This window comes from Coregonus clupeaformis, chromosome 8 (assembly GCF_020615455.1).
Source record: "Coregonus clupeaformis isolate EN_2021a chromosome 8, ASM2061545v1, whole genome shotgun sequence".
Taxonomy (NCBI): Eukaryota; Metazoa; Chordata; class Actinopteri; order Salmoniformes; family Salmonidae; genus Coregonus; species Coregonus clupeaformis.
This window is the reverse complement of record NC_059199.1, coordinates 35,396,392-35,540,570: the sequence shown is the minus strand read 5'-3', so window position 1 is coordinate 35,540,570 and position 144,179 is coordinate 35,396,392. Positions and strand designations below refer to the sequence as shown.

Genomic DNA, 144,179 nt, shown 5'->3' with positions numbered 1-144,179 from the left:
TAACCAATTGATACTCTCCTACATATGTTGACAACTTATCGGTTTTCAGGTCCTGGAGGATGGAGGAGTCGAGGAGAGGACAGACTTTTGCGCAAGGGTTAAGTCAATTGTGCGGCTCGCATATTGAAATCCACAGGTTCTAAAGCCCTGTTCACATACGCAATTTGAAGTGACTCAAATCAAATTTGGGGGGAATCTGATATTTCAAGCCACATTTCAAACCACCTATGAAGGTCAGTACAAATCTGATTCCAGGCCATGTCTGAACAGTCAAATTTGATTTACTTTCCCTCAAGTGGTTTCTAGACTATTATTTGGCATATTTTGTTGCTTGCTAGCTGCTCTGTTGACAGTTTGACAAGAACATGTGGTAGGTAGCCATGTCAGCAAATGATGGCTGTCTGAACTCACACAAATCCAATTTGGTCACTTGTAACTTGCTGTTTGGACAGTCAGTATTCCAAAACGGATTGGAAAAACAAAACTGATTTGAGCATTAAGGCCTACAGTGTGAACAAGGCTTACGTGTTATGCTAGAGAAGGTGATAGCCTGAGAAATCAGCCAATGAAAATCAAGTGGGGGTTTTTGCCTGCCATACTGGGAATGTTAGCTTATGTCCTGGGAATGTTCTTGGTTTGTTGGGAAGACACTTGTCTTCAACAGTAGGCATGATGTGAATATCGACAGGATATTATGTTTTGGCTGCCTAAATCATTTTTTAGCAGAAACCTGAAGTTTCACATCATTAAAATCAGTGGTAACATTAAAGAAAAGTTACAATCAAAAAAAACGAATACGTCATTCTTATTGACAGAAAAAAACTTTACAGATGAAAGACTGCCATACAGAACTGTTAACTTTTAACAAACAAATATGCAATATGTAACAATCTTTATCAGATGTAACAATAGCGTTTCACCAAAAAACTGACAACCATCATCAATAATGCATTATTTATCAACAACTATTTTAAATGTGAGAACATATCTCAATAAAATGTTAAACATTAGCCATGCTAAAGCAAAACAATCATTTGAAGCTCAATCCCATTGGGCAGACACTGGTTGAATCAACATGGTTGAATCAACATTGTTTCCAACGTGGAATAGACGTTGAATTGATGTCTGTGCACAGTGGGAAGCATAGCCTTTACAACCAAAGCATAAGTTACATTATTCTGTGAGCAATAGCAGACTGACAACATAGGCATTTGTACAACATATTTGTATCTTGAATCTGTAACTTGGAGACACACCACTGGTTAATTCAGCTCAGCTGAAGTGGTTCATTGAGTACATTCTACAACTGTTTCTGAACAGTTTTGTCTCAAAATCATATCTCATTCATCTTTGAGTTTATTTGAAATCTTACAATTCATTGTGTGACTAAAAACAGTTTCTTCCCAAAAATGTTTGCCCCTGTTATTTAAAAAAAATACCTCTTGAGGAGACCACCAGATGCAGGATAATTTTTATACACTTGTCCGTGATGAGGACATACAAATTAGCATGGTTAGAAATAATGCTAGTGGGCAATGCCACGGTAACGGAATTACGCTTTGATTCCGATTTTTCACTTTAAAATATTTGCCAAACAAAAACCATTATCAAAGTTTAACAAACCCTACAACTCTACGCACAAATACTACTTTGAAAAATGTATACAGAAAATTTCACAAAAACACATTTACTAGAACTGTGCAGATGCAAAGTTTGATAACAGAATTACGCATGTATTTTGATTATTTAACTACAGTAAGTGAAGTGGATTTACATCTGTTAACAAAATTAAGGTAACGGAATTACATCATGGGTCCCTGATCTCTACTATATGGACATGCATAATTATGAATGTGAACATAATTTTCTTCATTATAATGTATCCTGAATAGGTACACAAAGGTAGAAAATGTATGTACTTATTTTGCATATTTGGGTATTATTCTACACACTGGCTATTATTGTAATGAGCTCCGCCCCCAAACAAGACCACATTTGGTTGGTCCGGACCAGACCAAATCAGAAACAATCATAGATGTCTACGTTTCACAAGTTTGGACATCACAGCACAGTATAGTAGAGTACAGAACAGTAGAGTGCATTCAAGTAGATATGTTCAGTACAGTACAGTACAGTCGTGGTCAAAGTTTTGAGAATGACACAAATATTAATTTTCACAAAGTCTGCTGCCTCAGTTTTTATGATGGCAATTTGAATATACTCCAGAATGTTATGAAGAGTGATCAGATTAATTGCAATTAATTGCAAAGTCCCTCTTTGCCATGAAAATGAACTTAATCCCCAAAAAACTTTTCCACTGCATTTCAGCCCTGCCACAAAAGGACCAGCTGGCATCATGTCAGTGATTCTCTCGTTAACACAGGTGAGAGTGTTGACGAGGACAAGACTGGAGATCACTCTGTCATGCTGATTGAGTTAGAATAACAGACTGGAAGCTTTAAAAGGAGGGTGGTGCTTGAAATCATTGTTCTTCCTCTGTTAACCATGGTTACCTGCAAGGAAACACGTGCCATCATCATTGCTTTGCACAAAAAGGGCTTCACAGGCAAGGATATTGCTGCTAGTAAGATTGCACCTAAATCAACCATTTATCAGATCATCAAGAAATTCAAGGAGAGAGGTTCAGTTGTTGTGAAGAAGGCTTCAGGGCGCCCAAGAAAGTCCAGCAAGCGCCAGGACCGTCTCCTAAAGTTGATTCAACTGCGGGATCGGTACACCACCAGTGCAGAGCTTGCTCAGGAATGGCAGCAAGCAGGTGTGAGTGCATCTGCACGCACAGTGAGGCGAAGACATTTGGAGGATGGCCTGGTGTCAAGAAGGGCAGCAAAGATGCCACTTCTCTCCAGGAAAAACATCAGGGACAGACTGATATTCTGCAAAAGGTACAGGGATTGGACTGCTGAGGACTGGGGTAAAGTCATTTTCCCTGATGAATCCCCTTTCCGATTGTTTGGGGCATCCGGAAAAAAGCTTGTCCGGAGAAGACAAGGTGAGTGCTACCATCAGTCCTGGGTCATGTCAACAGTAAAGCATCCTGAGATCATTCATGTGTGGGATTGCTTCTCAGCCAAGGGAGTGGGCTCACTCACAATTTTGCCTATGCACACAGCCATGAATAAAGAATGGTACCAACACATCCTCCGAGAGCAACTTCTCCCAACCCTCCAATAACAGTTTGGTGATGAACAATGCCTTTTCCAGCATGATGGAGCACCTTGCCATAAGGCAAAAGTGATAACTAAGTGGCTCGGGGAACAAAATGTCGACATTTTGGGTCCATGGCCAGGAAACTCCCCAGACCTTAATCCCATTGAGAACTTGTGGTCAATCCTCAAGAGGCGGGTGGACAAACCAAAACCCACACATTCTGACAAACTCCAAGCATTGATTATGAAAGAATGGGCTGCCATCAGTCAGGATGTGGCCCAGAAGTTAATTGACAGCATGCCAGGGCGGATTGCAGAGGTCTTGAAAAAGAAGGGTCAACACTGCAAATATTGACTCTTTGCCTAAACTTAATGTCATTGTCAATAAAAGCCTTTGACACTTATGGAATGCTTGTAATTATACTTCAGTATACCATAGTAACATCTGACAAAAATATCTAAAAACACTGAAGCAGCAAACTTTGTGAAGACCAATACTTGTGTTATTCTCAAAACTTTTGACCACGACTGTACAGTACATTATACTGTACTCTACTCTAGTGTGCTCTACTGTACTGTACTGAACCCAACTCTAATTTTCTTTACTGCATTGTTCTCTACTGTGCTCTACTGTCCTGTACTGTCCAAACTTGTGAAACATAGATGTCTATGATTGTTTCAGATTTGGTCCGGCCAGAGCAGACTGAAGAAATGTCAACTACTTTTCAACCTGGACGTCCGGTGTCAGTCGGTGCTCAGTGGATGAGGATGCTTCCATCAGACAACAGAAAGAGGAAAAAAAAGTTATGAGCTGGAAGGGAGGACAGCAGCAGGTGACCCAACTGTGACCCAACTGTGGTTTGTGACTACTATGATTTCCCATTGTAAGCTATTCAATTGCAGTAATTCCATTCTAGATCTTTCTGTAATTCCGTTACCGGTTTGGTAACAGAATTACAAGTTTTAATCTCTCAACAAACTTGATATCAGTAAAAATACTATAGCTAATTGGTAGGTCTACCTTTACTTGTTACTTCTGTGAACTTTAGTTATCCTCCCTCCTCATGAGGGAGAGAAATTAGAAAATATCTTAAAGATATGTTTCTTAAACTAACAGAAGGCAAATAATTTCTCCAAAACCAAATATAAGTGTTGATATTAGTTGGCAGGGGTCTTTACTTCAACATTATTGTGTTTCCTGTCCCACCTTTTCTGGTAAATGTTGTCCAAGACCCCTTTTTCATCTGTTTGACCAGAAATCAAAGCCTTTGCTTATTCCTAATTTTTAGGATGGATAATGATTGAAAAATGTATATATGCTTTAATTTCTCAAGAAAATAGACTCTTAGCTTTCATTTGACACCCAATTCAACATGCTCCTATGAACTTCACATGTTGGTGTTCATGGGTCTTTTTAGATGGAAATGCCCTAGTCTAAAGAATGATAAGTATATAAGACTTCACGTGCAACAAACATTCTGAGCTGGGCTCAAATAGTTTGATTGTTTGTACTTTTGAGACTATCCCATTGGTTCCATTGTGCCGGGCAAGCTCAATCCTATTTGTACGCAGGTCTGCAAACAATTATGATAACCATGGTAACATGAATGCTCAAACTGTATTCTATGACTTGTTAAGTTAGTTGGGGTTCTTGAAGATCATATACTCACTCACACACAGTTTTAAAGACTGTGGGTCCTATTTAATCAAAACTGGAGAGCTGATCCTAGATCAGCTCTCGTACTCTGAGACAGCCATCCCCAGGTTTTTAAGCATATCAATGTTTGCCCAAAGAGCAGTCAACTGTTGACTCAAAATGCCAGTCATATAGATATAGCAAAGAAGTCTAAAGAAGACTACAAAAAATGGTCCCCAACAACATCAATTTACAGCAATAAAGGAAGTGGCCCACTGCCAACCCCTCGAGTGCCTGACCATGCTCCCCTAACAAAACAAAGAGGTTGCATCTCTTGGGCTGAGAGCCATGGGTTCATTTGCAATAAACATCATTTTTGGGCTGAAGAATACCTAAAGATTTTTGGGCTTAAGAGTTTATTTTACACTCCATCTCAAAACAAGATGCAATAATGCAATAATAAATGTTGATAACTTGTGTCCTGATTAGATTTTTTTTTTTACCTTGCCATAATTAAGTAGAATTTAAGAAAACCACTATGGCATAATTTTAAAGCCAATAAGAAGGAATGTCCTGGTGATGTTTACAAAAATCCACATCCTTGTCTTGTACATGCATGCAAAAGGCAACAAGGCATTTGTTTCATCATAATATAGATACAACTTTGTGTCTTTGGTAAAGGAAAAAAAGGTTTGAATTGAAGCTTTAATTAATCTATGTCTGAGGGTCAGTGATATCCTCCTCAAGTGAGATCATTGAGAGGACAGAGGCTCTTGGGACTTGGAACCAGCGATAGAGTGGTGGAAGGCAGAATTGACCTCTTGGTGTAACACTGGGCCGTTTGGCTCTCCATGTTGTTGAGCGGGATGCCCAGCTGCCCGTCGCGGTTCTGGCCCTCATTGGAGTTGACTGCCGAGAGGCAAACCTTAGAAGCGATTGCCAGACTTGACTTCAAGACCAGGCTGCGCAGGGCCTTGCGGTACTCCCTGCGAACGAGGCAGTAGATGACAGGGTTGAGGCAGCTACTGGTGAAGGCCAGGCAGTTTGCCAGGGGGAAGAGGTAGGTCTGGACAAAGTAGTAGGAGGGACTGATTTCTGTGAGGTCCAGTTGGATCAGGGCGCTCCAGAGAGTTAGCACGTTATACGGGAACCAGCAGGTGCAGAAGGAGAGCACCACAACCGCCACGGATTTGGAAACATGAACCTGTCGCCGTGGGTTGACCCCGTTCAGCTTGTGCCGGCAGAGGAAGCGCAGCATGAGTAGGTAGGAGACGATCATGATGAAGTAGGGCAACAGGAAGCCAAACAGAAGCCTCAGGAGGTGGTTGACAGCCAGCCAATTCGTACCTTCAGGGAAGCGGAGCAGGCATGCAGTGTCATTGGCAATGCCTACTCTGTTGAGATCGGCGAACAGGGCACGCGGTGCAGCAACCACCAGTGCCCCGGCCCATATAAGTGCGGTGGTCACCCGGGAATCACAAAGCTTGCGGCCGAGTGGTGCAGCGGGCTTGAGCGCTGTAGCCACCGAACAGTAGCGGGTCAAGCTCATCGCAGTCAGGAAGAAGCAACTGGCGTAGACATTGAGTCCTGTCAGGAGGGACACGGCCTTGCACATGGTCAAACCAAAAGGCCAGCTGTAGTCCAGTGCGATGTCTACTGCCCAGAACGGCAGCGCCAGGGAGAGCAGCAAGTCAGCCAGGGCCAGGTTGAACACAAAGAAGTTGATTGCACTCTTGACGATGGTCCGGGTGGAGCAGAGAAGGTGCAGCACCAGGAGATTGCCCAGCAGTCCACCGGTGGCCACGGCGCAGTACACTACAGAGATGATGGAGCGTAGCCAGGGGGAGCCATCGCCAGGGAAGTCCAGATCGTATACCATGCTGGTGTTATGGAAGGTCAGGTGGGAATGGTTACAGGACGGGTCCTCGCGACATCTGCCCAGGATCTTGTTAAACAGCTCAAGTCTCTGGGAGTCAGCCTCAGCCATTTTGGATGTGGCCAGGAGAAAACCCAACCAAAAGAACAGTTGAGACAATTTTAATGGTGGTCGTGTAGGAGAAGGTGTCAGATGACAGGAGTTTTAGTCGTTCAAGTTGAGGGTCTTTCTGTTTGCATCTACTGACGTTCCAATTGTATATGAAACAATAGTAAAAGACAGGTCATTCCTGGTTGGTCCAATGAGAAATGCATCTATGTGCATTTATTGATTGTCCTCCATTCACTGAAAGAAAAGGAGATATGCATATTATTTTACTTTCCTAAAGGGATATTGCTAATATGATTTAAGGAGAGGGTGTCACACATCAAAGCCAGATTTGTTTGATCATTTCAAGGGATCTATTGTTAAAATTAAAATTACCTTCATAAGATTAATTTTAAACTCTATTTGAAAAAACCCAAAATGGCAGCCTCACCACTTGCTTTGCCATAAAGCTGAATCATAGATGGAGCTATTATGTGTGTGATGCAAGGGCAATATTTAAGCTATACATTGTTTACAAACTATGGAGTAAAACAACCTTATATTTTAGGTTATGATGGGTTATAGTTGAACTAAGCTCTTGAAGCATTTATAATGTATATTCTTCAAAAATCTATGGGTATATAGTAATTTAAATTATCAAAAAGAGCTGTAAATAGCAGTGGCTATACAATGAAAGATTACTTCACTATTGCATTTCTTATTATTATATTTTACAGGTCTATTAAATGTATAGATTAATAAATGTAGCTAATGCACTACGTGACTGTTTTGATACAGTTAGCTACCTTATTTATCGACTAAATGTCTAGTCACTGATTCCTTACTATTCTTTTTAGAGTGCTGTATAAAGTAATATATCATCCTATAATATCCTAATTTAATCACACATTTACCTTATGGATTTTAGAGGTTTACTATCATTATCACACAGTGTCGACATGTGGTCTCATAAAAAATACCTTCACTATGAAATTGATTCATGAAAACTTGATTCAAATGAAGAATAACCATTCTTAGCTAAACCTTGCAAAAATGGTCAACCTTTCATTGAAGGACAAATGTACACGTTTTTATTAGAATCATGTGTGGTGCAGGAACGAGTAGCAACGAAGTAATAGTATGTGCCATTTGGAAACATCATGCAGTAACGGGTTAACTAATAGCACAATGTACAATGTGGAAAAAAAATAAATAAATCAACACCATCCATTATAACACAATCACAAGGACAATCGGGTAACGTTATAATGTAATATTGAGAATGATGCGCAATGCGTTCACGATGGATTATGCATATCTATAATATCACGTTTTTATAGTTTGTATCAATTGAAAATAAGTAGACTGAGGCTGAAACATTGTAAACTCAGTGTAGCCTACTTGAATTATAAATACAATTAATTATATTTCAGCAAACAGAAAATATCTAAGAAAAATGTCCAGGCTGTGCATGTTTTAGATGGATAAAATACATCTTATTTATTCTGATTTTCTTTCAATCATATCATATTCTATTCCGAAGTGTGATCAACAAAATATAATTGGGAAAATAGCTCACCCAAAAAAATATAGATGTTTTATTGTCACATACACCGGATAGGTGCAGTGAAATGTGTTGTTTTACAGAGTCAGCCTTAGTAGTACAGCGCCCATGGAGCAAATGAGGGTTAAGTGCCTTGCTCACTGGCATATTTTTCATCTTGTCGGCTCGGCTATTCGAACCAGAGACCTTTCGGATACTACCTGCCGCCTACTTTAGTCCTTATTCAAACGAGACAGTCAATATCAGACCAGATAACTTGTGATCAAGCGTGCCGTTTAACAAAATCAAGTAGTCTAGGTGATTCTGGGGGACACTTATCCCTTTTCAGAATTGAAACACAGTCAAATGCGCTTGTCATAAAAATTTAGTAATTTGATCTCTGTGCAATGGAAAGTTGACAGTAATTACATATCGGACGTGAATGTAAAAGTCAGCCTAACATTACAGATGAGCTCTCACCTGACTTGAATGGAAGGTAATCAGTTCAGTGGACTTCGGCTGCTCCGATGATGGTAATGTTCCACGGATCCACTCATGGAGACCACGCACAACACAAACTGAAAAGACCACCTGCCTTATCAGTGTATGAATTTAGCAGTGTAACAGTTATGAACAGATGAACATCTCGCAGACTTTACTGCAACTTTGTATCTGTCCCTCCCCTTTGCGGTTGCTGAGTTCACACTCTATCCCTCTGCTACGAAACACTTTGGAAAAGTTCACTGGTTGGGACGCTCGTTTTGTAAACTACAAATAGCCTATGTGAATGACGTTTTTGAAGTGAATACATTAAGCATTGAACGGGTTATAAAACCCTATGCAATTTGTCTGGATTGCGCTAACGTTGCGCGTTTAATATGGCAACTAAATGTTTTATTGGACTGGAATGAAGGCGACAAAATGGTGGTTATTAAATTGACCCAAGAGCCAAATAAAATAAGAAACATACCACCTGTTGCCCTTATCAAAACTTGCGCAATATCAACAAGGTCATGTTTTTACACAGTTCAAACGAAGGGGATAGGCTTGGGAACAAAGATAAAAGGGAAAGGTGTGATGGCACAGTAGCCTAGGCCTAGTGAATCTTTAACGAAACAAAGGTTCCGCTAGAACATGTAGCCTATTTGATTGGCTGACTAGTGCGTGTGCACAGAATTGGTTCAAGCAATATCGGATTTACACTAAAGAAGTTGTGTACCTTTTAAGTAATATATGTTGCCCAGTTGCAGTGAAAAGCTATTTTTCGAAACGAGGCAAGGTCTATATCCAATGTCTGGAGGAAATCAGCAGATGATTTGCATTGAGGGAAAAAAGTATTTGATCCCCTGCTGATTTTGTAGGTTTGCCCACTGACAAATAAATGATCAGTCTATCATTTTAATGGTAGGTTTATTTGAACAGTGAGAGACAGAATAACAACAACAAAATCCAGAAAAACGCATGTCAAAAATGTTATAAATTGATTTGCATTTTAATGAGGGAAATAAGTATTTGACCCCCTCTCAATCAGAAAGATTTCTGGCTCCCAGGTGTCTGTTATACAGGTAATGAGCTGAGATTAGGAGCACACTCTTAAAGGGAGTGCTCCTAATCTCAGCTTGTTACCTGTATAAAAGACACCTGTCCACAGAAGCAATCAATCAATCAGATTCCAAACTCTCCACCATGGCCAAGACCAAAGAGCTCTCCAAGGATGTCAGGGACAAGATTGTAGAACTACACAAGGCTGGAATGGGCTACAAGACCATCACCAAGCAGCTTGGTGAGAAGGTGACAACAGTTGGTGTGATAATTGGCAAATGGAAGAAACACAAAATAACTGTCAATCTCCCTCGGCCTGGGGCTCCATGCAAGATCTCACCTCGTGGAGTTGCAATGATCATGAGAACGGTGAGGAATCAGCCCAGAACTACACGGGAGGATCTTGTCAATGATCTCAAGGCAGCTGGGACCATAGTCACCAAGACAACAATTGGTAACACACTACGCCGTGAAGGACTGAACTCCTGCAGCCCCCGCAAGGTCCCCCTGCTCAAGAAAGCACATATACAGGGCCATCTGAAGTTTGCCAATGAACATCTGAATGATTTAGAGGAGAACTGGGTGAAAGTGTTGTGGTCAGATGAGACCAAAATCGAGCTCTTTGGCATCAACTCAACTCGCCGTGTTTGGAGGAGGAGGAATGCTGCCTATGACCCCAAGAACACCATCCACACCGTCAAACATGGAGGTGGAAACATTATGCTTTGGGGGTGTTTTTCTGCTAAGGGGACCGGACAACTTCACCGCATCAAAGGGACAATGGACGGGGCCATGTACCATCAAATCTTGGGTGAGAACCTCCTTCCCTCAGCCAGGGCATTGAAAATGGGTCGTGGATGGGTGTTCCAGCATGACAATGACCCAAAACACACGGCCAAGGCAACAAAGGAGTGGCTCAAGAAGAAGCAGGAGTGGCCTAGCCAGTCTCCAGACCTTAATCCCATAGAAAATCTGTGGAGGGAGCTGAAGGTTCGAGTTGCCAAACGTCAGCCTCGAAACCTTAATGACTTGAAGAAGATCTGCAAAGAGGAGTGGGACAAAATCCCTCCTGAGATGTGTGCAAACCTGGTGGCCAACTACAAGAAACGTCTGACCTCTGTGATTGCCAACAAGGGTTTTGCCACCAAGTACTAAGTCATGTTTTGCAGAGGGGTCAAATACTTATTTCCCTCATTAAAATGCAAATAAATGTATAACATTTTTGACATGCGATTTTCTGGATTTTTTTGTTGTTATTCTGTCTCTCACAGTTCAAATAAACCTACCATTAAAATTATAGAGTGATCATGCCTTTGTCAGTGGGCAAACTTACAAAATCAGCAGGGGATCAAATACTTTTTTCCCTCACTGTAGCCTTGAAACTAGACTATGCCTGATTTTCTCAGTTTCATATAGGCCTGTATAAGAGGTCATACAATAAGTTTTGTAGTGATTCCTATGTTGTTGATGTAAAGAATATTTGTTGGTTTCTTGGTGTGTAATGAGAAGCAACCAGAAGCTACACTTGACACATTTATGAAGTTGCTTACCGCAGTTACTAATAAGCATGCACCCATTAAGAAAATGACTACTGATTGGCAAATGTACTGAAAATTGAGAAATTATGTGACTAAACTAAATAAAAAGAAGAAGAACTACACTATGAAACAAAGATAAATGACAAAGAATGATAGTAAAAAGCACCTTAAGAGAAATGTTGGGCAAAAAGGCAAACTTCGCTCCATCATTCATTGAATCAGATGGCTCATTCATCACAAAACCCACTGATATAACCAACTACTTTAATGATTTTTTTATTTGGCAAGATTAGCAAATGTAGGCATGACATGCCAGCATCAAACGCTGACACTACACATCCAATTATATCTGACCAAATTATGAAAGACAAGCATTGTAATTTTGAATTCCGTAAAGTGAGTGTGGAAGAGGGGAAAAAATTATTGTTGTCTACCAACAACGACAAGCCACCGGGGTCTGACAACTTGGATGGAAAATTACTGAGGATAATAGCGGACAATATTACCACTCCTATTTGCCATATCTTCAATTTAAGCCTACTAGAAAGTGTGTGCCCTCAGGCCTGGAGAGAAGCAAAAGTAATTCCCCTACCTAAGAATAGTAAAGCCCCCTTTACTGGCTCAAATAGCCAACCAATCAGCCTGTTACCAACGCTTAGTAAACTTTTGGAAAAAAAATGGTGTTTGACCAGATACAATGCTATTTTTCAGTAAACAAATTGACAACGGACTTTCAGCACACTTATAGGGAAGAACATTCCACAAGCACAGCACTTTCACAAATTACTGATGATTGGCTGAGAGAAATTTATGATTGAAAGATTGTGGGGGCTGTTTTGTTAGACTTCAGTGCGTCTTTTGACATTATCGGTCATAGTCTGCTCGTATGTGTTATGGCGTTACACCCCCTGCTATAATGTGGATAAAGAGTTACCTGTCTAACAGAAAACAGAGGGTGTTCTTTAATGGAAGCCTATCCAAGACGATTCCCCAGGGCAGCTGTCTAGGCCCCATACTTTTTTCAATCTTTACTAACGACATGCCGCTGGCTTTGAGTAAAGCCAGTGTGTCCATGTATACAGATTACTCAACACTATACACGTCAGCTACTACAGCGACTGAAATGACTGCAACAACAAAGAGCTTCAGTTAGTTTCAGAATGGGTGGCAAGGAATAAGTTAGTCCTAAATATTTCAAAAACTAAAAGCATCGTATTTGGGACAAATCATTCACTAAACCCTAAACCTCGACTAAATCTTGTAATGAATAATGTGGAAATTGAGCAAGTTGAGGTGACTACACTGCTTGGAGTAACCCTGGATTGTAAACTGTCATAGTCAAAACATATTGATACAACAGTAGCTAAGATGGGAAGAAGTCTGTCCATAATAAAGCGCTGTTCTGGCTTCTTAACAGCACTATCAACAAGGCAGGTCCTAGTTTTGTCGCACCTGGACTACTGGTAAATTGCAATTGGCTTAGAACAGGGCAGCAATGCTGGCCCCTAGATGTACACAGAGAGCTAACATTAATAATATGAATGTCAATCTCTCCTGGCTCAAAGTGGAGGAGAGATTGACTTCATCGCTACTTGTATTTGTGAGAGGTATTGACATGTTGAATGCACCGAGCTGTCTGCTGGAACTACTGGCACACAGCTCAGACACCCATGCATACCCCACAAGACATGCCACCAGAGGTCTCTTCACAGTCCCCAAGTCCAGAACAGACTATGGGAGGCGCACAGTACTACATAGTCATAACTACACCTTATGGAACAGCGGGGACTGTGAAGCAACACACACATAGACACAGACACATGCTTACAAACACACGAAAACATACGCACTATACACACACGTACACACAGATCTTGTGTTGTAGATATGTGGTTGTAGAGTAAGGGCCTGAGGGCACACACTTAATGTGTTGTGAAATCTGTTGTGAATGTATTGTAATGTTTTAAAAATGGTATAACTGCCTTAATTTTGCTGGACCCCAGGAAGAGTAGCTGCTGCCTTGGCAGCAGCTAATGGGGATCCATAATAAATACAAAAATACAAAATACAGCCCGCTGGGAACGGACGTCAATTCAAGGTCTATTCCATGTTGATTCAATGTCATTGAAATTACGTGGAAACAACGTTGATTCAACCAGTGTGTGCCCAATGGGAGGCTAAATTAGCCTATGTAGCCAATGTATATTTACCTATGTATATTTAGATTCGATATTGACCAAGGTATATGACACATTATAAATAGACACAAGGTTATCTGTTTTCATCTTCTTATTTTTTTCTAATTGGCGATGATGTTCTCTAAATTAGATTTCTCAAGAATGGGCTCTTTATTGCTGAGTGCACTGTTGATATTGGAAAGGTCATCAGTAATGAATGAAGTTGATTAGATTAGCTGTGGAAAAGGCGGAAGGATGAGACCAAGGGACTGACACTGATTATCTTCTCTCTGCATTAAAGGCCCAGTGCCGTCAAAAACTAGATTTTCCAGTGTTTTATATATATTTTCAATAATACTGTGAAATTGTGAAAATTATGATAATCGCCTTTTAGCGTAAGAGCTGTTTGAATAGACCACCTGAAATAATTTCAGCCTGTTTTTAGTGGGAAGCAGTTTTGGCCTTCCATGGTGAAGTCACCATGTGGTAAATTAATTGAGTTCCAAACCTCTCTGCCAATAAAAGCTAATTTTCAGTACCCCTCCACACTCAAACCACTCCCAGACAGACCTAGCAACATTCTTGCTTGAGAAATTACTTTTTACTAAGAAGCAATTTTTGTTTATTTTTTTTAAATTTTAATTGAAAATAATCATAGTAAGGTACTTAAATGTTACCCAGAAATGATTTGATATTGAAATAAAAACGGCTGCATTGGACCTTTTAAGCCATCTCTCCCTGTTGTTAGGTAACAGGACTAAACAAACATTTTCTCTGCATGTTTACCCGTCAATTAGGCCTACCAACGAACAAACACGTTATGTGTGTTGACCCTACAAATGCACACCTGTTTAGGCGAGGTGCTGGCTAGCGGAGTAGAACACTTGAAAAAGAAAAGGAGAGCCGCACACTCTAGGAGCTCAGATGCAATAATTTAATAACCAACGTTTCGACAGACAAGCTGTCTTCATCAGGGTATAATGACAAACACTGCGGGTCACTAGTTTATATAATGTCACACACAGGTGTCTGTAATCATGGCCGGGTGTGGCTAGATATCATTGGTTAATTTACAGATATAAATAGAACATATAAAAAGCATGAATGGATAGCATATGAAAATAGATACAATTTGGCTACATAGGCCTACAAACATTTATAGTGAATAGCAAAATCACAAGAATTACAAGAATGGGTTCCGATCAAAGTCTACGTTGAGACTGACGGGAGCAAGGGTCTTTAAATTAAAGATCCAGGCAGCCTCTCGTTTTCACAATAAAATGTCACCCTCCCTATGCCGAAATCGAGTGGTTCGCTTCTAAAAAGTGGGCCGCAACTGGGTACATTGAGTTTTTGCCCTTCGTTTTACCCACATATTTTTTTGCCACAAGGACAAGTTATAAGATAAATAACTGCCTCAGTGGAGCACGTAATAACACCTTTAATTGGGATCTGTTTCCCTGTTTGGGGGTGTTTGAAGGATCTACATTTGTAAGCACCATTGCATTGAGTTCAGCCGTTACACTTGTAGTTTCCATCCGGTAGAGGCGTAAATAGGCGTTGTACAGGGGTGTTTTGGGGTGGTAAATCAGAGTTTACCAATTGATCTCTGAGATTTCTGCCACGCGAAAATACGACCAAGGGAGGGTCCGAAAACACATTACCGATACTGTCATTGGATCTTAGAATGTGACGATGTTTGTGAACGATTCCCTTAATTTGTTGAGAACACTTTGGATAGCTGGTAGTAAGAACACAGGAATGCTTCTTTTTGCGAGACTGTCCTTGAAAGAGATCATGTCTCGATTTGGTTTGGATTTTCTCAATGGCAGTATTAAAATGACAATTTTTGTACCCCCTCTCCTTGAATTTTCTTTGCTTCTCAGGCATATTTCTGTCGGTTTCCAGTAAATGTATAGAACATTATCCTAACACAAAATCAGAAGATCAAGGAAACTAATTTGACGTGTGTCAAATTGCATAGTAAATCTCAGGTGCTCAGAACAAGAGTTAAGAAAAGCATGGAACGCCTGGAGCTGTTTTGCATCACCACTCCATAGAACAAAAATATAATCAATGTACCATTTCCAAATAATATTGTTAGGCAAGAAAATATTTTTGAGAGGGTTGAGAATTGACTGTTTTTCCATGTAACTCACATACAAACTAGCATAGTTAGGAGCCATAGGGGATCCCATAGCAGTACCTTTCGTCTGAATAAAGAAATCATTTAGAAACATGAAATAGTTGTGTGTAAGTACTATTTCAGCCAAGGTCACGTTGCATAAGAAAATGTTCCATGGCTTCAATACCGCCCTTGTGTGAAAATGAAAATAATGTTGGCTACCTACCTGGGGTTAGATGTTGTTACTGTCTTTTCACTTACCCACATAGTGTCTCAGAGGACTTATATCGGCTCACACGCCATTTTTTCCCTGATACTACATTTTCCCTGATACTACATTAAACATGCTCGCACACTGTATATTGTAGCAAATTCAGGGATAGACCAGGACTCGAACCGTTACGCCAAGAGGTCCGAGCCTCTTGACAAGAACGCTAGGTGTTGGGTTAAGATTGGTACATTACCCCCTTCCTTATCGTATCTGCCTCTATACCAGCGTTTCCCAAACTTGGTCCTGGGGACGAAGGTAATGTCTGTACAACTGAGTTTTGATGAAGAGTCTTTACCAGATAAAGTTAGGACGTGTCAGTTATCCCGTGGCAGCTTTCGTCCCGAAGCCATTACAGGGTTTTAGGTGTCAAGCTTATGGTCATGTGGCAGCAGTGTGTAGGAGGGAGATTCCTAGATGTGAGAAGTGTGCATGAGGACATGAAACAAAGGAATGCGTAGTATCGGTGGAAAAAGATGTGTGTGTAAACTGTAGGGGTACCCATAGTGCTGGAGATCAGAGGTGTCCTGTGAGAGAAAGGCAGGTTGAAGTTGCCAGGATCAGAGTAGTGCAGAAAGGAAAGGAAAGGGAAAGGGGGATACCTAGTCAGTTGTACAACTGAATGCATTCAACTGAAATGTGTCTTCCGCATTTAACCCAACTCCTCTGAATCAGATGCCTTATGCTGAGGCAGTGAAGAGAGTAGTAGAGGAAGATGGGCCCAGGGTGAGGGATCCTAAGAGGATCCCTGTGAGTAGGCCGAGGCCAATAGAGAGTGATAGGAATAACATGTGCTTCAGAAAGGTTGGCTTTTTGGCATTCATGGCCATGGTTGTCAATTGTACCGATCGAATTGAACGTAATAACAGAGGATAGATGTTGTGGTGGCAGCTGTAGAGAAGTACTTAGGTGTACAAGATTTTACTGCAGAAGAGTTACAAGATGTTTTGAATGATAGTGTCCCATCCTTACCAGGCTGCTGGCCTGGAGTAGGATCAGATAGGGCCAAAGTAGTGGAATGGTTTTAGTGGTGAGGTTTTAATGGGTGCAGGGTTAGTTGTAATGAATTCATACTACAAAATAGTACGCCGATACACAGCCAATACAGTAGGTGGCGGCATGCACCTATAACATTTGTGTGCGGACCGCCATAATACCAAAGAAGAAGAAAAAGAAGCCTCTTACATTTCAGAGTTTGGACTTCCCACATTCGTCGCTAACATATAAGCTGTGTTCGAATACCCATACTAACATACTATACAGTCGTGGTCAAAAGTTTTGAGAATGACACAAATACTAATTTTCACAAAGTCTGCTGCCTCAGTTTTTATGATGGCAATTAGCATATACTCCAGAATGTTATGAAGAGTGATCAGATGAATTGCAATTAATTGCAAAGTCCCTATTTGCCATGAAAATGAACTTAATCCCCAAAAAACATTTCCACTGCATTTCAGCCCTGCCACAAAAGGACCAGCTGATATCATGTCAGTGATTCTCTCGTTAACACAGGTGAGAGTGTAGACAAGGACAAGGCTGGAGATCACTCTGTCATGCTGATTGAGTTAGAATAACAGACTGGAAGCTTTAAAAGGAGGGTGGTGCTTGAAATCATTGTTCTTCCTCTGTTAACCATGGTTACCTGCAAGGAAACACGTGCCGTCATCCTTGCTTTGCACAAAAAGGGCTTCACAGGCAAGGATATTGCTGCTAGGAATATTGCACCTAAATCAACCATTTATCGTATCATCAAGAACTTCAAGGAGAGAGGTTCAATTGTTGTGAAGTAGGCGTCAGGGCGCCCAAGAAAGTCCAGCAAGCGCCAGGACCGTCTCCTAAAGTTGATTCTGCTGTGGGATCGGGGCACCACCAGTGCAGAGCTTGCTCAGGAATGGCAGCAGGCAGGTGTGAGTGCATCTGCACGCACAGTGAGGCAAATACTTTTGGAGGATGGCCTGGTGTCAAGAAGGGCAGCAAAGATGCCACTTCTCTCCAGGAAAAACATCAGGGACAGACTGATATTCTGCAAAAGGTACAGGGATTGGACTGCTGAGGACTGGGGTAAAGTCATTTTCTCTGATGAATCCCCTTTCCGATTGTTTGGGGCATCCGGAGAAGACAAGGTGAGCGCTACCATCAGTCCTGTGTCATGCCAACAGTAAAGCATCCTGAGAGCATTCATGTGTGGTGTTGCTTCTCAGCCAAGGGAGTGGGCTCACTCACAATTTTGCCTAAGAACACAGCCATGAATAAAGAATGGTACCAACACATCCTCCGAGAGCAACTTCTCCCAACCATCCAAGAACAGTTTGGTGACGACCAATGCCTTTTCCAGCATGATGGAGCACCTTGCCATAAGGCAAAAGTGATAACTAAGTGGCTTGGGGAACAAAACATCAACATTTTGGGTCCATGGCCAGTAAATTCCCCAGACCTTAATCCCATTGAGAACTTGTAGTCAAGCCTCAAGAGGCGGGTGGCCATACAAAAACCCACAAATTCTGACAAACTTCAAGCATTGATTATGCAGGAATGGGCTGCCATCAGTCAGGATGTGGCCCAGAAGTTAATTGACAGGGCGGATTGCAGAGGTGTTGAAAAAGAAGGGTCAACACTGCAAATATTGACTCTTTGCATAAACGTAATGTAATTGTCAATAAAAGCCCTTGACACTTATGGAATGCTTGTAGTTATACTTCAGTAACCATAGTAACATCTGACAAAAATATCTAAAAACACTGAAGCATAAAACTTTGTGAAGACCAATACTTGTGTCATTCTCAAAACTTTTGACCACGACTGTATACTACATACTATATACTATTAGTTCATTTTAGTATACTGTAAACGAACGGTATCCTTTCAGTTGAGTGTACTAGCGCTTCACCTGTCTACCGGAAGTTGATGCTGTTGCTATGCAACTTCTTGCTAGCTTGTTAGTAGAGCTAACAAATTACTAGCTAGACATCTTATGACTTCATTAACAATGTCCATTGAGAACGCACAACGACTATACCACTTAGCTAAGCTAAGAATAACGTGAATAATCAAGTCAATAAACGTTGGGTAGTTAGTTACAGTGGGGAAAAAAAGTATTTAGTCAGCCACCAATTGTGCAAGTTCTCCCACTTAAAAAGATGAGAGAGGCCTGTAATTTTCATCATAGGTACACGTCAACTATGACAGACAAAATGAGAAAAAAATTCCAGAAAATCACATTGTAGGATTTTTAATGAATTTATTTGCAAATTATGGTGGAAAATAAGTATTTGGTCAATAACAAAATTTTCTCAATACTTTGTTATATACCCTTTGTTGGCAATGACACAGGTCAAACGTTTTCTGTAAACTCAACTCGTCGTGTTTGGAGGACAAAGAATGCTGAGTTGCATCCAAAGAACACCATACCTACTGTGAAGTATGGGGGTGGAAACATCATGCTTTGGGGCTGTTTTTCTGCAAAGGGACCAGGACGACTGATCCGTGTAAAGGAAAGAATGAATGGGGCCATGTATCGTGAGATTTTGAGTGAAAACCTCCTTCCATCAGCAAGGGCATTGAAGATGAAACGTGGCTGGGTCTTTCAGCATGACAATGATCCCAAACACACCGCCCGGGCAACGAAGGAGTGGCTTCGTAAGAAGCATTTCAAGGTCCTGGAGTGGCCTAGCCAGTCTCCAGATCTCAACCCCATAGAAAATCTTTGGAGGGAGTTGAAAGTCCGTGTTGCCCAGCGACAGCCCCAAAACATCACTGCTCTAGAGGAGATCTGCATGGAGGAATGGGCCAAAATACCAGCAACAGTGTGTGAAAACCTTGTGAAGACTTACAGAAAACGTTTGACCTGTGTCATTGCCAACAAAGGGTATATAACAAAGTATTGAGAAACTTTTGTTATTGACCAAATACTTATTTTCCACCATAATTTGCAAATAAATTCATAAAAAATCCTACAATGTGATTTTCTGGATTTTTTTCTTCTCATTTTGTCTGTCATAGTTGACGTGTACCTATGATAAAAATTACAGGCCTCTCTCATCTTTTGAAGTGGGAGAACTTGCACAATTGGTGGCTGACTAAATACTTTTTTTCCCCACTGTAGATTGCATATAGTTAATATACTGGCAAGTTCGATGTATTAGTAGCCAACTAAAGTTAGGTAGCTAGCTAACATACCTGTACATACAAGCAACTGCTGTAATGATATGCTATGCGGTTCGTAAGGCTAGCGTAGCTAACAAATTGTCAGCCAATCTAACGTGTGATATAACGTATTTGAAAAGTCATGACTTCATTATATTGCTCAACATTTTCTTAAGATTTGTCATAATTAGTTAAAGCAATGAATTTGTATCCGCTCTCGTTGGACTTCGGCTGCAAATGTTCCGGCATTTTCTTCAAATCTGAAAATGTTGTGAAGCCACGGCCATTTTCTGAATAATTGCATTATGGGCCCTAAAAGCACGGAAATAGTGTCCACTGCTTGTATACTTCGTATTTTGCTGAATGTAGTACGACATCCAGGAACTTTTGGCATACTAACTATATCCATACTATGACCAACAAGCATACTACATACTCAATTTACGTCACAAATAGTATGGTTAGTGCTGTTAGTATGATAACTCGTAAACACAGCTATAGATTCCAGAACACTGAACAGTCCCTTTACAAGTCAGAATGTTCGATAAACTTTATTTGAACTCACTCTGCCAGTTGTCTGCTGAGATCATCGTTATGCTGTTGGAAATTTGAGACAAAATATCCACAGGACTGTATTATTAAACCGACTTCAAAATGTGGGTCTCTGTGCGTGGCTCTCATGGCTTGTTTGTTCATCACCTGAGGCACGCGCACACCACGTAAATACAGTAATGTCCAAAGGTATTTGGACAGTGACACATTTGTTGTTGTTTTGGCTCTGTACTCCAGCACTTTGGATTTGAAATGACTATGAGGTAAAGGTGCAGACTGTCAGCTTTAATTTTAGGGTACTTTCATCCATATCGGGTGAACCGTTTAGAAATTGCAACCATTTCTGTACATAGTCTCCCCATTTTGGGGAATCAAAAGTATTGACAAATTCACTTATGTGTATTAAAGTAGTCAAAAGTGTATTTGGTCCCATATTCCTAGCACACAATGACTACATCAAGCTTCAGAGAATTTTCTGCCCAAGTTTGTAGAGTCACAAGCTTGATCGAGTCATTGCGTGCTAGGAATATGGGACCAAATACAAAACTTTAGAACACATAAGTGAATTTGTCAAAATACTTTTGGTTCCCTAAAATGGGGGGACTATGTACAAAAAGTGCTGTAATTTCTAAACGGTTCACCCAACATCGATGAAAATATCCTTGAATTAAAGCGGACAGTCTGCACTTTAACCCCGTAGTTATTGTATAATCTCAAATCCAAAGTGTTGGAGTACACAGCCAAAACAATCACAAATGTGTCACTGTCCAAATGTGTCACTGTCACTAATCTGTGATAGTTTGCTAGCCCTGACACATCCGACGAGCATCAGAACCGGTGTAGTAGGATTCGATCTTAGTCCTGTATTGACACTTTGCTTGTTTGATGGTACATCTGACGACATAGCGGGATTTCTTGTAAAAGTCTGGATTAGTGTCCCGTTCCTTGAAAGCGGCAGTTCTAGCCCTTGACTCAGTGCAGATATTGCCTGTAATCCATTGCTTCTGGTTAGGATATGTACGTACGTATGGACACTGTGGGGATGATGTCGTCGATGCACTTGTTAACGAAGCCGGTGACTGATGTGGTATACTCCTTTACGCCATCGGATGAATCCCGGAACATATTCCAGTCTGTGGTAGCGAAACAGTCCATTAGCTTAGTGCTTCCGTATTGAGCGCGTCACTGGTACGTCCTGTTTGAGTTTTTGCTTCAGGAGGATAGAGTTATGGTCAGATTAGCCAAACTCTGTGTGTGGAGTAAAGGTGATCTAGACTTTTTTCCCCTCTAGTTGCACATGTGACATGCTGGTAGAAATGAGGTAAAACGGATTTCAGTTTTCCTGCATTAAAGTCCCTGGCCACTAGGAGCGCCACCTCTGGATGAGCATTTTCTGGTTTGCTTACGGCCTTATACAGCTTGTTTTGTGGTGGTAAATAGACAGCTATGAAGAATCTCTCTTGGTAAATAGTGTGGTCTACAGCTTATCATGAGGTACTCTAACTCAGGCGAGTAAAAACTTGAGACTTCCTTAATATTAGAAATCACGAACCAGCTGTTGTTGACAAAGAGACACACCCCACCCCCCGATCTTAACGGAGGCTGCGGTTCTGTCTTGCCGATGCATGGAAAACCCAGCTAACTGTATATTATCCATGTCCTTGTTCAGCCACGACTCGGAGAAACATAGGATATTATTGTTTTTAAATTCCCGTTGATAGGATAGTCTCGAATGGAGCTCATCTAATTTATTCTCCAGTGATTGCACGTTCGCCAGTAGAACAGAGGGCAAAGGCGGATTATCCACTCGCCAACGCAGTCTCGCCAGGCATCCGGCTCATCGACCTCTGTAGTGGCCTCTCCTCTTCATACGAATGACAGGGATTTGTGTGTGGTCCGGGAAGAATAGTTTAAAAAAAAGTTAAAAACAACGCAAAAAAACACATAAAATAGCACAATTGGTCAGGAGCCCGTAAAACGGCAGCCAGCCCCTCCGGCGCCATTCATTGATACAGTGCATTCGGAAAGTATTCAGACCCTTTGACTTTTTCTACATTTTGTTAAGTTACAGCCATTTTCTACAATGGATATATATATATATATATATTATCCTCATTAATCTACACACAATACCCCAGAATGAAAAAGCAAAAACAGGTTTTTAGAAATAAATACCTTATTTACATAAGTAGCTCAGGTGCATCCTGTTTCTATTGATCATCATTGAGATGTTTCTACAACTTAATTGGAGTCCACCTGTGGTAAATTCAATTGATTGGACATGATTTGGAAAGGCTCACACCTGCCTATATAAGGTTCCACAGTTGACAGTGCATGTCAGAGCAAAAACTAAGCCATGGTTCTGGTTTCTGCAGCACTGAAGGTCCCCAAGAACACAGTGGCCTCCATCATTCTTAAATGGAAGAAGTTTGGAACCACCAAAATGCTTCCTAAAGCTGGCCGCTCGGCCAAATTGAGCAATCGGGGAGAAGGGCTTTGGTCAGGGAGGTGACCAAGAACCCAATGGTCACTCTGACTGTAACGATCCCGGCAGTCTGAGTCGGGTCCTGTCTGTGGACTAGTTTTTCTGCTCGTGATCTCCAGTTTCCCGAGGGTTCTGGAACGCTCCGGGGAGCTCTCTTGATTTCCGCACCTGCATCCCATCAGCAATCTGCACACCTGGTCCTGATCATCACCCTTCTTAGGCTCTGGCCTAACATCCATTCCCTGCCGGATCGTTAGCCATGAACAGTAGGTTTACCAGAGTATCAGTCTTAGAGCTTCTAGCGTTAGTTTTGTTGTTTTGCACCTTGTTGGTTTGTTGTTTACTTACCTCCGTTTTGTTCCATCTGCAGTCACTCGTCCGGAACCTTCATCCAACCTCTGCCTGGTGGTCGGCGGCTGCCGAGCCATGATTGGATCAACCACTGCACCCCCAACAACTAATCAACGCCGCCCGCTCTGTTCCCTGGATTATTCAGCATCACTCTTGAACTTGTAAATAAACACTCACCTTCGTTTCAACTTACCGTGTCCTGGTCTGCTTCTGGGTTCTGGCTTTGTAACTCGTGACAGAACGATCCGGCCAGTAATGAACCCAGCGGACCTGGACTCTGTTCGCCATGCCATTTCCCATCAGGAGAAGATGTTGGGACAACATAGCACGGCACTACAGGAGATAGCGTTGTCAGTTCGGAACCTTTCTACCGGTCTGACGGAGGTCCAGAACCAGCGCAAGTTTCCGGTGGAGGATCCACTACCGGTTTCACCCATCTCGCCTGCCGCGTCTGGAGCTGTGTCCTTCCGTGAGCCCAAGGTTCCGACGCCGGATAAATATGAGGGGGAGCTGGGAAGATGCCGTTCTTTCCTTATGCAGTGTGGGTTAGTGTTCGATCTACAGCCCTACTCTTATGCCACAGACAAGGCTAGGATAGCCTTTGTGATTGAGTTGCTGCGTGGTGAGCGCTGGAGTGGGCTTCAGCCGTTTGGGAACGACAAGACCCCTGCATGGCTTCATACCAGGGGTTCACGGCCGAGATGAGGAAGCTCTTCGACCATTCCCGTCCGAGGGAGGGACGCAGCTAGGCGCCTGTTTTCGCTTCACCAAGGAACTCGCAGCGTGGCCGACTTCGTGATCGAGTTCAAGACGTTGGCTGTGGAGAGTGGGTGGAATGAGGAGTCTCTGCAAGCGGCCTTTTACCAGGGTCTGTCGGAGCAGCTCAAGGGATGAGTTGATCTCCTATCCGGAGCCTAGTGACCTGGACAGCTTGGTAGCCTTGTCTATTCGGGTGGATAATCGAGTCCGAGAGCGAAGGAGGGAGAAGCAATGGGGTCCGTCCAATCGATCAGCTTCTCAGTTCCCAGTCGGGTCGGGTGGTGGACCAGAACACGTCGATCATTCTCCACCACAAAGGATTAGTGGAGAGGTCCTCACTCCCGATTCTGAACCCATGCAAGTGGGGCGGCACGGGTTAACCAAGGAGGAGCGTCAACATAGACGTAAGACCAACTGCTGCCTCTACTGTGGTAGCTCGGGACATTACATCTCCACTTGTTCCCGGCGGTCGTCAAACTGCCCGGCTCGCTAAAGGTGGGAGGACTTGTAGCGAGCCAGTTTCAACCTCTCAGTACCTCTGTCAGACCCCGTTTCCCGGCTACCCTTGTGAACAGGAATCAGAGCTTAGCGATTAACGCTTTTATCGATTCAGGTGCCGATGGAAGCTTTCTTGATGCCGAGTTGGTGGAACAGCTGGGGCTTTCCAAGGAGCAATTGCCGGAAGCCATTGAAGCGACCACTCTGAACGGCAGTAGTCTGGCACGTATCACGATGAGGACTGAACCGGTTAAGATGCTGTTGTCGGGGAATCATTCGGAGATGATTTCATTCTTCATTCTGCCGTCTTCCCATGTTCCTCTGGTCCTTGGATACCCCTGGCTGAAGGAACACAATCCCACGTTCGATTGGGTGACGGGCAAGGTAACGAGTTGGAGCCTTGATTGTCATGCTAACTGTCTCAAGACTGCCTGTCCCCATTCGGTTCCCAGTCAGGTGATTGAGGCTAAACCCCCAGATTTGTCCCTGGTTCCCGAGACATATCACGATTTGGGGGAAGTGTTCAGTAAGCAGAAGGCTCTGTCACTCCCTCCCCACCGACCATATGATTGTGCCATCAACCTGTTCCCTGGAGCTGTCTACCCCAAGGGAAGGTTATACAGTATCTCCCGCCCTGAACGTGAGGCTTTGGAGACCTACATCAAGGAGTCCCTAGCTGCTGGTCTCGTTCGTCCCTCGTCATCACCCCTGGGGGGCAGGATTCTTCTTTGTGGGTAAGAAGGATGGCTCTCTTCGACCGTGTATTGATTATCGGGGGTTGAATGACATCACGGTCAAGAACAAGTATCCCCTGCCCTTGATGAGTTCTGCCTTCGACTCTTTACAGGGTGCTACGGTGTTCACCAAGCTAGACCTACGCAATGTCGTATCACATGGTCCGGATCAGAGAGGGAGACGAGTGGTTGACGGGTTTCAATACACCGATGGGTCACTTCGAGTATCAGGTGATGCCGTTTTGACTGACCAATGCTCCAGCGGTATTCCAGAGTATGGTGAACGACGTCCTGAGAGATATGATCGGTCTCTTTGTGTTTGTTTACCTGGATGACATTCTGATCTTCTCGAAGGAACCTTCCGACCACGTCCAGCATGTCCGGCAGGTTCTGCAGCGATTGTTGGAGAATCGCCTGTTCGTGAAGGCCGAGAAGTGCGAAGTTTCACGCCCACACGACATCCTTTCTCGGGTACATCATCTCCAGGGGAGAGATTAGGATGGACCAGGAGAAGGTTAGAGCGGTTCTGGAATGGGCCCAGCCCGGTACGAGATTGCAGCTCCAGAGATTTTTGGGGTTTGCGAATTTCTACCGCAGATTCATCCGGGATTACAGCCGTGTGGCCGCTCCGTTAACGGCCTTGACTTCCAGTATCAGGAGCTTCAAGTGGAATCCGGAGGCGGATCGAGCGTTTCTGGATTTGAAGAGGCGATTCACCAACGCACCGATTCTCTCTCAACCGGACACGGCCCGTCAGTTCGTCGTTGAAGTGGACGCGTCTGATGTGGGAGTTGGCGCCATCCTGTCGCAGCGATGCTCCACGGACAGTAAACTCCATCCCTGCGCCTACTACTCTCGTCGCCTTTCGCCTGCGGAGAGGAATTACGATGTGGGTAACCGGGAGCTTCTCGCGGTGAAACTTGCCTTGGAGGAGTGGCGCCACTGGTTGGAGGGGGCGGAGCAACCGTTTATTGTCTGGACTGACCACAAGAATCTTGCTTACGTGCAATCGGCTAGACGTCTCAACTCCCGGCCAGGCCAGGTGGTCGTTGTTTTTCGGACGATTCAATTTTTCCCTGACGTTCCGACCTGGATCTAAGAACGGCAAGGCGGACGCCTTGTCTCGGATGTTCTCCAAGACGGAGGAGAGTGGGTCCAAGACCGAGACAATTCTCCCCCGGAACTGCGTCGTGGGAGCTGTTAGGTGGAGGATTGAGGAGGAGGTGATGGCGGCTCTTCGGACGCAGCCCGGTCCCGGTAACGGTCCACCCGGTCGGTTGTTTGTGCCTGAGTCGGTTCGTCCTGCGGTCCTCAAATGGTCCCACGCCAGCAAGATGGCTTGTCACCCTGGCGTGGCTCGGACGATGGCGTTTCTTCGCAGACGTTTTGGTGGCTTGCCATGGCCGAGGATACTCGGGGTTATGTTGCTGCCTGTCCAGTGTGTGCGCAGAATAAGAGTACCAATCGGCCCAGCTCTGGACTACTTCACCCCCTTCCTATTCCCCCGCGACCATGGTCGCATCTGGCCCTGGACTTTGTCACTGGGTTGCCCGCTTCTGAGGGGAACACGGTCGTTCTGACTATCGTGGACAGATTCAGCAAGTTCGCCCACTTTGTGCCAATTGCCAAGCTTCCCTCTGCCTCGGAGACGTCCGAGATCCTGGTTAGGGAGGTTTTCAGGGTCCACGGGTTGCCCAGTGATATCGTTTCCGACCGTGGCCCTCAGTTTACCTCTGCTGTCTGGAAGTCCTTCTGTTTGGCCATTGGAGCTACAGTCAGTCTCACATCTGGTTTTCACCCCCAATCTAATGGTCAGGCGGAGAGAGCCAACCAGAAGATGGAATCCACGCTACGCTGCCTGGCCTCTTCCAACCCCACCTCCTGGGTCTCTCAGTTGCCTTGGGTTGAGTATGCCCACAATACTCTCCCTACATCTGCCACTGGGATGTCTCCCTTCCAGTGCCTGTATGGCTACCAACCTCCCTTGTTCCCTTCTCAGGAGAAGGAGCTCTCAGTGCCTTCTGTTCAGGCACATATTCGTCGTTGCCACCGGACCTGGCATCGGGCCAGAAAGGCACTCCTTAGAGTTTCGGACCGGTATCAGCTCCAGGCGAATCGTCGCCGGATCCCCGCCTCCCACCTACACCATCGGAGATAGGGTCTGGTTGGCCACACGGGATCTTCCTTTACGGACTGAGTCTAGGAAGTTGTTACCGAAGTTCATTGGTCCGTTTGTGGTGGAGAAGGTGATCAATCCGATGGCAGTTCGACTCAAACTCCCGAGGACGCTCAGAGTCCATCCCACCTTTCATGTCTCCTGCCTCAAGCCTGTTTTCCTCAGTCCTCTGTTGCCTCCTCCGCCTCCTCCTCCTCCTCCTCGGATGATCGGAGGTGGTCCTGCCTACACGGTGCGACGCATCATGGATTCCAGACGGGCGGGGCCGGGGTTTCCAGTATCTCGTGGACTGGGAGGGGTATGGTCCTGAAGAGAGGAGTTGGATTCCGGCGACAGATCCTAGATGCTGACCTCATCCGTGACTTCTACCGCCTCCATCCTGGCGCTCCGGGAGTCCGCCCGGTGGCGTTCGTCGGAGGGGGTACTGTAACGATCCCGGCAGTCTGAGTCGGGTCCTGTCTGTGGACTAGTTTTTCTGCTCGTGATCTCCAGTTTCCCGAGGGGTTCTGGAACGCTCCGGGGAGCTCTCTTGATTTCCGCACCTGCATCCCATCAGCAATCTGCACACCTGGTCCTGATCATCACCCTTCTTAGGCTCTGGCCTAACATCCATTCCCTGCCGGATCGTTAGCCATGAACAGTAGGTTTACCAGAGTATCAGTCTTAGAGCTTCTAGCGTTAGTTTTGTTGTTTTGCACCTTGTTGGTTTGTTGTTTACTTACCTCCGTTTTGTTCCATCTGCAGTCACTCGTCCGGAACCTTCATCCAACCTCTGCCTGGTGGTCGGCGGCTGCCGAGCCATGATTGGATCAACCACTGCACCCCCAACAACTAATCAACGCCGCCCGCTCTGTTCCCTGGATTATTCAGCATCACTCTTGAACTTGTAAATAAACACTCACCTTCGTTTCAACTTACCGTGTCCTGGTCTGCTTCTGGGTTCTGGCTTTGTAACTCGTGACACTGACAGAGCTCCAGAGTTCCTCTGTGGAGATGGGAGGGCCTTCCAGAAGGACAACCTTCTCTGCAGCACTCCACCAATCAGGCCTTTGTGGTAGAGTGGCCAGACAGAAGCCACTCCTCATTAAAAAGCACATGACAGCCCCTTGGAGTTTGCCAAAAGGCACCTAAAGGACTCTCAGACCATGAGAAATAAGATTCTCTGGTCTGATGAAACCAAGATTGAACTCTTTGGCCTGAATGCCAAGCGTCACGTCTGGAGGAAACCTGGCACCATCCATATGGGGAAGCATGGTAGTGGCAGCATCATGCTGTGGGGATGTTTGTCAACGGCAGGGACTGGGAGACTAGTCCAGATTGAGGGAAAGATGATCGGAGCAAAGTACAGAGAGATTCTTGATGAAAACCTGTCCCAGAGCGCTCAGGACCTCAGACTGGGGCGAAGGTTCACCTTCCAACAGGACAATGACCCTAAGCACACAGCCAAGACAACGCAGGAGTGGCTTCGGGACAATCTCTGAATGTCCTGGAGTGGCCCAGCCAGAGCCCGGACATGAACCTGATCAAACATCTTTGGAGAGACCTGAAAATAGCTGTGCAGCAACGCTCCCCATCCAACCTGACAAAGCTTGAGAGGATCTGCAGAGAAAAATGGGAGAAACTCCCCAAATACAGGTGTGCCAAGCTTGTAGCATCATACCCAAGAAGACTTGAGGCTGTAATCGCTGCCAAAGGTGCTTCAACAAAGTACTGAGTAAAGGGTCTGAATACCTATGCAAATGTCATATTTCCGTTTTTTTTTGCTTTGTCATTATGGGGTATTGTGTGTAGATTGATGAAGGAAAAAACGATTTAATCAATTTATAGAATAAGGCTGTAACGTAACAACATGTGGAAAGAGTCAAGGGGTTTGAATACTTTCCGAATGCACTGTATGTCTGGCCAATAGTTTTTCTTTTGGTTATTGCAATGCAGTTGATTTCCCACTGGGCACAGACGTCAGCTCAACGTCTAGTTTTGATTTACATTTGGCTGAGTTTTCAACTAACGTGAATTCAACGTGAAATCAACAAAAAGGTCACTATGTCTTTGGAATTAGATTAAATGTTGGGTGAAAAAAATATTTCATTCTCTTACGTTGATTACTTTTTGCAAATCCAATCAGTTTTCCATGTTGATTCAACGTCATCACATATATATTTTTGGGTTGATATAACGTGGAAGCAATGTTGATTCACCCAGTTTTGCCCAGTGGGTTGGGCCATAATATCAGGGAGTGTTCGAGCGGACCAGTTTTGCGAAGTTGCAACCATCGTTCGTCACAACCTTTCAAAGTGTGTTGTATTATTGACATAAAATTTGCCTGACTCCCAAGTGTGAACAAAAATATAAACGCAACGTGTTAATTTGGTTTCATGAGCTCAAATAAAAGATCCCAGAAATGTTCCATATGCACAAAAAGCGTATTTCTCTCAAATGTTGTGCACAATTTTTTTTTACATCCCTAACAGTGAGCATTTCTTCTTTGCCGAGATGATCCATCCACCTGACAGGTGTGGCATATCAAGAAGCTGATTAAACATCATGATTTTACACAGGTGCACCTTGTGCTGGGGACAATACTTTTTGGGGGAGCGTGCAATTGGCATGCTGACTGCAGGAATGTCCACTAGAACTATTGACAGGTAATTGAATGTTAATTTCTCTACCGTAAGCCACCTCCAACGTCGTTTTAGAGAATTTGGCAGTACGTCCAACCAGCCTCAGCAGTGGGTGGACCTGACTCCCAAGTGGGTGGGCCTATGCCCTCCCAGGTCCACCCATGGCTGTGCCCCTGCCCAGTCATGTGAAATCCATAGATTAGGGCCTAATTTGTTTATTTTAATTGACGGATTTCCTTATATGAACTATAACTCTGTAAAATTGTTGCATGTTGCGTTTATATATTTGTTCAGTATAAATGAAGCTTTGACTGTAGTCGACTGTACGTTTCTGCAGGTGCTCTTTACCAACTACATCCTGCAGACATCACCTGCATTGTGGGAGGCTCTATTGTCAATCAATCACTAGGGTGGTTTGTGTTTGACTCACGCGAATGTGACCAAAGACGTGACTGAAACAGGAACCAACTTTGCCGCAGTTCATGTATACAGTGTTCACAAGTGAATGTGATACTCAAGTCTCTCACCAATTGATTGTACAATGTACATACATATGTTTTCAGTTTGTGAGTGTGTGATATGGGGTTGGAGACATGTTCATTTCGACATTATAAAGAAAAACTTGCATAGACAATGCCAACTAATTTAACACTGCCATTTTGATCTGAGCCTTGCTGTTGGACTTTCGGTGTCCAACTTTCGGCTGTAGCAGATGCACCTCCCCTGACTTCACTGGTCAAGTTTAATCTACAGTCGGTTGCTTTAGCTTATCTCAATATCAAATAATTTCTGAGTAATGACTAAGTACCTTACTGTAATAGTTTTCTATTAAAACGGAAAGAAACAAAACAAAAAACTATTTCTATGGCAATAATTTTGCTAGGACTGTCTGGAAGTGGGGAAGGGAAGGGCACCAAAGCAGTGCATTAACCAGCTTGGATCAGTCTACCAGAGCGGAGGGACCTAATGACAGGGATATGTAACCTGAAAACTAGCTGTTATTGGCAGAGAGGTTTGGAACTCTGTTGTTGGTCTATCAACATATACCACCTTGTGATGCCACCAGGCAAGCCAAAACTCCACCCATACAAAACCTGCTGATTAGGTACTGTGTAAATTAAATTTTCAACCAGCAACTTTCAGAAAATAACACTGATCACATTGTTTCACACTTGTACAGTGTTAGTTTCATCAGCTGTTGTACAATATGATAAAAGAACACAGGAAAAACAGAATTTGGACTACACGCAATTTTGACTATACGCAATTTCTTTAAGAGAAAAAAGCTGTCAAAAGCATGCGAAAGATGCGGCTCTGATGTACACGGGGATATATTTTGTTAATTTCTATGACATTCAGTGTCTCGGGCCTCCCGAGTGGTACAGCGGTCTAATGTACTGCATCGTCACCACAGATCCGGGTTCGATCCCGGACTGTGTCGCAGCCGGCCGCGACCGGGAGACCCATGAGGCAGCGCACAATTGGCCCAGCGACGTCCGAGTTAGGGGAGGATCTGGCCGGCAGGGATGTCCTTGTCCCATCGCGCTCTAGCGACTCCTTGTGGCGGCCGGACGCATGCACGCTGACTTCGGTCGCCAGCTGTATGGTGTTTCCGGGTTTCCGGGTGTGGCTTCCGGGTTAAGCGAGCAGTGCGGCTTGGCGGGGTCTGTTTCGGAGGACGCATGGCTCTCGACCTTCGCCTCTCCCGAGTCCGTACGGAAGTTGCAGCTATGGGACAAGACTGTAACTACCAATTTGATATCACGAAAAGGGTACAAATCAAATAATAGACATTCAGTGGCTGAGTTTCGACCCTCTAAAGTCAAGGACTCAAATCTAACACAATGTGTGACTGTCGCCGTCAACTGAGCTACATTATTCAATTTCTGTAAATTGATACTTGATGGTTCTTATACTGTATTGTATTTACCCTATCCATATTATTATGAAATAGCCTACCCAAAAGATGACATGAGTCATGTTACACTATGCAGAATTACAGGAAATTAGACTTCAAAACAACAAAACGTTTTTGTGATGTATTTAACATATCTCAATAAACAATAATTAAAGTAGTCCCAAATGTAGGCTCCGGTCAGCATTTTTTGCCTCCAATATGGACCAACTCACATTTCCAATAGTTCACTCTGACATAGCCTACCAAGCTAGAACTGGCCCTGGAGACAATACATAGACACTTCATTTGGGTAGGATGTAGGGGCAGATTTAGGCTATGCCATTTTGTCTTCAGGAGATTTTATATGTTTAATGTATTTGGTATTTCACAATAGCTGATGTAAGTCAGTGGAACAATTATCATTGTTTACAATGCGCTAAAATAAAGGGTAGTTAGTGTGCTTGTGTTAGCAATAATTATTCCCCATACATGTATTATTTAACTTCTTTCCAATTTACATTTTTGTAGGCACAAAATGCACATTTTCAAACACCCAGCACTTGGGAAACATCGATCAGGCGATGAACCCTCCTTGAGAGCTACCCAGGATTATCTTCCAGACCTATTTTAAAGAGATAGTTCACGCTAATTATAAATGTACTTGTGTGTCCCATAGAGATAGATAGAGGACTCATCTTTGTATCTTCATTTTAAAGTAGTCAATTTTCTTATTTTGTTTGAAAAAAACATACAGCTAATATTGGTGAATTCATGGCCACCTTCAGTGCTGAAGTCCCGAAGCAAACGTTATCATTCATATATTGTGGCCACTAGATGGAGGTAATATAGCTTAAAGCCATTTAGAAACCATAGGCAACCCAATTTGAAGACAATGCACGTGATCATTGGCTGATCAATAGAAATTCCCACCCAGTTGAGTAATTTAAAATGGTGGAAGCCCTCAGTGGCAATGTCCATGCTAAAACAGGTTATATCCATCTAGAGTCCTCTATTTATCTCTATGGTGTTTCCTTACCTTGAAAGCAGTCTATGGACATGGGGAAACTGCAATCCATGCTTTGGTTATAGCCACTGTTCCAAATGTTAATAAACTCAGCAAAAAAAGAAACGCCCTCTCACTGTCAACTTTGTTTATTTTCAGCAAACCTAACGTGTAAAATTTGTATGAACATAACAAGATTCAACAACTGAGACATAAACTGAACAAGTTCCACAGACATGTGACTAACAGAAATTGAATAATGTGTCCCTGGTCAAAATCTAAAGTAACAGTCAGTCTCTGGTGTGGCCACCAGCTGCATTAAGTACTGCAGTGCATCTCCTCCTCATGGACTGCACCAGATTTGCCAATTTCTGCTGTGAGATGTTACCCCACTCTTCCACCAAGGCACCTGCAAGTTCCTGGACATTTCTGGGGGGAATGGCCCTAGCCCTCACCCTCCGATCCAACAGGTCCCAGACGTGCTCAATGGGATTGAGATCCGGGCTCTTCGCTGGCCATGGCAGAACACAGACATTCCTGTCTTGCAGGAAATCACGCACAGAATGAGCAGTATGGCTGGTGGCATTGTCATGCTGGAGGGTCATGTCAGGATGAGCCTGCAGGAAGGGTACGACATGAGGGAGGAGGATGTCTTCCCTGTAACGCACAGCGTTGAGATTGCCTGCAATGACAACAAGCTCAGTCCGATGATGCTGTGACACACCACCCCAGACCATGACGGATCCTCCATCTCCAAATCGATCCCGCTCCAGAGTACAGGCCTCGGTGTAACGCTCATTCCTTCAACGATAAACGCGAATCCGACAATCACCCCTGGTGAGACAAAACTGCGACTCGTCAGTGAAGAGCATTTTTTGCCAGTCCTGTCTGGTCCAGCGACAGTGGGTTTGTGCCCATAGGCGACGTTGTTGCCGGTGATGTCTGGGGAGGACCTGCCTTACAACAGGCCTACAAGCCCTCAGTCCAGCCTCTCTCAGCCTATTGCGGACAGTCTGAGCACTGATGGATGGAGGGATTGTGCGTTCCTGGTGTAACTCGGGCAGTTGTTGTTGCCATCCTGTACCTGTCCTGCAGGTGTGATGTTCGGATGTACCAATCCCTTGCAGCTGTTGTTACACGTGGTCTGCCACTTGGAGGGATTGTGCGTTCCTGGTGTACCTCGGGCAGTTGTTGTTGCCATCCTGTACCTGTCCTGCAGGTGTGATGTTCGGATGTACCAATCCCTTGCAGCTGTTGTTACACGTGGTCTGCCACTGCGAGGACGATCAGCTGTCCGTCCTGTCTCCCTGTAGTGCTGTCTTAGGCGTCTCACAGTACGGACATTGCAGTTTATTGCCCTGGCCACATCTGCAGTCCTCATGCCTCCTTGCAGCATGCCTAAGGCACGTTCACGCAGATGAGCAGGGACCCTGGGCATCTTTCATTTGGTGTTTTTCAGAGTCAGTAGAAAGGCCTCTTTAGTGTTCTAAGTTTTCATAACTGTGACCTTAATTGCCTACCATCTGTAAGCTGTAAGTGTCTTAACAACCGTTCCACAGGTGCATGTTCATTAATTGTTTATGGTTCATTGAACAAGCATGGGAAACAGTGTTTAACCCTTTACAATGAAGATCTGTGAAGTTATTTGGAATTTTACAAATTATCTTTGAAAGACAGTGTCCTGAAAAAGGGACGTTTCTTTTTTTTGCTGAGTTTATGAGCATGCCTGCGGACCCCCCTAGCGCCCCTTCACCAAACATAGCATACCCCTTGTTAACTTTTATCAATTCAATTCGTCTATAGTAGTCCCCTTGGGGAGGGCGGAGTTCCATTAAACAAAAGCACAACACTGTAGTCAGGTTAGATACCACACTGTAATTGACAGAACACACAAAGCATGTGGGAGGATAGGGATATATCTATTTATTAATTTGTTTGCTTATTTAAATCTCCAGAAATATAAACTTCACCCTTATTCACATAAAATAAACTGTTGTTGAATAATTAAGTAAATATCAATAAAATCATTGTAATAGTAATAATAATTACAAGAATCATCATAATAATTACAAGAATCATTACTATCATGGGACTATTAACATTCATACGAAATCTTCATATAATGTTGATAAATATGTTTTTCATTGATCTACAGCACGTGTCAAACTCATTCCACGGAGGGCCGAGTGTCTGCGGGTTTTCGCTCCTCCCTTGTACTTGATTGATGAATTAAGATAAATGATTAGTAAGGAACTCCCCTCACCTGGTTACCTAGGTCTTAAGTGAAAGGAAAAACCAAAAACCAGCAGACACCAGGCCCTCCGTGGAATGAGTTTGACACCCCTGGTCTACAGTATGCACACATATTAATGTCTGCATACAAATGCCTGTGACGTTCCCTAATGTCCATTAAAAGTTTGACAATAGGAGGGGGTGTCGAGGGGTTATGGCTTGTCAAGGGGCATGGCTAACTTTAAGGGAAGTAAAAAGGGAAAGTCCCCATCATAATGGTAGCATCAATTACAGGAATGGCTAAGAGAGAAGGTATTATATCATATGTCACTCATTGTAATGAATAAATAGGTAGTTTCAATATGATAGGTTAAGGGTTCAGTTGATTGGTATGACAATCTACTGATGTGTCTAGATCAGCGTTTCCAAACTCTGTCCTCGGGACCACAAGGGTTGCACTTTTTTTTCTTTTTTTCTAGCACTATACAGCTGATTCAAATAATCAACTAATCATCAAGCTATGATCATTTGAATCAGCTGTGTAGTGCTAGAAAAAAAGAAAAAAAAGTGCAACCCTTGAGGTCCCGAGGACAGAGTTTGGGAAACGCGGGTCTAGGAGTCGTACACATGAGATGTTGTAGCACAGCAGCTGAAATAATTTACATTTGAAACTTGAAAACATTTCTATATTGGCTAAATCAATATATGGCAATTCATTCCTCGTGGCTACAGCAAACATTTCCATGCTATTCACTTGTATGTTGGCCACTCGGTTATAGAAGTGAGAAGATGTTGATCTGAGGCTTTTGTAGGTGAAAAGAGAAATGAAAAATCTGATATCAGAACAGAGGCACAGTATCACATTTCAATATATTGCACCTGTATCTATGAAAAGCATAATCTTAAGTGCAGTCTACCTAAATCCTTAACTATCTCAAACATTTACTACAAAATCAATTTACCATAAGGTCTACTCATAAAACCAACAAATGTCTGAATGTAAATATATGTACCTTAAAAAAAATTAATGAAACAGTTTCAAGCAAGATTAAGTAATTTCCACTGCCCAATTTATATACAGAAATTACCAACACATAAATAATTTCAAAGTGCCATACAGTTTGACTAGAAGGGAAAGATAAAACATTTACAGAAATCTCTGTGGGATTCATTTAGTTAGAGTTGGCATGTGTGTCTGTGTGAAAGGGTGTTCTTTCATGTGTGTGTGAGGATTGAAATGGTTATTTTTGTGTGCAGAACAGGGTGGTGTATATATGCATGTGTGGAAAACAAAAAATGTATATTTGTTTTTCCTTGAGTGGGGGGGACCAAGAGAGGACAATACACAGCTCAATTGAGAAGACATGGACATGGGATCTGCTCCTGTGTGTACCCATGCTTGTGTACCCCCTCTCGTCATTTGCCGTTCTGAGGTGTATTTTTATCTATTTTTTGTCTTCAGGAACAATTCTTCACACACACACACACACACACACCTACAAACACACACACACACACACACACAAACAAAGACACACACACACACCTACTGCATATTCACACATACTGTACAAACCAATGGAACCCTTTTTTTGTATATACACATTCAACTCATATATATATATATATATATACATATATACATATATATATATATATATACATATATACATATATATATATATATATATATATATATATATATATACACATATATATACATACAGTGGGGAGAACAAGTATTTGATACACTGCCGATTTTGCAGGTTTTCCTACTTACAAAGCATGTAGAGGTCTGTAATTTTTATCATAGGTACACTTCAACTGTGAGAGACGGAATCTAAAACAAAAATCCAGAAAATCACATTGTATGATTTTTAAGTAATTTATTTGCATTTTATTGCATGACATAAGTATTTGATCATCTACCAACCAGTAAGAATTCCGGCTCTCACAGACCTGTTAGTTTTTCTTTAAGAAACCCTCCTGTTCTCCACTCATTACCTGTATTAACTGCACCTGTTTGAACTCGTTACCTGTATAAAAGACACCTGTCCACACACTCAATCAAACAGACTCCAACCTCTCCACAATGGCCAAGACCAGAGGGCTGTGTAAGGACATCAGGGTTAAAATTGTAGACCTGCACAAGGCTGGGATGGGCTACAGGACAATAGGCAAGCAGCTTGGTGAGAAGGCAACAACTGTTGGCGCAATTATTAGAAAATGGAAGAAGTTCAAGATGACGGTCAATCACCCTCGGTCTGGGGCTCCATGCAAGATCTCACCTCGTGGGGCATCAATGATCATGAGGAAGGTGAGGGATCAGCCCAGAACTACACGGCAGGACCTGGTCAATGACCTGAAGAGAGCTGGGACCACAGTCTCAAAGAAAACCATTAGTAACACACTACGCCGTCATGGATTTAAATCCTGCAGCACACGCAAGGTCCCCCTGCTCAAGCCAGCGCATGTCCAGGCCCGTCTGAAGTTTGCCAATGACTATCTGGATGATCCAGAGGAGGAATGGGAGGAGGTCATGTGGTCTGATGAGACAAAAATAGAGCTTTTTGGTCTAAACTCCACTCGCCGTGTTTGGAGGAAGAAGAAGGATGAGTACAACCCCAAGAACACCATCCCAACCGTGAAGCATGGAGGTGGAAACATCATTCTTTGGGGATGCTTTTCTGCAAAGGGGACAGGACGACTGCACCGTATTGAGGGGAGGATGGATGGGGCCATGTATCGCAAGATCTTGGCCAACAACCTCCTTCCCTCAGTAAGAGCATTGAAGATGGGTCGTGGCTGGGTCTTCCAGCATGACAACGACCCGAAACACACAGTCAGGGCAACTAAGGAGTGGCTCCGTAAGAAGCATCTCAAGGTCCTGGAGTGGCCTAGCCAGTCTCCAGACCTGAACCCAATAGAAAATCTTTGGAGGGAGCTGTAAGTCCGTATTGCCCAGCGACAGCCCCGAAACCTGAAGGATCTGGAGAAGGTCTGTATGGAGGAGTGGGCCAAAATCCCTGCTGCAGTGTGTGCAAACCTGGTCAAGACCTACAGGAAACGTATGATCTCTGTAATTGCAAACAAAGGTTTCTGTACCAAATATTAAGTTCTGCTTTTCTGATGTATCAAATACTTATGTCATGCAATTAAATGCAAATTAATTACTTAAAAATCATACAATGTGATTTTCTGGATTTTTGTTTTCCATCACAGGCACACCTCATTCTACTGAATTAGGTACTGATTAGGTGATCAAATGAACCAAATCTTATTTAACGAGGAAAAGTATAAAAACCACTGCTGTGGTCATCACTATCCTCTTGCAATAGGACCAGCTGGATGGCAAAAACAGTGCTAATAGTACCTCAAAAGTAATATTAATCAAAAAATAACTATTGACCATACCAAATGAGTTGAAAAGGAACGTTTTGAGTGAGGAAAAGAAGGGTTAAATTCTGGCTTTACTGGCAGAGGGATACAGTGAGCGTCAGGTTGCTTCCATCCTTAAAATTTCAAAGACGGCGGTTCATAAGAACAAGGTCAAGCAGCAGACATTGGGGACAACAAAGCTACAGACCGGCAGAGGGCGAAAACGACTCTCTACTGACCGTGATGACCGACAACTCATTAAAATGTCACTCAACAACCGTAGGATGACATCAAGTGACCTACCAAAAAGAATGGCAAACGGCAGCTGGGGTGAAGTGCACGGCGAGGACGGTTCGAAACTGGAGTAAGGTAATCTTCTCTGATGAGTCCAATTTTCAGCTTTGCCCAACACCTGGTCATCTAATGGTTAGACAGAGACCTGGAGAGGCCTACAAGCCACAGTGTCTCGCACCCACTGTGAAATTTGGTGGAGGATCGGTGATGATCTGGGGGTGCTTCAGCATGGCTGGAATCGGGCAGATTTGTCTTTGTGAAGGACACATGAATCAAGCCACGTACAAGGTTGTCCTGGAAGAAAACTTGCTTCCTTTTGCTCTGACATTGTTCCCCAACTCTGAGGATTGGTTTTTCCAGCAGGACAATGTGCCATGCCACACAGCCAGGTCAATCAAGGTGTGGATGGAGGACCACCAGATCAAGACCCTGTCATGGCCAGCCCAATCTCCAGACCTGAACCCCATTGAAAACTTCTGGAATGTGATCAAGAGGAAGATGGATGGTCACAAGCCATCAAACAAAGCCGAGCTGCTTGATTTTTTGCGCCAGGAGTGGCATAAAGTCATCCAACATCAATGTGAAGGACTGGTGGAGAGCATGCCAAGACGCATAAAAGCTGTGATTGAAAATCAGGGTTATTCCACCAAATATTAATTTCTGAACTCTTCCTAAGGTAAAACATTACTATTGTGTTGTTTAGAAATGAACATGAACTTATTTTCTTTGCATTATTCGAGGTCTGACAACACTGCATTTTTATTTTTATTTTGACCAGTTGTCATTTTCTGCAAATAAATGCTCTAAATGACAATATTTTTATTTGGAATTTGGGAGAAATGTTGTCAGTAGTTTTATAGAATAAAACAAAAATGTTATTTTTACCCAAACACATACCTATAAATAGTAAATGATAATTTTGCAGTGGTCTCTTAGTTTTTTCTGCAGCTGTATATATATATATATATATATATATATATATATATATATATATATATATATATATGCAAAGAACAGGTACACACATTCAATAATTGAGACATTAAGTAATTCCATCTGAAAATTCTTCTGCCACACCCCTCTGTGATGATAAGGGGAGGTGAGTACGACCTGAAGGTTAGAGTCCAGGCATCTGCACGAGTCCAAGGTGAGAGAGTGGAGTCAATTCAACTGGGACAGGTCGCTCATGACAATTGTATCATTCCTGATCCCCAGCCAAAAGTGAGCTCCGTAGCTGAGCACCACATCCTTCCTCCCCTACCTAGTGCAGACTGATACTAGGCCACAAGTGAGCAGTTTGTTGCAGACTTTGATGGAGGGAGAGCAGGTAAAAACCACCTCTTTCCATCTTGAAGAAGAGAACTCATACGTACAAAAGCAAAGTGGTCCAGAGGAATTGTCCACAATGTAAAGAAATCTAACTGGGATATAATTTTAAAGAAACAAATACCACACATGTCCAGGTGAGTAATTCATATAATTAAAACACATACATAGGACAAGTATAACAATGTCCATATGTCCCAGCTCCCTAGGTTGTAATTGTATCCAGATGACATAGAAATTGAGATCTGTTGTCCTTCTGTTGTGAAACATAGGGCTGTGCATATTTAGTATTTCCTCTCGTGTAGAGATAGAGAAGAGTAGAACAAGGAAAAAGGAGGAAACAATCAGGCCGTAGAGAAATATGTTCATGGCATTACAGATATATATATATATAGTCTGAGAACAGGGGCAGTATTATTTCATTCACCGTCTGGAATGAGAGGGTATCAGTTTAATATTAAGAACATAAAAAACATTGGAGCCATGGTTCTGTCGTAGCCGGCTGCGACCGGGAGACCCATGGGGCGGCGCACAATTGGCCCAGCGTCGTCCAGGGTAGGGGAGGGAATGGCCGGTAGGGATGTAGCTCAGTTGGTAGAGCATGGCGTTTGCAACGCCAGGGTTGTGGGTTTGTTTCCCACGGGGGGCCAGTATAAAAAATGATGTATGCACTCACTAACTGTAAGTCGCTCTGGATAAGAGCGTCTGCTAAATGACTAAAATCTCAAATGTAAATGTAATGGTGGTTGACAGGATAACAGGCCTGCTACACTGGACGCGTGCGTTACTTTTACCAGTTATGAGATGCTCCGATTGTCTTCAATAAAACCTGGGCATAAGCAGCGTGTTTCCACGACAGGCATGCAGGCGCTGGTTCTGTTGTCAAAAATCCTACCCGCTGAGTTTCGCGTTCAGTGTAGCAGCTAAAAAACCTACTGCTTTCGCGAAGCCCCAGTGTACCAGGTGTGTCACAGGGGAATTCATTAAGTGAAGTGAATGTTTGAGATGGGGGGCGACTTGGGATCCCCCAAAGTCTCTTTCTTTCTCTTTCTCAGTATTGTGCTTTGTCATACCTATTAAAACTGAAACAACAGGTTCAATATTGCAATGTTTCATCACTCCTGAATGGGTCACTGCAACACGCAGACAATGTAAACCGCACCTCTCATATTGAGCTGATTGTCACCAGGGTCAAGACTTAGAGTGGTATTGCAGAGAGAAAGAGAAAGAGCAAATGCATGAGGGAGAGTGTGTGTGTGTGTGTGTGTTAGCATGTAAAGAACCCTCCCCCCTTTGAATTTTCCAAAAGCTCAGCTTGTTGTGGGGGAATCAAGATCTAGAGTAGCCGTGTCCTGCAGACTTCTTCTATGTTTCGCCTTAGACAGCCAATAGGATTAAGTCTGGACCCATATCAGCTCCGCCCGTATTTGATGTGCCAGTCAGGTTCCAGGGTGTCCTCCGTAAAACGGTTGGATTGGCTGCAGGAAGGGAGGGAAAGAAGAAAATGGTGAAAGGGGAATGGATGAAGTAATAATACGAATCTTTGAGTTATTCTAGAATGCAATTTGTTGGTTAAAATACAGATCAAAATATAGAGTTGAACATTTAGCAACCACACACACACACACACACACACACACACACACACACACACACACACACACACACACACACACACACACACACACACACACACAGAGAGCATGGAACCCCTAGTTGGAAAACAAGAAAATTGTCAAATAAAGAGGTACAAAAAAGCTCATTAACTATGATTTACTAATTGTAAACCTTAAAAACTGATGGAAGCCCAATTATCATTATTTCAAAGCCCATCTAGTGACTGATGCTGGAAATTAACGCAAGCTAAAGCGAGATGGTGCAATGCATCTGCCATCTGGTAAATCGATGTGTCAATGTTGTCATTGAATCTGTCCCTATCAAGTAAATCAATGATTATTTTGAAAAAAGGACAAAAGGAGAAACATAGCCAAGAGGATGTTCTGGGAGTGAAAACTCTTCTCTCCACTTTACTCGTTTCAGTAATCACATTTCGTTATTAGACTGCTCTCCTCCCGGTTAAGCTCAGATCTGATGTTGCTGTTGCCGAGGTCCAAGATGCCGTGCTCTTGGCTGGTGTAACCATGGTAGTAGTCGAGGGGTAGGCTCGGTTGCCACGGAGCTCCCCATTGTGGCTGACGTGTAGGCGGGGAGGTGGGATGGGAGGGAGGGCTCCGTTCCAAGGGGTGCTGGCACAGGAGACGCCCGAAAAGGAGACCCCGGGCCTGGCAGTGGCCCCCCCTCCCCACCCTCCAGGGAGACCATGGGGGTCTGCTGAACCCAGAGAGGAAGTGTCCTCTTCCTATCGATAGCAAGATAGAGAGAGGGAGGGAGGAGAAAAGGCGGAATGGTGGGTGGGAGGGAGTCAGAAGAGAACGCGTGGGGAGAGAACGTCACACAGGAGGGGATATATGAGGGGGTTAGGGGGAGTTTTGCAGAGAGGGAGAGAAGAAAAATGGGTTATAAAGTAGAGGAATGAGAAGTTCCAACAGAGATGAAAGAAAAGAAAGACTCCACAAGATATCAGAGGACAGAGACACGGGTGGGGTGGGAGGGGTTTAGGGTTGAGAAACAGGGTCCTGTTCATTAGGTACCCAATGGAAGAAGACTATAGGGCGGCAGGTAGCTTAGTGGGTAAGAGCGTTGTGCCAGTAACCGAAAGGTCGCTGGTTCTAATCCCCGAGCCAACTAGGTGAAAAATCTGTCGATGTGCCCTTGAGCAAGGCACTTAACCCTAATTGCTTCTGTAAGTCGCTCTGGATAAGAGCGTCTGCTAAATGACTAAAATGTAAATGTAAATGTAAGACGGACTGATATACCTGGACTTATCCAATAGGAAAAGCTGTTTTTCATTTTTCGTTGCAAAACATTTTCTGATGTATTTCCTAATGAAAACAACCCAAGTGTAGTCCAACCATTTGTCTGAGGCAATACAGAGGCACTATAGCCTATGCTGGCAGTAGCGACCTTTCCCTTAATGTAATGGGATTGATAAGAGTCAGTGTTTGTCATTTCAATTTGAGAAAATGTAGTTGTCAATGGGCTTCATTTCAGTGACACCCTAACAGTGTTGGCTGCCTTAATTCACTGCAGACTGTGGCCTCATACACACACTGAACAAGTAAAGCTAGACAGGCCAAGTTACGAAAAGTGTCACGTGGTCCCGGACTCTGGTTGAGATGGTAACGCTCTCGCCTTTGGATCCATATACCTTCCCCCCACGGCGGGGATCCCGGTTTGATCATGAGCCCTACACATTTGTACTCGCTTTACTCGGTCTCCCTGCTTCTGCCCCTATACTTTCTCAAATAATTAAATAAAAGTGTAATGTTTGGGATCAGCAAAAACTCATGCTCCTGATCTATCAAAACCACTGTTTCAGGCATCTGGCAGATGCCCCAAACTCATCCTCAACACAGGGATGCATGGAAAACTACCATTAGTCATACACTTACAAAAATAAATAGCCCCTAATGTATGTTTAATTAATTATTTCCTGTAAAGATGTATCAATACACATAAAAAAATATGCTAGTTAGTACCAAATAGGGTTCTTCATGTGTTCACCCTACCACCCCAAAATAACTCATAAACATAAACACAGAGGCAATACGGTTAGAATAAAACAACAACCAAAATCACAGGTACACCGGTATGTGAAATAATGCTACATGAAAACAAAAATTATCATAACCCACAACCCTCTAGCAAGAAGAAAACCCTCTTTGCAACCATTCAGACAGCGAAGAACCCAACCCTACTTTTTCCCCCAACCCTGTTTACTGTCAGTGTTGGTCTGACACTATCAGTGCAAACCGCAGCTTCTTTCTGATTCACATGTTGAGCCTCTCGCTTTTGAAAGATGAAAACAATTTGAAAACATTTCAAATGATTAAATACAAGTTAATACAGTTGTACCATGGTAAGCTACTTAAGGCATTTCGTTTTTCAGAAATGTAAGGGGTATATTTCAGTAGTGTGTTACATACACACTATACATTGTGCAAAACATACCATGTAGCTGGATCAGCTAGCCTGGAATCCAAACTGAATATATCTCTGTTTCAATAATATTTCACTTCACTGGTTCAGTCTGGCCATGCTTTCATTGAAACTGGTTGTGTCTACAAATGAGGGGCATTTTGCAAAACAAATTGGTCAGGGATTGGATCACCTTCAACCAATCAAAAGTTGTCCAGTTGATAAAACTCCATGCTCTAAGACTCAGTCGAATATGCTGCAATGCATAGCAACACCCCTATACTTTACCACACCATTCAACCTTATACCGCCGGTCCACTCCATCATAGATGCCATTTACACCAACTTTGAGTTAGAAATGACTCCATATGCAGTGGTTGAAACTGTCTTTTGTCAGTGGTGGTAAAAATGATATAATGTAGAGAGACATTGTGCCCAGACAGACATTCAACAGCTTACATACGACGGAATAGACATGGTGCACACATAAATATAGTATGTTGTCAAGTAAACAAATTCATCAATGTAAAGTGAACACTGTTTTAGATGTTTCGGCATGGTTTTCTCAAAGGGGAAGCTGGTGTTGAGGAACTTGGTTGGGTCCGTGACTTACCATTTTTTTGCCACAGGTACATCATATATGGGTAAGCCCGTCATATCTGGGTAAGCACGTTGCAGAGTAGCAGGTTTCCAAATGCATTCCACTACCACTACTAATGTAAAAATGGCACATATGACAGACTAGTGAATCCATATTAAACCATGTCAACGTACACACCATAGACTCATAGAGACTAGAAGACACTCTCAGCCATACAGACAAATGGACAGACCTGACAGATCTGCTCTCTGAACATTCTGGGCTTGATTTCAGGAATGGCACTCACTCTCAACTCATCCTCCACAGCCATCAGCCTGGAAAAGAAGGGGAAAATGTTTATTTCAGAGAAAGATACAGAGCCACGATTCAGTTTCTTTCTGCCATTTGGCCTCCCAACATTAGCCTTTCTGTTTATTGAAACAGATATGATGTTCGGGGAATTGAAATTCCCACAAAAGTAAATGCATTCAAAGTAAATGATATCTAGGCAAGTGAGCAAGCAGACATGAACCTTCTTTCTTGTCTTGTTTTGGTCGAGCTCACCTGTTGATGATGCCTTTGATTTGGCTGTCCTTCTCCAGCTGCTGCTGCCTCAGCATGCGCTCGCTGTCGTCCAGCCGGTTCTGGTACTGCGATAGGATCTTGCTGGTCTGCTGCTCCTGTGAAAGCATCCTGCGCTCATACTCCTCCAGCTTCCGATGGGACATTATCAGGCGCTCCTTCAGAGAATGGATCTCCTCCTCGTATTCCTTTACCTGGCAGACAGATGGCAGGGGAGGGAGATCAATGCTCTGGAATTCTGGATGCATTAGCATGTATTAAGCAGACCCGGTGCCAGTATAAAAGTGATTAAGGGGGAAGTTGAAATCGACGAGGGGGCAAAACAAATGTGGGTTCTTGCATTGGAATTATATTGAATTCTGCTTATATCACGCTATACCACAATAAACATTAATTTCAAATGCAGAGATTCCGAGATCATTGAGTGCTTTTTAAGTGACAGGTCGGGGATATTTACAAATACACTGAGTGTACAAAACATTGAGTTAAAAATCCTTCTTTAACCTGTCTCCTACCCTTCATTTTCACTAATTAAAGTGGATTTAACAAGTGACATGAATAAAGGATCATAGCTTTCACCTGGTCAGTGTCACACCAGCCTTCACTTTGGCTCCCCCTCCTGTCCAGCTCAGGCGTTCGGCATCGCCGGCTTTCTAGCTGCTGCCGAACCTGCTGCTGGCAAACGCCCTTCACTCATCAACCCCGGACTTGTCTCATCATCATTACACACACCTGGTTCCAATCCCCACTCTACCCCTCCCAGAGTGGTTTGATGGCACCCCAGCTCACTGTAGGGGGTTTCTCCTGCAGTGTGACCTCCACCTTGCACGTCATGCCAGGATGGCCTCCGAGATTGACAAGGTGGCCTTGGTGATTTCAGTGCTGACAGGCCGGGCTCTGGAGTGGGCGCACGCCGTCTGGGAGAGGGACGGTCCAGAAGTACAGTCCTATGAGCGCTTCACCCAACTCTTCCGTGCCGTTTTCGACCACCCAACAGAGGGCTGAGAGGGAGGTGAGCATCTCCTCCGTCTGCACAAGGGGTCCAGGACAACGTCTGAGTACGCTCTGGACTTCTGGACGGTGGCTGCGTCCACTGGCTGGAACGACCAGGCTATGTTGACGGTTTTCCACAGCGGGCTACAGGCGGACATCCAGACCGAGCTGGCCTGTCGCGATGAGGACCTCACGCTGGACCAGCTCAACGCCATGGCCATCCGCCTGGATAATCTCCTGCGTTCCCGTTCTCACCCATCCCAGGGGTTCGGGTCTCTCCCAGGAACCTCCAGCGAGTTTTAGGTCTCCCCTGGTTAGAGACCAGTTGCATAACCCCAGTATATCGTGGACAGAGAGGAGGTTGTTGTGTTGGTCGCAGGAGTGTCAAGGGAAGTGTCTCTCGGTGTCTATCTGTGCCACCTCTGTGGAAAGCCATATCCCGGAGGAATACCGGGACCTACCGGTGGCTTTTTCGAAGACTCGTGCCACGTGCCTGCCCCCTCATCGCCCATGGGATTGCACTATCGACCTACTGCCTGGTTCTACCCTCCCGCGGGGGCACATCTACCCTCTCTCGCATGCAGAGACCGAAGCTATGGGGTCTACATCCAGGAGGCGCTGGCCCAAGGATTCCTCCATCCGTCCAACTCTCCGGCCTCTTCCAGCTTCTTTTTCGTGAAGAAAAAGGACGGAAGTCTCGGCCCCTGTATCGATTACCGGACACTGAATAAGGCTACGGTTAAATTCATTATCCCCTGCCTCTCATACCCACTGTGATCGAACAGATGCACGGTGCTAAGTACTTTACCAAATTGGATTTACGCAGTGCCTACAACCTGGTGCGCATCAGAGAGGGGGATGAATGGAAGACCGCCTTCAGCACCAGCACCGGGCACTATGAATAAAGGGTAATACCCTACGTCCTGACAAATGCACCCTCGGTGTTCCAATCCTTCATTAACGAGGTGTTTAGAGACATGTTGGGTCGCTCTGTAGTGGTGTACATAGACGACATCTTGGTGTACTCCACTACACGCGAGCAACATGCCTCTCATGTCAGGTCCATTTTGGAGAGGCTGGCGGTCTCCTTCCTGGGCTATTGGATATCCACCGCGGGAGTGGAGATGGAAGAACAGAGGGTCAGTGCAGTACGGTCGTGGCCTGTTCCCTCCAACATCAAGGCAGTGCAGCGCTTCCTAGGTTTTGCCAACTATTTCAGTTGCTTCATTAGGGGTTTCAGCACAGTGGTGGCCCCTCTCACCTCCCTCCTGAAGGGAGGTCCTCGACAGCTGTGCTGGACTGGGGAGGCCAACGAAGCCTTTTGTGCGCTCAAGGAACGGTTTACGAACGCACCGGTTCTGGCTCACCCTGACCCGTCTCTGCCGTTCATCGTGGAGGTGGATGCCTCTGAGGTTCGAGTAGTGTTCTCTCCCAATGTACTGGGTCGCCACCTTAACTCCATCCATGCGCCTTCTACTCATGGAAGCTGTCTCCCGCGGAGCGTAATTACAAAGTGGGGGATCATGAGTTGTTGGCCATCAAGAAGGCGCTAAAGGCATGGCGCACTGGCTGGAAGGTGCTCGACACCCATTCCTTGTCTGGACGGACCTTGGGCAGAATACGCACAAAACTCACTCCGTCACTCCTCCACTAACCTCACACTCTTTCAGTGTGTTCTAGGCTATTAGACGGCCCTGGCACCCTGGCACCGTAGCCAGATCGAGGCTCCTGCGGTGGACAATTGGTTCTGCCGCGCCAAGGAGGTATGGAACACAGTGCACACCCGTCTCCAGCTTTCACCCTGGTGACATGGTCGGGCTTTCTATGAAGGACCTGCCCCTCCGCCTGCCCTGCCGGAAGCTGAGCCCGCGGTTTGTGGGGCTGTTCAAAGTCCTGAGGAGAATCAATGAGGTAACGTACAGATTATAGCTCCCTGTCAATTACCGTATCTCACCCTCATTTCATGTATCTCTCCTCAGGCCGGTGGCAGCTGGTCCCTTGGCTAGCGCTGGACCCCACGACGCACCTCCCCCCTCCCTTGGACGTCGAGGGAGCCCCAGCATACTTTGTCCACAGCCTGTTGGACTCTAGGCGTCGTGGGGGGTCTGTCCAGTACCTGGTCGACTGGGAGGGGTACTGTCCCGAAGAGCGGTGCTGGGTTCCGGCGCAGGACATCCTGGAAAATTCTCTCATACGGGATTTCCACAGACGTCGTCCCGACCGACCCACACTGCGTCTCCAGGATCGTCCCCAAGGTTGGCAGCGTCCCGCTGCTGGAGGGGGAGGGGTGGTTACTGTCACACCAGCCTTCGCTTTGGCTCCCCCTCCTGTCCAGCTCAGGCGTTCGGCATCGCCGGCCTTCTAGCTGCTGCCGAACCTGCTGCTGGTAAACGCCCTTCACTCATCAACCCCGGACTTGTCTCGTCATCATTACACACACCTGGTTCCAATCCCCACTCTATCACTGTATATATACTCCCTCTGTCATTTGTCTTTGTCGGTCATTGTATATGTTGCTTGTTTGTATCAAATGATAGCCTACAATGGCATATACAGTGGGGGAAAAAAAGTATTTAGTCAGCCACCAATTGTGCAAGTTCTCCCACTTAAAAAGATGAGAGAGGCCTGTAATTTTCATCATAGGTACACGTCAACTATGACAGACAAATTGAGAGAGAAAAATCCAGAAAATCACATTGTAGGATTTTTTATGAATTTATTTGCAAATTATGGTGGAAAATAAGTATTTGGTCACCTACAAACAAGCAAGATTTCTGGCTCTCACAGACCTGTAACTTCTTCTTTAAGAGGCTCCTCTGTCCTCCACTCGTTACCTGTATTAATGGCACCTGTTTGAACTTGTTATCAGTATAAAAGACACCTGTCCACAACCTCAAACAATCACACTCCAAACTCCACTATGGCCAAGACCAAAGAGCTGTCAAAGGACACCAGAAACAAAATTGTAGACCTGCACCAGGCTGGGAAGACTGAATCTGCAATAGGTAAGCAGCTTGATTTGAAGAAATCAACTGTGGGAGCAATTATTAGGAAATGGAAGACATACAAGACCACTGATAATCTCCCTCGATCTGGGGCTCCACGCAAGATCTCACCCCGTGGGGGTCAAAATGATCACAAGAACGGTGAGCAAAAATCCCAGAACCACACGGGGGACCTAGTGAATGACCTGCAGAGAGCTGGGACCAAAGTAACAAAGCCTACCATCAGTAACACACTACGCCGCCAGGGACTCAAATCCTGCAGTGCCAGACGTGTCCCCTGCTTAAGCCAGTACATGTCCAGGCCCGTCTGAAGTTTGCTAGAGTGCATTTGGATGATCCAGAAGAGGATTGGGAGAATGTCATATGGTCAGATGAAACCAAAATAGAACTTTTTGGTAAAAACTCAACTCAGTCGTGTTTGGAGGACAAAGAATGCTGAGTTGCATCCAAAGAACACCATACCTACTGTGAAGCATGGGGGTGGAAACATCATGCTTTGGGGCTGTTTTTTCTGCAAAGGGACCAGGACGACTGATCCGTGTAAAGGAAAGAATGAATGGGGCCATGTATCGTGAGATTTTGAGTGAAAACCTCCTTCCATCAGCAAGGGCATTGAAGATGAAACGTGGCTGGGTCTTTCAGCATGACAATGATCCCAAACACACCGCCCGGGCAACGAAGGAGTGGCTTCGTAAGAAGCATTTCAAGGTCCTGAGTGGCCTAGCCAGTCTCCAGATCTCAACCCCATAGAAAATCTTTGGAGGGAGTTGAAAGTCCGTGTTGCCCAGCGACAGCCCCAAAACATCACTGCTCTAGAGGAGATCTGCATGGAGGAATGGGCCAAAATACCAGCAACAGTGTGTGAAAACCTTGTGAAGACTTACAGAAAACATTTGACCTGTGTCATTGCCAACAAAGGGTATATAACAAAGTATTGAGAAACTTTTGTTATTGACCAAATACTTATTTTCCACCATAATTTGCAAATAAATTCATGAAAAATCCTACAATGTGATTTTCTGGAGAAAAAAAATCTCATTTTGTCTGTCATAGTTGACGTGTACCTATGATGAAAATTAAGGCCTCTCTCATCTTTTTAAGTGGGAGAACTTTCACAATTGGTGGCTGACTAAATACTTTTTTTCCCCACTGTACATTAATAGGCTACTTGATGGCCAACAGAGGCAAACGTATAATTCTTCACATTTAGCCTAATGTCCGTTTCATTGAGGACTTTTCCCCATAAAAAGAACCACACGAGGGAATTCCATAACTTCCATTTCAAATGTCCACTCGGGCAGCCCCGGAGACCCAAGAATTGAGCATGCATCCATAAAGCACTTCGCTTGATACAGTTTTATTTAAGCAGTCAACATTAGAATGCAGTTTAAACCACGAATTTATGTAATGCGCTATAGTGCGCCCAAAGTCCTTTTCCAGTGCTTTGTCTCCATTATTTCTTGATGTGCATCAGTTCTAGCGTGTTAATGTTTTATGGAAAAGGGTTGGAAATAGGTGTCTCCATAATGACAATCTAAATCGCCTACTTACAACTGGTAAAAAGTTGTCACAATGTGCGCGCATGCTGCTCTCTTGACTCAGCCAATGGCTGTAGTGATCACTCACTCAGCAACAGCCTGCCTCACTGCCTGACAGTCAGCAGCAGGTCACAGTGAAATATATTTTTAAGAGAAATGTCATGGCGACCATGGTGCAACTTAGAAATAGCCCGTAACCGCAACCCGCGACAAATACATTTTCACCCGCGACATCGTTTTCAAAGTAGACCAATTTGACGGGAAAACCACGAACATGGCAACACTGACTAACTAGAACATCCCGAAATGGGCACATAAATACATTTGGCCACACCCATTCTTTGCACACAGGCTAGGTACTGTATATCTCTGCACGCTAAAGCGCGCGCATTCACACAACATTAAACTCGCCATATGCTCGCCAAACAAAGACAAAGAAAGAAATTGACAGTACACTGGTAAATGCAATTCAATAAACCAAAAGTTATTTATCACAAGTGTTGCGCAGTTTGTGAGCTCTCCAAACAACGTTTCCACTTGGAGAATGGTATGAATGTACATTATATTTAATGAATTATTAACATTTCCGTAACCAAACATTCTAAATTAATGGGGGAATATGTTGGGATTAACAGTAACTTGAATATTGACAGTAACTTGAACTTGAATCACTGATGAATATATATTTCACGGGGCATTGATAAACATTGACAAAGAATTGACACAATGAAAAAAATAGTGTGCACGAATTGACGGGAATCAGTGTGCAATAGTGGAGAGAGAAGTGCCTGTAGCACGTCTTCGCCACACACCACTTCCCTTATTCCGGTCTCGACATTTTAAATTATGCCCGAGACACGTTCCTCACACATAAGCAGTAACCCCATAAACATTGTCAGGACGTAGCAGTTGTCACTTTTCTTTCAAGAGAAATCATTACGTTTCAGTATTTCTAACCACCCCCCTTAAATGCGCACACTACCCAAACTAATGGCAGAATGGCACATTCCAAACGAGCACTGGGTACATGATACATATTGACCAACATGGTATGTCCATTTGGTGAATGTAGATTGGCAAATAAAGGAACATCATAGCAGTTGCTCGGAGGCAGATGGACACTTTGCCCAGGCCCTAAACACTGTCCACTAACCTTTTGGCGATGCGGGGGCCTTTGTTGAAGCAGGTAAGGGAGCATTCTCTCCCGAACGATGCACAGTGGAGACTGGGGTTGTCTCCAGACCCCCCAGCAGTGACACAACTTCCGTGCCACACCCAGGAACATTTTTGCGGTGCAGTCATTTTCTCTCCAAGCCCAGGGAAAGGGTCAGATCACACACTCTCCTCTCCAGGCTCCTGAGAGAGCTCGGTCATAATCAATTCAGTGTCAGCCATCATAGGGCAGACACTCCTGCAGAGCAGAGGAGCAGGAGGGAGGCAGTTTGGCCTCCAACACTGCGTGCTCACCAGGGCCCGACTGGTAAACTTGACCCTGCCCTTATAAATCAAAATCAAATATTACAGGCGGAGGCGTGTTACGTTATTCACTTAGCCTACCACAGAGATGAGAAGCGTTTTTTCCCGCTTTTTATGGAAACCCAAAGGAGTCTTACCTAACCGCCCCAGTGGCTTTCCATAGCCCCCCTACACAGCGCTCTGTCCATTGTGCTGACACAGCGCAGCAGAGATACACTTTTTTCCGCCAACCTGTCACTCAATCATTTGAACTTTTTTGCTATTTTTATATAGGGACATAAAATTAAAACTGAGGGGGCACAAGTTTGAACTGAGGGGGCTAAGCCCCCTTTAGCCCCCTCGTGGAGCCGGGTACAGTATTAAGGCTGACCCCAATGTTTCAGCGCTCCTACAATACACTTTATTCCCCACCTGTAACGTCGTATTCCCCACTTTTACACAGTGTGAAAACTATGAACCATCTGGTAGGTGAGGAATTACATTAATTCAAGGGGGATACCTAGTCAGTTGCACAACGGAATGCATTCAACTGAAATGTGTCTTCCGCATTTAACCCAACCCTTCTGAATCAGAGAGGTGCGGGGGCTGTCTTAATCAACGCAATTGGCACATTTGTTGGGGGTTAACTGCCTTGCTCAAGGGCAAAACAGCAGCTCTTTCCACCTTGCAGATTCGAACCAGCGACCTTTTGGTTACTGGTCCAACACTCTTAACCGCTAGGCTTCCTGCATTCCTTTCTTCAAGGAACATTTAATTCAAGGAACAGTCTATCAATATTTTCTGGTCCCAATCCTGGAACATCAAATTATGACATAGAGTGAAAGTTTTCCTTTGACCCTGTCATAATATTCTTGGAACATCATGCTGGGGGTCAAATGTTACCATACAACCAAATGAAAATCAGATAAAGACATTCCATTATAATCTAGGAACCTTCTTTTATTTACCAGAGAGGCTGTCATCCCCCCAAAAATGGACTCACCCTATCCATGCGTGACTCGTCCATGCTCTTGGAGTACTCCTTCATCTTGAGGTCCTCAAGGTTAGATGAGCTACGCAATATTTCAATGTCGGCAGAGAGGTGTGGCATGTTGGACACCCAGGCCACAGTGCGCTCGTTGGGGGTCAGGGTGGAGGGGGACTGAGAACCCTGAAAGCAAAGAGGCAAGATGATACAGGAAGAGGATCAGAAATCGCATGATCCTGCTATCAAGATTATTAAGACTAAAAGGTACTCCTATCTCGGAAAGTATTTAGGAAAGCTTGTGATGTGTTCTAATCTGTTAAGCGTTGACGGCATATTGCTTAAATTACTAGATCAAACAGCAACACTTTTCTGTGCTTTTTGGTTGGCTATCCATCTTCTACATGTATCTCTATGCACTTACCTTTGGACAAGTACTTAGATTTGGACAATATACAATAATGTTCAAACAATAGCCTTCAATACATAATCAGATTGTCTTTGATGTTACATTTACATTACATTACATACTTTTACATAATGTGAATAATAGACCTGTTTATTGACTGTGGGCTTGAGCAGATGCTGCTGTGGAGGCTGCTGCTGGGACTGCTGCTGAGGCTGCTTGGTGCTCTTAGTCGGGGTGTCTGTGGTCTGAGGCTGCTTGGTGCTCTTAGTTGGGGTGTCTGTGGTCTCTCCGTTGCCCCCTTGTGGTGCCCCCTGGCCGTCCCTGGCAGAGCTCGACTGGTGCGGGAGCCCAGGGGCTGGGCAGTCAGACGGTTTGACAGACAGCTGCTGCTGCTGTTGTTGCTGCGGAGAGGGCTGCCTGCCGCCAAAGCTGGACTCGGGCGACTGGAGAAGGAGGTTCCTGCTCTGGGGGCGGGCCTTGGGAGGGGTGGAGGTGGCCCCGGGGCTGATGGACAGCTGGGATTTGAGGCGCTGCGGGGGAGGCGGTGCTACGGAGCCATGACGGACAGGGTGCACGGTGGAAGGGGGAGTGGCCAAGGAGGTGGGAGTGCCTGTGCCTGTTGCCGTCTGAGGGGTCATGCCCATAAGAATCTGCTGCTGGAGATTCTCCTGAGAGAGAGAGGGTGGGCGGGAAAAGGAAGAGAGGGAGACAGAGGGAGGGGGGGCAGTAAATATAAGTGGAGAGACGAGGACGTGAGGAATGGTTGTGAAGTCAATTTAATTGGACAATCCTTTTGTTCATGCATGTCTAACTTGTTTTTCAAGCATCTGCTCATACAAACAATAGGCAGATACATTTCACTATCAATGTCTCTAAAAAGTGACTGCTGGGTCATTCCTGTACATTTATTTTGAAATTATATGAAATATCAATTTAAATCCATGATGGGGTTTATCAATGCAACAGACCACAACAACAGTTTGCAACAGTCAGATTGCTAAATGTAATGTCTGCATGAGGTGTTACATGCATTGTGTGGTGTATGTATGTTTAGTATGAAGAGATGTATTCTTGTTATCGTGCACTTAGGCTCTGACAGTGTCATCTGAAATGCTGCTACCGGAATGAATGAAATTCAATTGAAATTAAATGACTGATATTTTCCTGGAATACAGACCTGCACTTGCAGCGAAAGCTGGCGCTGGGCGTATTCAGCGTTCTGGTTCTGCCGCGTGTAGTCGTCACTGTAGCTGTGAGAATGGACAATACTGGGCTGCACCAGACTGCTCTGTGGCCGCAGGGCCGACAGGTCCTCGCTGCGCGAGAAGCCACCGTGGCCGAATGCCCTCATGTAGCCCTGTTGGTGGTGGGCATTGTCAAGCTCCGGGGCCAGCAGGAGCGGAGGGGGAGGTGGCTGGGCCTGAGGACGACTGTGGGGCTGACCCCGAGGGCCGTCGGCAGCCAGATGGAAGAGGGGGTTCTGGAAGGAGAGGGGGAAGTGCATGGCGGCTGCCGCATGCTGCTGCTGCTGGGAGAGAGAGTCGGTGGGACCCCCCATGTGGTGGAGGGGTCCCCCCATCTGGCTCAGCCTCAAGCCAGAGCCCCCCGAGCCGCCAGCGGACATGTGGCCTCCCATGCGAAGCGGGCCACCCAGGTTCCCGAAACTGTGGCCCAGGCCTGCTATGGAGGCCTGGGAGGAGTTGAGCATATCGCCCACCGAATGGAGGTTGGAAATGCTGTTCATCCGTGAGTCCTGCAGGTCCATCATGGACACACTTTTGTTCACACTGAGGACCTAGGAGAGAGAGATCATAACCTGTCAACTGGAATAACCTATTATTATGTCACTTATGACCCAAAAATGTTCACTATTTAGTGATTGGGATAATTCATACAGTGAGGGAAAAAAGTATTTGATCCCCTGCTGATTTTGTACGTTTGCCCACTGACAAAGACATGATCAGTCTATAATTTTAATGGTAGGTTTATTTGAACAGTGAGAGACAGAATAACAACAAAAAATCCAGAAAAACGCATGTCAAAAATTTTATAAATTGATTTGCATTTTAATGAGGGAAATAAGTATTTGACCCCTCTGCAAAACATGACTTAGTACTTGGTGGCAAAACCCTTGTTGGCAATCACAGAGGTCAGACATTTCTTGTAGTTGGCCACCAGGTTTGCACACATCTCAGGAGGGATTTTGTCCCACTCCTCTTTGCAGATCTTCTCCAAGACATTAAGGTTTTGAGGCTGACGTTTGGCAACTCGAACCTTCAGCTCCCTCCACAGATTTTCTATGGGATTAAGGTCTGGAGACTGGCTAGGCCACTCCAGGACCTTAATGTGCTTCTTCTTGAGCCACTTCTTTGTTGCCTTGGCCGTGTGTTTTGGGTCATTGTCATGCTGGAATACCCATCCACGACCCATTTTCAATGCCCTGACTGAGGGAAGGAGGTTCTCACCCTAAATTGGACGGTACATGGCCCCGTCCATCGTCCCTTTGAGTTGGTGAAGTTGTCCTGTCCCCTTAGCAGAAAAACACCCCCAAAGCATAATGTTTCCACCTCCATGTTTGACGGTGGGGATAGTGTTCTTGGCAGCATTCCTCCTCCTCCAAACACGGCGAGTTGAGTTGACGCCAAAGAGCTCGATTTTGGTCTCATCTGACCACAACACTTTCACCCAGTTCTCCTCTGAATCATTCAGATGTTCATTGGCAAACTTCAGATGGCCCTGTATATGTGCTTTCTTGAGCAGGGGGACCTTGCAGGATTTCAGTCTTTCACGGCGTAGTGTGTTAGCAATTTTTTTCTTGGTGACTATGGTCCCAGCTGCCTTGAGATCATTGACAAGATCCTCCCATGTAGTTCTGGGCTGATTCCTCACCGTTCTCATGATCATTGCAACTCCACGAGGTGAGATCTTGCATGGAGCCCCTGGCCGAGGGAGATTGACAGGTCTTTTGTGTTTCTTCCATTTGCGAATAATCGCACCAACTGTTGTCACCTTCTCACCAAGCTGCTCGACGATGGTCTTGTAGCCCATTCCAGCCTTGTGTAGGTCTATAATATTGTCCCTGACATCCTTGGAGAGCTCTTTGGTCTTGGCCATGGTGGAGAGTTTGGAATCTAATTGATTGATTGCTTCTATGGACAGGTGTCTTTTATACAGGTAACAAACTGAGATTAGGAGCACTCCCTTTAAGAGTGGGCTCCTAATCTCAGCTCGTTACCTGTATAAAAGACACCTGGGAGCCAGAAATCTTTCTGATTGAGAGGGGGTCAAATACTTATTTCCTTCATTAAAATGCAAATCAATCTATAACATTTTTTACATGCGTTTTTCTGGATTTTTGTTGTTGTTATTCTGTCTCTCACTGTTCAAATAAACCTACCATTCAAATTATAGACTGATCATTTCTTTGTCAGTGGGCAAACGTACAAAATCAGCAGGGGATCAAATACTTTTTTCCCTCACTGTATCTAAATTGTGAGGTATATTATGAGTTGTAATATACTGTATGTGTCCAACTCAAAGTTTTTGGTAGTTAATTCATTGATGGCTGCTAGTGGCAATAAATCAATGCATCAGTGTTTACCTTTGGGTCTGGCTCAGTGATGTCAGAACTGCTGGTGCAGTACGCAGGGCTGGACCGAGCCAAGGGGGGACGGGTCACGTAGAAAACGTCCTTTGAACCGCGGGGGTCTCGTTCCACAAAGCTTCCCATGCTGACGTGAGACGAGAGGACCCCACCCCCAGATAATGCCGAGGTTGGGGAGGGGAGACGGGAGATGTCTATTGAGCTGGGGGAGGATCATCACCATTATCTATCATTATTACCATTGTCAGGGGCTGTATTTGAAAGCTATTGTAAAGTATACATTTTAGGCTCACACCTCACCCCTCTTTGCGTCAACATTGTTTATTTACAAATACTCAAACAACAACAATGAAATTGTACAATCATAGCTGTTGGATTACGATAAGGGTGAACCAGTACTAAATTAATAAGGCATTTATAATTTACATTCTTCAAGAATCAATGCGTATCAATTGAAATTACCATTGAACCTCAAGAAATCTTACGCAGATTATGCCTTTAAACTCGGAGCAGTTACCTGTTGAGATCCCGCATCATGAGGCTCTGGAAATCAGATGATACCAGGCGATTGGAGGAAGGCCGTGTGATGAGCCTGTCCTGCTGTCTGTCTGTCTGGTGGCTGGCCTGCCGGTGGAGCTGGGGGTTCCTCAAGGCTACACTGATGTCATTCAGCAGACGTGGCAAGGGGCCAAGCTTCAGAATAGCGTCCTGGGAGACAAAGTATAATGAAAAGATTGGACAGTTTATCTCCAATTCTGTCCTTTCTCGCGAAATGTGCACTTCCATTCATGGATTTAAAAGGAAAATACTGTTATAAGAAATGTGGTAGAACCTCTATCTAGCGCAGGACGGTTCATTTCCGGTCCTGGAGTGCCAAAACACCTGCTTTTCATCCCGTCCTACTAACCAGGGACTGATTCAGACCTGGGACACCAGGTAAGTGCAATTAACTACCAGTTAAAAACAGAAACCAGAAGTGTATCAGCCATCCAGAACCGGAATTGAGCCCTGATCTAGCCCATGCCTCCACCAATCCAATGCTTATAAATGAGTGGGGAGGAGTGCATAAGTGTACATCTCTGGAGAAAGGACAGAGAATTGGGATACAGGGATCATGGAGAGACTCTGGCTACATCCCAAATAGTCTAGAGCGGCTTCTTTTCCTCTCATTCATCTACACTGAGGTGAAAGGACTGAGCAGGCGAAAGCAGATGTCAACCATATTGCTATCACCTGTTTTGTGTTCTCAGAACAGTGCACATGGAGGAAGGGAGACGAAGAGAGGAAGCCACTGTAGACTATTGAGATGCATCCATGGGCTCAATTAAAACAAACGTGTTCAGTCGCTCACGCCACTCATTGATTACATGGGGAATCCCAATAGTTGGAGGTGTCCAATATTTCAGTTGAGGTGTGGATTTTGCAGATGTTGTGTCCTTTAAGAAAAGGCTTGCCTAATCTGTTCTCAGACAATTAAAAGTGATTTCCCCTTCCCCTCGTTCACTCCCCTTTCAGTTTCACTTAAATTATATTTACCAGTTCTCCAAAACATTTACATGCTCCCTCTAAAATGGATTCTGCCATTTTAAAGTGAACAGAGACGAGGGAACCAAAATAGAAGTGGAATTCAGCCAAGTGAACAGCGGGAGTGGAGGGAGTGAAAATACAAATGGATTTTAGCCAAGAGATGGTAAGAGAAGAGGCATAAAGAGGTGGGGGAAGGAAACCAATAGCAGGAGGTATATCAGCAGAAGAAAAGCGTATTACATCTGTATTACAGCCACTTGATATTTATTTGTATACTTCAAAGACGCAAATGGAAATGCAGAAAATAGAAAAAACATTTGTTTTGACAATAAAAGGCATGCCTCATGCCTTACTGCTTCACTAACATGCTCCTCCTCATGTGGCCAGTGTAGCAGGCAGCATTGAAAACAGCAGGAGTGTAATCAGTCGTGGCTCAAGCCGTGCCATTTTTTGGGGGCAGGTGTAGCATTGCTGTTACCTTGATCAGCTGGAGATGGGAAAATATTCAGCAACTCTTGGAGGACAATAGATTTTGTCCTAAAAAAAACGTACTTATTATTAAAACCAATGCATTTAGGATGCAATATCCCGAGGAAGGGTACAGTATATGCCAAAATACAGTGGGGAAAAAAAGTATTTAGTCAGCCACCAATTGTGCAAGTTCTCCCACTTAAAAAGATGAGAGAGGCCTGTAATTTTCATCATAGGTACACGTCAACTATGACAGACAAAATGAGAAAAAAAAATCCAGAAAATCACATTGTAGGATTCTATTATGAATATATTTGCAAATTATGGTGGAAAATAAGTATTTGGTCAATAACAAAAGTTTCTCAATACTTTGTTATATACCCTTTGTTGGCAATGACACAGGTGAAACGTTTTCTGTAAGTCTTCACAAGGTTTTCACACACTGTTGCTGGTATTTTGGCCCATTCCTCCATGCAGATCTCCTCTAGAGCAGTGATGTTTTGGGGCTTTCACTGGGCAACACGGACTTTCAACTCCCTCCAAAGATTTTCTATGGGGTTGAGATCTGGAGACTGGCTAGGCCACTCCAGGACCTTGAAATGCTTCTTACGAAGCCACTCCTTCGTTGCCCGGGCGGTGTGTTTGGGATCATTGTCATACTGAAAGACCCAGCCACGTTTCATCTTCAATGCCCTTGCTGATGGAAGGAGGTTTTCACTCAAAATCTCACGATACATGGCCCCATTCATTCTTTCCATTACACGGATCAGTCGTCCTGGTCCCTTTGCAGAAAAACAGCCCCAAAGCATGATGTTTCCACCCCCATGCTTCACAGTAGGTATGGTGTTCTTTGGATGCAACTCAGCATTCTTTGTCCTCCAAACACGACGAGTTGAGTTTTTACCAAAAATATCTATTTTGGTTTCATCTGACCATATGACATTCTCCCAATCCTCTTCTGGATCATCCAAATGCACTCTAGCAAACTTCAGACGGGCCTGGACATGTACTGGCTTAAGCAGGGGGACACGTCTCGCACTGCAGGATTTGAGTCCCTGGCGGCGTAGTGTGTTACTGATGGTAGGCTTTGTTACTTTGGTCCCAGCTCTCTGCAGGTCATTCACTAGGTCCCCCCGTGTGGTTCTGGGATTTTTGCTCACCGTTCTTGTGATCATTTTGACCCCACGGGGTGAGATCTTGTGTGGAGCCCCAGATCGAGGGAGATTATCAGTGGTCTTGTATGTCTTCCATTTCCTAATAATTGCTCCCACAGTTGATTTCTTCAAACCAAGCGGCTTACCTATTGCAGATTCAGTCTTCCCAGCCTGGTGCAGGTCTACAATTTTGTTTCTGGTGTCCTTTGACAGCTCTTTGGTCTTGGCCATAGTGGAGTTTGGAGTGTGACTGTTTGAGGTTGTGGACAGGTGTCTTTTATACAGATAACAAGTTCAAACAGGTGCCATTAATAGAGGTAACGAGTGGAGGACAGAGGAGCCTCTTAAAGAAGAAGTTACAGGTCTGTGAGAGCCAGAAATCTTGCTTGTTTGTAGGTGACCAAATATTTATTTTCCACCATAATTTGCAAATAAATTCATAAAAAATCCTACAATGTGATTTTCTGGATATTTTTTTCTCATTTTGTCTGTTCAAGTTGACGTGTACCTATGATGAAAATTACAGGCCTCTCTCATCTTTTTAAGTGGGAGAACTTGCACAATTGGTGGCTGACTAAATACTTTTTTTTCCCACTGTATATTGGTTTTAATAATGAATATGTTTTTTTAAGTCAACTTCCTTTGTCCTCCAAGATTTGCTCTCATTTTCCTTTTGCTATTTGGTTCATGTGCGGGGAGCGACAGTATTTTCTTAATGTAATGGCATGGATGATGACTAACCTTGCCTGAGACCTGAAGACTATGACAAGGCTTTAGGCTTTAGACTAGTGGGCATGTGTGTAGTGTGCAGAAGACCAGGGTTCAAACCTAGACGGTCACATTGCACATAATCTCGTTCCCAGACACTTCCACCCAAATGAACGAACAGTCTGGTGGACCAATGCGTCAAACTTGGCCTTCATTATCCAATTATACAGAAAGATCAGGAGAAATTTAGGCATCGGCTTAATCTACTAACCAATCATCTACCACAACACCTTCCCCCTAACCCTACCCCCTACATGTCATGTGTGCACCACACCTTCTTGCTCGGGTCCTGCCTCCATTTGGAGCCACGCCTCACAGTCGTGTGAGTCGCTCAAATTAAATGATGACATATACTTTTCTCATTAAGGTCACTCTCATAGAATTCTATGGTCACTCCCACTAAGGACAACTTTGAATGGTTGATGTCCCAGGCTTATATGCGCTGTGCACAATAGCCTGGGGACGAGGTTACATTCCACATTACCTTGCTCAGTTGGGCCATGACTTCCCACAGCAGGCTGTGGAGCACCGACAGCTCCTTGCCCAGGTCGATGTAGCCCTCGAAGCCCCCGGCGTTGCTCCCCGTGTCCATGTTGGAGATCTCGTACAGGAACTGCTGCATGGAGCCCCACTCCATCTCCAAAAACTCATTCATGAAACACATGTGGTCCTCTTTGCCACTAAACCTGAGGGGAGAATAGACAGCAGTGTGGAGGGAGCATTGAGAGAGAGAGAGAGTGGGAGAGTGGGGGAAAGACGAGAGAGACAGTGGGGTATAGAGAGAAATAAGTTCTCACAGACAGTGAAAGATTGAGGGAGAAAGGGACAAGATATATAGTATAGAGGAGTACAGATAAATAGAGATAAGGGGGTATGGAGCGATAACAAGAGAGGGGAGACAGACAGTGTGAGAATGCAAAGAATGAAAGAGCAGGAGAGGAAGATGGAAGGATACAGTATGAAAAACAGGTGATGGTGAGGGGGAGAATTGAATTATTCGTACTTTAACCTTGTAACAAGAATATCTAAAAAACAAATCATTTCTGTGCAGACAGACTTCTCCACCGTCTGAACATTTGTGCCATTGAAACCTGTTACGGTCACTTTTGTGAACAATCATCTTGTTTGTGGACAATCATGTTGGATGAATTCTTCATTCACTGTCCCCAAAGGAACAAAATATTTGGTAACACTTTATTTCACGCTGTGATATAATGCATTATGATGCAGTTATAATGCATAGTAAGATTTAAACAAGTCATAAGCATGTATGACCCCATTGTAATGTCGTGGAAATAGTGAATGGATTGGTTCCTGGAAGAGTAACTGATCGAGGACATAGATAATGACTTATCAAGGCTTGATTGGTAGTGGACATACTGAATAATTTGGGGAAAGGCAGGTTAATTGGTACAGGACAGGTGAGGGGAGGCTAAATGTGAGGGAAGGCTAAAATAAAGGTTATGTTAAAAGAAAGGCTAAGATAAATGTAAGAGAAGGCTAAAAGAAAGGTAATACTAAAAGAAAGGGAAAGCTATGTGGGAGTAAATTGTACATAGGAGGAAAGGCTAAAAATAAAGTTCATTGTAAATGAAAGGGAAGGCTGAATGTGAGGGAATGATAAATGAAAGGGAATGATAAATGAAAGGGAATGATAAATGAAAGGGAAGGTTACATGAAATGGAATGATAAATGAAAGGGAAGGTTACATGAAAGGGAATGATAAATGAAAGGGAAGGTTACATGAAAGGGAATGATACATGAAAGGGAATGATAAATGAAAGGGAAGGTTACATGAAAGGGAATGATAAATGAAAGGGAATGATAAATGAAAAGGAAGGGAAGGTTACATGAAAGGGAATGATAAATGAAAGGGAATGTTACATGAAAGGGAATGATACATGAAAGGGAATGTTACATGAAAGGGAATGATACATGAAAGGGAATGATAAATGAAAGGGAAGGTTACATGAAAGGGAATGATAAATGAAAGGGAATGATAAATGAAAAGGAAGGGAAGGTTACATGAAAGGGAATGATAAATGAAAGGGAATGTTACATGAAAGGGAATGATATATGAAAGGGAATGATAAATGAAAGGGAAGGTTACATGAGAGAGAAGGTAGTGACTGACTTGGAGAAGCTGGCCAGGTTCTGCACCACCTTGGCGATGAGGGTAAGAGTGCGGGATGTCCGCTCTCCGGGGTACTCCTGGGTGAGGTTGAAGAGAGAGGGCGACATGATGGCGGGACACAGGAAGCGTAGAAAGAGGGAGGAGCTGATGAGGCGGTCTGCGATGTCCTCCCTTCCCCGCTCGGCACATCTGACCCTCCATGAGGCAAAGACATCCTTCAGCTCCCGCGGAAACACACTATAATAAAAGGGTAGGATAGAAGGACAGAATAGTACTTTATTTTCCATTGCAAATGTTTCTTTTTGTTTCACCATACTAGAAAGGATGCTGTGTTACTGACACATTTGTACAATGGCATAGTCATGTGGAAAAAGTTCTGACCAATGAGAGTTGACAATCTTGCAGAGTGCCAGCTCACAGCACATGCGAAGATTGGCTTGGTGGTCGGCGAGGACAGACGGTGGAGTGCGCATGGGATCCACTTCACAATTCTCCTCTGACTCGTATAATGCTCGAATGAACTCCCCTGTGAACGAGACAACGGTTCATTAATCCCCATCAGTATCTTCTTCTTCTTCATCATCATCACCATTGTCATCATAGTCTTCTGATCAACATCATTGTCACTCATCATTTCAAATACTTTAGCTGTGCTTGATTGAGCTTGCCTGTTCAATAAAAAAGCACAAGTAAACACTCAAAGTATTTGATCGATTTTCAATAGCATTTGAAACCATGTCTGGATTTGATCATTTCAGGTAATTCTACACTGGTATTGGTATACAATGAAATAATCTAGAGTTTTACCTATGGCATCCTTGAGGTACCGGTGCCCTATCAATTTGAGGTACTCCTCTATGGCTTTAGTAGCAAGGGTGTTCTCTCGAAAGATCAGATGCTGTCTGTCCATGAATCTATCCACCTCGCACATCGCCATGTCTGAAAGGAAGTCCTGTAAAAACAACATGCTCCTCAAACAAACAACACAAACACATTGTACAGCAGACCCAGCGGCCAGGAAAGATGCTACAGGCCTCATAAAAATAAAAATAAATCAGAAAGGGGTTACTCTCCAACAGGAGTGCTTGGCCACCCCTGCTTTAGTGCCTTCCTTCCTACCTTGGCCTTGCCTGTGCTCTGGAGAATGTGCACCAGCGCGAACGCCACCTCCTCTTTGCTTTTGACACTGAGCAGAGGCTCCAGCACGGCACACAGCGTACGGTAGTTATTGGTGATGTACTCGGCAAACTCCTTGTACAGCTCCATGGGCAGGATACTCATGGTCTGGTAGCGGGACTTGAGACGGATTGAGGCATTGATGACCTTGCCACCGCCTACACCGCCACCCTTAGCCAAAGCACTGGGCTGGATCACCGGGTACCACTGCTCCACAAACTGCCTGCCTGTGATGCTCGATATGGGGATAGTGACTAGGCCGAGGTACGTGCTCTTCTCCTAGGTTAGAGAACAGAATGGAGAATAGAATAGAAAGGAATATTTGAGTAACTCTGCAAACACAAAGATAGACAAAGAGAAATAGAACCACCATAGACAGACACACACACACACACACACACACACACACTTTGCGTCTCTTTTTGTCTGTCTCCTTGTAAAGGTGCAGGCGTAGGCTACGAATGGCAGGCAAGTTGTTGAACTCAAAGTGCTCGCCCCAGAAGACGGTGTCCGTGCGCGGCTTGCTGGTGGTGCGCGCATACAGCATGTCATCCAGACACAGCTCGCAATAGTACCGCTTCTTAGGCGGAAGGTCCCTGGCCTCAATGATCCACAGCTTAAGCACATTGTCCACCCTTCGACTGTTGTCCTAAAATGGGAGCATTGGAGAGAGAGCGAGAGGTGAAGAGTGCTGAAATTAATGGAGATGATCTTACAGTTTTTATTCCATAAAAGGCATTTTGAGTGTGGACTGCAGGCAGAGTCCTTATTCTTCAGTATTTGTTCACCTTGTTGGGCTTGACAGCTCTCTGTAGATTCTCAATCCATTTGTCTCTCTCAGCGGCCGAGCGGCAGGCAAAGCATTTTGTCCCTGAAATGGTGGTCACCTGCAGTCAAACAGACACATAGAAGTGAATTCATCAATTATATAGTTTGTTGCTTGTTAGTGTGTAACAGTTGATCAATTGTTGTCACCATGACACATCAACTGGGAAGACAGAGTTGTAATAACTGTTTTAGATTAGGAAAGATAGGAACGATACTATCCTCTATTCTTCTGGCAGCAGTGCACACACCTCAAAGCAGTACTCCTGGCCCAATATGCTGGAGTGGACAGGTTTGATGACAGCATCTTCATCCAGCGTGAGGTCCAGAGCCTCTGCTGCACTGCTAGGGGAGAGCAGGGACTCATGAGAGTGGGACTCCTTGAAGCTCTGCATTAGACGGGTCCTAGAGAGAGAAATAGAGAGAGAGAGAGAGAGAGAGAGAGAGAGACAGAGAGAGACAGGAGAGAGAGAGAGAGAGAGAGAGTTAAGGGAAACGGTGCTTTGAAACAAGCACTACTAAATATAATTTGGCACAAAAAGTAACCACTGTTACAATATATTTTACATATTGGAAAAGACCAGGTAAAAGACAAGAATAGGAGTGTAAAATAAAGCTTTACAGACTGTAGAATAGGGACCACAAGTGTACGTCACACATGCAAACTTTTGGGAAAGTGTTAGCTACCTCTCCTGATCAGCACTACGGAAACGGGGTAGAATCATGTGGCGGAAGCTGCTGGTTCGATCCAGTTTGGGCTGGCTCTTTGTCCTCTTGATGGAGCCCTTCAACTTTCGACTGAGGAAGCTCTGTTGGGGACAGGAGAGGAGACCATTACACAGGTGGGGATGTCCATTCCATAAAAAATGGAGTCATTTAGCAGAAGCTCTTGTAAGACGCTCCAGAGCGACTTACAATCAGTGCATTAAATCCTTCTTCAAAATAGGTGCTATCTGCAAAATCAGTGTTAGCACGTGTCCATGTTATTGTTGGTGGTGGTGATGGTTATGGTACTGATGGAGGTAAGGAGAAGAGGCAAGGAACCCACTTTTGAAATGTTTGTTTTTTGTTTCCTTCAGATGACCACTGGAGGAGGCTATTGGGCTACAGAAAAAGCAACAATGTCCATTCAATGATGTTGTTTCAGTGGGCTATGCCAATTCAGTCACTAAGATGGATAGTAAAGCCTATTTGAAGACTCGAAAACTCAATTGGTAGGAGTACTGTTCTGAGGCTGAACTGGTGTAACTGCTATGCTGTACTTTTAATTTGGAATCGGTAAATTAGTACCATTACTGTTAAACTACTATCTATTACTATTATTGATTCTACTCTGGACAAAAGAGAACATGGAGATGAGGGAGAATAATGATAGAGAGCAGGAAGGGAAGCTAATATGGGTGGGTAGAACTTTACTGTACGGCTCGGAATAAGTGGAAATGACACGATAATAACGGAAACAGGTAATATAGCATGTTCCCGTACTTACTTGTTGTCTGAAGGGTTGTGGGGGGGCAGTGGGAGGGGTTTCCATGCTTGGCTGTCTCGCAGTGGCAATGCTCTTCCTGCGAGCGCGAGTGTGCTCTGTGAGAGAGAGAGAGAAGGAACCCAAGAACCTTAAAAAGTCCAGTCTGAAACTGTAACTCAATATCCACTCTGACCATGGGGAAAAGTGCAAGAATAGTCTAAACAAAAAATACAAACACAAACAAAACTTTTGTTCTGAGAAGTTGAAAATACTGTAACATGATTTTCACTACCATTCTATATCTCCAGGTGAGCCAGTGCATGGTAGTGCCTTATTGTTTTGTTCATCAGTTGGGTGCAGGTTTAGTCTGGGCCATGTTCAACAGGCAAATGTTGTGGAATGTTGTAGATATAATAGTCAAGAATAGAGCTGATGTGACTACTAATTCTAAACGTCAGAGAGGCATGCTTGTTCTACATACTATCTGAACATTTTGCTGTGCTTAGTTCGCACATATCACGCCTATGGCCTGGCTCTCTCCTCTATTCCCTAGTCGTGCCAAAGGTTTGAAGGGGTGCGGCCAAGCTAAACGATGAAGAAATCACAAAGCTACAAAATAAAGAAATGCTAGCCATATGTCCACATCATATATGTCTACATTCAGAAGCAGTTACGAAAGTAGGCCACCAGCAAAATTACGTGAACATGGAAAATAACCACCAACTGACGGGCAGACTAAATGAAAGTACTCTTTGGCATATGGGCAGATGAGAATTATCATCTGAGTCAACGCTTTTCTGCCCCCATCTACATCGAGCCAAGCGACTGAGGGAGCTTCAGTTGGCTAGCCAACTGGGGGGGATGCCTATATAATCATATGATCAATTATATATGAATAGCACTGCCTCTACTCTACTATTATACAACCTATAACATAAGGTCATCGACTTTGTTAGTTAAAGCAATGGTAAATTAAATATCTCAAACCACCCCACCAAGATGGTTGCCAGACTGTAAACAAACAAGCTATTTTCTACCAATTATATTTCTATGGTTACACCAACATGCTTTATTCCCCCCTCAATATCTGACACTCAATATCTGACATTTTCCTCAGTTTCCCAGTAGAGCAATGGTAACCTTTGTAATACTTAAGGTACTATAAATACTCACTCTCCTTCTCATCTGTTCTTCCTCCCACACACTCTTTTACATAATTCCAGTGGTGTACTCCCCCTCCTCTCGTCTCTTTCTCTCTGTCATCCTCCCCTCTCCTCTGTACCCTCTCTTTTCTCTCCTTTTTCTTTTCATCCTGCTGTCTAACACATTTCGGCTCCTAGTCATTTCTCTAAGAAGTGCTACATATTTTAATGTGAGTTGATACATATCAATCAATGAAGTAAAAATAACAGACCCTAAAAGCAACCCCTTATTTAGGTTGTATACATACATAGATACATAATATAAAATAATATGCCATTTAGCAGACGCTTTTATCCAAAGCGACTTACAGTCATGCGTGCATACATTTTTGTGTATGGGTGGTCCCGGGGATCAACCCACTACCTTGGCGTTACAAGCGCCATGCTCTACCAGCTGAGCTACAGAGGACCCCAGATACATGCATGAACACACACACACACACACACACACACAAATACTCATGAAAGTCTCGACTGTAATTTTCATCTAAAAAAAATCATTGTTTAGAACAGTTTACACCTTAGATTTATACTGTATTGGAAACATTGTGCAATATGAGGTAGAGGTAGATTATCACAAAAATATAACTGTCCCTGCTGCCATGGCGGATGCTATTGGTACTATATCTGATGTTTAACACCTTTTCTGTCCTCAGAGTTGGTCATTTTAGGGAATTTGAATTTGGATTGGCTATCCCCGGCCTCAGATTAATTTAAGAGTATATGCATTGATTTTAATCTGACTCAAATGATCTCAAAACCCACACGGCTAAATGTGAAAAACCCTGGTAAATCTTCATTAATTGATTTAATTCTTATTAATAACCCCCATAAATATTTGTCTAGTGGAGTATTCTCATATGAGCTCAGTGATTATTGTCCCATAGTATGTATTAGAGATAGGAAACAGCAAAATACTAATCCTTGTTTAATTACTGCCCCCTAAATAAATACTGTACGTTTTCTGCTCAAGGGTTTTACATGACATTTAGCCACTGTCTCCTGTATTCCTGACCCTGAGTTGGCTCTAGAAAATTAATCCTCCATACTTATTCCTCTGGCTGATAAACACGCCCCTTTTAAACAATTCAGAGTCAAAGATAGATCAGACCCTTGGTTTTCTTCAGAGTTATCTGAGCTCATTCAGATGAGAAATCAGGCTTGGGCCAAAGCATGGAAAACTGACTCTGTAGTGGACTGGCAATCTTTCAGACAATTGAGAAACAGATGTACTATCTTGATTAAGAAAGCTAAATCAAATCTACTTTTTAAGCTCTGTCTATGATTCTGCTGGCAATCCTTCTAATTTTTGGAAAACAGTAAATGCACTGAAGCGTACAAATTCCTCTTCTTCCCTGCCTAAGCAAGTTCTGTCTGACTTTGGCATCATAACTGAGAAGAATGGGATAAGTGATGCTTTTAATCATAATTTTACCGTGGCAGGCTTTTTATTTGAGAGAAACGGTGGTGTAGTTGACCCTGGTCAGTCAGTAGACTGCTCTTCCCTCTGCTAGCCTCTAGCTGACTTGATGGTTAACCCGTCAACTTCTAGTGAATACAGGTGTGACGCTGTATTTCTTTGGCACACCTGTATTTGGGGAGTTTCTCCCATTCTTCTCTGCAGATCCTCTCAAGCTCTGTCAGGTTGGATGGGGAGCGTTGCTGCACAGCTATTTTTAGGTCTCTCCCAAGATGTTTGATCGGGTTCAAGTCCGAGCTCTGGCTGGGCCACTTAAGGACATTCAGAGACTTGTCCCGAAGCCACTCCTGCATTGTCTTGGCTGTGTGCTTAGGGTCGTTGTCCTGTTGGAAGGTAAACCTTCACCCCAGTCTGAGATCCTGAGTGCTTTGGAGCAGGTTTTCATCAAGGATCTCTCTGTACTTTGCTCCGTTCATCTTTCCCTCGATCCTGACTATTCTCCCAGTCCCTGCCGCTGAAAAACATTCCCACAGCATCATGCTGCCACCACCATGCTTCACCGTAGGGATGATGCCAAGTTTCCTCCAGACGTGACGCTTGGTATTCAGGTCAATGAGTTCAATCTTGGTTTCAATGGACCAGAGAATCTTGTTTCTCATGATCTGAGAGTCCTTTAGGTGCCTTTTTCGGCAAAGGCCAAGTGGGCTATCATGTGCCTTTTACTGAGTGGCTTCCGTCTGGCCACTCTACCATAAAGGCCTGATTGGTGGAGTGCTGCAGAGATGGTTGGATTTCTGGAAGTTTCTCCCATCTCCACAGAAGAACTCTGGAGCTCTGTCAGAGTGACCATCGGGTTCTTGGTCACCTCCCTGACCAAGACCCTTCTCCTTCGATTGCTCAGTTTGGCCGGGCGGCCAGCTAGGAAGAGTCTTGGTAGTTCTAAACTTCTTCCATTTAAGAATGATGGAGGCCACTGTGTTCTTGGAGACCTTCAATACTGCAGACCTTTCCCCAGATCTGTGCCTCGACGCAATCCTGTCTCGGAGCTCTACGGACAATTCCTTTGGTCTGAATACTTATGTAAATAAGGTATTACTGTTTTTGATTTGAAATAAATTGGCAAACATTTATAAAAACCTGTTTTCGCTTTGTCAATATGGGGTATTGTGTGTAGATTGTTGAGGGAAAAAATGTATTTAATCCATTTTAGAATAAGGCTGTAACGTAACCAAATGTGGAAAAAGGGAAGGGATCTGAATACCTTCCGGATGCACTGTATATATATTTTATATTTACAAAAAATATATATGGGAGATTGGAAATTATTACGGCCACAATCTATCTGCAATATTAAAGCTGATCTACCACCCCTGACCCTCCCCCCCCCCCCACAAAAAAAACAAGTATAATACAATATATATACTATGTGGACACCCCTTCAAATTAGTGGATTCGGCAACATCAGCCACACCCGTTGCTGACAGGTGTATTTATTCGAGCACACAGCCATGCAATCTCCATAGACAAGCATTGGCAGTAGAATGGCCTTACTCAGTGACTTTCAACGAGGCACCATCATAGGATGTCACCTTTCCAACAAGTCAGTTCATCAAATTTCTGCCCTGCTAGAGCTGCCCCGGTCAACTGTAAGTGCTGTTTTTGTGAAGTGGAAATGTCTAAGAGCAACAACGGCTCAGCCGCGAAGTGGTAGGCCACACAAGCTCACAGAACGGGACTACCGAGTTCCAAACTGCCTCTGGAAGCAACGTCAGCACAATAACTGTTCGTCGGGAGCTTCATGAAATGGGTTTCCATGGTCGAAAAGGATTAAATATGGAAAGAGGAAGTGTCACTGCCATTGTCAGCACTAAAACATTCTCATTGGCTTGTAGGTTTTTGTGGCTGCATTGCAAAACTATGTATGAAAAAAGACGAGAGGTATACTTTAATGCAATCCAAGGTTGTGAGCCTGAGCAGACTGATGAGAATGCATCAAACTACACAGGCCCCGTTTAGAATGACCTTGAACGTCCCTGCCACAGTGTGACTCAAAGCAGACAAAATCCTAAGTACCATAGACCATTATTTCCATATTATATTTGAACAACATTAGATGAAATCAGCATCACCAAAGATCCACCTTGTTTTCCATACATTTTTATTACATTTGACATTTTAGTCATTTAGCAGACACTCTTATCCAGACGCTCTTTCATTATCTAAAAATTTTAAACATTCTCCTCAATCTCAATCTCACACAGCTGGAACGGTGGAAAGGATATTTTCTAACAGCTAAGGATTACACCCTGGTGAAGCCTTTAAACCGGGTGTACACTAAACGATTAGCTGTTACAGACAAGTTTTTGAGATCAGAGACAAAATCCCCATGTTGTTGTCTAGTCGGAGCGCGTGGCCGTCACTGACGCCCATTTAATGTGAGCTGGTCAGAGACTCTGGTCAAAGGACTACCGATCTCATATTTGAGCAGTCCCAGATGTCCCGATATTTTCAAACATGTTTGATTGTATCGGCACAAAATCTGCAATGCTCTTGTAGTGTGAGATGTGCAACGACAAGTTTTGAGAACGGTGATCAGCAATATTTAATGAGAGCTCGCCAGAGAAGAAGGTCACATAGTATGCGTTTGTAATTGCCTTTAAACTAAGCCAAAGTGTCAAATCATTACAGCTCTGAAGTTTACAAGCAATGTAATTCAATTCAAAATGTTGCCTAGATATTTCAACTCTGTATGGCAAGTGTGAAGGTCTGACTGAAAACGTTTATGTGGCTGCTTTGAGCCACAGCTCATTGTAGCTACCTTAAATCTAATCACATCATCACATCGTTTTCGCGAGACAGCTTGGTATCGAGAATCCTCAAGACCATGTCAAGAACCTTGTAGTGTGTGACCTCCGTCTGTGCCACTTCATTTATTGTGAGCAACACTACGTTGTCAAGACAAAACTACCTTGAAGAAGGTCATTTAATGTGAGAGGCTCAGCGATGTTAGGATTTTGAAAGTCGTGTAGTGTACACCCGGCTTTAGGTGAACATATTTCTACAGTGAAGATTGTAAGCTCCATTACCTAGTGTCAGAAATTGCCTGGATAGAATAACCTCGATTTCATAACATATTATTTAAGTCTATATGTGTGCTAATGACTCACACAGGCCAAAATATTCCATGAATGTAGAGACAGAGTCACATACAGTCAATTCTCATATGGATTTATATATTGGAGAATATGAGTCATTTCAGAGCAATTATTTTAAAACTTAGTGTCACCTGGCTCTCTTAAATGCTACATAACAGCTCATGGCCCTGAGTAACATATCTTGACAAAAATAACATATTTTCAAAACAAGGACAAAAGTGCTATTCAGTGCAACCAGCCATACAGTTATTTCAGGCTTTAGATGCTTACTTTTAGTACCAAGATCTTGAAAGTTGATTATAGAAGACCTGTTCACAGGACCAAGTTATGCACGCCCAAGTGAGCTCACTGAACAACCTAACACAACCAAAACATACCTGCTAATATTGTAGGGGTGGAGAACCAGAGATTTTATAATTTGGCCAAATACAAACACAGTTGATTGAGTAGGAGGCTCTGTTTTACTGTACAGTTTAAACCCAGGTCCAAAAAACAGGACAACTGCATACCATTTGTTGGAAAAAAATATATGATTCAATGCACCAAATACTGTACGTCATACACTCTCAGAAAGTGACCATGTACCGTCCTGGCGATTTTAGTACATTAGGAACAGTGGCGACCCATCATTCAGGGCAGAGCCCCACCTGTTTACCTAAAAAATATATATTAAAAATATATATACAGTGGGGAGAACAAGTATTTGATACACTGCCGATTTTGCAGGTTTTCCTACTTACAAAGCATGTAGAGGTCTGTAATTTTTATCATAGGTACACTTCAACTGTGAGAGACGGAATCTAAAAAAAAAATCCAGAAAATCACTGTATGATTTTTAAGTAATTAATTTGCATTTTATTGCATGACATAAGTATTTGATCACCTACCAACCAGTAAGAATTCCAGCTCTCACAGACCTGTTAGTTTTTCTTTAAGAAGCCCTCCTGTTCTCCACTCATTACCTGTATTAACTGCACCTGTTTGAACTCGTTACCTGTATAAAAGACACCTGTCCACACACTCAATCAAACAGACTACAACCTCTCCACAATGGCCAAGACCAGAGAGCTGTGTAAGGACATCAGGGATAAAATTATAGATCTGCACAAGGCTGGGATGGGCTACAGGACAATAGGCAAGCAGCTTGGTGAGAAGGCAACAACTGTTGGCACAATTATTAGAAAATGGAAGAAGTTCAAGATGACGGTCAATCACCCTCGGTCTGGGGCTCCATGCAAGATCTCACCTTGTGGGGCATCAATGATCATGAGGAAGGTGAGGGATCAGCCCAGAACTACACGGCAGGACCTGGTCAATGACCTGAAGAGAGCTGGGACCACAGTCTCAAAGAAAACCATTAGTAACACACTATGCCATCATGGATTAAAATCCTGCAGCGCACGCAAGGTCCCCCTGCTCAAGCCAGCGCAGGTCCAGGCCCGTCTGAAGTTTGCCAATGACCATCTGGATGATCCAGAGGAGGAATGGGAGAAGGTCATGTGGTCTGATGAGACAAAAATAGAGCTTTTTGGTCTAAACTCCACTCGCCGTGTTTGGAGGAAGAAGAAGGATGAGTACAACCCCAAGAACACCATCCCAAACGTGAAGAATGGAGGTGGAAAAATCTTTCTTTGGAGATGCTTTTCTTCAAAGGGGACAGGACGACTGCACCGTATTGAGGGGAGGATGGATGGGGCCATGTATCGCGAGATCTTGGCCAACAACCTCCTTCCCTCAGTAAGAGCATTGAAGATGGGTCGTGGCTGGGTCTTCAAGCATGACAACGACCCGAAACACACAGCCAGGGCAACTAAGGAGTGGCTCCGTAAGAAGCATCTCAAGGTCCTGGAGTGGCCTAGCCAGTCTCCAGACCTGAACCCAATAGAAAATCTTTGGAGGGAGCTGAAAGTCCGTATTGCCCAGCGACAGCCCCGAAACCTGAAGGATCTGGAGAAGGTCTGTATGGAGGAGTGGGCCAAAATCCCTGCTGCAGTGTGTGCAAATCTGGTCAAGACCTACAGGAAACGTATGATCTCTGTAATTGCAAAAAAAGGTTTCTGTACCAAATATTAAGTTCTGCTTTTCTGATGTATCAAATACTTATGTCATGCAATAAAAGGCAAATTAATTACTTAAAAATCATACAATATGATTTTCTGGATTTTTGTCTCTCACAGTTGAAGTGTACCTATGATAAAAATTACAGACCTCTACATGCTTTGTAAGTAGGAAAACCTGCAAAATCGGCAGTGTATCAAATACTTGTTCTCCCCACTGTATATATATATTTTTTGTTGTTGCCTGTTTTGCATATTATTTTGGCATTAATACGTGTCACATATCAGTTTGCAAACAATGTAAAAAACAACAACATTGAGTTAATAAAGCCGCATACAAACATTATCTATTTTTTGCTTTCTTGAGTAAGGTAGTTCCAAAATGCAGGTGTTTCAGCCTAGCTCAGTGCATTCTGTGGTGGTGGGGCAGCCAGCGGAAAATACGGAGTGTAGGGTTTGATAATGTTCTCTAGTTGCGCTGTGATTGGCTCAGTGTTCTGTCACTCATGAGGACACTTCGTCACTGCAAAAATCTACGGGAGAGCTAGAAAACTCAAGCCCCTTGGGTGCTACTATAGAGTTACATTAGAAGTGCCCATTCAAGAAGGCTCAAGGTCATTGGCCACAGATAAAATTACGTCAAATCACGTTATATCAACCGTAGCTTTGATTGGACTGATCATGTCAACATCATACTTTAAAAATCTTAGCTAGCAAACTAGACAAGCAGTCATCATCATGAATCACGTCGACAATCTACTGGCAAATCCTTTTCAATCCCTGTCATATGAAGAGAAATTATAGATAAAACGTATCGGTGCTCATAGTCCATTGGACATAAACATTACACAACAAGTTGGAAATCGCAAATTCAACAATGAGTGGTTTTGAAGGAATCAGTGGCTAACTGCAAGCGTTGCAAAGCAATCACTAGCCTGCTATTCAGTGGGGTGGGTGTGTGGTCCAAGTCTGGGTTTAAGGGTCTCTTTTCCTAGCTTAAAAGGATTAACATTCGACACCATGGGCCAGAAAACGTTGAATACATTGGCCATGCTGTCAATCCAGCATGACTTCTGCCGCGTTCAAAACAACTGGAAACTCGGAACTGGGAAATCTCAGACTTCAGTGAGTTCAAGACAACTGGGAACTCGGGACATAAACGAGCTTTGACTGGGAAAATACATTTTGAACGGTCATCCAACTCGGAATTCAAAGTCGGGAACTCGGGCCTCTTTCTAGAGCTCCGACCTAAAGATCACTGACGTCATGATTCGACCTTGTTTTTTTCAGAGTTCCCAGTTGTCTTGAAAGCACCATAAATCCAGAGAATGCCAGACTTTGATGATAAAGTTTGATGACAAAATATGCCCACTGTCACGATCGTCGGTGAGAGAGGAGGACCAAGGTGCAGCGTTGCAGGCAAACATACTCTTTAATTAGAGACACGATCAAAAACAACAAACGATACGTGACAGTTCACGGTCTAACAGAAACAGACTAGAAACAAGATCCCACAAACACAAATGGGAAACAGACAGTTTAAATATGGCTCCCAATCAGAGACAACCAACGACAGCTGACACTCGTTGCCTCTGATTGGGAGCCACTCAGGCCAACATAGAAATACACATACTAGATAAACAAATGAAATGCACACCCTGGCTCAACATACAAGTGTCCCCAGAGCCAGGGCGTGACAGTACCCCCCCCTAAAGGCGCGGACTCCGACCGCGCCCACCAAACACCACAGGGGAGGGACCGGGTGGGCACTCCGCTTAGGCGGCGGATCCGGCTCCGGGCCTGATCCCCGCTCCCTCTCCAACCCCCCAAAGTACCCCTGGTCCGGTCTGGCTCCGCTGGCCGGAGCTGGACTGCACACTGGTGGAGCGGATTGCTCTAGCTCCGGCGTGAAGCACCTGACCGGTGCCAGACCAGCCACCGGTGGAACAGGCACGGGCCGTGCCGGACTGACGACGCACACCACTGGCTTGGTGTGGGGAGTAGGAGCGGGCCGCGCCGGGCTGACGAAACGCACCACTGACTTGGTGCGGGGAGCAGGAGCGGGCCGGAGCGGGCTGACGAAGCGCACCACTGACTTGGTGCGGGGAGCAGGAACGGGCCGTGCCGGGCTGACGAAGCGCACCACCGACTTGGTGCGGGAGCAGGAACGGGCCGAGCTGGGCTGACAAAAACGCACCACTGACTTGGTGCGGGGAGCAGGAATGGGCCGGACCGGGCTGACGACGCGCACCACTGACTTGGTGCGGGGAGCAGGAACGGGCCGCGCCGGGCTGATGAAACGCACCACTGACTTGGTGCTGGGAGCAGGAGCGGGCCGGACCGGGCTGACGAAGCGCACCACTGACTTGGTGCGGGGAGCAGGAACGGGCCGTGCCGGGCTGAGGAAGCGCACCACTGACTTGGTGCGAGTGGCAGGAACAGGCCGGACCGTACTGGGAACACACACCACTGGCCCTACGTGGGGATCAGGAACAGGCCGGACCGGACTGGCAACACACGCCAGTACCTCTCGCCGTGCCTCTACATCCTCCTTCCCCCTGGTGACCAGTGACTCCCGTAACCTGGCGGCCTCCTGCTGCCCCGTCGTCCACGGCGTTAGCCCCCCCTAAAAAATTTATGGGCTTCACTCCTACCCGTGGACCAGGTCTCCATGCTCCTCGCCAGCCTTTCGCCCTTCTGCCTCCACGTCAAGCCCCTCTCTTCCTCACATGGCTTGACCCAGTCGAGGAGGCGAAGGAGATCCGCTAGAGATCTCTCAGGCGCTGGCTCCTGGACTTGCTGCTTGGTCCAGTCTTGGTGGGATCTTCTGTCACGATCGTCGGTGAGAGAGGAGGACCAAGGCGCAGCGTTGCAGGCAAACATACTCTTTAATTAGAGACACGATCAAAAACAACAAACGATACGTGACAGTTCACGGTCTAACAGAAACAGACTAGAAACAAGATCCCACAAACACAAATGGGAAACAGACAGTTTAAATATGGCTCCCAATCAGAGACAACCAACGACAGCTGACACTCGTTGCCTCTGATTGGGAGCCACTCAGGCCAACATAGAACTACACATACTAGATAAACAAATGAAATGCACACCCTGGCTCAACATACAAGTGTCCCCAGAGCCAGGGCGTGACACCCACAAGGACCGCCGTGCCACCTTCCTGTTCAAGTGAGCACAGCACAACAAGGTGAGTCCAAAAATGTATTGTATGCTGCTGCATAAATGATGTAATATGCCAGGGAGATATGCATACTGTAGCAAAGAAAGTAATACTAAGTGTGTGTTGTGTAGTAAGCTGTTAGTAGCCCATGTGCCTCACCCTAATAATTTGGTCCCTTTCACCCTCATAACTTAGCTTACTGTTCTGACTTGGTGGTGCACATGTAGCCTATAGCCTGTTTTAGTGAAATTTAATAATTGAATATTGTAAGAGATTTCATTGTCTGCTTATATGCCCCCTTTATTTATCCCACGGTTCTGACTTGGTGTACAGGGAGAATACTGTAAGAACGGCCCATGTTCTGAATTCGGTCGCTGTACATTTCAAAAGTGCTGAACAAATAGTTATATTGACTACGTCCGTCCTAGCTCGCTCATTAATGTCTTAATCGAAATTACGGATTGCCTCTTATCTGCTCGTCGTCCCCTTATGCCATAGTTTGTACATCTCAATTGTCAGTAGAAACCACATTTGTTTAAGCAAGTCAGCCATATCAGCTATGCGTTTTTAAAAGGCAGTAAATGAGGCTGGATGAACTATTTCGCTGCCAGACAAGGCTCCGCTGATAGCCAGGTGTAGCGGTGGTAAGGATTCACTCCATGGTGCTGAAAAGAAAGCTCTGCTGTTGGGACAGCTTTATGTTAGAGTAAGACACTATTAGTAATGATCTAAACACCTTTCTAAAATGGATTGTACTGCCTGCTAGACTAATCTAACTGAGGATATTCTTTTAGATATTTCTATGCCCACCTAAATAATGTTTACGGAGTTAAACAAAGCCAAAAATGAAACTGCATTATTGAAATAGATCTCTTACAGTTCAATAATGACATTTTGTTTGTTATCCGAGATTACTTTGAGTAAATACAGGCCTGTGTTTCTGAGGCCTGATACACATTTACTACAACGTTACGGTAAAGTTATGAATTTAACTGTTTGTGTTCAAATGTGCAGCTCATAACATTACAAGACTATAAAGAGGTCAATGGAATGTAGACCATGCGGGATAGAAGAAGGACGCCGGATTGCCGCACATTCAACATATCTGATCTAGCAAAGTGGATATTCATCAAATCCGTCATGATTTATGTATTGTAACAGGCCCACAATGTGGTTACTAAAGTCTGATTTTGATATTTTGGGCTGTTTTCACTGCATAACATTTAGAAGTTGTTTTCAGGTTTAGAAGAAGTGACTGCTAAATGCTAACTCCTGTTCGTCTAAGCTGGTAGCATAACTAGCCTAGACAAATCGGTGGTGGTAGTCAAAGTAGTTTTTAACTGTAATGCAGCTGATTGGTGATGATGACATGAACATGTATTGAGGTTGACATCAATACAAGTATTTTACTCCAACATAGTGTGAAATACACATATAAACACTAGCCTAAATGTAGGTTAATTTTGCTGGGGGGCAATGAGGTGATTCAGGATCTATCCCCCACGGCATCTTTCCCCCAAGCGCTTCCAAGGCATTTCCATTGTTTTGGTCGCGTTCCATTGACCTCTTTACCGCATCTATTAATGGGTGACACGTTTCGTCACAATATTGTTTTAAACGTTCATTTTAGTACTGATGCCCAGCTGAGCATACTACTCAATGCAGTCTCAATAGCTGATGAAGATTTGATCAAAAAGGCATTACTGTGGCTCGGAAACATGATGGCAATTCAGAAGGAGGTCAATAATTAGTAGGACAAGCTTTGTCATCATTGTGATGTCGCCAGATTGACTTTAGATGCATTATAACTTTAGCTAGTTAGCTAAGACTGAGGGGAGAGCGCCAACATTTTTGCTAGGTATTTCAGACAAACTTTTCTAGCTCATGGCAACATTGCCATCTCTCTAAAGTAAACTTGTCAACATCATAATGATGCCAATGTTGTTTTCTACTAATTATTTGTCTACTTTAGCAATGTCATCATATTTCCAGGCCATTATAGTGTAATTTTGACGAAACAGTCATTAGCCCCTGTTCAGAAAGACTGAGCATTAACCATCAATCAGACATCAATATGCTGCGGCATCTGTAGAATGTTGATAACAATGGCAACAACGCGACCGAGTGACGGAGGTGCAACCCATGAATTGTATAGAACTGTGACATCATTGAACTCCAGCTGTTCACCATGGACCCTATAACCACCTAGCAACTAGCATAGCAACTTAATGAGAGCCAATAGTAAGACAGTTATGTGTGGGCATTTTGAACATCAAAGCAGCACAATCTAACGTTTATATTAACGCAACTGAAAACAGTACATATTTTATCATAGTACTTGTGTAGCCTAATTTGTAACATTAACTGTCAGAATGTATTGATTTATATATGTGTTATTGTTTGTTTGTTTGAAATTGTATACACAATTCAGCTGTCATACAACATTTTTAATAAACTAAAGAAAAATAAAAGTTAAATGTGCCAGTTGAAGGGAACACAAAACTGTTATTTATTGTAACGTTATAAGCCCAAATATGTATGAGGCCTGAGGTGTACATCAAATAAATAAAATATAGGTTGTATCCTGTATATGTGGCACTTGTCCATTTGGTTCAACCTTTTGCAATATCCAACTCTCTCTCTTTCTATGTTCTATTCTAGATTCCAGCTCATTGTTTGGTATCCATGGTAACAACTTCAAGAGCTTCCACTTGAACCACAAGACAATTGCACAACTAATACATTTGGAGCAAGAGACTTGAGAGTTACAAACATGTTACTCATCCAAGACAAAACAACAGTAAATTCGCAGCAACATAACACATACACACACACACACACACACACACACAATGTGCAAATGAGAGTGCATTTCCACATTTCTACAAATCAAATAGCTTTGCACAGGGCCTTGTACCAGAGGCATGGAACAGTAATAAGGCACACAAATGGTATCCTAATGAAAACCCTTATGGCTCTTGCTGCAGCATTATTGCATATCACACAACAAAATATTTAAACACTGAAATAACTTTATTGTCTGTGTGTTATTGCATCGTTGTGAACATCTGTGTGTGTGTGCGTGCTTATATTCTGAATGTAAATGTTATGTCAGGCCGGAGTGTGTGTTGGTGGTAACAGCTTCCAGCCAACATAGAGAGAGAGAGAGAGAGAGAGAGAGAGAGAGAGAGAGAGAGAGAGAGAGAGCAAGGAAGATTGAGAGTGGGTGTTTGGGAAGTACACAATAGCCCTTCCGCATGTGTTTCTCTGTGCATGAGTTTGAGATACTGGTAACACTTTACCTGACACCCAGCGTCATAACACATTATGACACAGTCATAACCATGTCATAATCTGTCATAAACCCTCAAAACAAGGCAAAACATTCCATTACACCATAGCCTACGTGTCAACAGTAATTAAATTATCATTGTAATTGCGCATACATTGATGTCATACATGCACCTACCCCAATGCTCTGTTGCTGATGACTAGGCTGAATGCAGGAGCAGATTTCAGGAGCAGGACAAGACATCCTCTTTTTGACTGATGACTGACACAAGGGCATGTACGTGATAGGCCCAACAACAACAAAAGATTTAAGAAAAATGCTTTCAAACTAAAGGAAACTTCTTGGCAGGGAAAAAAAACTAATTTGAATAAATGTGGGTTTTGACTCTCCTATGTAGGTGTCATAACCAGCCATAAATTAACGCAATATATGTCACAACAGGTGTAAATATTTATGGGTCATGACAGTGTTATGACCATATTATGACAGGTTATGGCACGATATGTCAGCATTTATGATATATTATGACATGGATATGATATGTGTCATAACGTGTTATGACACTGGGTGTCAATTAGTGTTAACTAGATACTAGAAGTAATTGGAATACATGTCCTTTTCAAAAAATATTTCCGGCTTTTGGTGACCAGCTTTGGGCCAGTAACTGAAAGGTTGCTGGCTAAAACATGCTATTGTTGTGTGACAGCTGTCCATTTATTTTGCTTGATAGATCATTTATCCACGGATGTTGTGTGACACCAGGAAATATTATGATTATGGCAGAAACAATGGACGAAGGAAAATTATCTCTGCACATGGCATTTGATTGTCAGGCAACAACTGTCACATTTCTGTGGTTCAACAGTGTTGAACCATGTTCTTGCATGGGCTGCGTCTCAATCCACGCATTCCGCCAGTGTCGACCAGTGTCGACCATCTGCGGTGGAAGCTACATCGGTGTTTGTAAGACCAGGAGACATCCCTAAAACAGCTCTTCTCACGAAAATGTCTGTAAAGTCAGAACGATTTGAGCTAGAAACTATTATATAACTATAACCAGTTCTGAAAAGCTGAGACTCTCACAAATAGAAACATGTAGTCCATTCTGCTCTACGACGCCCACAAGCTTCAAAGGACTTGTCTAAAGTCGGTCCTGTCGACGTGCCAACTCCGCACAGGTCTTCTCACGAAAACGTCTGTGAAGTCTGAACTGTTTGAGCCCAGTATTTGGAACGAACGTGTCGTCCGTTTTGCTCTATGATGCCCACAAGCTTAACAGGACTCATTAGAAGGCAATCTGTGACTGTGCTGTAAAAATGAATGGTTAGGCTTTCTTTGGAACCAGGGTTGCATATGTAACCTTTTTTCCCTGTCCTTGATGCTTTCCTATATATCTCAGATGCATTTCAGACACTTCAAAGCATACTTCCTTTTGATTTACTTTTTGGACTATATTTTTTGCCCTGTACGAATCTGTTATTCAATGCTAATATGGGCTAATAGCAGTAATACCAAATTCAATGTTCCGTCAAATAATTGTTTTATATTTATTTTGGATACCTACAGGGGTCCTAAAATTCCAAATCAAATGGCTAAATGGTCCATCTTATGAGCATCTTAAAAAATTGAAAATGTTGGTAGCTTAGTAGATATTGCAAATGTTAGAGGCTTAGACTCTGGGGTTAATTAACATCTGTAGCTTACTCCACTCAAACACTCTTGATTAGTGTTTGATTAACAATTTGATGTGTGTGAAAAACAAAAATGATACTGCAGGAGTTTGCCACAGCATCTACTGTAGGTTTCTATCTGCTTCAATGCTGTTCCCAATTCTCCACTTTTTCTATTGTTACCATGACAACTGTCCATTTGAAGTTTTCACTGCACACACTAACTTCGGTTTCCAATCTGTTAGGTACAGTACAAAGCTAATGCTATATACGGGAGTAAACTGAGTCAGATAACAGGAGCTTTACATTTGGAAACACGACATCAATAGACATCTTCATGGCAAAAGTTCAAAGCCGTTCTTTGACTAGCAGCCAATAAGATGTATTTGCCAGGTAGACTGAGCACAGAACAAGGGTTGGAACGCTATCATTGAGTATGGAGGACTTTCCACAACTATGCTATCAGGAGTGCCTTTGATTTGCACAGCAGCACATCCTGGATCTAGTGAGTTTAGAAATTGTCTGTCCCATGGTGTGACCAATTCGGTGCGGATGGAAAACTTGGCTGGAAAGTCATCCGGCTCACTGAATGTGACTGCTTATTGCTAAATCAAGTGTCAACTCCCTCCAATCCAGGACACACTGCTGTGCAAGTCAAACACTTCTGAAAACGAGTTGTGGAAAATCCACCATCTGTAATTATTTAATTCTGGCCAAAATGGAAACGGTAAGGCTAGCGTTTTAACAGGAACAAACTAAGAACCTAAGTATACTGTATGTGTGTAGTGTTACAAGCAGGGATGTAGGGGTTAAAAGGTGGGTATTAAAGTTTGCAGAGTAACAAACGCTAACACTAACAATGCTAATTTAGCATAATAGGTGCATAAGGCTATTCACCAAATATAAAAAGACTCCACTACATCCTTGGTTACAATACATTAACCGGGAAGAAATACTGGTAATAACAACATTGTGGGCCTCAGGTCCTCCAACAACAAACAACAGGTAGCCTCTGAACAGTACAACATGGCATGCATGGCCAAGGCCAAAACTATTGTTACAATAACACTTTTGAGCAATCAGTAACATACATTCCACGTCCATACTTGCGAAGCTGACCAGCCCCATCCCTTGCCCCTTATTGGCCTGTGTTTATCCAGATTTCTGTTCTGTATCCTCCCCATTTCACAACAGCCCACAGCCCGGTCCTGAAACAATCCCTGGGCACTTCATGTAGATCTGAAGGAATTGGACAGGTAAAACCATATGGTAGTAGCTCCATCTAGCATACCAGAGGGCGAAGGAGCTACTACCATATCACTTATACCTATTAAATTAATTCAGATCAACATGGCCATAGGGGTAGGAGCTAGGTGTTGTTTATTGACAGGGCCCTTGTCGAGCATCCTATAGACTGGAACTTCAGTGTTATTGCAGTTTAAAGTTACAAGTCAGTCTCAGTTAGATTGGACATGACACTTCTGACATTCAACATTGGAGAGAATTACATAGACAAATAATCAAAGACGCTGAAAGATCTACAGGTCTTACCCAAACGTCAGGTTGCGAGTCGTTGATTTCCAAGTACTGCAGCTCGATAACTGGGTGAGTTGGAGTAGGAAGAGTCAAGGTTGGTTTCCAAGTTGTTTAGGCAGGGGAGTTAGTTTTCCAGGTTGCTTCCGCCTATGGTTGACTATTTTAAAGAGGTTCCAGGTTTTGTTGGTCCACAACCCAGGTTGAGGGTGTGGGCTGAGATGTGTCCAGTAATAGGATATAGGGTACCCTCCTTTTTAAGTTAGCTTGTGCTTAACAGCAATCTCTGTAACCACATTTGAGACACTTAAAGTTTCCTGATATCCATACTCCTTTATCACGACCAAATTGGTACTCTTCACATCACATTGGACAGGAATAGGTGTGTGCATCTCATTGTTTTAAGCTAAATTAGTATGCATTTGAAAATGTTCACCTTTACTGTAGATGTGTGTGCAATTGCATTTATGATAATATACTTTGAATAAATTAAGACAGATCTCTGTGAAGTAAGCACATGTCTTTTACCAACATGACAAGGAGTCATAAGGCTGATCATCTTGCTGGCAGTTCTTAACAGTGTGCAGATTTTTGAGAATAACATTAACAGGATACTGTTTTAAGTGAGTTTGTTTTGCTTGTGACATGGACTTAGCTTGTGTCTGTGGTAATGTCTTTCTAAACATCCCATTATTACAATGCAATATCGTCAGTACAACTAAGAATTCAAGTAGGTTATTACAGAGACTGGATTATTCAAATATACCTGCACATAGTCTTTAAATGATCAATATTAGTTATACAACACAACATACACATTATAAATAGCCTTTTTTTAAAACATGTTAATAATGATCAATATATATATATTTTTGAAATGGCTGCTTTCCACGCCTCTTAACACAATCAAAAATATGGTATTACTCAAAAGATATCGTGATGTGTATTGTTATAATGATTGTTATGACGTCTCACGATTATTTGATTCTTTCTTCCACCAACCCCAAGCCACGCTTTCCAGTGCTGGCAGCAGTAGCTCCTTGTCGTGCAGTCCCACAGAATGCTCCTTGGCCGCGGCCTCTCCTTGGTCTTTTCCCCCGGCTCCTTCTCTTCCGACTGTTTTACAACCCCAAAGCTGAAATGCGATTCCTTTGCCGTTTCCTCGGTAACCTACAGAATCTCTTCTGAGGCTGATTTTTTTCATCTTTTTGTTGTGATTATTTTTGCAGCCTATTACTCTTTCAATACCATAACTAGCATTATATTATAAAAAAATTGGCCTAGTTGTACTCTCTGATAGCCTAATGATCAATCCAATGATTAAATGATCAGGTAGGTTAATCTGTCAATTGTTTGTCAAATGCATTCAGTATTTCTGTGAAAGAAACAGCTTATTATTGCATGCCATCAGAAATGTGATTGCAATTCCCAGAACGATGTGTCAATATTGAAATAGCCTTCATTTTTAGGTTAAATGCGTATCATAAATCCCCCCTACTTTAATCGATATGACAAGGCCGGAGTTATCATACATGCACAAACGTGTGTAGAGCTTTAGGGTGTATGCCAACAACTAGGCTACGAATGCATCCTCATGCTCAGGCTATGCGCGTTTACACACCACGTCTGTCCAGCAATAAAGAAAAGATAGCCAATAGACTTATTATACCTTTCCAATTCGCGCATATGCCCAAAATCCAGAAGATGCGTTAAACATGTAATATTTTCCAATTCGTAGGCTACACTCTGTTTGCTGATAGCAGCGGGGAAGATCTGAGGACACGTCGTAGTCTGTCATCACCTCATTGAAGTCAAATAAACCGAAATGTAAATGCATCACATTCCAAAGTAACTGGTTAATTCTAAGGAGTTGCAGCTTCGATGCTCCCTCCGTTCTACCGTCAAATCTATTTCTCTATGGTGCTGCATCAGACTTTATCCGTAGCTTGGAGCGATGGATTGATCGATGGTGTCCGCACAGGTTATGTTGTATACATTGTCGCCAATCTATTTTGTTGCGCTTCCTCTAGCTCTGTCACTTGCAACGAGATGATTGAGAAGAAAATGGTCAGAAAGAGGCGGAGGTGTTGTAAGGCGATTGGTGAAATCGCTCTTTCTCAATTATTCTCTCTCTCTCTCTGGCGCGCTCTCTCTCACACTCTCTCTCTCGCTCACACACACGCAGCGTAACAAGATGAGGTTACGAGAGAGGGGGAAGTGTGTGGGAAGCATGGGCGCAATTGCGGTATAGGCTTACAGGATGCACGGTAAACGGTAGCCTAAATGATCACAAACGAACCAGACAACAGCCTACCAACTACACATTAATTTTGAGCAAAACAAAACAGCTCTACCATGACTAAAACATTCAATGGTGTTTGAAATTATGGGCATGTGCCCACCATTTGGGAAACATTGGGAACTTTCTGGGACCTTAGCTTGTGTCTGTGGTAATGTCTTTCTAAACATCCCATTATTACAATGCTATATCATCAGTGCAACTAAGAATACAAGTAGGTTATTACAGAGACTGGATTATTCAAATATACCTGCACACAGTCTTTACATTTAAATTGAAGTTTTAGTCATTTAGCAGATGCTCTTATCCAGAGCGACTTACAGTTAGTGAGTGCATACATTTTTTCATACTGGCCCCTGTGGGAATCGAACCCACAACCCTGGCGTTGCAAACGCCATGCTCTACCAACTGAGCTACAGGGGGCCAAAATGCTAAATGCTAAATATTAGTTATACAACACATATGCCTATAGGGTGATATTTTGGCAGCTATGGCATACTGTCAGTTGACCTTTATATTTGTTTTACTCCTCAGTCATTTATTTGTATTCCGTCCTCTGAAGAAGACTGACAGTTATACATTGTCATTGAGGCATTGCCTTAGGACACCAACCAACAGGGTTGATAAATCATATCTGACTACATAGGACATCTCCATCTGTTCAAAAGATGCTCCTCCAGCAGCAGAATGTGCACTTTATTTAGTGCCCACAGATGTGTGTTCTTCAATTTCCTATGTAGTAATATCTGACTACATAGGAAATCTCTATCTGTTCAAAAGATGCTCCTCCAGCAGCAGAATGTGCACTTTATTTAGTGCCCACAGATGTGTGTTCTTCAACCCTAGATCAACGGGATGTGCAGCCGTTTGTTGAAGACCAATAACAAGAAACCTGATTTAACTAATCAAGGGCTTGATCAGTTGCTAGAACACCTATACATCCTGGGTCTCAAGGACCAGGATGAAGACCGCTGCCACACACATGTTGTCTCTCTGAACCTAGTAGCTCTGTAGCAGCAGCACTTCACCCCACATGCTGCCACACCATGAAAATAAAAAATGCTAAGCATTTTGAGAGATATAATTTTCCTACAGGCTGATACGATGAAGTTTGGAGTTGGAATGGTGAATGAATTGAAAGCAAACTCCATGCCTTACATTTCTATCAACAATGGGTAGAGTAAGTCTAAACGTACAACTCTTCATTCAACCACTGATGCAGAAGGCATTTTGTTAAACAAAATACACACTAAACCGAAGGATTCTTATTCCACGCATCTTTGAATGAACACATTACTACACCATTTTTATTCTGATAACCTGTTCCATGTTCTACAGCAGTTTATTCCAGATGGGACTGTGCTAGCTAATCATGGTTCCTGGATCCAACCAAGCCAGACATGAGGGGATAAATCAGTATTCCCAGTTTCCATGACAACCATATTGTATGCCATTGATTATTTCCCTTTTATCTGCAGGCAGCACAAAAGGAGATCTTTACTTGAAGAGGAGGAAAATATAGAGGGAAATGGAGAGAGTGAGAAGAGAGAGAGGTCAAAGCGATCTTGGTATAAAATATATATATATAACTCGGAACAGTTACTATTTAACAGACTTCAGCCTGGTTATTACCATGGTTACCATCAGGAGAGAGATGAGATCTGACCTCGGTGATGTTGCAGTATCATTTTATTTTACTTTTCCCCACTATATTATAATTCATTATTTTAAATGTGTCTCGCTCACTCACGCAAACACACACACACACACACACACATTGCCTATTATCATATCAAGGTTTATCAGTGCTCATCTCCTGGACTATTCAAAGTGCCTGATGCGTAATTGTTACTAAAACAAGGACTGCACTGGGTAGTTTGTAAACTCAATGGGACACAAGGACACTTGTCAGTTGAAGACAAAAAACTCACATTCGATTTGGGCATTACCCTATTTCATAAAAACTGGTATTCAGTATAAAAGCATTCATGCATTACGAGAGAGAGAGCATGTTTGAACTGATGTACAGTTCAGTTTTAATTTGTATGCATTTCATACAATCTAGTTTGATATGGGCAGTGTAGGACCTCGTTTGGCACAAGTGCTGCTTTTTTACATAGACCAAATGGGGCCCAATTCATTGTATGATATCGTTAAAGTACAGATTAAAACCGATCATGGTACACTGTTGATGTGTAAAACTTGTGATGGTGTTCTTCCCTTGTTACGCTGCGACTGCAAGAGCACCAATTGTACCACCCACGTTTTGCCGCTTTAATTTGTAGCGTAGTCCTGGACATCAAATCCAATAATGATTGCTGCTTGTGTGTGTGCTTTCAGAAAGTATTCATACCCCTTGACTTATTACACATTTTGTTGTGTTACAGCCTGAATTCAAAATGGGTAAAATGTATTTTTTCTGTCATCCATCTACACACAATATCCCATAATGACAAAGTGAAAACATGTTTTTACAAAATGTTCACACCCCTGAGTCAATACTTTGTAGAAGCAACTTTGGCAGTGATTACAGCTGTGAGTCTTTCTGGGTAAGTCTCTAAGAGCTTTCCACAACTGGGTTGTGCAACATTTGCCCATTATTATTATGTGGCCCCGTGTAGCTCAGTTGGTAGAGCATGGCGCTTGCAACACCAGGGTTGTGGGTTCGTTTCCCAAGGGGGGCCAGTATGAAAAAATTTATGCACTCACTAACTGTAAGTAGCTCTGGATAAGAGCGTCTGCTAAATTACAACAAAAAAATTAAAAAAGATTTTCAAAACTCTTTAAGCTCTACGAAATTGGTTGTTGATCATCGCTAGACAACCATTTTCAGGTCTTGCCATAGATTTTCAAGTAGATTAAGTCAAAAGAGTAACTTGGCCACTCAGGAACGTTCACTGTCTTCTTGGTAAGCAACTCCAGTGTAGATTTGGCCTTCTGTTTTAGATTATAGTCCTGCTGAAAGGTGAATTCATCTCACTGTATCTGGTGGAGACCAGACTGAAACAGGTTTTCCTCTAGGGATTTTGCATGTGCTTAGCTCCATACCGTACATTTTTTATCCTGAAAAACTCCCCAGTCATAAAAACGATTGCAAGCATACCCATAACATGATGCAGCCACCACAATGCTTGAAAATATGGAGAGTGGTACTCAGTAATCAAATAAAATCAAATTGTATTTGTTACATGCCCCAAATACAACAGTAAAATGCTTACTTACAAGCCCTTAACCAACAATGCAGTTTTAAGAAAGAATACCAAAAAAAATCACGCAAATAAATACAATATAAAATAATACAAAATAAAAGTTACAAATAATTAAAGAGCAGCATTAAAAAGAACAATAGCGAGGCTATATACAGGGGGTACTGGTACCGAGTCAATGTGCAGGGGCACCGGTTAGTCGAGGTAATTGAGGTAATACAGTGGGGGGAAAAAGTATTTAGTCAGCCACCAATTGTGCAAGTTCTCCCACTTAAAAAGATGAGAGAGGCCTGTAATTTTCATCATAGGTACACGTCAACTATGACAGACAAATTGAGAATTGTTTTTCCAGAAAATCACATTGTAGGATTTTTAATAAATTTATTTGCAAATTATGGTGGAAAATAAGTATTTGGTCACCTACAAACAAGCAAGATTTCTGGCTCTCACAGACCTGTAACTTCTTCTTTAAGAGGCTCCTCTGTCCTCCACTCGTTACCTGTATTAATGGCACCTGTTTGAACTTGTTATCAGTATAAAAGACACCTGTCCACAACCTCAAACAGTCACACTCCAAACTCCACTATGGCCAAGACCAAAGAGCTGTCAAAGGACACCAGAAACAAAATTGTAGACCTGCACCAGGCTGGGAAGACTGAATCTGCAATAGGTAAGCAGCTTGGTTTGAAGAAATCAACTGTGGGAGCAATTATTAGGAAATGGAAGACATACAAGACCACTGATAATCTCCCTCGATCTGGGGCTCCACGCAAGATCTCACCCCGTGGGGTCAAAATGATCACAAGAACGGTGAGCAAAAATCCCAGAACCACACGGGGGGGACCTAGTGAATGACCTGCAGAGAGCTGGGACCAAAGTAACAAAGCCTACCATCAGTAACACACTACGCCGCCAGGGACTCAAATCCTGCAGTGCCAGACGTGTCCCCCTGCTTAAGCCAGTACATGCCCAGGCCCGTCTGAAGTTTGCTAGAGTGCATTTGGATGATCCAGAAGAGGATTGGGAGAATGTCATATGGTCAGATGAAACCAAAATAGAACTTTTTGGTAAAAACTCAACTCGTCGTGTTTGGAGGACAAAGAATGCTGAGTTGCATCCAAAGAACACCATACCTACTGTGAAGCATGGAGGTGGAAACATCATGCTTTGGGGCTGTTTTTCTGCAAAGGGACCAGGACGACTGATCCGTGTAAAGGAAACAATGAATGGGGCCATGTATCGTGAGATTTTGAGTGAAAACCTCCTTCCATCAGCAAGGGAATTGAAGATGAAACGTGGCTGGGTCTTTCAGCATGACAATGATCCCAAACACACCACCCGGGCAACGAAGGAGTGGCTTCGTAAGAAGCATTTCAAGGTCCTGGAGTGGCCTAGCCAGTCTCCAGATCTCAACCCCATAGAAAATCTTTGGAGGGAGTTGAAAGTCCGTGTAGCCCAGCGACAGCCCCAAAACATCACTGCTCTAGAGGAGATCTGCATGGAGGAATGGGCCAAAATACTAGCAACAGTGTGTGAAAACCTTGTGAAGACTTACAGAAAACGTTTGACCTGTGTCATTGCCAACAAAGGGTATATAACAAAGTATTGAGAAACTTTTGTTATTGACCAAATACTTATTTTCCACCATAATTTGCAAATAAATTCATAAAAAATCCTACAATGTGATTTTCTGGAGAAAAAAAATTGGGGTGGGGGGGGGGGCAATGCAAATAGTCTGGGTAGCTATTTGATTAGATGTTCAGGAGTCTTATGGCTTGGGGGTAGAAGCTGTTTAGAACCCTCTTGGTCCTAGACTTGGTGCTCCGGTACCGCTTGACGTGCGGTAGCAGAGAGAACAGTCTATGACTAGGGTGGCTGGAGTCTTTGACAATTTTTAGGGCCTTCCTCTGACACCGCCTGGTAAAGAGGTCCTGGATGGCAGGAAGCTTGGCCGTACGCATTACCCTCTGTAGTGCCTTGCGGTCGGAGGCCGAGCAGTTGCCATACCAGGCAGTGATGCAACCAGTCAGGATGCTCTTGATGGTGCAGCTGTAGAACCTTTTGAGGATCTGAGGACCCATGCCAAATCTTTTCAGTCTCCTTAGGGGGAATAGGTTTTGTCGTGCCCTCTTCACGACTGTCTTGGTGTGCTTGTACCATGTTAGTTTGTTGATGATGTGGACACCAAGGAACTTGAAGCTCTCAACCTGCTCCACTACAGCCACATCAATGAGAATGGGGGCGTGCTCGGTCCTCTTCTTTTTCCTGTAGTCCGCAATCATCTGCTTTGTCTTGATCGCGTTGAGGGAGAGGTTGTTATCCTGGCACCATGCAGTTATGAGTGAACAGGGAGTACAGGAGGGGACTGAGCACGCACCCCTGAGGGGCCCCTGTGTTTAGGATCAGCGTGGCGGATGTGTTGTTACATACCCTTACCACCTGTGGGCGGCCCGTCGGGAAGTCCAGGATCCAGTTGCAGAGGGAGGTGTTTAGTCCCAGGGTCCTTAGCTTAGTGATGAGCTTTGAGGGCACTATGGTGTTGAACGCTGAGCTGTAGTCAATGAATAGCTTTCTCACACAGGTGTTCCTTTTGTCCAGGTGTGAAAGGGCAGTGTGGAGCGCAATAGAGATTGCATCATCTGTGGCTCTGTTGGGGCGGTATGCAAATTGGAATGGGTCTAGGGTTTCTGGGATAATGGTGTTGATGTGAGCCATGACCAGCCTTTCAAAGCACTTCATGGCTACAGACGTGAGTGCTACGGGTCAGCAGTCATTTAGGCAGGTTACCTAAGTGTTCTTGGGCACAGGGACTATGGTGGTCTGCTTGACACATGTTGGTATTACAGACTCAGACAGGGAGAGTGTCACGTCTCCTCCCGTTGCTCCCCCACCAGTCTGAACGCACCACCTCGGCTACACCGGAATGGAAACCCAACGCACCCTAATCACCTCCAGCGCACCTGCACCTCATCATCTCATCACCACCCCTATTTAGCCCTGGACTGTTCTGGATGATGTTGTGTGTGATTGTTTAGCTTCGTGTCGTTTACTCTATCTTTGTTATTTCTCTTGCTCATTGTTAAGTAAACCTTGACCTTGTTAATTCCTGCGTCTGCGTCCTGCCTCTTCGTATACTCAGTACGCGTCACAGAATCACACACCAAATGAAAATGGATGCAGCAGGAGTTTCCCAGTGCCTCGACCAGCACCAGCAGCAGCTTGCCCAGTTGAACGCCGCCTTGCAGGAAGTGCTCCAAACTCTGCATAATCTGCCCACCTCAGGGAGCGGCGAGTGCCCCCAATCCACCTGTTCCCGTGCTATCACCCACACCTGCGGGAACCTTCGCCCTACCGGAGTGCTATGACGGTAAAACTACTAAATGTAGCGGCTTCCTGCTACAGGTTTCCCTTTATCTGGGTCGTCAGCCTGGGGCATATCCATCTGACCAAGCCAGGATAGCACTGGTGATTTCACTTCTTAAAGGAAAGGCACTGGATTGGGCCACGGCAGTCTGGGAAGGAGAGGAGGCAGTGGCACTTCCCTACCCCACCTTCCTCGCTAGGTTCAGGGCGGTGTTTGATCATCCCACGGAGGGAAGGGATGGGGGTGAGCGTCTCCTCCATCTACAACAGAGAGAGGGGCCCACGTCCGAGTACGCTCTGAGCTTCCGCACGGTCTTCTGGCTGGAATGAGCCTGCTCTGCGCATAGCCTTCAGGAGAGGCTTATGGGAGGACATCAAGATGGAACTCGCATGTCAGGATGACGAGATGGCCCTTGATACCCTCATCACCACATCCATCCATCTTGACGACATGTTGAGAGAGATGGCGTTCCCAACACCTCGCAGAGCCACGACGCTCACCCCATCTGAGCAATGGAAGCTGTCCTGCTTCCGAGTCCTCACCCATGGAGGTGGGCAGCACCCCCTACACCACCACAGACCACAGATCTCCTGGCGGCTCCCTATCTAGGCGGTATGACTCCCGTCGCCGCTCCGTGAGTGTTACGTCAGCTCCTATCACAAAACCACCGTGCCACTACCATCTCCGCTACACGTCACCTCACTGGACAATAAACCCCTTGGATCAGGCACCATTACGCATGTCACTCTCCCCATCACCATCACCATTCCCACACTACCGGAGCACCACGAGGAGCTGTCATTCCACATCGTTGCGTCACCCCTTCACCGGATCGTCTTGGGATTGCCCTGGCTCAGACTACACAACCCCACCATCAATTGGAGCACCAAGAGGATCACAGCCTGGTCCACCTCATGCCGGAAGACCTGCCTGCCGGTGTTATTGTTCCACGTCAGTGGAGAGTCCGGAGTCCGCCCTCCAGCCCAACATTCCACGTGAGTACGCAGATCTCTCCGATGTCTTCTCTTCATTAAAGGCTACGTGTCTCCCTCCTCACAGGCCCTGGGACTGCACCATTGACCTGCTGGAGGGACAACACCCCCAGAAGAGTCGCATTTACCCACTTTCCATGGCGGAGACTGAGGCCATGGAGAAGTATGTGGCGGAGACCCTGAAATAGGGGTTCATCAGACGCTCTACCTCTCCTGCCTCCGCCAGCTTCTTCTACGAGGCCAAAAAAGACGGAGGACTGAGACCATGCATTGACTACAGGTGGCTGAACGCAGTCACCACCAAGTACCGGTACCCCCTCCCTCTGGTTCCGACGGCCATCGAGCAGCTACGAGGGGCCCGATACTTTACCAAGTTGGACATGAGGAGTGCCTACAACCTGATCCGAATCTGGGAAGGAGACGAGTGGAAGACGGCATTCAGCATTACCTCAGGCCACTATGAATACTGCGTCATGCCAATGCACCTTCTGTGTTCCAGTCCTTCGTCAACGACGTGTTCCGGGACATGCTGAGTAGACAGGTGGTGGTGTATATCGACAATATCCTGATCTACTCGGCTACGTTCAAGGAGCACGTCAGGGACGTCCAAGCTGTCCTACTCCGCCTCCGGGAACACAGCCTGTTGGTGAAGGGGGAGAAATGCGAATTCCACCAACAGGCCATCTCCTTCTTGGGATACCAGATCAGTCCTCAGGGGGTGTTCATGGAAGGAGTGAACACAGACACCGTCAGGTCATGGCCAGTTCCCACCACCATCAAGGGCCTAGAGAGCTTCCTGGGCTTCGCTAATGTCTACCGGCGTTTCATCAGGTCCTTCAGCTCCATAGCCGCCCCACTCACCTCTCTCCTTAAGGGTGGGCCTCAGAAGCTGGCCTGGAACCCTGAGACTGACTCTGCCTTCAAGAGGCTGAAGTAGAGGTTCACCACAGCGCCCATCCTAAAACACCCAGATCCATCTCGTCCTTTTATCCTGGAGGTGAACGCATCGGATGAGGGCGTGGGTGCGGTCCTCTCCCAGCAGCACGGTAAGCCAGAGAAAATGTATCCCTGTGCCTTTTTCTCTAAAAAGCTTACCCCCACAGAGAGGAACTATGGAGTTGGAGACAGGGAGCTGTTGGCGGTGGTCCTCGCTCTGGAGGAATGGAGACACTGGCTGGAGGGCGCAGTCCATCCATTCTGGATTCTTACTGACCACCGGAATTTGGAGCACATACGGGCAGCGAAACGGATGAACTCTCGTCAAGCCAGGTGGGCATCCCGGAGTCGCCTCTTCACTGTTGACGTTGAGACTGGTGTTTTGTGGGTACTATTTAATGAAGCTGCCAGTTGAGGACCTGAGAGGCGTCTGTTTCTCAAACTAGACACTCTAATGTATTTGTCCTCTTGCTCAGTTGTGCACCAGGGCCTCCCATTCCTCTTTCTATTCTGGTTAGAGCCAGTGTGCTCTGTTCTGTGAAGGGAGTAGTACACAGCGTTGTACGAGATCTTCAGTTTCTTGGCAATTTCTCGCATGGAATAGCCTTCATTTCTCAGAACAAGAATAGACTGACAAGTTTCAGAAGAAAGTCCTTTGTTTCTGGCCATTTTTGATCCTGTAATCAAACCCACAATTGCTGATGCTCCAGATACTCAACTAGTCTCAAGAAGGCCAGTTGTATTGCTTCTTTAATCAGCACAACAGTTTTCAGCTGTGCTAACATAATTGCAAAAGGTTTTCTAATGATCAATTAGCCTTTTAAAATGATAAACTTGGATTAGCAAACACAACGTGCCATTGGAACACAGGACTGATGGTTGCTGATAATGGGCCTCTGTACGCCTATGTAGATATTCCATTAAAAATCAGCCATTTCCAGCTACAATAGCCATTTACAACATTAACAATGTCTACACTGTATTTCTGATCAATTTGATGTTATTTTAATGGACATAAAAATTGCTTTTCTATCGAAAACAAGGACATTTCTAAGTGACCCCAAACTTTTGAACGATAGTGTAATTGATTTGCCACATTTTTTGCAGTATTACTTTAGTGCCTTGTTGCAAACAGGATGCATGTTTTGGAATATATTTATTCTGTACAGGCTTCCTTCTTTTCACTCTGTCAATTAGGTTAGTATTGTGGAGTAACTACAATGTTGTTGATGCATCCTCAATTTTCTTCTTTCACAGCCAATGCGAGACATTGGATAACCTCCCTGGTCTTTGTGGTTGAATCTGTGTTTGAAATTCACTGCTCGACTGAGGGACCTTACAGTTAATTGCATGTGTGGGGTACAGAGATAAGGTAGTCATTCAAAAATCATGTTAAACACTATTACTGCACACAGAGTGAGTCCATGCAACTTATTATGTGACTTTTTAAGCACATTTCTACTCCTGAACTTATTTAGGCTTGCCATAACATAGGGGTTGAAAACGTATTAACTCAAGACATTTGTAATTCATTTGTAAAAAATGTGACATTATGGGGTATTGTGTGTAGGCCAGTGAAAAAACAATCTCAATGTAATCCATTGTAAATGCTTAACAATTGCTTAACAAGTGTTGATACACACAGGAAATGGTGAGCGTGAAAAACCCAGCAGTGTTGCAGTTCTTGACACAAACCGGTGCGCCTGGCACCTACTACCATACCCTGTTCAAAGGCATTTCAATCTTTTGTCTTGCCCATTCACCCTCTGAATGGCACACATACACAGTCCATGTCTCAATTGTCTCAAGGCTTGAAAATCATTCTTTAACCTGTCCCCTCCCCTTCATCTACACTGATTGAAGTGGATTTAACAAGAGACATCAATAAGACATCACAGCTTTCACCTGGATTCACCTGGTCAGTCTATGCCATGGAAAGAGCAGCTGTTCTTAATGTTTTTTAAGGCAGAACTGAATGTCCTCCCACTGGGTACAGACCTCAGTCCAATGTTTAGATTGTTGTTGGCGAACATCAATTCAATGTGAAATCAGCAAAACATTGAACCATGTAATTGCGTTTTGGTTTAAAGTTAAGTAAAAATGAGACACACTGTAGTCAAGTTGCAATAACATGCATGGACGTGGTTCCCATGTCACATCTTAGTTTGTTTTATTTTTTCCCTGAGTATTGGGACTCTGGATACAGATCGTGTTATGTAATTTCAGAAACTGTGTTTTTAACAAAACCCATTTAGCTGACAGTCAAATGCATTTCATCTACATAGAATAATAGAACAATTAAAGGTGAAGAATTTGTGAACCAATTTGTGAACCACTAATAAAATAGCCAGCATTAATTGTTGATGTGGAAAAATTATTTATTCCCTCTATCAGTAATTACATGATTACATATTGCAGTCCCACTGTGAAACCCACTCACAAATACTGTTGAATTAGAAAAAGTGTTAATGTTCATAATTGCACATTACCACCAACAGCCAATTCCATGGGGCACTAGAGAAATCTGAAAACTTTTTTACAAATACAGTGTATCTCTAATTCAGAATATACAAATGTACCAGGGCTGTTCAATAAAATGAGTGCCTTTTGGGTCCATTTGATATTTTAAGTAGAAATTGTGCAACAATATTGAATTTTAAAACCCTGTTATAGTCAATGAATACATTGGGGGAAAAAAGTATTTAGTCAGCCACCAATTGTGCAAGTTCTCCCACTTAAAAAGATGAGAGAGGCCTGTAATTTTCATCATAGGTACACGTCAACTATGACAGACAAATTGAGAAAAAAAAATCCAGAAAATCACATTGTAGGATTTTTAATGAATTTATTTGCAAATTATGGTGGAAAATAAGTATTTGGTCGATAACAAAAGTTTCTCAATACTTTGTTATATACCCTTTGTTGGCAATGACACAGGTCAAACGTATTCTGTAAGTCTTCACAAGGTTTTCACACACTGTTGCTGGTATTTTGTCCCATTCCTCCATGCAGATCTCCTCTAGAGCAGTGATATTTTGGGGCTGTCGCTGGGCTACACAGACTTTCAACTCCCTCCAAAGATTTTCTATGGGGTTGAGATCTGGAGACTGGCTAGGCCACTCCAGGACCTTGAAATGCTTCTTACGAAGCCACTCCTTCGTTGCCCGGGCGGTGTGTTTGGGATCATTGTCATGCTGAAAGACCCAGCCACGTTTCATCTTCAATGCCCTTGCTGATGGAAGGAGGTTTTCACTCAAAATCTCACGATACATGGCCCCATTCATTCTTTCCTTTACACGGATCAGTCGTCCTGGTCCCTTTGCAGAAAAACAGCCCCAAAGCATGATGTTTCCACCCCCATGCTTCACAGTAGGTATGGTGTTCTTTGGATGCAACTCAGCATTCTTTGTCCTCCAAACACGACTGAGTTTTTACCAAAAAGTTCTATTTTGGTTTCATCTGACCATATGACATTCTCCCAATCCTCTTCTGGATCATCCAAATGCACTCTAGCAAACTTCAGACGGGCCTGGACATGTTCTGGCTTAAGCAGGGGGACACGTCTGGCACTGCAGGATTTGAGTCCCTGGCGGCGTAGTGTGTTACTGATGGTAGGCTTTGTTACTTTGGTCCCAGCTCTCTGCAGGTCATTCACTAGGTCCCCCCCGTGTGGTTCTGGGATTTTTGCTCACCGTTCTTGTGATCATTTTGACCCACGGGGTGAGATCTTGCGTGGAGCCCCAGATCGAGGGAGATTATCAGTGGTCTTGTATGTCTTCCATTTCCTAATAATTGCTCCCACAGTTGATTTCTTCAAACCAAGCTGCTTACCTATTGCAGATTCAGTCTTCCCAGCCTGGTGCAGGTCTACAATTTTGTTTCTGGTGTCCTTTGACAGCTCTTATGTCTTGGCCATAGTGGAGTTTGGAGTGTGACTGTTTGAGGTTGTGGACAGGTGTCTTTTATACTGATAACAAGTTCAAACAGGTGCCATTAATAAAAGTGGAGGACAGAGGAGCCTCTTAAAGAAGAAGTTACAGGTCTGTGAGAGCCAGAAATCTTGCTTGTTTGTAGGTGACCAAATACTTATTTTCCACCATAATTTGCAAATAAATTCATTAAAAATCCTACAATGTGATTTTCTGGATTTTGACATATCCCTCCTTCCACCCTCTGTGACTTCCAGGAAGATTTTAACCCCCTTAACCCTCACATTTCTCCAAGTTTTCACCATCGTTGTAAAGCCCTAGTTATGTTGTTGCTTTGAGAAAGTCAATTCTGAAGATTATTATTAATTTCATGTGATTATTCATTGTAAGGTAGAATATATACAGTGCCTTCAGACAGTATTCAGACCCCTTGACTTTTTCCACAATTTGTTACGTTACAGCCTTATTCTAAAATGGATTAAACAAATTTCTTCAGCAATCTACACACAATACCCCATAATGACAAAGCGAAAACAGATTTTTTGACATTTTTGCAAACGAATTAACAACAAAAAACAAAAATGCCTTATTTACATAAGTATTCAGACCCTTTGCTATGAGACTCGAAATTGAGCTCAGGTCCATCCTGCTTCTATTGATCATCCTTGAGATGTTTCTACAACTTGATTGGAGTCCACCTGTGGTAAATTCAATTGATGGGACATGATTTGGAAAGGTACACACCTGTCTATATAAGGTCCCACAGTTGACAATGCATGTCAGAGCAAAAACCAAGCCATGAGGTGGAAGCAATTGTCCGTAGAGCTCCGAGACAGGATTGTGTCGAGGCAGAGATCTGGGGAAGGGGATCTGAGGAAGGGTAACAAAACATTTCTGACAGAGCTTGAGAAGATCTGCAGAGAAAAATGGGAGAAACTCCACAAATACAGGTGTGCCAAGCTTGTAGCATCATACCCAAGACTCAACGCTGTAATCACTGCCAAAGGTGTTCAACAAAGTACTGAGTAAAGGGTCTGAATACTTATGTAAATGTGATATTTCTGGTTTTTATTTTTTATAAATTAGCACTTTTTTTTTTGTTGCTTTGTCATTATGGGGTATTGTGTGTAGATTGATAAGGATTTTTATTTATTTACTACATTTTAGAATAAGGCTGTAACATAACAAAATGTGGAAAAAGGGGTCTGAAAACTTTCCGAAGGCACTGTATATACTGTACATCCATAAATGTCTTCAACTGGTACTGGGGGACATTTAGACAAGTCTTTTGAGGCCTGTGGGCATCCTAGAGCAAAACAACTGACATGTACAGTTGAAGTCGGAGGTTTACATACACTTTAGCCAAATACATTTTACAATTCCTGACATTTAATCCTAGTAAAAATTCCCTGTCTTAGGTCAGTTAGGATCACCACTTTATTTTAAGAATGTGAAATGTCAGAATAATAGTGGAGAGAATTATATATTTCAGCATTTATTTATTTAATCACATTCCCAGTGGGTCAGAAGTTTACATACACTCAATTAGTATTTGGTAGCATTGCCTTTAAATTGTTTAACTTGGGTCAAACGTTTCGGGTAGCCTTCAACAAGCTTCCCACAATAAGTTGGGGGAATTTTGGCCCATTCCTCCTGACAGAGCTGGTGTAACGGAGTCAGGTTTGTAGGCCTCCTTGCTCGCACACGCTTTTTCATTTCTGTCCACAAATGTTCTATAGGATTGAGGTCAGGGCTTTGTGATGGCCACTCCAATACCTTGACTTTGTTGTCCTTAAGCCATTTTGCCACAACTTTGGAAGCATGCTTGGGGTCACTGTTCATTTGAAAGACCCATTTGCGACCAAGCTTTAACTTCCTGACTGATGTCTTAAGATGTTGCTTCAATATATCCACAATATTTTCCTTCCTCATGAGGCCATCTATTTTGTGAAGTGCACCAGTCCCTCCTGCAGCAAAGCACCCCCACACCATGATGCTGCCACCCCCGTGCTTCACAGTTGGGATGGTGTTCTTCGGCTTGCAAGCGTCCCCCTTTCAACCAAACATAGTGATGGTAATTATCGCCAAACAGTTCTATTTTTGTTTCATCAGACCAGAGGACATTTCTCCAAAAAGTACGATCTTTGTCCCCATGTGCAGTTGCAAACAGTAGTCTGACTTTTTTATGGCGGTTTTGGAGCAGTGGCTTCTTCCTTGCTGAGCGGCCTTTCAGGTTATGTCGATATAGGACTTGTTTTACTGTGGATATTGTCACGATCGTCGTAGGGAATAGACCAAGGCGCAGCGTGATGAACGAACATGTTTATTTACCTTTAGTGATAAATACTGACAATGAACAAAAACAACAAACGACTCGTAACGTCCTAGATAACATAGACCAACACGGAACAAGAACCCACAAACACAAAGGGAAAAACAGACAATTTAAATATGGCTCCCAATCAGAGACAACCAGCCACAGCTGACACTCGTTGCCTCTGATTGGGAGTCACTCAGGCCAACATAGAAATAAACAACCTAGAACTCCCAACATAGAAATACACCACAATGAAAGAACACACCCTGGCTCAACATATAGAGTCCCAGAGCCAGGGTGTTACAGTACCCCCCTAAAGGCGCGGACTGCGACCGCGCCTCAACTAGAGCAAAACAGGGGAGGGCTGGGTGGGCATTCCTCCTCGGCGGCGGTTCTGGCTCCGGCCTTGCCCACCACCCTCCAATAAACCCCCCATAGCGCCCCTGGTCCGGTCTGGCCCCGCTGGCTGGAGCTGAACTGGACGTAGCAGGAGCGGTAGGCTTCAGCTCCGTAGTGGAGCAGTTGACCGGTACCTTACCAGGCACCGGTGACCCAGGCACGGGTTGTGCTGGACTGACGACGCGCACCCCTGGATGGTGCGTGGAGCCGGAACGGGCCGGACCGGGCTGACGACTCGCACCCCTGGCTTGGTGCGTGGAGTAGGAACGGGCCGGACCGGGCTGACGATGCGCACCCCTGGCTTGGTGCGTGGAGTAGGAACAGGCCGGACCGGGCTGGCGACGCACACCGTAGGCTTGTTGCGAGGAGCAGGGACAGGCCGGACCGGGCTGGCGACGCACACCGTAGGCTTGGTGCGTGGAGCAGGGGCAGGCCGGACCGGGCTGGCGACGCACACCGTAGGCTTGGTGCGTGGAGCAGGGACAGGCCGGACCGGGCTGGCGACGCACACCGTAGGCTTGGTGCGTGGAGCAGGGACAGGCCGGACCGGGCTGGCGACGCACACCGTACATTTGGTGCGAGGGGCCGTAACAGGCCGGACCGTACTGGGGACACACACCACTGGCTCTACCCCGGGATCTGGAACGGGCCGGACCGGACTGATAACACACCCCAGTACCTCTCGCCGTGCCTCTAAACCTTCTTTCCCTACTTTGACCAGTGGCCCCCGTAACCTGGTGGCCTTCTGAATACGCCCCTTTTCTGCCTCCGTCAGCCCCGTCGTCCATGCCCCCCCCTAAAATTTTTTGGGGGTTGCCTCTCGTCAGCCCGACGACGACACTGATCACGCCGTTGCTCCTCTCTCGCCTGGGCCTTAATCCTAGCCCATGGTCCTTTTCCCCCGAGCATGTCCTCCCAGGACCACACTTTGCCCACCTGGGCCATCGCCAACCTCTCCATCTCCTTCCCCGGCGCTTCCTCCCATGTCCAGTCTGCCTGCTCCTGGACACGCTGCTTGGTCCTTGTATGGTGGGTTCTTCTGTCACGATCGTCGTAGGGAATAGACCAAGGCGCAGCGTGATGAACGAACATGTTTATTTACCTTTAGTGATAAATACTGACAATGAACAAAAACAACAAACGACTCGTAACGTCCTAGGTAACATAGACCAACACGGAACAAGAACCCACAAACACAAAGGGAAAAACAGACAATTTAAATATGGCTCCCAATCAGAGACAACCAGCCACAGCTGACACTCGTTGCCTCTGATTGGGAGTCACTCAGGCCAAAAAAATAAATAAAAAATAAATAAATAAAAATAAAAAACATCGAAATAAACAACCTAGAACTCCCAACATAGAAATACACCACAATGAAAGAACACACCCTGGCTCAACATATAGAGTCCCAGAGCCAGGGTGTTACAGATATACAGTGGGGAGAACAAGTATTTGATACACTGCCGATTTTGCAGGTTTTCCTACTTACAAAGCATGTAGAGGTCTGTAATTTTCACATTGTATGATTTTTAAGTAATTAATTTGCATTTTATTGCATGACATAAGTATTTGATACATCAGAAAAGCAGAACTTAATATTTGGTACAGAAACCTTTGTTTGCAATTACAGAGATCATACGTTTCCTGTAGGTCTTGACCAGGTTTGCACACACTGCAGCAGGGATTTTGGCCCACTCCTCCATACAGACCTTCTCCAGATCCTTCAGGTTTCGAGGCTGTCGCTGGGCAATACGGACTTTCAGCTCCCTCCAAAGATTTTCGATTGGGTTCAGGTCTGGAGACTGGCTAGGCCACTCCAGGACCTTGAGATGCTTCTTACGGAGCCACTCCTTAGTTGCCCTGGCTGTGTGTTTCGGGTCGTTGTCATGCTGGAAGACCCAGCCACGACCCATCTTCAATGCTCTTACTGAGGGAAGGAGGTTGTTGGCCAAGATCTCGCGATACATGGCCCCATCCATCCTCCCCTCAATACGGTGCAGTCGTCCTGTCCCCTTTGCAGAAAAGCATCCCCAAAGAATGATGTTTCCACCTCCATGCTTCACGGTTGGGATGGTGTTCTTGGGGTTGTCCTCATCCTTCTTCTTCCTCCAAACACGGCGAGTGGAGTTTAGACCAAAAAGCTATATTTTTGTCTCATCTGACCACATGACCTTCTCCCATTCCTCCTCTGGATCATCCAGATGTTCATTGGAAAACTTCAGACAGGCCTGGACATGCGCTGGCTTGAGCAGGGGGACCTTGCTTGCGCTGCAGGATTTTAATCCATGATGGCGTAGTGTGTTACTAATGGTTTTCTTTGAGACTGTGGTCCCAGCTCTCTTCAAGTCATTGACCAGGTCCTGCCGTGTAGTTCTGGGCTGATCCCTCACCTTCCTCATGATCATTGATGCCCCACGAGGTGAGATATTGCATGGAGCCCCAGACCGAGGGTGATTGACCGTCATCTTGAACTTCTTCCATTTTCTAATAATTGCGCCAACAGTTGTTGCCTTCTCACCAAGCTGCTTGCCTATTGTCCTGTAGCCCATCCCAGCCTTGTGCAGGTCTACAACTTTATCCCTGATGTCCTTACACAGCTCTCTGGTCTTGGCCATTGTGGAGAGGTTGGAGTCTGTTTGATTGAGTGTGTGGACAGGTGTCTTTTATACAGGTAACGAATTCAAACAGGTGCAGTTAGTACAGGTAATGAGTGGAGAACAGGAGGGCTTCTTAAAGAAAAACTAACAGGTCTGTGAGAGCCGGAATTCTTACTGGTTGGTAGGTGATCAAATACTTATGTCATGCAATAAAATGCAAATTAATTACTTAAAAATCATACAATGCGATTTTCTGGATTGTTGTTTTAGATTCCGTCTCTCACAGTTGAAGTGTACCTATGATAAAAATTACAGACCTCTACATGCTTTGTAAGTAGGAAAACCTGCAAAATCTGCAATGTATCAAATACTTGTTCTCTGTTCACTGTAGATACTTTGTACCTGTTTCCTCCAGCATCTTCACAAGGTCATTTGCTGTTGTTCTGGGATTGATTTGCACTTTTCGCACCAATGTACGTTAATCTCTAGGAGACAGAACGCGTCTCCTTCCTGAGCGGTATGACAGCTGCGTGGTCCCATGGTGTTTATACTTGTGTACTATTGTTTGTACAGATGAACGTGGTACCTTCAAGCATTTGGAAATTGCTCCTAAGGATGAACAAGACTGGTGGAGGTCTACAATTTTGTTTCTGAGGTCTTGGCTGATTTCTTTTAATTTTCCCATGATGTCAAGCAAAGAGGCACTGAGTTTGAAGGTAGGCCTTGAAATACATCCACAGGCACACCTCCACTTGACTCAAATAATGTCAATTAGCCTATCAGAAGCTTCTAAAGCCATGACATCATTTTCTGGATTTTTCCAAGCTGTTTAAAGGCACAGTCAATTTAGTGTATGTAAACTTCTGACCCACTGGAATTATGATACATTGAATTATAAGTGAAATAATCTGTCTGTAAACAATTGTTGGAAAAATTACTTGTGTCATGCACAAAGTAGATGTCCTAACTGACTTGCCAAAACTATAGTTTGTTAACAAGAAATTTGTGGAGTGGTTGAAAAACGAGTTTTAATGACTCGAACCTAAGTGTATGTAAACTTCCAACTTCAACTGTATGTGTTCATGAGAGTCTCACCTTTCCACAGAGGGATATTAGTTTGTAGCCCAAACTGTTTGGATGCTACAGACAGAAGTAGGAAGATCGGCTGTACCGACAACAGGCGAGTCCAAAGACGCTTGTGTGGGTCGTAGAGCAAAACGGGGAACACCGTGTACGTGAGAGTCTCATCAGAGGAATAATAGTTTGTAGGCCAAACCGTTCGGATGCTACAGATGATTTTGTGAGAAGACCGATTATTGGGATATCTCATGGTCTGACAAACACCACTCTAGCTCTGTCACCTTTCACCGCAGATGCAGAAGTGCAACATCGGTGGATGCGGTGGATTTAGTTGCATCCAGTGCAAAACCCCCCCAGATATCTCTAGCTTAAACTGACAAATGTTTATGGGGATTGTTTTATTATGCTAATTCGGTTTCTCAAAAGGCACCAAATTGGTGGAACGACCCACCAACTAATGTACAGAGTATTAACAAATGTATCAACAAAGCCAATAGATATATTCTTAAAGATACAATCATAGGCATTTCATTCAGTTTAAATGATTGTTATCCATACGCATGTCTTCATCAGTGTATATGAGTACGGCATACAGGTACATGCCAACATTGAGCAGTGGAAAGGAGATTTTCTCTCCACCAGCCGTCAGGGAATGCCGCCCCCTTAGCTTGTTTAATGGTGCAGTTTGAATACAAATCTATTTAAATAATTAAACAATTTTATGCTTCCAGCACAGTAGTATAATGAAAAATAGTTTGAATATTTTGAACCTGACGAATACCAATATCGTCAAAGTGTTGTTTGACATAGCGCATCATGTCAATGCATCACTTCAACAACAAAAGACTCCAAACTGCAAGAGGGCACTTCATATTTATTTAAGGTGTGAACATGAATGTGAGCTAATGAGGGTTTATAATCTATATTTTGATTTAATTGACACATAAAAAGGCACAGAGAAGGAATGCAAAGACTAAGGGTATCCAACAGTATGCTTTCATAGTGGTGTATTTAAATTGACTCCTAACAAATACAATGGCTTGGGAACTGCAAGGATGCATGTACTAAACGAGAGCTTGCAGATATCCAGAAAAATGAAAAACAATGTATTTGAATTGGTGCTATTGAACTGCAATGCATTTACATAGTTTGCACTTTGTTATCCAGTACAAATCTTTCCGGTATATGTTCTACATACCTATCTCGGGGTGTTGATGTCTCCCCTCCACCGGCACACTGACTGTCCTTCGGAGCAGCTTGGTGCGCTCACTGCGCTGAGAGCCTGAGCGACGCTCACGCATCAGTAAAGGGTGAACCTACGGTAAGAATAGAGGGTCAGAGAGGTCAAAGTCAGGCTGAAAACCCATCTCTTCAGATTGTACCTTGGTCACTCCACACCCGTCCATCCTTCCTCCTAGCACTTCCACTACATACTGTATAAATCACTTGTGTTGGGCACTAAAGCCTCACTTTCTTGAGCTGTTGTCCTGCAATAAAAAAGTGATTGCACAGGATCTTAAACTATGGATAATTTCATTTATGCTAAATGATCATATCAAACCAGAGCATATACTGTATAAGAAAAAGTTAGTTGTGTAACACAGCTACATATTTTTATTTGTGACCATTTCATGGTATAAAATGTTCAGTTACCTTCATATGACTTAATATGTGTACAGTATTTAACATAATAAAGCTCAAAACGTCCCTACTGAAATCTGTCTTAAGGACCAAGGGCATTTTCCACCCACACTGAAAGTAAAGGCTAGCACAACACATTCCCAATGTGGTTTACAGAGGTGAGAGGTCAAGTTCCTTTTCAACACTCAAAGCCTTACCCAGAAGCACTTTGTCTCTGTGTGAAACAAATAGTTAACAAAGTGAATAGTAGGTTGGCATTAAAGCTACATTCTGGTATTTAATAAAACAAACTGCCACGTGTATTGGTATACAGCTGAGGGATGGGGATAGGGAAATGTAACCCCTCTCAAATTCATAGACAGCACAAACTCTTGACAGTCTGTGACATCCACATGATCGTTTTACACATTTAGAAAATGTACATTGTTTATGTTTTTGTTGCTTTTAAACAATGGAATCTTATGTCATTCAATACCTTACGTGGGTTATTATATAGAAAGGAGGTTGTGCTAAGCTCATGATGCATTTATAAGTTATATTCTTTAGGAATCAATGGGTAAATAAATATCCATTAATTTAAATTACCATTTAAATGACCATTGAACAGATTTCCAAATCCCAGACCATAGCTTTAATGTAATTCATTGTATTACTAACCATCAGTCTTGTGTCATTTACAATTATGAAATCATGACAGCGGAGGCAACTCAAGTCTCTTTAGCAACTATGTACACTTCAGAAATGCAAATATCCCTTTAATATCAGTCCTTCTGACCTTGTATCTGAAAATATTAATTTATCATATACTGTAGGTTACTGCGACCTCCAAAACCATGTAGCACATACTGTATTAAATGTTATATTTCATTTGTGAGCCGTTCTTATGTCCCCTATCCTCTCTGTAAACACTAGTAGCTTTGTTGATCCTGTGACTCTGAAATTGTGACATTTTCCCAAATATTGCATTGAGTTCAAATATTACATCTGACATATTGCATTGAGATAATTTTACTATAGTTGTTTGACATCATGAAATACCACAGAGAGAAAAGTAGATGGCTCAGCACAACCTCAACAAACTTGAAGAGCTACTGTACATTATGTTTAGTGGTTTCTGCTGTTAGCTAGGGCAAAGAGCCCTTGGCTAAAGGACAGTGAAAGGACAAGCGTGTGTGGTTCGAAATACCTTCTCCCCCAGGTATTTCCCCAGACAGGTGACGTGAAACAGCACTGGTAATTGCACCACCAGAAAGTGCTCAAGTTTAGAGAGAGCGCAATGACATTGGCATTGTTATATTGTGTCATAGTAAATGTCAGAAAACACACACAAAAGTGTAGCTCAGGTAACGTTAGCAATGACAAATTGTCATCCCAATTGACTTAATATTTACTAAGTTGAATCTAAGTGAAATAGCTTTTTACCTTTATTCACAGGTACAGTATAGCACATATTTTTTTTAATGCACTACCCCAGTACGTGCAGTGAGTGAAACATATTGGGGATGTTTTGTATGACTATAATTAATAATTAACTATAATCAATGTTTGTATACTATGTACTCAGATCAATAGATTAATTTCATCCCCATCCTATCCAGACACACACTAAAGAAAAAGGTGAGAGGGATTCCTCTCATTTTCATTTTAGTCATTTAGCAGACGCTCTTATCCAGAGCGACTTACAGTTAGTGAGTGCATACATTTTCATACTGGCCCCCCGTGGGAATCGAACCCACAACCCTGACTTTGCAAACACCATGATCTACCAACTGAGCTACACGGGACTATAGCTCATAAAACAATTCATATGAAGCATCTGTGTATGATTACGATCATATCAGGTTAAATTTACAATAAAAAAGTGACTCCCTGACACTTTTTGGAGGACTGGGGGGTGGGTGGGGATTGGTGTCTTTGCAAGAGTATCAATTAAGAAGAGGATTTATTATTTCTGGATATCTCATTGAATTGTTGAATAACGTCTCCCTCCAGTGGCTAGTTTTGGGACATCCGCTCTCACATGTGGACTGCTCCGTTATTGAAGGGCCTGTGTTGTATCAAGCTGCGCCTACCCCGAGTGGAAATGTATTTATCTTTTCAACGAGCGACTTTTTCAATGAATTACTTTATTCCACAAATCTGTCCACTTCCAGTTTCCTACTCCGAACGAATAAAACACTGATACATTGCATTGCATCATCAATGCTTTAGCTTGTACTAATTTCATCAGTCTGTATATGGGGGGAGTTCTTTACACTAGCTATTCCTTAAATCTGCTCATAACCACTTGATGAGACACCTCTTATTAACAAAATCATTCAATAACCCCCACATTGACCTAATGGAAACATATAGAACTTAATAGAAACATAATTTTATAATTAAACAGCGCTAGGGATCTGATGTGGATGTACATCTCTATGGCTGCGTTTAGGTCACAGGCAGCCCAATTCTGATATGTGTTTCACTAATTGGTCTTTTGATCAATCAGATCAGCTCTGAATGAGCTCTGATGTGAAAAGATCTGATGTGATAGGTCCAAAGACAATTTGGACAAAATACAATTAGTGTTGGAAAATATCAGAATTGGGCTGCCCATATGACACCACACTCAATACAACTTGTCCTAGCTGCCACTGCGGTACCTTGTTTTTCGCCCCTGTCTCTCAATCGGAGACTGATAAAGACCTAGGTAGCCTGGTGTATGGACTCTCTAGTAGCGTTATAACGTTTAAACACATCACCTTTAATAGGTAACAGAATAAAGTAGGACCTAGCCTGGATACTCAAATGATCTATATAAAACAAACAATACTCCGATCCAAACAGGGGTTAGGTGCACCATACCCATTAAGGTAAATACTTCAGAGATCAATGTGGACTCTCAACCAATCAGGTGGACTCTCTAGTCAATCAAATAGATTCACTGACCAATTAAGAGCTAGGGAGAAATGAAAATCAGCAGGACTGTGGTTGTGTTCCATGTCCAGCATGTGCTTGTCTCTTGTGAACAAGATGGAGGTATTCATCCTACCTCCTCCTGGTCAAACATGTAGCACTGACTCCCAGTTCTCATCAAGCGACATGGGTTCCAACCCAGCGGATCATAAGCCAGGCCATTGGAAGGGGTCTGGGGCCGCGAGGACAAGGGGGAGGCACACCTTCCATCTAAGAATGAGATAAAAGGAATTAGTTCATTTGAAAAAAATCTACAAAAAAACAACAACTGCATAACAGCTGGGATCAATAGCACATTTGACAGTGGTAGAGTGGCAGTGGCAGAATCGTTATTTTATTTTCTTCTCCAGGAGGCAGCAGCAGAGCTTCCATTTTTTACTTGTTATAAATAGAGCCTGCAATCGGGGTTACGGATTGTCCTAAAAATAAAACAGACCTGTCCTTAATTCAGAAACTTCCATGAGATAGAAAGACAGCGGTGTCTTTTGACAAAGAAAGAGAGAGACCTCTATGATATACACTACCAGTCAAAGTTTGGACACACCTACTCATTCAAGGGTTTTTCTTTATTTTTACTATTTTCTACATTGTAGAATAATAGTGAAGACATCAAAACTATGATATAACACATATGGAATCATGTAGTAACCCAAAAGGTGTTAAACGAATCAAAATATATTTTATATTTGACGATTCTTCAAAGTAGCCACCCTTTGCCTTGATGACAGCTTTGCACACTCTTGGCATTCTCTCAACCAGCTTCACCTGGAATGCTTTTCCAACAGTCTTGAAGGAGTTCCCACGTATGCTGGTCACTTGTTGGCTGCTTTTCCTTCACTCTGCAGTCCAACTCATCCCAAACCATCTTAATTGGGTTGAGGTCGGGTGATTGTGGAGGCCAGATCATCTGATGCAGCACTTCATCACTCTCCCTGGTCAAATAGCCCTTACACAGCCTGGAGGTGTGTTTTGGGTCATTGTCCTGTTGAAAAACAAATGATAGTCCCACTAAGCGCAAACTAGATGGGATGGTGTATCGCTGCAGAATGCTATGGTAGCCATGCTGGTTAAGTGTGCCTTGAATTTTAAATAAATCACTGACAGTGTCACCAGCAAAGCACCCTCACACCATCACACCTCCTCCTCCGTGATTCACAGTGGCAACCACACATGCGGAGATCATCCGTTCACCTACTCCGCGTCTCACAAAGACACAGCGGTTGGAACCAAAAATCGCAAATTCATCAGACCAAAGGACAGATTTCCACCGGTCTAATGTCCATTGCACATGTTTCTTGGCCCAAGCAAGTCTCTTCTTCTTTTTGGTGTCCTTTAGTAGTGGTTTATTTTCAGCAATTCGACCATGAAGGCCTGATTCACACAGTCTCTTCTGAACAGTTGATGTTGAGATATGTCTGTTACTTGAACTCTGTGAAGCATTTATTTGGGCTGCAATCTGAGATGCAGTTAACTCTAATGAACTTATCCTCTGCAGGTAACTCTGGGTCTCCCTTTCCTGTGGCGGTCCTCATGAGAGCCAGTTTCATCATAGCGCTTGATGGTTTCTGCGACTGCACTTGAAGAAACTTTAAAAGTTCTTGAAATGTTCCGGATTGACTGACCTTCATGCCTTAAAGTAATGATGGACTGTCGTTTCTCTTTGCTTATTTGAACTGTTCTTGCCATAATATGGACATGGTCTTTTACCAAATAGGGCTATCTTCTGTATACCACCCCTACCTTGTCACAACACAACTGATTGGATCAAATGCATTAAGAAGGAATGAAATTCCACAAATTAACTTTTAACAAGGCACATCTGTTAATTGAAATGCATTTCAGGTGACTACCTCATGAAGGTGGTTGAGAGAATGCCAAGAGTGTGCAAAGCTGTCATCAAGGCAAAGGGTTCCTACTTTGAAGAATCTCAAATATGACATATATTTTGATTTGTTTAACACTATTTTTGGTTACTACATGATTCCATATGTGTTATTTAATAGTTTTGATGTATTCACTGTTATTCTACAATGTAGAAAATAGTAAAAATAAAGAAAAACCCTGGATTGAGTAGGTGTGTCCAAACTTTTGACTGGTACTGTATGTGCTGCCTCATGATACAGAAACTGGCTCCTGACCCTTTGGGCTGTTCTGGATCAGACAAGGCTTACCAATGATATATCATTTATTATAAACTGGGTAGTTCGAGCTCATAGCTCATCTGCGTGCTCGTCGTCCTCACCAGGGTCTTGACCTGACTGCAGTTCGGCGTCATAACTGACTTCAGTGGGCAAATACTCACCTTCGATGGCCACTGGCATGCTGGAGAAGTGTGCTCTTCATGGATGATTCCTGGTTTCAACTGTACCGGGCAGATGGCGGACAGAGTGTATGCCGTTGTGTAGGCAAGCAGTTTGCTGATGTCAACGTTGTGAACAGAGTGCCCCATGGTGCAGTGGGGTATGGTATGGGCAGGCATAAGCTATGGACAATGAACATAATTGCATTTTATCAATGGCAATTTGAATGAACAGAGATACCGTAACGAGATCCTGAGGCCCATTGTCATGCCATTCATCCGCCACCATCACCTCATGTTTCAGCATTATAATGCACGGCCCCATGTCACAATTCCTGGAAGCTGAAAATGTCCCAGTTCTTCCATGGCCTGCATACTCACCAGACATGTCACCCATTGAGCATGTTTGGGATGCTCTGGATCGACGTGTACGACAGCATGTTCCAGTTCCCGCCAATATCCAGCAATTTTGCACAGCCATTGAAGAGGAGTGGGACAACATTCCACGGGCCACAATCAACAGCCTTATCAGCTCTATGCGAAGGAGATGTGTCGTGCTGTATGAAGCAAATGGTGGTCACACCAGACCTGACTGGTTTTCTGATCCACGCCCCTACCTTTAAAAAAAAAAGGTGTCCGTGACCAACAGATGGATATCTGTATTCCAAGTCATGTGAAATCCATAGATTAGGGCCTAATGAATTTATTTCAATTGACTGATTTCCTTATATGAACTGTAAATCTTTTAAATGTTACATGTTGCGTTTATATTTTTGTTCAGTGTATATAATAAGTTGCTTGTTTACTGGCAAGTTGCTGATACAAACAGCTAAACTTCTTTCACGATTAGTTGTCTTTCTCGGTGGATGAAAACAAACAATTTAACAACACCTCGCATCCCTGCACCATTTCTTTCGGGGGATTATGATGAGGTAAGGAGGTAGTGCACTAAGCAGTATTCTTCAAATACCACAGATAAATAATTTGTAAAAAGGCTGAAAAGTGCACCTTTCATGTTAACCAATAGGCCTATATGTAACTGAGCAGTGTGACGCTAGCGACATATCACATGGGCATATGCCCAAATCTAGGGGACAGGGATACACAACGAAACTACAACAATAAATCACCTTACCCTACTTGGAGGTAAGGTGATTTACATTCCCAGTCCAACGAGAATGCAATACTGTATATACAATTTGACTGTGTCATATTTTGTGCACTGTTAAAGTTGCACCTCCAGAAATAGAGAAAGAGTGCACAGGAAGCAAAAATTAAACTCTAGCGATGTCACTTCCGCAACACCCACTCCCTCACTCTCTCTCTTTCACACACACACGCCCCCAGCCCATTGCCATGGCAACTGAGAAAAGAATAGACCGTAAGGGACTGCTGGAGGGACTGCTGGAGGGACAGATTATCTGCAAAGGATAGAGCGAGAGATTCCAAGCAGGATGAAAAGAGAAATGGAAAGAGGAAAACGGGTTAGCGGGAGGATAGGACTTGCGTTCCACAGGAGAAGAAGAGAAGAGAACATCTGATAGAACTAGCTACGTAAAGGGGAAATGGAGGTTTGTGAATCATTGACACCGCAGTGGAAAAGGTGGAAGAGAGAGATAGTAGAAGGGGTAGGAACTGAAGGAAAGGAGGGCATTATTTTTTAAGAGAAGCCCACACTTTTTCTCCATGGCAACCCTGACACACGTGAAAGAGTGACTAGTCTCCTCCCTCTCTTGTTCTCTACAGTCTTTAAATGTAAAATATCACATGCACTATGTAGGAGGCCCTGCAGATCCCAAAAGTAGGAAGTAGATATTCCACCACTGTAGTTTTGTGTGGGCTTTTGATAACCTTGACCACTGCACACAGGAAACATTGGTCTGCTTCATAGTCACAATCATATTTTCTCCTTTTTGCTCACCCCTCCCCCTCTCTCTTTACCCATCTGCCCCTATTTCCTCCCCTTCGCTCCCTGTATTTCACTGTCTGCCACACTCTCTATTTTTCTCTGTCATTCAATAAGAATGCACCCTGAGCAAGTATGGCCTGAATTGAACATGTTTACAGTGCATCCTTCTCTCTACCTTTCCTTTAAGTCTGTGTTTTTGAAGTCTGTGTTTCTCAATACATTCAATACATTCGATACAGGGGCGTGCATAATTTAATTCTACCCCAGCACTTAACATACCTGATTCAACTAAAGGTCAAACAAACATTTGCACACCGTGAGGTTCCCACAGGCATGGATTGAGAAAGCAAAGGTAGAGGAAAGGAGGCTCTGTCAAAAGTATTAAAAAGGCCATAGACATCATTTTTTAAAGTAATCACTGATCTAATACAGTTGTATACGTGTAAGCAAGGGTTCCATTACTAAGCTCTCATCTATTCAGTCATAACAGATCGATTACTTCAAGGAGGAATGAAGAAAGATGCATTTGTAAAGTAGCAGAATGGGTTGCACTGTATTGATAGGCCAGTAGGGGATACTACCTTTGGGCACACACAATTCTCAGGGAATTACACTGGAATTCGGTAACACCACATTAAGTTGCTCTTATATATGTGTAGTAACACTGGAATTACACTGGAATTCGGTAACACCACATTAAGTTGCTCTTATATATATGTGTAGTAACACTGTAATTACACTAGTAACAACGTTGTATTAACATGTTGTTACTTAATACTTATGTAAATTGCATATTTGAGTAATTACACAAGAGGAATAGGGACCGTTCCTCATTCCACTTTTGTGACAACCAAAACTGCTCAACTCCATTATTATCCAGTTAAGGAACAATGATGTTGTACAGTGTTGTTACTGTAGTAGCTTCAGCATTGTATTTAGAGTAACTTAATATAAAGTGTTATCAGGAATTCAGATTCCACTTCACACTTTTGAATGCATGTATCTATCTGTATGTTGTCTGTCAACACAGGTATCCCTATGCCGCCTAGTGCATTGACTCATTTCAGCAACATGCCACTGTCCTTAAGTGCTGCCCAGTGTCTAGGGAGTTCAAAACATTTCAGCACCACAGCGCTGTCCGCACTGCTCTCACAGACTCACACTCACACCTGAGAACAATTGATCTAATTCACATTACGACCATGGTCAAATCCATGCTAACGCTAATGGGGTATGAAGTAGAAGTGCTCCATTAAAGTCATCAATGGAAAGTTGTGTCAAACCTTTCCTCATGTTCGATCTTAAACAGATCAACCGACCAAGGCTGGAATTCAATCAAACCCGCCATAGCAATATGTATTCATGTCTTTGTTTACAAACTTCACCACTTCACCCCATGCACACACTTCTTATTCTGAACAATGATAGCATACCTGTGAGGGGAGTCTACCTGGTAATAGTTTTAGGTCTATATATAGTACCCAAGACAGATCAGTAGCGGTGTGTGGGTAAAATCACTTGGGATGCCAAGCCAGAAAAAAAGCCATATTACAACATATGTGTTGTGATAATTGCATTGTTTGCTCTATAACCTGTTAGTTCATATGCCTTGCGACCTTGATATATAGGCCTAAGCAGGGGCGGTGTGTTCAATAGGGCGATATGGGCGACGCACTGCCAAACGGGAAAAGGAAGGGATTTTTTTTCTAATCAATTATATCACGGCAACAGTAGTTATCAGTGTTGTAATCTAGACGTCTGATCTGCCACAGTGCCACTAAATGTCCAATCAGGCTAAAGTCGTGCTTCAAATGCCCCCCTTTTGGGGCGATTTCAGTCAGGTTGAAAATCGCCCAGAAGTCTCTCATAGCCTCTAATGTAAAATAAAAAAAATTCAAATATCAGAGCTTTCAATACAATCTCTATGGGTTTCTGAGGGCTTGCACTTACGCGCTTTCGTCATACGTAACATAACCATGAACGTAACTAAGAAAAGAGCGGGTAGCCTCATCAATCAATTCACTACTACTGTGAAAATGGCTATAGCGTTCAGTGCAACTCGATTGTCTCTTTGAAATAAGTTACTTTTTGTCGGCGAACAAATGAAGATAAATTGGCAACGAAACAATTAGGACCTCCCAGACCAAATTTAATAATTCAACAGGTTTCTACTAAAGGGGGGAAGTCCTACACCCGAGGATTTTCCAAAAATTGGTACGAACGAAAAACCTGGCTAGCAGGCTGCGATGTAGCTAATGCAGTCTTCTGCTACCCCCTGCTTACTCTTTCACCCTGAAGGCGGCACGGCAGACAGCACCGCTTGGACAGTGACTGGTGTGTAACGGACATGCACCATCTTTCAGGAAAGATTAAGAAACATGAGCTGTCAAAGACCCACATGGATAGCTGTTTGAGATTGTCTGCTTTGGGGAGAGTGAACATTCCCACTCAACTGGATGAGGGATACAGGCTAGCTGTCCGCCGCCACAACGATGAGGTTAGTGTTGATAATCACAAGTTTACTGGAGAACTGAAACTGACAAGGCTGACAAGATAGGACCCTTTTGTCCATTGTTATTGGATAGGAACAGAACTTATAACCAGCTCCTGACCTAAATAGATCTTAGCACAACATTTTACTCAACATATCATATTCTATATTCACTATAACAAATATATTTACTACGACATTAGCAAGAACCGCCACATCCTCAGCCGGCTAATCCAGTGTGTGAAGTTTTGCGGAGTGTTTGAGTTAGCTTTGCGAGGCAAAGATGAAACTGAGGGCTCCACCAACCCTGGTAAGCCAACACTTTTGAGATCAGTCAATAAATGCTTCTGGTATTGACTTATATGCTGCCCCTGTCTTCATGTTGTTGCTGGACATATCTTTTTTTAAATGTGTGTAGGTCACCTAAATCATCAGAAAAATTGCCCCCCCTGAGAATTTTTTCAGGAGCCGCCACTGGGCCTAAGGCCAAGACAATAAGAATAATACATTCAACCACACCTTTGTTTCATCACAAAACCGGAGAGCAACGTCTGTCCGGTGAAGTCCACAAGCATATTGCATGTAAAAATCAGTTACATGACCTACAGAATGGTTTCATATTTCCGACATTTTCGGACTACTAAACAACTATTAATTTAGTACCATGGAGAGTTACTGCAAGTCACAAAGAAAACAGAAGCTGCCTCCACTATTCCAGCACCATTTCAACTTCAACATCATCAAATCACCTATGCTTAGTCTAATACAGTGACAACTAAAAGATAGCAAAAACCATTTAGTCCAATCAACGTAAGCTAAATATGATGTGGCTGTCCATGGTTCTGATTTGTGTGTGTGTGTGTGTGTGTGTGTGTGTGTGTGTTCGCTCGTGCAAGTAGAAAAAACATGTTGACTCACCCTACTTATAGAGAAACGCCAATGCCATCCTCCTCTCTTTCACGTTGACGAAACGGTCTACGACTCTGTCATACAGTACAAGCTTTTATTTTTTGTTGTCCTAGGCTACCTGTCTAAAATGCTTGCCCGCTAGTCTAACTTCCTTTCATGGCAACGTTAGCTAGTTAACATTAGCCTTCCACATCTAGCTACATATTGAACTTTCATCCTCTCAGTCCAGGGGCACAATGTATTTTATGTTTGGATCAGAATCGCTGTTATAATAATTGGCCAGTACGGATAATTCCAAATCCCTATCTTCATCCATGGCTAATTTAGGAAAGGACCGATTTTAGCTAGCTAGCTAGCCATCGGAGGACAACAACACAAGGAGATGCAACAATTCAAATTGTTTCTATCGATTACGTATTTCTCCCTTTTGGTGTGCCAGGACCATTCACAGTTGAGCTCACTCAGTTTAGCGCTACGGTGATTGGCTATTATTATTAAGTAGGGTGGAACAGACTGAGACAGGGTACTGTTTAAAAGGAGTGATCTGACATACTCACAAAAGGTTATAAGAAAGTGGCCAGATTTGGAACAGGAAAGAGCTTGTGTAAAACAACACATGGCCATGACGAAAGCCACTGCACACTATGGACTACTATGGAATTTGTTTAATTTTATTTCACCTTTATTAAACCAGAATGTTCCATTGACGTTAGAATACCTCTTTACGAAAGGAGGCATATTTGACCCATTCAAAACAACTACAGTGCATAAAAACATAAATATCAATAAATACCCACCACCATCATAAATACATGTAGGCCTGAAAAACTGTATCTTTAGCCTTGAACTCCTCTATCAGGATAATGTACTCTAAATTCAACGAATTCTGGAGATTATTCCAAGACCAAGAAAACCAGATAACTAAATGCTGTTTTACCAAGTTATGTGGTCTGACCCTTGGCACCTGGAATAACAACTTAACTTACACAGTAAAATGTAACACAATTTGGGGGTTTATATGTTCCCACCTCCATTTTGTGTTAAAACTACTCTGGTCATGGTGTTGATATCTTTGGAGTTAAAACTACACTAAATGGAGTAAATATCCAACTCTCAGAGAGTTACTTAAATTTAACTCCAATTGCCAATTTACGATTTTCAGTGTTGTTTTTGATAAACTCCCTAGCCATTTTACACTTTTCTGTGTTGTTTTGAATTACAATCAACTCCAGCAGAGTACATTTCTCTTTCAGTTTACTTCCTTTGAGTTATACAGCTGTAAAACCTTGTTTTAATATTTCTTAATATGTCACATTATAGTGGTTTGCAATGTGATATCCAATCTCTATGTCACGTTCGTTTAAGGACGGGTCAGACCAAGGCGCAGCGTGAAATGCGTACATGTTTATTACACTGATAAACAACGACAAAACAACAAAACGAAACGTGAAGCCTAAGGCTAACACAATACAAGCCTCCAACACGGAACAAGATCCCACAACTAACGAGTGCCAAATGGCTGCCTAAGTATGATCCCCAATCAGAGACAACGAGCGACAGCTGCCTCTGATTGGGAACCACACCGGCCAACATAGATCTACACATACTAGAATAACAACATAGAATATACACACCCTGACTCAACATATAAGAGTCCCCTGAGTCAGGGCGTGACAGTACCCCCCCCCCCCAAAGGTGCGGACTCCGACCGAGTGGCGCAGTGGTCTAAGGCACTGCATCGCAGTGCTAGCTGTGCCACTAGAGATCCTGGTTCAAATCCAGGCTCTGTCGTAGCCGGCCGCGACCGGGAGACCCACGGGGCGGCGCATAATTGGCCCTGCGTCGTCCAGGGTAGGGGAGGCAATGGCTGGCAGGGATGTAGCTCAGTTGGTAGAGCATGGCGTTTGCAACGCCAGGGTTGTGGGTTCAATTCCCACGGGGGGCCAGTATGAAAAATAAAATCATGTATGCACTGTAAGTCACTCTGGATAAGAGCGTCTGCTAAATGACTAAAATGTAAATGTAAAAATGGTAGGGGCCGGGTTGGCATTCCGCCTCGGAGGCGGTTCCGGCTCCAGGCGTGACGACCACATACTCTCCGCCGCCCTGTTGTGCCCCTGGTCTGGTCTGGACCTCAGCGCGCTGCTTCCCCTCTCCTTCCTCCCACGATACTCCAAGCCCTGTCTGGACCCTGGTGTGGGAGACCCCGAACCTGGAGAGGAACTGACGTCTGGGTCTGGACTGGAGCCGCTGACTGGAGCGGGACCGGGCGCCGGTGGAGCGGACCGCTCAGGCTCCGGACTGGAGCCGCTGACCGTAGCTGGACTAGGCACCGGTGGATCGGACTGCTCTGGCTCCGGGCCGGACTAGGAACACGTACCACTGGCTTGGTGCGAGGAGCAGGAACGGGTCGGGCCAGACTGGGAACACGCACCACTGGCTTGGTGCGGGAAGCAGGAACGGGCCGGGCCGGACTGGGAACACGCACCACTGGTCTGGTGCAGGGAGCGGGCCGGGCCGGACTAGGAACACGTACCACTGGCTTGGTGCAAGGAGCAGGAATGGGCCGGGCCGGACTGGGAACACACACCACTGGCTTGGTGCGAGGAGCAGGAACGGGCCGGGCCGGGCCGGACTGGGGACACGCACCACTGGCTTGGTGCGAGGAGCAGGAACGGGCCGGGCCGGACTGGCGACATGCACCACTGGCTTGGTGCGAGGAGAAGGAACGGGCCGGGCCGGACTGGGGACACGCACCACTGGCTTGGTGCGGGGAGCAGGAACGGGCCGGGCCAGACTGGGAACACGCACCACTGGCTTGGTGCGGGGAGCCGGACTGGGAACACGCACCACTGGCCTGGTGCGAGGAGCAGGAACGGGCCGGGCCGGCCGGACTGGGAACACGCACCACTGGCCTGGTGCGAGGAGCAGGAACGGGCAGGGCCGGACTGGGAATATGCACCACTGGCTTGGTGCGAGGAGCATGAATGGGCCGTACCGGGCTGGCGACACGCACCACTGGCTTGGTGCGGGGAGCAGGAACGGGCCGTACCAGGCTGGCGACACGCACCACTGGCTTGGTGCGGGGAGCAGGAACAGGCCGGGCCGGACTGGCGACACGCACCACTTGCTTGGTGCGAGGAGCAGGAACAGGCCGGACTGGGAACACGCACCACGGGCTTGGTGCGAGGAGCAGGAACAGGCCGGGCCGGACTGGGAACACGCACCACGGGCTTGGTGCGAGGAACAGGAACGGGCCGGACCGGACTGTGGAGGCGGACTGGAGGTCTGGAGTGGAGAGCTGGCACAACCCGTCCTGGCTGGCTGCCCACTTTCGCACGACACGTGCGGGGCGCTGGCACAGAACGCACTCGGCTGTGCATGCGCACTGGCGATACAGTGCGTTTCTCCGCATACCTGGGTTCCTCTATTAACCCCCGCTCCTTATGCTGCCTAACCAGCTCCTCTCTCCGTGCCTCTACTTCCTCCTTCTCTCTACGAGCCTCCTGCAGTGCCTCCTCTTGAATGGCTCTCTCCCGCTCTATTCTAGCTATCAGCCCTCGTAATGTGGTGGCTTCCTCTCTTACCCTACAGAACCGATCCTTCTCTCTCTCTCGGCACTTCTCCTCCAGTGAGGACTCCTCCGGGAGTCCCCACAAGTTAGGGAACAGACACTCATCGTCGTCGTCATCCTCTGACTCCTCAATATAGAACTGTTCCCACTCTTCTTCCCATGGTTGTAGGGAATCAATCTGGAAACCCACCGGGTGCAGTGGTCGGGGCTCTTCTCTCACGTTCCCCGACCACCCCTTTAGCCCCCACCAAAAAAATGATTGGGGCTGCTTCTCGGCCTTCCTCCCCGGCCGGTTTCTGTGTTGACGTTGTTCCTCTCCTGCCTGGGCCTCCTTCTTCGCCCAGGGTCCTTTTCCCGCAAATATCTCCTCCCAAGACAAAATCTTCCCCACCTGTGTCCAGGGTGTTTGCTCCTGGGCACGCTGATTGGTCCGTGTTTGGTGGGATCTTCTGTCACGTTTGTTTAAGGACGGGTCAGACCAAGGAGCAGCGTGAAATGCGTACATGTTTTTACACTGATAAACAACGACAAAACAACAAAATGAAACGTGAAGTCCTAAGGCTAACACAATAAAAGCCTCCAACACGGAACAAGATCCCACAACTAACGAGTGCCAAATGGCTGCCTAAGTATGATCCCCAATCAGCTGCCTCTGATTGGGAACCACACCGGCCAACATAGATCTACACATACTAGAATGACAACATAGAAAACACAACATAGAATATACACACCCTGACTCAACATATAAGAGTCCCCTGAGTCAGGGCGTGACACTCTATTGGCATCCAAATTGCAGGAAGATATCCAGCACTTTTACATTACCCACAATTAGCATTTAGAATACCTGTCATAGTAGGGGAGACTACCTACTCAATGTAAACTGGAACAACTATGTCACTAACGGTTTATATAAATCCAACCACTTACAGATGGGATTAGTTTAGAAAAATGATGTTTCTTATTTTTGTGTAGCATCAAATCAACCTTCAACAGAGCATTGTAGGAACTATGTCAATGAGGCCCCTCCCATATCTGTGGATAAGCCATAGATTTAACTCCCTGTCTCTGGTTACTCTTAATGGAGTTAAAAATACTCTGTCCCAATCAACTCCAATTATCAACACTAACTCCAAGGTCTCTTGAGGGTTAAGATAACTCCCTGTAGTTTCAATTTAACCCACATTTCTTTAACACAGTGATTTCAACTATCCTTGATTTACTGTGTAGTTGGGATGTTCTGAGGTTATAAGAATCATGGCTGGCCTGGGTCAAGGAAAATAGGTACAGTGGTACGTTTACCAGTCATAGCCTTGTAAAATAAATACAATTATGTGTGAGGAGCATCCAGTGACAAATCTCAACACTCCATGATACAAGATGTCCAAAAGGTGCTGTGTCAACTGATGCATGCATAGAGATTATATCACCAAAATCAATGTGGCAGACACAAGTCTTTTCTGTTGTTGTTGGCTAGGCCTACTGTAAGTCAAAAACGTTGCCTTAAAAAAATGGGATATACAGTGCCTTTGTAAAGTATTCAGACCCCTTGACTTGTTACGTTATAGCCTTATTTTAAAATTGATTAAATAAAATAAAATCCTCAGCAATCTACACACAATACCCCATACTGACAAAGCGAAAACAGGTTTTTAGAAAATTTAGAAAATGTGATAAAAATACAAAACAGAAATACCTTATTTACATAAGTATTCAGACCCTTTGCTATGAGACTCGAAATTGAGCTCAGGTGCATCCTGTTTCCATTGATCATCCTTGAGATGTTTCTAAAACTTGATTGGAGTCCCACCTGTGGTAAATTCAATTGATTGGACATGATTTGGAAAGACACACACCTGTCTATATAAGGTCCCACAGTTGACAGTGAATGTCAGAGAAAAAACCAAGCCATGAGGTCGAAGGAATTCTCCATATAGCTCCGAGAAAGGATTCAATCGAGGCGCAGATCTGGGGAAGGGTACCAATAAATGTCTGAAGCATTGAAAGTCCCCAAGAACACAGTGGCCTCCATCATTCTTAAATGGAAGAAGTTTGGAACCACCAAGACTCTTCCTAGAGGACCAAAGGTTTGACATTTAAGGAACAAAGGATTGACAACCGTCCCATATAGATTGCAAAATAGTTGGGAAGAGATTTTTGACGTACCGATTCCATGGCATAGTGTTTATGAACTGATACGCAAAACGACACCGGATTCAAAACTTTGAATTTTTCAATTTAAATTATTATACAAAATTCTGGCTACCAATATAATGTTATTTATTTGGGGATACAATATTCCCAGCTCTGCAGATTTTGCTGCGAAGAGACAGAATCATTAGATCGTTTGTTTTGGTACTGTCCATTTGTAGTTTGTTTTTGGTCACAGGTCCAGGAATGGCTGAAGGATTGTGATATTTACCTGGCGCTAACCCAGCAGATAGCGCTACTGGGTGATCTGAAAAGTCATATTCAATCGATCAATAATATAATAATACTGAAAATAAAATTCAATTTACAATCTGTAGAAACAATGAGAATAGAAGAGCTCAATTTCTTCCACGGCCCTCCTCATCCCGGGCCAGTGGAACCGGCGGTGACCCGTTCCCGGGTCTTCCATATTCCCAGGTGCGCCCCTAACAGGTGGGTGTGGGCCAGCTGAAGAACGGTTCCTACGTACCGTCGGGGCAGCAACAAAACCTCTCGAAGTTCCCCCTGTTGGCACGACACCTGATACAAAAGGTTATTCTTAATTTGGAAATGGGGGTATCGCCAGTCACTCACCCCCGGAAGTAGCTGTCCATCCACCGCTATCACTTGGGCTGCGGCAGCTTTTAAATTCGGATCCTCCCACTGGGCCGTCCCGAATTGGCCCCTCAGTTGGCCCCCAACGAGGTTCTTGACTGGCCCCTCAAAATCGAGAAGGGGGAGGCTGGGCTCCTCCTCCAGTGGTTCCCCAGGAGGTTCGGGTTCCGGCTCCCCCTCCGACTCCGGACCCGTAGAGTCAGGTTGGTTAACCGGTGGCGTCCTGGCCGCACAGGCGAGGGGTCATCCCCGCTCTCTTCTTTGGCCGGCTCGTATCTTTTTTTTCAACTCATGCCCCCATAGAACAGCGGACAATCCCATCCCACTAGGATAGGTACCGGCAGCTCTGGTACTGCACCCACCATCATCTGGCAGCTCCCTTGTGGTGTCACGATGTTGGTACATACGGCAGGATACCGATTTGTGTCACTGTGAACAAAGGAAATGGACATCTCCCTACCCCGTTCGGTCTCCTGGTTCAGCAGGCTCGTGGTTACGAGCGTAACCATGCTTCTGGAGTCTAATAGCGCTTCCATGTCGTGTCCGTCAACCTTCACCGGAACCATGGGTGCAGTTGATTCACGGTGCGCCCAACAGGAGGTGACATAGTTCACGGTGTGTCCCACCTGGCCTCCGGTGCTAACAGAGGTGACCACATATACTCAAAAAGAACCAAATGAAGGCAATTGGCATAAATGATCTTGTATTAGGAAAATGTATTATATTTGGACAGTACAAATTACCTTTGGGCTTAATTCAGTATATACAGAAATAAGACTCTTCAGAATGGAATCAAATGCAATGTATATAACTCGCAATAAACCCAAATTGTATGGTGTAAAACTCAACACTACAATTCAGAAACAAAAGCAATCAGTATGGTATCATGCAAGAGAAAAGGCTTCAATCAGAAACAGAACAAATCAGTATGGTATCATGCACGAGAACTATAATTCATAAACTCATAGCAAACTCAGTAATTCAAAAAACAAACATTTAATGAAGAAAAAAACGGTTGCAACCTTTAAAACCATGGGGTACCCTTTATTACTATTCAGAGCTCTGAAATGTAAAATGTATCTTACTACGTTGCAGGGCTTTGTCCCTCAATGGGACTAGATGAACAAAAGCAAGTGTGGTCCTTGCGCTTCTCTGTGTCTGTGTGTGGGTGTTTGTGAGTTCTGGGAGTGTGAGTAACAAATGCATGCGAGAGCGGTCCGTATTCAGTGCAGTGGTGGGAAACGGAGGGCTAGCTTTGCTAGTTAGACAAATTAATTTTTTCACAAGACCTAAACTACTCTGACACACAGTACTCACGATACAACTGTCTCACTAGCTACTCTGAACAAACAGTAACTCTAGAATTGCCGGTATCTAGAGTCGCTGTCTGTCTTGTCTCTCGATGATCAATTCTTCTTAGCCACTCACACAGTTTATACGCTACACACACTACTTAGTCCAGCAAATGGTCAAAACTGTCCGACATTCACAGGGGATCAAAATCACCTCAGTTATCCAATCTAACCTTAAAACCAGACCAGTCCCCTTGCTATTGGTTGAAACGGACTGAACTCTTGCTCTGCCCAATCGAACTGCCCCATTTGTGCCATCTGCCTTGGCATTAACTGGTAGCAGTAAAGGGCCTGGGGATACACTAATGTTAGCCAGCTAGCTAAAAATGTATCTATGGGCTGTATGCAATTGTGGAGAGTTAATTAAATTGTTTCTTTGTCATCTTGCTAGCTAGTTATATAGCTGTGGCCATCTGGCTAGTATCAACAAGGGATTTCTACAACAATAGCAACATTAGCGCAGCTAGTTAGCTAGATAACATTCACTAGACCATAAAGCAACTCATGCATTGCCAACACTACTGCCACCTTCTGGTTTGGAGTATTTTAACAAGTCTAAGTGGCTGACGACTTCAAGATTTTTGCTATGTGAACACAAAGGAGATTGACTGCCAGCCTTGGCCAAAAACACTATATATACAAAAGTATGTGGACACCCCTTCAAATTAGTGGATTCGGCTATTTCAGCCACACCTGTTGCTGACAGGTGTATAAAATCGAGCACACAGCCATTCAATCTCCATAGACAAACATTGGCGGTAAAATGGCCTTAATGAAGAGCTCAGTGACTTTTAACGTGGCACCGTCATAGGATGCCACCTTTCCAACAAGTCAGTTTGTCAAATTTCTGTCCTGCTAGAGCTGCCCCGGTCAACTGTAAGGGCTGTTATTGTGAAGTGGAAACATCGGACTCTGGAGCAGTGGAAATGCGTTCTCTGGAGTGATGAATCACGCTTCACCATATGGCAGTCCGACGGACAAATCTAGGTTTGGTGGATGCCAGGAAAACGCTACCTGCCCCAATGCATAGTGCCAACTGTAAAGTTTGGTGGAGAAGGAATAATGGTCTGGGGCTGTTTTTTGTGTTCCAGTGAAGGGAAATCTTAACACTACAGCATACAATGACATTCTAGATGATGCTGTGCTTCCAACTTTGTGGCAACAGTTTGGGGAAGGCCCTTTCTTGTTTCAGCATGACAATGCCCCCGTGCACAAAGCGAGTTCTATACATAAATGGTTTGTCAAGATCGGTGTGGAAGACCTTGACTGGCCTGCACATAGCCCTGACCTCAACTCCATCGAACACCTTTGGGATGAATTGGAACGCAGACTGCGAGCCAGTCGGCCCCGCAGCAATGTTCCAACATCTAGTGGAAAGCCTTCCCAGAAGAGTGGAGGCTGTTATACCAACAAAGGCGGGACCAACTCCATATTAATGGCCATGATTTTGGAATGAGATGCTCGACAAGCAAGTGTCCACATACTTTTGGTAATGTAGTGTATTCCCACACATGTGGTTTCTCATTGCTGCATCGCCTAATTTTGTGTGAGGCAAAAGAGTAGGCTAGGTGTGCTTCAATTAGCTCGTTTGGTGCAGTGGGAACAGGGGTGTAGTGCAGTGGAGGCTCCTCAGAGGAGGAAGGGGAGGACCATCTTTTTCAGTGAATTTCTTAAAAATAAAAATAGTAAAACATTTAAAGTTATCCTTTTAGATAAAACTATACGAAATATATTCACATCACCAAATAATTGATTAAAACAGACTGTTTTGCAATGAAGGTCTATAGTATCCTCAACAGCACTCTGTAGGGTAGCACCATGGTGTAGCCCGAGGACAGCTAGCTTCCTTCCTCCTCTGGGTACATTAACTTCAATACAAAACCTAGGAGGCTCATGGTTCCCACCCCCTTCCATAGACTTACACAGTAATTATGACAACTTCCGGAGGACATCTTCCAACATATCAGAGCTCTTGCAGCATCAACTGACATGTTGTCCACCCAATCAAAGGATCAGAGAATTAATCTAGTACTGAAAGCATACACTACAGCTAGCTAGCACTGCAGTGCATAAAATGTGGTGAGTAGTTGACTCAAAGAGAGAGAACGACAATAGTTGAACAGTTTTGAACAAATTAATTTCTTCAAAAATGAAGGAGAAGCCAGAGAGAGATAGCTATATTTCATACTTTTTTTCACTTTCACTTTCACTTACTTAGCTAGCTAGCAAATGCAGCTACCTAGCTAGTTTAACCTACTCAAACACCTGGCTTAAACAGAGGGATAGCTGACTATGACTATCCAACACAAAACTGGAACCCTTCCAATTCAAGGTAAACTTTTGGTTTTACAAATGTATTGCCACTGGGCCGCTGGTGTAACTGCTAAACTGCTTATTGAACTACTTACTGACTGTAACATTACTGCATGATTGTAGCAGGTTTACTAACGCCTTAGTTCTATTAGCTATGTTGACTATGACGTTACTTTAGCTAATATGGTGACACTGATCTAGGCTGTGTGTAGCGGTTTTGATATGGTTTGGCTTGGAAAGGTTTTTTCGCCTGGTCACATACAGCTGATGTGTTGTGCATTGAAGTCCACAATTGAAGGGAACATGTGAGAGGATGAGAGTACATCGATGCGAGAAGGAGTACAACGTGATGGCTTTGAAAGTGAACCGTGTGATCAGGGGTGTATTTATTCAGCCATTTCTGTTGTAAAACGTTTATTAAACAGAAGCAAACGAAACGAAATGGGGATAAACATACCTGGATTTGTCCAATAGAAACTCTCGTTTGCACCTATTGGACTAAGGAGTATGCCCTATCTGTCACCTCAAATTTTTCTCTCGACCTGTGTGAACCTACGTTGTAAACTTTCATTCATAGGCTAGATTGTAGCAACCTCATGATGGGTATAGGGAAAATTCGAGTATCATGTGGTAGCCTAAACCTGTCGATTTGACATTGAACTGGGTGAAAGGAATATGAATGACATTCATCCAATATGCTGTAATAGAAATAAGGTCATGCTGATGAGAAAAAACATCGTGCTCCCTATTCATCTTAAAAGACACCGACTTCCACTGTAGTGCTGCTAGAGAGCACCGGAGTGTCGCTCCGCCACTTCTCACAATGGTGCTCGTTTAGTAAAGTTAGATCAAAGCTGAATCAATGTCTTGGAAGATCACATAGCCTAATGATTAGGTCTAATTAGTATTCTACATAACAGAAACAAATATAATAGCATAGTATAACGTTACTGTTACATCAAAAACACCACCTAATTTCTCACGAGATTTTAGGATGGTTAACTGAATAGTCACACTTTTTTTCTCATGCGGCCAAAACTCAACCGCGCGCGCCACTGGGCAGAATGTGCTTGGATTGAAACAGAATACAGAAAGGCTGTAGGTTAGGCATCTGCTCTAATTTGTTCATGAAACATTAATTCAAGAAGATCTAAATGCATATTCCCATGAAACTGATTGAGATCAAATGACTGGCATGCAGATGAAGGTGGTTTGGACGTTTCACTGGTAAAACGTGATAAGAATGATCGTTCACGATTGACAGTGATGATGGCCTATTTTGAAATGAGGTATGCCTAGCTTGATGTTTGAGGGTATTAAAAATATAAAATGTTCTTGAAACAATATGTGTGGGCATAGGCAGAGGTTGCAATTGGAAGATGCATTTTATACATCTTCTATAATGAGATGCAATAGGCTACATTTTGTCGACGCTGCCCCCCCTCTCCCAATTTTATTTTACATGTAGGCGACACTGGCCTACAAATGTCCCGCAAAATTATTCTGTTGTCCGCATTTTGGTATTTTAAATGTGGTCACCCTACATGGGGACCCGTGTCTGAATTTACTCAGTAACACCAGTAACCGTCCGCCTCACACCTGACAGATTCCCTCAGTGAGCCCTGGGTTTCAACTGGCAACCTTCTATTTACTCTAGTGTATGCATGAAACGGTTTATTTGTGTGTGCTTGCTGCTGTATCAGTAAAGGGGTGGGTGTGTTGGGGTGTGTGCAAGGTCACGTGTAGCTCAGTTGGTAGAGCATGGCGTTTGCAACGCCAGGGTTGTGGGTTCCATTCCTACGGGGGGCCAGTATGAAAATGTATGCACTCACTAACTGCAAGTCGCTCTTGATAAGAGCGGCTGCTAAATGACTAAAATGTAAGTGATGATGCATTTCCTAAGGGCTATTACATCCTTTTCAGTCTATCTATGAATCGAGGACAGATGACTATTTTCTGCATCTCACAGGACCAAAACTACATTCCCATTTCTCTCTAGCTGAAACGGAGCACACTGGGTTTGTTTCACAGGGTGAGTAACTCACTAAGAGTAATTCAGAGACACAGAGACGTGATAGTCCGGGGTCCCATTGTGACATAGCTACGAGGCTCTGAGACCACACAGCCCGACTGCGCACCTCCCCAAAATTCCCAACCAACTCGGCTCCATGTATGCCTCTATCCATTTGAATGTGTTGACAGTTGGAGAAATTGCTTGAGCAGCGCTGAGAATGCGAAAAGTATGAAAGCTAACAGTCCAATATTCTAGAACACTGCTGTGCTTAATACACATGTTGTGCTCTGATAGGGTTTTACGATAGGATTTTACAAGTAGGCCTAATGGATTTTGGTAAATAGAAGATTACAAATACATTCGTAAAGGCCCAATCAAGTTAAAAAACAATGCTATAACCTTAATCATTATGTTGTACAATGAATTTAGGAATTCATGTTTTATTGCAAATGTGTTTTTATTGCAAATGTGTTTTATAAATTAAAAATCTCTGAAACATTTTTTTAAGTATAAGGAAACAAAAACTGTAAGTAGTTTTGTCATTTGAGTGAAGTATCCCTTTAGGACAGTGGCATTCAAAGTCGGGGTTGCGAGGGAACTGCAGTAGGGCCGCCACCCCCCCAAAGAAAAATACTAAGAAAAATACAATTGTATTGAGTAATGTATTTATTTTAATAAGAGATGAAAATGCTATGAATTGAAGGCTATTTGTTGATGTAAAAATCGAAATTGAACGATTTTAAGGCTGTGTCATTAGATTTGGGGTGGGGTCACGAGATATTCTTGGGGAAAAAATGGGGTCCTGAGAAATTCTGGCAAAAAAAAATGGTGTCCCAGCTGAAAAAGTTTGATTAGCACTGCTTTAAGACGTCCTTATATTATGTACCCTTCAAATAAAGTGTTACCCAAAATCAAAATGTCACATCTAACTGTCCTAACAGTTTCATAACATAATTCAACACCCTTCTCTGAGTTAGCAGTGGTTTTAGTCATAAAAACAATTGTACCATGATTCTGAAGATCTTTTCTGATACAATTTATGAGACACTTTAAGGGTCCAAGTGAACTTCTCAAAGCTAAGCAAACTCGCAAGGAAGTACCAGTGCATTACAGCAACAAACTCAATGATTGGGTTACAGCACGTACAGTAATGTTGATGTCTTCGATAATGTCAAAATATTTTGGGGCAAAACATTTGACAATTCTGTTGATAAGCTGAGATCATTATATATTCAAATGAATGTCTACAGAATGACAAAACATGAAAGAAAAGCTGAGTGAAGTTGCATGTTTGCTCTTTCAAGTGTTAAGGAACCAAGCTATTATTTTTCATTTTACAAATAAGAAATGTTCTCCATTCTCAATCAAGTTGAATTGGTAAATGTTTATTCTGTTTTATTTTGTGGAGGGGAGTACTCAGACTAAGATTGAGATGGACTTTGAGATGATTAATGTTATATTTGTTATGAACTAAAAAAAGTAGTTCTTACTGAGCAAGGCCTTTTGATTTCCTTATTGTGCTATGAATGAACGTTTTTTAAAACATAAGTCTTAAGACTGCATTTACACATGCAGCCAAATTCTGATATTTTGCCCAATTTTGGCGAAAGATCCGATCTGATTGGTCAAGAGACCAATTAGTGGAAAAAAATCAGAATTTAAGTTTCCTCAAACATATATTCGTGGTCCTTGTGAGTATGGTTAACCCCTGACTACATCACAGTATTAAGAAGAGCCTTAAAATTATTTATACACGGTCTGTTAATTATGCCTTTATAGGCTGATTAACCAATTAGTCCAGTCACAATAAGATCTCAATATATTTACATCAGGAAATTCATACAAAGCAGATACACAGTTCCGTTAACAGTCCAACATTGAGACTTCTAACGTCCTAAGCTATAACACAAACCTGTATCATCTTGATCATATGTATATCCATATTTAAGAAATATTAAATTATTTCATTTTTTTGGGCTATGCAAAACACGGACTTAATTGACCCTCAGCTCCCATGACCCCCTGCTCCAATTATTCTCACCTCAATTCCACGACTCTTCACGGTTGGGCTATTTAGAAATCTAAAAATACACTTTGTGTGCAGTGCAGTGGCTGGCGTAGGCGTTAGTAAAATACTCTGAGGCTAACAGCTCCCCCCTACAAATGAGAAGTGCACTGTAGAAAGGGTCAGGTTGTGCATTGATAATAAAACACATTTCGTATCAATAATTAAAAAATGACCGACTTTTACACACTATTAGAACATCAAGTACTTTTAATGCTGTATAATAATCTCAGAGTATTTCAGGACCAACTAGTCAAGCATTCAGTGTTTCCATCAACTGAAATAGTAAAGAAGACATGTCCTTGAAAAACATATATACAGCTACAGTGCATAAACGCACAACATTTGTCCACCACTGTCAACAGCAAATCAAATAGTCCAGTTGACAAAGCAACACGATTATTTCATACCTTACGAAATGATACAGCCCGACACAATCTCACAACCTGCACTGTACCACTTCCTCATTCTCTGTGGGTGATGAGGCAACGAGAGGGAGGGAGATTGTAAGAGCTGTTAAATATCTGGGTATCTTACCTTGCGAGGAGACATAGGACATGGTCCAAACACATCGGAGTCACCGAGAGCAAGCTCTCAGCACTTTCAATCTCGTCAGTATAGAAATTCCATTAATTAGACAGTTACACAATGATCGCGCAAAGCCTAGGAACCGTTAACTGACAAAATACAACAGCGATGTATAAAAATTACTCAGTCCATCTCCGTTGGAAGCCATTTCCGACGATAAAGTAAAGGACATAAACAGAAATGCATGTAAATTGTAGTCTACATAGAAAAAGGGTATATCACACGAGCCGAAGTGAGTGGGAGAGAGAGGCAAGAAGAGGTGGAGCGTTTGAGCGCTTGCGTGTGCAATGCATTAGGCTACCAAGTGCACGGTATAGGCTATCTTAATCGTTCTCTACCTAATTATCATAAGATCAAAGTCTATGGCCATTGAATTTAGTCCCATTGAATGAAACTCTTTTCCGCGTTCTTGTAGGCGCACGCTCATACGCTTGGCACCCACACGTACTTTCAAAATAGTGCACGGGAGCTTGGCGGGTAGTGTCAATGTGTAATATCATAGACTATTATATTTTCGGGTTTATTTTCTCTGTTGTTATTAAAGCGGCAATCAGCAGTTGAAACAATAACAAAGCGTAGTCCCCGCCCGTTTCGGTAAAAAGCTGAGGGACGGGGCTGGAGAAATGGATGTAACATATATGCTATCACAAATATAGTTTTAAACATGTTTTGAGGCTATATAGTGTCTGTTTACATTTACTTTGTTTACAAACATTGGAGTAAAACAAGCTTATATTTGGGGTTTTGATGGGGTACGACAGTTGAACTAAGCTAATGATGCATTTACATAAGTTATATTCTTCACTAATCAATGGGTACATATCATTCATTTATAAGTACATGTATATAGCAAATGCAGATTGCCCCTTTAAGCATGGAGGTAATTTCTGTAATTAAATACTACCTACTTCATTCATCTCAACTTTTACAGGATTTACATATTTTATAACCTACCAACCACCAGTGAAAGTAGATGGCATGATTTCAGGGAAAGTAGAACGCATTATTTAGGGGGAGGGGTTAGAGGCTACTCAAACTCCCCTGTTTTTATGTTTTCCCATCTCCTAATTTTGTGGTAGGCTACACATTTGTAGCATATCCTACACTACAACAACCGTGGCTATGTGAACCCTGCCTTACCATCCTCAAATCGAATCGGCCTTACCTACCTAAGGGACGCAGACGGCATTTACTGTATGATCGATGAGAAATGTCATATGGCAAATGGACGGCCCCTAACTAGACATCCGCGGGCGCGCTAAAAACAGGCCGATGGCCTCAGGTCGAGCGCCAAGGCCCGTTCTTCCGGGAAGTCACAAAATAAAGTTTCTAGGACACTCGGTTTCCGAGATATAATTTGTTTCTTTTTTTAAATTATTTCTAATGTACCGGACAATTCCACAGGGTGTCGACCCACTGTATATGGCAAATTTACATTTCATCACCAAATGGACATGGCCGTTTCTCGTAAACGGAACAGACTTCAAAGACGAAACTCGGTGAGCAGAGGGGTGGCCAGATGTACTTTTAGCCTGGAAACAAGATGGCGTCGAGGCCACAACGCTCTTTGAGTTAATGCACTGTCACGAACGTTGAGAGACGGGTCGGACCAAGGTGCAGCGTGAAAAGCGTACATGTTTATTAACTAAATAAACATTCAACAAAACAAGAAACAACATAACGTGAAGTCCAAAGGGCTATACATACCAGCCTAACAGGAACAATATCCCACAATACACAGTAGGCAATGGGCTACTTAAGTATGATCCCCAATCAGAGACCACGAGCGACAGCTGTCTCTGATTGGGAATCACACCCGGCCAAACATAGAAATACAACCTAGCACTGCAACATAGAAATAGACTAACTAGATCATAAACATAGAATATATAACATAGAAACTCACGCCCTGACCAAACCAACTAAAGACAACAGGCCTCTCAAGGCCAGGGCGTGACAGTACCACCCCCCCCCCCCAAAGGTGCGTACTCTGGCCGCACCAACCTGACTCATTAGGGGAGGGTCCGGGTGGGCTTTCAGCCTCGGAGGCGGATCCGGCTCCGGGCATGACGACCTCTTCCTCTCTGCCTCCCCGTTACGCCCCTGGTCTGGTCTGGACCTCGGCGCGATGCTTCCGCTCTCCTTCCTCCCACGATGCACCAAGCCCTGTCTGGACCCTGGTGTGGGAGACCCCGAACCTGGAGAGGGGATGACGTCTGGGCCTGGATCGGCAATCCTCCCACGCTGCACCAAGCCCTGTCTGGACCCTGGTGTGGGAGACCCCGAACCTGGAGAGGGGCTGACGTATGGGCCTGGATCGGCAATCCCCCCACGATGCACCAAGCCCTGTCTGGACCCTGGTGTGGGAGACCCCGAACCTGGAGAAGGGCTGACGTCTGGGCCTGGATTGGCAATCCCCCCACGATGCACCAAGCCCTGTCTGGACCCTGGTGTGGGAGGCCCCGACCCTGGAGAGGGGCTGACTTCTGGGTCTGGAGTAGAGCCGCTGACTGGAGCTGAACTGGACCCCGGTGGAGCGGACTGCTCTGGCTCCGGAGTGGAGCCGCTGACCGGAGCTGAACTGGAACCCGGTGAAGCTGACTGCTCTGGCTCCGGAGTGGAGCCGCTGACCGGAGCTGGACTATGCACCGGTGGAGCGGACTGCTCTGACTCCGGAGTGGAGCCGCTAACCGGAGCTGGACTAAGCACCGGTGGAGCGGACTGCTCTGGCTCCGGAGTGGAGCCGATGACCGGAGCTGGACTAGACCCCGGTGGAGCGGAATGCTCTGGCTCCAGAGTGGAACCGCTGACCGGAGCTGGACTGGACTCCGGTGGAGCGGAATACTCTGACTCCGGAGTGGAGCCGCTGACCGGAGCTGGATCAGGCACCGGTGGAGCGGATTGCTCTGGCTCCGGAGTGGAGCCGCTGACCGGAGCTGGACTGGACCCCGGTGGAGCGGAATGCTCTGACTCCGGAATGGAGCCGCTGACCGGAGCTGGACTGGGCACCGGTGGAGCGGACTGCTCTGGCTCCGGAGTGGAGCAGCTGACCGTTGCTGGACCAGGCACCGGTGGAACAGGCCGGACTGGCGACACGCACCACTGGTCTAGTGCGAGGAGCAGGAACGGGCCGGGTCGGACTGGATACACGCACCACTGGTTTGGTGCGGGGAGCAGGCACGGGCCGTACTGGACTGGATACACGCACCACAGGTCTGGTGCGAGGAGCAGGAACGGGCCGGGCCGGACTGGGAACACACACCACTGGTTTGGTGCGAGGAGCAGGAACGGGCCGGGCCGGACTGGGAACACCCACCACTGGTTTGGTGCGAGGAGTAGGCATGGGTCGTGCCGGACTGGATACACGCACCACTGGTTTGGAGCGGGGAGCAGGTACGAACCGTACTGGACCGGATACACGCATCCTGGTCAAAACGGGAGGTATGAACTTTACCATCAACAAATGAACAGGCTGAAATCAACAAACAACAAATGAACAGGCTGAAGTCAACAAACGGACAGGCTGAAATCAACACTGAAATGCAAATGAATGGCATCACTATAGTCTCTAGGCCGTTCCGAGTTCAACATTGTGCCCCACTTGACCGTAGCTCGCTCGGTCTGACCGCAGCGACTGTGCAAATAAGTAGGCCCTGAATTAAGCCTGACTAGTAGGTTTCAACATGATTTTGACATATTGCGGCCTCTGGGTCACACAGAGACAGTTGTGGTGGCAGGTGCTGTAATAGCAGTGACGGTTGCAGTTGTGGTGGCAGTGGCTGTTAACGTAGTGGCAGCTGCAGCTGTGGTTGCGGCAGCTGCATTTGTGGAGGCAGTTGCAGTTGTGGTTGCCGTAGGAGCGACTTCAGTTTTGGTGGCAGGGGCTGTCGTAGTGGCGGCTTCAGTTTTGGTGGCAGCGGCTATTCTCGTAGTGGCAGCTGCAGTTGTGGTAGCAGCTGAAGTTGTGGTGGCAGGGGCTGTAGTAGTGGAAAATGCAGTTGTGATGGCAGCTGCAGTTGAGGTGGAGGCAGCTGCTGTTGTTGCAGCTGCAGTTTTGGTGGCAGCGGCTGTCTTAGTAGTGGTTGCAGTTGTGGTGGCAGGGGCTGTCGTAGTGGCGGCTGCAGTTGTGGTGGCAGGGGCTGTCGTAGTGGAGGCTGCAATTGTGGTTGCAGTGGCTGTCATCATAGTTGCAGCTGCAGTTGTGGTTGCAGCAGCTGCTGCCAATCAGATTATGAATTGTTATTTTTTTATATTCTTAAATCATGCTTAATTAACATATTTTAAGTATATTTAAAATTATGTAAATATAATTTTATACTATACATTTAATGCATTTAAATTTAAATTTTAAATGTTAAATACATTTTACATATTTATCAGACGCTCTTATCCAGAGCGACTTACAGTTAGTGAGTGCATACATTTAATGTAAATTTTATTTGTATTTTACTAGCATTTAAGTATATTAAATACATTTTAAATTATCTATATTGGGCTACTTTTTTTGTACTTAATGTGGCAGACCAGGGGGTTTGATCAAGACGTTTACACAGATCAGACACAGACACAAGTGTGATACCTCAGTTTCAAGGGTATTTAAAACAATAAAGAAAAATAAAGAAACCGGTCTCCTCCAGGAGACCTCTTCCGGGTTACTGCCTTTTGGGCTCCGGGGAATGCCATCTCCTCTGGGATAGAACACCGAGCCCCTCGATTCTAGCAGACCGTGAAGACGTCTGTCCGGTAGCAACCTCTCACTACCTCCAACCCTCCCGTGTGCTGCCCTCCTGGCAGCTTGATTGGCCCTGTACGGCTGGTGAGCAATCAGCCCCTTGATTACTCACCAGCCTCAATCAGCCCCAATTAGTCCTGGCCGGAGGATCCGTCGAGACCTGGCACTTTCAGCAAGGGGAGCCACCGCCGCGTGATGTAGACTGTCTGTCACCAGGCCTTGACGAGTATCCCGCTGGTGGCTTGTCCGTGGTACTCCACATTAAGTATATTCTTAGTATATTATATAAAGCGCAAAACAAATATACTTTGAATACACCATAAGTACATTTTATGTATATTTTTCATAAATTAGAAATATACTAAAATATTATTTGAATTAGAATTCCTGTATTTTCTTTACAAAAAGTGTTTTTAAAATGTGTTTCAAGCATAGTTATACAAACACATTTCTACTTAGTAACCACATTAGCTATTGTAATTTGCCATGTGAAGGTTTTCTTCATTGACCAAGGCATCTTCTCAGCCAATGTTAACATGCTATTTACCAAGCAGTTGTGGCTGGTGCAGCACTTTACATGAAATGGTTATGAGAACTGTGCACCATTAGATTTCACACTTTAGTTGTTCACATTGCGGTAATACATTAATATTTCAATAAAATCTGTAATATGTCATGTGTAATTAAAAGTACAACATTATTCAGTTTGAAAATGAACATCAAAACATTTGAATAAGCTAAATATGAGGAACAGTATCATATTATAAATCAAAACTTTAGCTGAAGAAAAGGATGCCGGGGAATATGCAAAAGTTTGTGCACAAGTGTTTTTGAAAGTATACTTGAAATATATTTTAAGTTATACTACTTTTGAAAGTATACTTAAGTATATTTTCGTGAGATATGAAAAAGTATACTCTCAGGAAGCATGTTCCACAGCTATGCAATAAACAATCATTATCATTGTCAACTTTCTCATCGCTCTTCTGAACAGGAATTCAGAAAGAACTTCAACTCATGATTGGCACTGAAACTCCAGTGCCTTGGATTCATTCACATTTTGTTGTTACAAAGTGGGATTAAAATGTATTTAATTGTAAATTGTCAACAATCTAAACCAAATACTCTAATGTCAAAGTGTAAGATTTTTTAAAGATTGATAGAAATTAAATAACTAAAATATAGTTATTGCATAAGTATTAAGCTCCCTGAGTCAATACATGCTAGAAACACCTTTGGCAGCGATTACAGCGGTGAGTCTTCTTGGGTAAGTCTCTACGAGCATTACACACTTGGATTGTGCAATATTAGCCCTTTATTATTTTCTTAATTCTTCAAGCTTTGTAAAGATGTTGGTGCTCATGGCTACACAGCAATTTTCAAATCTTGCCATAGATTTTCAAGCAGATTTAAGTGAAAACTGTAACTTGGCCACTCAGGAACATTCACTGTCTTCGTGGTAAGCAACTACAATGTAGATTTGGCCTTGTGTTGTAGGTTATTGTCCTGCTGAAAGGTAAATTCCTATCCTAGTGTCTGTTGTAAAACAGACTGAAGCAGGTTTTCCTCTAGGATTTTGCCTGTGCTTAGCTCCATCCCGTTTCTTTTTATCCTGAAAAAAATCCCAGTGTTTGCCGATGTCAAGCATACCCATACCATCATGCAGCAACCACCATGCTTGAATATAAGGCGGCAGTTACTCAGTGATGTGTTGTGTTGGATTTGCCCCAAACATAAGGCTTTGCATTTAGGCAAAATCATTTTTTTTGCAGTATTACTTTATTGCCTTGTTACATACATAATGTATGTTCTGGAATATATTTATTCTGTATATTTGTATTATTATTTTCACTGCCATTTAAATCATTATTGTGGAGTCACTACAATGTTGTTGATCCATCCTCAGTTTTCCCCATTCACAGCCATTGAACTCTTTAACTGCTTTAGAATCACTAATGGCCTCAGGGTAACATCCCTGAGAAGTTAAATTCCTGTCCTGCAGCTCAGTTCAGAAGGAAAACTGTATCTTTGATGTATCTGGGTGGTTTAATACATAATCCACATCATAACTATTCACTTGACCATGCTTAAAAAGATATTCAATGTCTGATTTGATATTGCTACCGATCTACCAATCACTGCCCTTTTATGAGGCTTTCAAAAGGCTCCCTGGTCTTTGTAGTTGAATATGTGCTTGAAATTCAATACTTGACTGAGGGACCTTACAGATGTTGTATTTATGGGGGACAGAGGAAGGGTTAGTCATAAAAAAATAATGTCAACCCCTATTATTTCATACAGAGTCCATGTAACATATTCTGTGATTTGTTAAGCCAAATTGTACTCCTGAACTAATTTAGTCTTGCCTAAACAAAGAGGCTGAATATTTATGCAATTACTATAATTTAGTTATCACATTTTTATTAATCTTATTTTATAAAAAAATTTCACTTTGACATTACAGAGTATTTTGAGATCATTGTTGACAACAAATGACAATTAAATCAATTTTAATTCCACTTTTTAACACATTTTTTTTGAAGAAATCCAAGGGGAATTAATACTTTGCAATGCACTGTATACTCATATTGTACTTGATCACGCAGCAGTTGTGGTGGCATTGGCTGTTGTAGTGGCAGATTCAGTTGTGGTGGCAGCGACTGTTGTCGAAGTGGCAGCTGCAGTTGTGTTGGCAGGGGCTGTCATAGTGGAGAATGCAGTTGTGGTGGTAGTTGCAGTTGTTGTTGCGGCAGCTTCTTTTGTGGTAGAAGCTGCAGTTGTGGTGGCAGGGGCTGTTCTAGTGGGGTCTGCAGCACATTTTTATTGTAACCCTGGACAAGCACACCTGTTTCAACTTGTCAACTAATCATCAAGCCCTCATTGAGTTGAATTAGGTGTTTTTGTGAAAGAAACTGTGTACAGTCAAGGAGCAGGGTAGGGAAACATCATCTTAGTGGAGGTTGCAGTTGTGGTGGCAGTGGCTATTGTCAAAATGGCAGCTGCAGTTGTACTGGTGGTAGGGACTGTTGTGGGGGCGGCTGCAGTTCTGGTGGCAGCGGCAGTTGTCGAAATGGCAGCTGCAGTAGTGCTGGTGGCAGATGATGTTGTGGTGGCAGCAGTTGTGGTGGCAGTGGCTGCTGTCTTAGTGGCAGCTTCAGTTGTGGTGGCCGAGGCTGTCGTAGTGGCGGCTGCAGTTGTGGTGGCTGCGACTGTTGTCGCGATGGCAAATGAAGTTGTGGTGGCAGGGGCTGTCGTAGTGGTGGCTAAAGTTGTGGTGGCGAAGACTAAAGTTGTGGTAGCGGATGCTGTTGTAGTGGCAGCAGTTGTGGTGGTAGCGGCTACTGTCGAAGTGGCAAATGCAGGTGTGGTTGCGGATGCAGTTGTGGTGGCAGCTGTAGTTGTGGTGGCCGGGGCTGTCGTGGTGGCGGCTACAGTTGTGGTAGTGGATGCAGTTGTGGTGGCGACTGCAGTTGTGGTGGCGGGGGCTGTCGTAGTGGCGGCTACAGTTGTGGTAGCAGATGCAGTTGTGGTGGCGGCTGCAGTTGTGGTGGCGGCTGCAGTTGTGGTGGGGACTACAGTTGTGGTAGCGGATGCAGTTGTGGTGGCGGCTGCAGTTGTGGCGGGGACTGTCAAAGTCTTGTCGACAGTTGTGGTAGCGTATAGAGTTGTGGTAGCGGATGCAGTTGTGGTGGCGGGGGCTGTTGTAGTGGCGGCTACAGTTGTGGCAGCGGATGCAGTTGTGGTGGTGGCTATCGTAGTGGCAGCTGCGGCAGCTTCTGTTTTGGTAGCAGCTGCAGTAGCTGTTATCGTAGTGGCATCTGCTGTTGTGGTTGCGGAACCTGCTGTAGTTGTGCTGGTTGCAACTTTCACAGGAGCGGCTGCAGTTCTGGTGGCGGGGGCTGTCGTAGTGGCGGCTACAGTTGTGGTAGCGGATGCAGTTGTGGTGGCGGCTGCAGTTGTGGTGGGGGCTGTCGTAGTGTTGTCTACAGTTGTGGTAGCGGATAGAGTTGTGGTAGCGGATGCAATTGTGGTGGCGGGGGCTGTCGTAGTGGCGGCTACAGTTGTGGTAGCGGATGTCGTAGTGGCAGTTGCGGTTGTGCTGCTTTTGTAGTGGCGGCTGCAGTTGTGGTGGCGACTGCATTTGTGGTAGTAGCAGATGCGGTTATGGTAGCAGCAGCAGTTGTGGTGGTGGGGTCCTGTCGTAGTGGCGTCTACAGTTGTGGTAGTGGAAGCAGTTGTGGTGGCAGCAGTTGTGGTGGCAGCGGCTTTTGTAGTGGTGGCTGCAGTTGCTGTGGCGGCTGCAGATGTGGTAGTGGCAGATGCAGTTGTGGTAGCGGCTGCAGTTGTGGTGACAGCGGCCGGCGTAGTTACGGCTACAGCTGTGGTAGCTGATGCAGTAGTAGCAGCTGCAGTTGTGGTGGCAGGGGATGTTGTAGTGATGGCTGCTGTTGTGGCAGCAGTTGTGATGGCAGCAGCTGCTGTCGTAGTGGCATTTGCAGTTGTGGTGCTAGCACCTGTCATATTAGGGGATGCAGTTGTGGTGGCTACAGTTATTGTGACAGCGGCTGTTGTTGTGGTAGCAGCTGCAGTTGTGGTGGCAGGGGCTGTCGTATATTCGGTTGAGGTTGTAATAGCAGCTGAAGTTGTGGTTGCAGGGGTTGACGTGGCAGCTGCAGTTGTGGTGGCAGCGGCTGTTATCGTAGTGGCAGACTCAGATGTGGTAGCAGCTGCAGTTGTGGTGGCAGGGGCTGTTGTAGTGGCGGCTACAGTTGTGGTTGCGGATGCAGTTGTGGTGGCCGGGGCTGTCGTAGTGGCGGCTACAGTTGTGGTAGTGGATGCAGTAGTTGTAGCAGCACTTGTTGTGGTAGTGGCTACTGTCGTAGTGGCAGCTGCAGTTGTGGTGGCGACTGCAGTTGTGGTGGCGGGGGCTGTCGTAGTGGCGGCTACAGTTGTGGTAGCAGATGCAGTTGTGGTGGGGACTACAGTTGTGGCGGGGACTGTCAAAGTCTTGTCGACAGTTGTGGTAGCGTATAGAGTTGTGGTAGCGGATGCAGTTGTGGTGGCGGGGGCTGTTGTAGTGGCGGCTACAGTTGTGGCAGCGGATGCAGTTGTGGTGGTGGCTATCGTGGTGGCAGCTGCGGCAGCTTCTGTTTTGGTAGCAGCTGCAGTAGCTGTTATCGTAGTGGCATCTGCTGTTGTGGTTGCGGAACCTGCTGTTGTGGAAGCAGCTGTAGTTGTGCTGGTTGCAGCTTTCACAGGAACGGCTGCAGTTCTGGTGGCGGGGGCTGTCGTAGTGGCGGCTACAGTTGTGGTAGCGGATGCAGTTGTGGTGGCGGCTGCAGTTGTGGCGGGGACTGTCAAAGTCTTGTCGACAGTTGTGGTAGCGTATAGATTTGTGGTAGCGGCTGCAGTTCTGGTGGCGGGGGCTGTCGTAGTGGCAGCTACAGTTGTGGTAGCGGATGCAGTTGTGGTGGCGGCTGCAGTTGTGGTGGGGTCTGTCGTAGTGTTGTCTACAGTTGTGGTAGCGGATAGAGTTGTGGTAGCGGATGCAATTGTGGTGGCGGGGGCTGTCGTAGTGGCAGTTGCTGTTGTGGTGGCAGCGACTGTTGTGGGACTGGCTGCAGTTCTGGTGGCAGCAGTTTTGGTGGCAGCGGCTGCGGTTGTGATGGCAGCTGCTTTTGTAGTGGCGGCTGCAGTTGTGGTGGCGGCTGCATTTGTGGTAGTGGCAGATGCAGTTATGGTAGCAGCAGCAGTTGTGGTGGTGGGGTCCTGTCGTAGTGGCGTCTACAGTTGTGGTAGTGGAAGCAGTTGTGGTGGCAGCAGTTGTGGTGGCAGCGGCTTTTGTAGTGGTGGCTGCAGTTGTGGTAGCGGCTGCAGTTGTGGTGACAGGGGCAGGCGTAGTTACGGCTACAGCTGTGGTAGCTGATGCAGTAGTAGCAGCTAAAGTTGTGGTGGCAGGGGATGTTGTAGTGATGGCTGCAGTTGTGGTGACAGGGGCTGTAGTAGTGGCGGCTACAGTTGTGGTAGTTGATGCAGTAGTTGTAGCAGCACTTGTTGTGGTAGCGGCGACTGTCGTAGCTGTAGATGCAGTTGTGGTGGCAGTGGGAGTTGTCGAAGTCTCAAATGCAGTTGTGGTGGCAGCGGCTGTCGTAGTGTGGGCTGTAGTTGTGGTGACAGGGGATGTAGTTGTGGCGAATGCTGTAGTGGTGGCAGGAGTTGAGGTGGCAGTGGCTGCTGTCGTAGTGGCAGATGCAGTTGTGGTGGCTGGGGATGTTGTAGTGGGGGCTGCAGTTGTGCTGGCAGCGGCTGTCGTAGTGGTAATTGCAGTTGTTGTGGCTGGGACTGTTGTGGTTGCGGCTGCAGATGTGGTGGCAGCGGGAGTTGTCGAAGTGGCAAATGTTGTCGCGGTGGTGGCAGATGCGGTTGTTGTAGCGGCTACAGATGTGGTGGCAGCAGGTTTGGTGGCAGGAATTGTGGTGGCAGCGGCTTCTGTCGTAGTGGCAGATGCAGTTGTGGTGGCAGCTGCAGTTGTGGTGGCTGGGGATGTTGTAGTGGGGGGCTGCAGTTGTGGTGGTAGCAGCTGTCGTAGTGTGGGCTGCAGTTGTGGTGACAGGGGATGTAGTTGTGGCGGCTGCTGTAGTTGTGGCAGGAGTTGTAGTGGCAGCGGCTGCTGTCGTAGTGGCAGCTGCAGTTGTGGTGGCAGCGGCTGTCGTAATGGTGGCTGCAGTTGTGGTGACAGAGGCTTTTGTAGTGGCGGCTGCAGTTGTGGTGACAGCT

General features: G+C 44.2%; 2 protein-coding genes across 6 annotated transcripts; both read right to left on the bottom strand.

The window, feature by feature from the left end:
* Positions 1-4,816: 4,816 nt before the first annotated feature.
* Positions 4,817-7,002, bottom strand: LOC121572931 (relaxin-3 receptor 1-like). Its single transcript, XM_041884971.2, has one exon. It carries the CDS (start codon positions 6,788-6,790, stop codon positions 5,546-5,548), a length of 1,245 nt encoding a protein of 414 aa, XP_041740905.2. The 5' UTR covers positions 6,791-7,002; the 3' UTR covers positions 4,817-5,545.
* A 34,076-nt stretch (positions 7,003-41,078) lies between these two features.
* Positions 41,079-132,907, bottom strand: LOC121571972 (ras/Rap GTPase-activating protein SynGAP). 5 transcript variants are annotated; one of them, XM_041883785.1, is made up of 21 exons: positions 132,620-132,907; positions 110,428-110,561; positions 106,951-107,068; positions 67,142-67,236; positions 66,340-66,461; positions 65,904-66,057; positions 65,616-65,714; positions 65,237-65,476; positions 64,771-65,106; positions 64,459-64,603; positions 64,033-64,177; positions 63,652-63,888; positions 62,002-62,203; positions 58,115-58,305; positions 57,595-57,799; positions 55,171-55,788; positions 54,140-54,661; positions 53,603-53,770; positions 45,591-45,802; positions 45,280-45,361; positions 41,079-41,886 (listed from the first exon to the last, which is right to left on the bottom strand). In XM_041883785.1, the coding sequence occupies exons 1-21, from the start codon at positions 132,639-132,641 to the stop codon at positions 41,848-41,850; spliced, it is 4,086 nt and encodes a 1,361-aa protein (XP_041739719.1). In that variant the 5' UTR covers positions 132,642-132,907; the 3' UTR covers positions 41,079-41,847. The 5 variants fall into 5 exon arrangements, with proteins under 5 accessions (XP_041739719.1, XP_041739720.1, XP_041739722.1 ...); XM_041883786.1 differs by having other exon boundaries at positions 45,334-45,361; XM_041883788.2 differs by lacking the exons at positions 106,951-107,068; positions 110,428-110,561; positions 132,620-132,907 and adding exons at positions 84,649-84,916; positions 85,606-86,776.
* Positions 132,908-144,179: the final 11,272 nt, after the last annotated feature.

Excerpts from the sequence above, each read along its gene's own strand:
- LOC121572931 (XM_041884971.2), bottom strand. The coding sequence starts at position 6,790 with ATGGCTGAGGCTGACTCCCAGAGACTTGAGCTGTTTAACAAGATCCTG.
- LOC121571972 (XM_041883785.1), bottom strand. The coding sequence starts at position 132,641 with ATGTCCTATGTCTCCTCGCAAG. Across the intron at positions 110,562-132,619 it reads GTCCTATGTCTCCTCGCAAG|ATGGAAGGTGTGCCTCCCCC; the intron begins GTAAGATACCCA and ends TCTCATTCTTAG. Across the intron at positions 64,178-64,458 it reads GTACCTCAAGGATGCCATAG|GGGAGTTCATTCGAGCATTA; the intron begins GTAAAACTCTAG and ends TCTCGTTCACAG.